Below are 144179 nucleotides of genomic sequence, written 5' to 3' on the forward strand. Positions count from 1 at the left end.
GAAGCTCTGCATTCAGATGCTTATATCTTTCCTTTTCTCTTTTGCTTTTCACCTCTCTTCTTTTCACAATTATTTGTAAGGCCTCCCCAGACAGCCATTTTGCTTTTTTTGCATTTCTTTTCCATGGGGATGGTCTTGATCCCTGTCTCCTGTACAGTGTCACAAACCTCAGTCCATAGTTCATCAGGCACTCTATGTATCAGATCTAGGCCCTTAAATCTATTTCTCTTTTCCACTATATAATCATAAGGGATTTTATTTAGGTCATACCTAAATGGTCTAGCAGTTTTCTCTACTGTCTTCAATTTGAGTCTGAATTTGATAATAAGGAGTTCATGATCTGAGCCACAGTCAGCTCCTGGTCTTATTTTTGTTGACTATATAGAGCTTCTCCATCTTCGGCTCAAAAGAATATAATCAATCTGTTTTCGGTGTTGACCATCTGGTGATGTCCATGTGTAGAGTCTTCTCTTGTGTTGTTGGAAGAGGGTGGTTGCTATGACCAGTGCATTTTCTTTGTAAAACTCTATTAGTCTTTGCCCTGCTTCATTCCACATTCCAAGGCCAAATTTGCCTGTTACTCCAGGTGTTTCTTGACTTCCTACTTTCGCATTCCAGTCCCCTATAATGAAAAGGACATTTTACGGGGGTGTTAGTTCTAAAAGATCTTGTAGTTCTTCATAAAACCATTCAACTTCAACTTCTTCAGCGTTACTGGTTGGGGCATAGACTTGGATAACTTTGATATTGAATGGTTTGCCTTGGAAACGAACAGAGATCATTCTGTCATTTTTGAGATTGCATTCAAGTACTGCATTTCAGACTCTTTTGTTGACCATGATGGCTACTCCATTTCTTCTGAGGGATTCCTGCCTGCAGTAGTAGATATAATGGTCATCTGAGTTAAATTCACCCATTCCAGTCCATTTTAGCTTGCTGATTCCTAGAATGTCAACGTTCACTCTTGCCATCTCTTGTTTGACCACTTCCAATTTACCTTGATTCATGGACCTGACATTCCAGGTTCCTATGCAATATTACTCTTTACAGCATCGGACCTTGCTTCTATCACCAGTCACATCCACAGCTGGGTATTATTTTTGCTTTGGCTCCATCCCTTCATTCTTTCTGGAGTAATTTATCCACTGAACTCCAGTAGCATATTGGTCACTTAATGACCTGGGTAGTTCCTCTTTCAGTATCCTATCATTTTGCTTTTTCATACTGTTCATGGGGTTCTCAAGGCAAGAATACTGAAGTGGTTTGCTATTCCCTTCTCCAGTGGACCACATTCTGTCAGACCTCTCCACCATGACCTGCCTGCCTTGGGTTGCCCCACAGGCATGGCTTGGTTTCATTTAGTTAGACATGGATGTGGTCCTAGTGTGATTAGATTGACTAGTTTTCTGTGAGTATGGTTTTAGTGTGTCTGCCCTCTGATGCCCTCTTGCAACACCTACCATCTTACTTGGGTTTCTCTTACCTTGGGTGTGGGGTATTTCTTCATGGCTGCTCCAGCAAAGCACAGCTGCTGCTCCTTACCTTGGACGAGGGGTAACTCCTTACCGCTGCCCTTCCTGATCTTCAATGTGGGATAGCTCCTGAAGGCCCTCCTACCCCTTGCAGCCACTGCTCCTCGGGTTGCTCATCCCGGCCGCTGCCCCTGGCCTCGGGTGCCACCTCTGGCTTCCAGGGTGGGTTGGCTCCTCCCAGTGTCCCTGAGCTCAGATGCGGGGTAGCTCCTCTTGGCTGCCGCCCCTGACCTCGGATGCAGGGTGTCTCCTCCTGGCTGCCACTGACCTCAGACACGGGGTAGCTCCTCCCAGCCACCGCCCCGACCTCAGACTTGGGTAGCTCTTCTCAGCCGTTCCTGCACTGTCACAGCCTGGCACTCTCAGCCATTGTCCCTGACCTCGGACATGGGGTAACTCCTCTCGGCCGTGCTTAGTGTGCCAGGTTGCAGCCCCTCGTGCTTAACTCACCACAGCAGAACAAGGAGAATGAGTTAGATAACTACAGACTTGTTTTGATTTAGCTGGGTGAGAATTATGGATGTGGCCATCCATGAGCTTAGAAATAATGAAAGGGATCTCATATACTGTAAACAAACCATTCCTTTGTACTCCAGCCATTAAAGAAGGAATGGAGAAGAAACAATTGCAATTACTGAGGTGATAGAGTGCTATTTCTTAGGATGATTATAAGTCCAAACATTTCTGTGTTTCCAACAGATAAGAAATTATGGAGAAAATATAAGTATTTGTTGACTCAGTATATGAGAACATAATAACTCATTGGCTGAGAAATTATGTGTTGCATCAAGAAAAGACAGAAACAGGGAAAATGGGTAATATTATAACTATAGCTGAGACTCATGCCTTAAGTGATTTGGTCTTAGTGACTTTGTGATTTCCAGTGTCCTGCATACTAGGCAAATATTTATTGCCAAATCTGCAAAAGTGATTCCACCTTTGCTTAAAATTGGCATTTTCTTTAGGTAAGATTCCTCAGTTCTCTTAAGGAATGTCTCAACCTGCCCTTGCATCTTTGTACTCAACACTGCTTTCTTATTCACTTGCCAGTTAATAAATGACTCATGAGCTCTTAGCCTCTTATCTACTTATCCCTAGGGTCCCTTCATGTGATTTGGCCTGCTCTCATACTGGCCTATTCTCTCTGTTCTCCTCTGTTTTGTCATTGCAAAATCTTTGAGGGTCTCTGTTTTACTTTTAGACCATACCTTGCTCTTTGAAGAGGATATTAGAGAATAATAATTCAATCCTTCAGAAATTATGTGGAAGACTATTTTAATCTCCCTAAATAAATAAAAGGCAAAGACCTTTACTTTGGTCCTTGATATTCTTGAAAGTTCTTGAAATTGGAAGCATTTTTCCCCTCCCCTTCTCTCTCTTTACTTGATTTGGATGTGCTTTTAAGTCACTTATCTAGCAACATGCCCACTCCCACAAAATACACAACTTAAATTTTTCAAAAAATGATAGGACCAACATTCTATCACTTCTGCATAAACAAAGTGTGATACTTTTTATTATTTTTTCTTACAATTAGAATCTTAGAAATGTTTTTCATAGTCTTCACTGTGAGATATCCAAATGCTTTTCTTCATAAACGATACTAAATATGAATGCTGATAGGGTACTCAATAAAATGTCTTTCCATATCTTAAAACAATTTGCTCTTTCACCTTCCTGAGGCCAAAGCCCACAACTCTTAACCTAACACAGGTTAATTTTTTTTTCTCAACAAAACTTTGAGTTACTACTGCCAAACAGTATTTTTCATCTTGGGCATATGTAATTTTAAAACAAAACTTATATGTATATTACACAGTAAAGGGAAGGGTATAGAAATTAGACATTTTAAAAAGTATTTTCAGATATTACTAAATATTGTGAAGGAAAAACAAAAGATAAGCAGATATATTAGGATAGAAAATGACTGAAAGGCTATCTGTACTAGCATTCAAAGTTATAAAATTATATGAGTAATAAAATTAAGCCTTTTATAGATTTTAGGGTAATAAAAACATAAATACAGAGGACAATAAGTACAAAGATCTCAAGGTAACACTATGAAGTGTTTGTGAAAAACACAGAAAAATTATACATGTTGATAAGCAAGTATGAAGTAAACTCAAAGTTTAGGCAGGGATTTTATCATGTAAGTCTTCAAATAGCATGTTAAAGTCAAATGGATATAATTTTAAGTAGGATGTAAAACTATTGGAATGTTTCATTCAGTGCCAATATAATTGCGTAGAAGACATATTTAATTGTGAAGACAGAGACATCTCTGACACCCTAGGTTTCTCCTTAAAGAAGGAGATGTAAAACTGTTTGATGGGTATCTATGATTGTCATTTAAGTTTTATCCTTGAGGATATTTACACTGATAGTTTTGTAGGATCTTTGTTCTCAAAGACATTGAAACAAGCGCAAAAGTACTATGAATGGAGTTCAGAATTAAGGAAAGTGAGTCTTATACACCTTTTAAAAAAGTTTTTCTGGGTACCATTGCAGCAGTTAAAAATAGTAGGATAAGAGGTGGTCCTAATATGGTGGAGGAATAGGACGGGGAGACCACTTTCTTCCTCATAAATTCATCAAAAGAACATTTCAACACTGAGTAAGTTCCACAAAACAACTTCTGAAAGCTGGAAGAGGACATCAGGCACCCAGAAAAGCAGATCGTCTTCAAAAACAGGTAGAAAACGATATAAAAGATGAAAAAAAAAAAAAAAAAAAAAAAAAGAGAGAGAGACAAAAGAGGTGGGGGGGGGAGCTCTGTCCCTGGAAGGGAGTCTTAAAAAGAGAGAAGTTTCCAAATAGCAGGAAACACTCTCTCTGTCGAGTCTGTGGTGAGCCTTGGAAGCACAGAGGGCAACATAACAGGGAGGAAAAATAAGTAAATAATTAAAACCAACAGAGTAGGAGCCCAAAGGAAACTCCCCCAGTGCAGACGCAGTGCAGACACCTGCATCTGCCACTAGCAAGCAGGGGCTGGGCAGGAAGGTGCGGGCTGCAGTGCTTTTTAAGAATCTGGCTGGAATGCCCCGAGTGTAACCAGAGTGAGCTAAACTGGGCTAGCAAACCAGACTGTGGGATAGCTACCACGTGAAAAGCTCTAACATAACACACCACCAGGACCACGCACAGAACAAAGGATGGAACAGAATTAGCCGGCTGCAGACCATCCCCCTCCGGTGACAGGCAGCCAGAGCTGGAAGGGCCAGAAGGGGGCAATCGCAGCCCCAGAGAGACATTAACTACCAAACTGCAAGCAAGCTTCTTCACTAAGACTTCTTGGGGTTCTGGATGATCACCATCCGCCTAAGAAAGGGCGCCAGTTGTACATCCAGAAAACTGAGCAGCAGGGACAGGAAAGGCGATAAGTTGCAGTGACCGTGCTTGCCAAACACTCGAGCTACTTGGACCTGGGAAGGGCACAAAATGCAGGCCCAACCGAGTCTGCGCCTCTGAGGAATACCTGAGTGCCTGAGCCTGAGTGGCTTAGACCGGGGAGGTGCGTGCAGCCCAGGGCCGGACTTAGACTGTTCCCGGCAGAGCAACATAGAGCCTGAGCGGTGTGCGCCTTGAGCGGAGGCAGGCCCAGCGTGGCTGAGACACTGCAAGCACATACCAGTGTTATTTGTTTGCATCATCCCTCATTCCCCCAGCATGACTGAACAAGTGAGCCTAAAAAAGAAGAGTGTCCACCACCACCCCCTCCCTGCCCCCTTGTGTCAGGGCAGAAAACAGACACTGAAGAGACCAGCAAACAGAAGAATCTAAAACAGAGGGAACTGCGTTGGAAATGACAGATGTAATAGATTAAAACCCTGTCGTTGGTACTGACTACATAGCAAGGGGCCTATAGATCTTGAGAAATACAAGCCAGACCAAGGAACTATCCGAAAATGAACTGACCCTACACTGCTCACAACAACACCAGAAAAAGTCCCAGATATATCTTTACTATTTTTACAATCATTCTTTTTGTTTGTTTGTTTTTTCTTCTTTTCTTTTTTTCTTTTTTTTTTAAACATTAAAAAAAAAATTTAAGCCCTCTATTTCTCCTTTACTTTTTATTTTTATAACCTACTATTACTTTTCAAAAAAAAAAAAAAAGACCCTATTTTTAAAGCAAATGCCATATATATAGTGGTTGTTATTGTTTGTTTGTTTTTTTTTTTTAATAATTCTTGTGGCTTTTTTTTTTTTTCCTTCTTCTGTTCTTTAATATTGTATTTTTGAAGGTCCAACCTTTACTCTAGATTTTTAATCTTTGCTTTTTGGTATTTCTTATCAATTTTGTACCTTTAAAAACCCAATCTTCAGTACCCATTTTTACTTGAGAGCAAGATTACTGGCTTGAACACTCTCTCCTCCTTTGAACTCTCCTTTTTCTCCAGCAGGTTGCCTCTGTCTCCTCCCTCCCCCTTCTCTTCTCTGCCCAACTCTGTGAATCTCTGTGTGTTCCAGATGGTGGAGACCACTTAGGGAACTGGTTATTGGCTGGATCTGTCTCTCTCCTTTTCACTTCCCTCTTTTATCCTCCTGGCCACCTCTGTCTCCTTCCTCCCTCTCCTCTTCTCCATATAACTCCGTGAACTTCTGAGCGATCCAGACAGTGGAGCACACATAAGGAAGTGATTACTGGCTAGCTTGGTGTTTCCTCTTTTGATCCCACCTCATCTCATTCCAGTCACTTCCAACTCCCCCCTCCCTCTTCTCTTCTCCATGTAACTCAGTGAACCTCTCTGGGTGTCCCTCAATGTGGAGAAACTTTTTCATCTTTAATCTAGATGTTTTATCATCTGTGCTGTATAGATGGAGAAGTCTTGAGGTTACTGTAAAAATAAAACTGAAAACCAGAAGCAGAGGTTTAAGTCCAAATCCTGAGAACTTCAGAGAACTCCTGACTCCAGGGAACATTAATCGATAGGAGCTCATCAAACGCCTCCATACCTACACTGAAACCAAGCCCCACCCAAGGGCCAACAAGTTCCAGAGCAAGACATACCATGCAAATTATCCAGCAACACAGGAACACATCCCTGAGCTTCAATATACAGGCAGCTCAAAGTTATCCAAAACCATAAACATCTCATAACTCATTACTGGACACTTCATTGCACTCTAGAGAGAAGAAATCCAGCTCCAGCCACCATAACTCTGGCACAAGCTTCCCTAACCAAGAAACCTTGACAAGCCACTGATACATCCCTACCCACAGTGGGGAAACTCCATAATAAAGAGAACTCCACAAACTGCCAGAATACAGAAAGGCCACCCCAAATGCAGCAATATAACCAAGATGAAGAGACAGAGGAATACCCAGCAGGTAAAGGAACAGGAGAAATGCCCACCAAACCAAACAAAAGAGGAAGAGATAGGGAATCTACCTGATAAAAAATTCTGAATAATGATAGTGAAAATGATCCAAAATCTTGAAATCAAAATGGAATCACAGATAAATAGCCTGGAGACAAGGATTGAGAAGATGCAAGAAAGGTTTAACAAGGACCTAGAAGAAATAAAGGAGAGCCAATATATAATAAATAATGCAATAAATGAGATCAAAAACTCTCTGGAGGCAACAAACAGTAGAATAACGGAGGCAGAAGATAGGATTAATGAAATAGAAGATAGAATGATAGAAATAAATGAATTAGAGAAGAAAAAAGAAAAACTAATTAAAAGAAATGAGGACAATCTCAGAGACCTCCAGGACAATATGAAATGCTTCAACATTCGAATTATAGGAGTCCCAGAAGAAGAAGACAAAAAGAAAGGCCATGAGAAAGTACTTGAGGAGATAATAGTTGAAAACTTCCCTAAAATGGGGAAGGAAATGATCACCCAAGTCCAAGAAACCCAGAGAGTCCCAAACAGGATAAACCCAAGGCAAAACATCCCAAGACATATATTAATCAAATTAACAAAGATCAAACACAAAGAACAAATATTAAAAGCAGCAGGGGAAAAACAATAAATAACACACAAGGGGATTCCCATAAGGATAACAGCTGATCTTTCAATGGAAACTCTTCAGGCCAGGAGGGAATGGCAAGGCATACTTAAAGTGATGAAAGAAGATAACCTATAGCCCAGATTACTGTACCCAGCAAGGATCTCATTCAAATATGAAGGAGAAATCAAAAGCTTTCCAGACAAGCAAAAGCTGAGAGAATTCAGCACCACCAAACCAGCTCTCCAACAAATGCTAAAGGATATTCTCTAGACAGGAAACACAAAAAGGGAGCATAAAGCCGAACCCAAAACAATAAAGTAAATGGTAACAGGATCATACTTATCAATAATTACCTTAAACGTAAATGGGTTGAATGCCCCAACCAAAAGACAAAGACTGGCTAAATGGATACAAAAACAAGACCCCTATATATGTTGTCTACAAGAGACATACCTGAAAACAAGGGACACATATAGACTGAAAGTGAAGGGCTGGAAAAAGATATTCCATGCAAATAGAGACCAAAAGAAAGCAAGAGTAACAATACTCATATCCGATAAAATAGACTTTAAAACAAAGGCTGTGAAAAGAGACAAAGAAGGCCACTACATAATGATCAAAACATCAATCCAAGACGAAGATATTGCAATTATAAATATATATGCACCCAACATAGGAGCACCACAATATGTAAGACAAATGCTAACAAGTATGAAAGGGGAAATTAACAATAACACAATAATAGTGGAAGACTTTAATACCCCACTCACACCTATGGACAGATCAACTAAACAGAAAATTCACAAAGAAACATAAACTTTAAATGATACAATAGACCAGTTAGACCTAACTGATATCTATAGGACATTTCACCCCAAAACAATGAATTTCACCTTTTCCTCAAGTGCTCAAGGAAACTTCTCCAGGATAGATCACAGCCTGGGCCATAAATCTAGCGTTGATAAATTCAAAAAAAAATTGAAATCATTCCAAGCATCTTTTCTGACCATAATGCATTAAGATTAGATGTCAATTACAGGAGAAAAACTATTAAAAATTCCAACATATGGAGGCTGAACAACACACTTCTGAATAACCAACAAATCACAGAAGAAATCAAAAAAGAAATCAAAATATGCATAGAAATGAATGAAAAAGAAAACATAACAACCCAAAACCTGTGGGGCACTATAAAAGCAGTGCTAAGGGGAAAGTTCATAGCAATACAGGCCTACCTCAAGAAACAAGGAAAAGGTTAATAAATAACTTAACTCTACACCAAAAGCAATTAGAAAATGATGAAATGGAGAACCCCAGGGTTAGTAGAAGGAGAGAAATCTTAAAATAATTAGGGCAGAAATAAATGCAAAAGAAACAAAAGAGACCATAGCAAAAATCAACAAAGCCAAAAGCTGGTTCTTTGAAAGGATAAATAAAATTGCCAAACCATTAGCCAGACTCATCAAGAAACAAAGGGAAAAAATCAAAATCAATAAAATTAGAAATGAAAATGGAGAAATCACAACAGACAACACAGAAATGCAAAGGATCATAAGAGACTACTATCAGCAATCATATACCCATAAAATGGACAATTTGTAAGAAATGGACAAATTCTTAGAAAAGCAAAACTTTCCAAAACTGAACCAGGATGGAAATTGAAACTGTAATCAGAAATCTCCCAGCAAACAAAAGCCCAGGTCCAGACGGCTTCACAACTGAATTCTACCAAAAATTTTGAGAAGAGCTAACACTTATTCTACTCAAACTCTTCCAGAAAATTGCAGAGGAAGGTAAACTTCCAAACTCATTCTATGAGGCCACCATCACCCTAATACCAAAATCTGACAAAGATGCAACAAAAAAAGAAAACTACATGCCAATATCACTGATGAACATAGAAGCAAAAATCCTTAACAAAATTCTAGTAATCAGAATCCAACAACACCTTAAAAGGATCATACACTAAGACCAAGTGGGCTTTATCCCAGGGATGCAAGGATTCTTCAATATCCACAAATCAATCAATGTAATTCACCATATTAACAAATTGAAAAATAAAAGCCATATGATTATCTTAATAGATGCACAGAAATCCTTTGACAAAATTAAACATCACTTTATGATAAAAACTCTCCAGAAAGCAGGAATAGAAGGAACATACCTCAACATAATAAAAGCTATCTATGACAAACCCACAGCAAATTTATCCTCAATGGTGAAAAATTGAAAGCATTTCCCCTAAAGTCAAGAACAAGACAAGGGTACCCACTTTCACGCTACTATTCAACATAGTTCTGGAAGTTTTGGCCCCAACAATCAGAGCATAAAAAGAAATAAAAGGAACTCAAATTGGAAAAGAAGAAGTAAAACTCTCACTGTTTGCAGATGACATGATCCTCTACATAGAAAACCCTAAAGACTACACCAGAAAATTAATAGAGCTAATCAATGAATATAGTAAAGTTGCAGGATATAAAATCAACACACAGAAATCCCTTGCATTCCTATACACTAATAATGAGAAAGCAGAAAGAGAAATTAAGGAAACAATTCCATTATCCATTGCAATGAAAAGAATAAAATACTTAGGAATATATCTACTTAAAGAAACTAAAGACCTATATATATAGAAAACTATAAAACACTGATGAAATAAATCAAAGAGGACACTAATAGATGGAGAAATATACCATGTTCATGGATCAGAAGGGTCAATATAGTGAAAGTGAGTATACTACCCAACGCAATCTATAGATTCAATGCAATCTTATGAAGCTACCAATGGTATTTTTCACAGAGCTAGAACAAATAATTTCACAATTTGTATGGAAATACTAAAAACCTCGAATAGCCAAAGCAATTTTGAGAAAGAAGAATGGAACTGGAGGAATCAAACTGCCTGACTTCAGGCTCTACTACAAAGCCACAGTCATCAAGACAGTATGGTACTGGCATAAAGACAGAAATATAGATTAATGGAACAAAATAGAAAGCCCAGAGATAAATCCACACACCTATGGACACCTTATCTTTGACAAAGGAGGCAAGAATATACAGTGGAATAGAGACAATCTCTTTAACAAGTGGTGCTGGGAAAACTGGTCAACCACTTGTAAAAGAATGAAACTAGAACATTTTCCAACACCATACACAAAAATAAACTCAAAATTGATTAGAGATCTAAACATAAGACCAGAAACTATAAAACACCTAGAAGAGAACATAGGCAAAACACTCTCTGACATAAATCACAGCAGGATCCTCTATGATCCACCTCCCAGAATACTGGAAATAAAAGCAAAAATAAACAAATGGGATCTACTTAAAATTAGAAGTTTCTGCACAACAAAGGAAACTATAAGCAAGGTGAAAAGACAGCCTTCTGAATGGGAGAAAATAATAGCAAATGAAGCAACTGACAAACAACTAATCTTAAAAGTGTACAAGGAACACCTGCAGCTCAATTCCAGAAAAATAAACGACCCAATCAAAAAAAGGGCCATAGAACTAAATAGACATTTCTCCAAAGAAGACATAGAGATGGCTAACAAACAGGAAAAGATGCTCAACATCACTCATTATCAGAGAAATGCAAATCAAGACCACAATGAAGTACCATTTCACACCAGTCAGAATGGCTGTGATCCAAAAGTCTACAAGCAATAAATGCTGGAGAGGGTGTGGAGAAAAGGGAACCCTCTTACACTGTTGGTGGGAATGCAAACTAGTACAGGCACTATGGAGAACAGTGTGGAGATTCCTTAAAAAACTGGAAATAGAACTGCCTTATGACCCAACAATCCCACTGCTGGACATACACACCCAGGAAACTAGAATTGAAATAGACACATGTACCCCAATGTTCATCGCAACACTGTTTATAATAGCCAGGACATGGAAGCAACCTAGATGTCCATCAGCAGACGAATGGATAAGAAAGCTGAGGTACATATACACAATGGAGTATTATTCTGCCAATAAAAAGAATACATTTGAATCAGTTCTAATGAGGTGGATGAAACTGGAGCCTATTATACAGAGTGAAGTAAGCCAGGAAGAAAAATACCAGTACAGTATACTAACATATATATATGGATTTAGTCAGTTGGTAATGATAACCCTGTATGCGAGACATCAAAATAGACACAGATGTATAGAACAGACTTTTGGACTCTGTGGGAGAGGGAGAGGATGTGAATATTTGCGAGAACGGCATTGAAACATGTATACTATCATGTAAGAAACCAATCGCCAGTCTAGGTTTGATACAGGATACAGGATGCTTGGGGCTGGTGCACTTGGATGACCCAGAGAGATGATATGGGGAGGGTGGTGGGAGGGGGGTTCAGGATTGGGAACTCATGTACACCTGTGGTGGATTCATGTCAATGTATGGCAAACAATACAGTATTGTAAAGTAAAAAATAAAATAATAATAATAAAGAAAATAGTAGGATAAGAAAAGATAGAGGTAAGTTTTCAGGCTATTTCAGTGATTAGTATGAGAGACTAAGGGTTATGGGAATGGGAAGGTAGCAGTAGGGAAGGGAGAACTGATAAATAAGATGCATTTTGATGGGAGACTTAATGTAACACGCTGATAAAATGGATGTTGGAGGAGGAGGAAATGAGTAGACAATGAGGGAAATACTGAAATCAAAGAAGAGCTCTAAGTTTTCAATTGGGCAAATGAGTGAAGCTGCTAAGTTGCTTCAGCCATATTCGACTTTGTGTGACCTCATAGATGGCAGCCCACCAGGCTCTACCATCCCTGAGATTCTCCAGCAAGAACAGTGGAGTGGGTTGCCATTTCCTTCTCCAATGCATGAAAGTGAAAAGTGAAAGTGAAGTCGCTCAATCGTGTCCGACTCTTAGTAACTCCATGGACTGCAGCCTACCAGGCTCCTCCGTCCATGGGATTTTCCAGGCAAGAGTACTGGAGTGGGGTGTCATTGCCTTCTCCGAAATGAGTGAAGAGTAGCATTATTTATTAAGAAGCAGAAACATGAGATAATATTATCTAGTACTGCTAACAATACACAGAAGAACTATACAAACAAGATCTTCATGACCCGGATAACCATATGGTGTGATCACTCACATAAAGCCAGACATCCTGGAATGTGAAGTCAAGTGGGCTTTAGGAAGCATCACTATGAACAAAGCTAGTGGAGGTGATGGAATTCCAGTTCAGCTATTTGAAATCCTAAAAGACGAGGCTTTTTAAAGTGCCAGCAAATTTGGAAAACTCAGCAGTGGCCACAGGACTGGAAAAGGTCAGCTTTCATTACAATCCAAAAGAAAGGAAATGTCAAAGAATGCTCAAACTATCACACAATTGTACTCTTCTCATAGTCTAGTAAAGAAATGCTCAAAATTCTCTAGGCCAGGCTTCAACAGTACTTGAGCTGTGAACTTCCAGATGTTCAAGCTGGATTTAGAAAAGGCAGAGGAACCAGAGGTCAAATTGCCAACATCCATTGGATCATTGAGAAAGCAATAGAGTTCCAGAAAAACATCTACTTCTGCTTTATTGAATATGCCAAAGCCTTTGACTGTGGATCACAAAAAACTAAGGAAAATTCTGAAAGAGATGGGAATACCAGACCACCTTACTCACCTCCTGAGAAATCTGAATGAAGGTCAAAAAGCAACAGTTAGAACTGGAAATGGAACAACAGACTGGTTCCAAATTGGGAAAGGAGTGCCTACAAGATTGTATATTGTCACCCTGCTTATTTAACTTCTATGTATAGTACATAATGCCTAATGCTGGACTGGATGAAGCAGAAACTGGAATCAAGATTGCCAAGAAAAGTATCAATAATCTCAGATATGCAGATGACACCACCCTTATGGGAGAAAGTGAAGAAGAACTAGAGTCTTTTGATGAAAGTGAAAGAGGAGAGTGAAAAAGTTGGCTTAAAACTCAACATTCAGGCAACTAAGATCATGGCATCCAGTCCCATCACTTCATGGCAAAGAGATGGGTAGACAATGGGAACAGTGAGAGACTTTATTTTTGGGAGGGCTCCAAAATCACAGCAGATGGTGACTGAAGCCATGGAATTAAAAGACACTTGCTCCTTGGAAGTAAAACTATGACCAAACTGTGTGTGTGTGTGTGTGTGTGTGTGTGTGTGAAGTCGCTCAGTCATGTTCGACTCTTTGTGACTGTAGCCCACCAGGCTCCTCCATCCATGGGATTTTCCAGGTGAGAATACTGGAGTGGGTTGCCATTTCCTTCTCCAGGAGATCTTCGCAACCCAGAAATTTAACCCGGGTCTCCTGCATTGCAGGCAGACACTTTAGCATCTGAGCCACCAGGGAAGCTCATGACCAAACTAGACAGCATATTAAAAAACAGAGACATTACTTTACCAGAAAAGGTCCATCTAGTCAAAGCTATAGTTTTCCCAGTAGTCATGTATGGATGTGAGTGCTGGACTATAAATAACGCTGAGCACTGAAGAATCGATGCTTTTGAACTGTGGTGTTGGAGAAGACTCTTGTGACTCCCTTGGACTGCAAGGAGATCTATGCAGTCAATTGTTAAGGAAGCCAGTCCTAGACAGTCATTGGAAAGACTGATACTGAAGCTGAAACTCCAATACTTGGCTATCTGGTGCAAAGAACTGATTCATTGGAAAAGACCCTGATGCTGGGAAAGACTGAAGAGAAGAAGGTAACAAGAAAGGTTGAGATGATTGGATGGCATCTTTGACTCAATGGACATGAGTTTGAGTAAGCTTTGGGAATTAGTGATAGATGGGGAAGCCTGATGTGCTTCCCCATGGGAAGTCCAAAGAGTCTCAAAGAGTCAGACATGACTGAGTGACTGAACTGAGTATTATTAAAGATATGCATTAAATTTAAGTTGCCTATTATGTACACAAGAGCAGATATTAAAAAAAATGGTTAAACTACATAAAACTGGACATCAAAACAATTGGAGACATATAATTGGGAACTATTATTTTAACATCATAAGAATGGATGAAATCACAATGAAATAAAAAGTCAAAGGGAGACTATGGCAAAAATTGAGGATTGTATCAGTAATCCCAAGAATTAAAGACAGTGCTGAATTCTAGACTAAAATAACTAATTTCAATCTGCAGGAGCAAAGTCAAGTCAAGAATATTTATTCCTTGTGATTTAATATAAACTACACAAAGGTCCATCTAGTCAAGGCTGTGGTTTTCCAGTGGTCATGTATGGATGTGAGAGTTGGACTGTGAAGAAAGCTGAGCGCCGAAGAATTGATGCTTTTGAACTGTGGTGTTGGAGAAGACTCTTGAGAGTCCCTTGGACTGCAAGGAGATACAACCAGTCCATCCTAAAGGACATCAATCCTGGGTGTTCGTTATAAGGACTGATGCTAAAGCTGAAACTCCAGTACTTTGGCCATCTCATGTGAAGAACTGACTCATTGGAAAAGCCCCTGATGCTGGGAAGGACTGGAGGGAGGAGGAGAAGGGGACGACAGAGGATGGGGTGGCTGGATGGCATCATCAACTCGATGAATATGAGTTTAACTGAACTCTGGGAGTTGGTGATGGACGGGGAGGCCTGGCGTGCTGAAATTCATGGGGTTGCAAAGAGTCGGTCATGACTGAGTGACTGAACTGAAACGAACTGAACTGAACATATGTGTATATGGGCTTTGAAATGGCAAAGGGGTGAAGAATCTGCCTGACAATGCAGGAGATAATGAGAGTTCGATTCCTGGATCAGTAAGATTCCCTAGAAGAGGGCATGGCAACCCACTCTGCTATTCTTGCCTGGTGAATCCCATGGACAGAGGAGCCCGGTGGGCTACAGTCCATAGGGTCTCAAACAGTCAGACATGACTGAAGTGACTTAGCTCTCACATTCATACACATGTATACATAAGATCTAATTATGATCTCATTGTTTTCTGAGTCCACATGATATTTGAGTAGCTAAATAATGATAATGCTTATGTTAAAACAATATATGCAGGCACTGCTCTAAACACTTCTAATGTATTAACTCACTGAATGTTCACAAAAATCAATGAGGAAGGTATTATTTTTGTACTCCCATCTCAACTAAGGAAACTGAAGAAAAGAGATGTTAAGAAATTAAGTTGACTTGACTAATAGATGGTAAATGGAATATTCAAGCCTCCTTCCAATGTTCATCTTTATGACTATAAACTTACAATCCGTCTTAAATAAGCAGAGCTATCTATTCAAAGTTATTAAATGTATAGCATAGATGTCTATCAGAATGCTGTTAATTCTGATTCAGTATCAGGTATGCCATTAATCTTATTATTTTCTTACTCTACTGGAGGGTTGTTGTTGTTGTTGTTGTTGTTGAGTCACTAAGTTGTGTCCGACTCTTTGCCACTTCATGGAGTGTAGCACACCAGGCTTCCATGTCCCTCATATCTCCTGGAGTTTTCCCAAGTTCATATCTATTGAATCAGTGATGCTATCCAATTATCTCATGCTCTGCCACCCTGTTCTCTTTTGCCTTCACTTTTTTCCAGCATCAAGGTCTCTTCCAATGAGTTGGCTCTTCACATCAGATGGCCAAAATAATGGAGTTTCAGCTTCAGCATCAGTCCTTCCAATGAAATTCAGGGTTGATTTACTTTAGGATTGACTGGTTTTATCTCCTTGCTGTCCAAGGGACTCTAAAGAGTCTCCTTCAGCATCGCAATTCGAAACCATTGATTTTTTGGGACTCATCATTCTTTATAATCCAACTCTCACATCTATACACGACTACAAAAAGACCACAGCTTTGACTACACAGACTTTGGCAGAAAACTTATGCATCTATTTATATGATACTATCCTGGTTTGTCATAGCTTTCCTTCCAGAGGAAAGCATCTTCTAACTTCATAACTGCACAAAGTTTTGAAGCCCAATAATAGAATATTTGTCACCACTTTCACTTTTTCCCCTTCTATTTGCCATGAAGTGATGGGGCCAGATGCCATGATCTTAGTTTTTTGAATGTTGAGTTTTAAGTCAGCTTTTCTGCTCTCCTATATCACCTTCATCTAGAGGTTCTTTAGTCCCTCTTTGCTTTCTCCCATTAAAGTGGTGCCATCTGCATATCTGAGGATGTTGATATTTCTTCCAGCAATCTTGATTCCAGTCTGTAACTCATCCAGGCTGACATTTCACACAATGTGCTCTGCATATAAGTTGAATAAACTGATTTAAAATATTCAGCCTTGTACCACTCCTTTCCTAATTTTGAACCAGTCAGTTTTTCCATGTAATATTCAAGCTGTTGCTTCTCGGCCCACATAAAGATTTTTCAGAAGGCAGGCAAGATGATCTGGTATTCCCACCTGTTTAAGAATCTTCCACAGTTTCTTGTGATCCACACAGTCAAAGGCTTTTGCTTAGTTAATGAAGCAGAAGTAGATGCTTTTCTGGAATTCCCTTGCTTTCTGTATGTTCAAGGAATGTTTGCAGTTTGATCTCTGGTTCCTGTCTTTTCTAAATCCAGCTTGTACATCTGGAAGTATTGCTGAAACCTAGCTTTAAAGATTTTGTGCATAACCTTATTAACATGGGAAATGAGAGAAATTGTCTGATAGCTTGAACATTTTTTAGCACTGCCCTTTATTGGAATTGGGATGAAAATTGACCTTTTCCAATCCTGTGGCCGCTGCTGAGTCTTCCGAATTTGCTGACATGTTGACTGTAGCACTTTAACAGCATCATCTTTTAGGATTTGAAATAGCTCAGCTGGAATTCCATCCTCTCCACTAGATTTGTTCATAGTAATGCTTCCTAAGGTCCAATCGGCTTCACACTCCAAATGTCTTTCTCTAGGTGAGTGACCACATAATCATGGTTATCTGTGTCATTAAGACATTTTTTTGTATATGTGTGCTCAGTCACTCAGTCATGTCTGACTCTTTGCGACCCCATAAACTATAGCCTGCCAATCTCCTCTATCCATAGAATTTCCCAGGCAAGAGTACTGGGTGGGTTTCCATTTCCTTCTCCAAGGGATCTTTCTGAACCAGGAATCAAACCTGTATTTCTTGTGTCTCCTGCATTGGCAGGCAGATTCTTTACCAGCAGCATCATCTGGGAAGCTACCTCTTCTTAATTTCTACTGCTTTTTTTAGGTCCTTACTGTTTCTGTCCTTTATCATGTTCATCCTTGCATGAAATGTTCCTTTGATATCTATAATTTTCTTGAAGATATAACTAGTCTAATTCATCTTATTGTTTTCCACTATATCTTTGCATTGTTCATTTAAAAAGGCCTTCTTACTGCTCCTCGCTATTCTCTGGAGCTCTGCATTCAGTTGAGTATATCTTTTCCTTTCTCTCTTGCTTTTCACTTCTCTTCTTCCCTTGGCTGTGAGTAAAGACTCCTCAGACAGCCACATTATCATCTTGCATTTCTTTTTCTTGAAATAGTTTTGGTCACTGTCTCCTGTACAATGTTATGAATCTCTGTCCATGGTTCTGCAGGCTGTCTGTCTATAAGATCTAATCCCTTGAATCTATTCATCACCTCCACTGTATAATCAAAAGGGATTTAAGTCATACCTGAATGGCTTAGTGGTCTTCCCACTTCCTTTAGTTTAAGCCTGAATTTTGCAATAAGGATCTTATGATCTGTGCCACAATCAGCTACAGGTCTTGTTTTTGTTTATTGTATAGTATTTCTCCATCTTCAACAGCAAATTAAGTTACCAATCTGATTTTTATATTGACCATTTGGCAATGTCCATGTATAAAGTTTTCTCTAATGCTGTTAGAAAAAGGTGTTTGCTATGACCAGTGCATTCTCTTGGCAGAATTCTGTTAGCCTTTGCTCTGCTTCATTTTGTAGTCTAAGGCCAAACTAACCTGTTACTCCAGGCATCTCTTAACTTCATGCTTTTGCATGCTAATCCCCTGTGATTAATAAGACATCTTTTGTTGTTGTTGTTAGTTCTAGGAGGTCTTGTAGGTCTTCATAGAACTAGTCAACTTTAGTTTCTTCAGGATCAGTGGTTGCAGCATAGATTTGGATTACTCTGAGGTAGAAGGGCTTACCTTGGAAATGAACCAAGGACGTTATGTTGTTTTTGAGAAAGTACTGTATTTTGGTCTCTTTTGTTGGTTTTCAGGGCTACTCCATTTCTTTTGTGGGATTATTGCCCACAGTAGAGACATAATTGACATCAGAATTAAATTTCCCCATTCCCATCCATTTTAGTTTACTGATTTCAAAGATGTAGATGTTTACTCGTCATCTCCTGCTTGACCATGTCCAATTTACCTTAATTCATGTACATAATATTCCAGGTTCCTATGCAGTGTTATTCTTTACCACATCAGATTTTACTCCCACCATCAGACATGTCCACAAATAAGTGATGTTTCTACTTTTGCCCAGACACTTCATTATTTCAGGAGCTATTAGTAATTGCCTTCTGCTTTCCCCACTAGCAAACTGAACACTTTCCAACCTGGGAGGCTCATCTTTTATACTTTTCATGGGGTTCTCATTGCACACGCTACATTGAAGTTAAATAAGATGGTGAAAATATACAGCTTCATCCTACTTCCTACCAATTTTGAACCTGTCAGTTGTTCCAAGTAAGGTTCTACCTGTTGCTTCTTTACCCACATACAAGTTTCCTAGGACACAGGTAAGGTGGTCTGGTTTTTCCATCTCTTTAAGAATTTTACACAGTTGTTTTGTTATTGTTGTTTTTGCATCTCACACAGTCAAAGGTTTCAGTGTAGTCAATGAAGCAGAAGTAGATATTTTTTGTAGCATTCCTTTGCTTTCCCTATGATCCAACAAATGTTGCCATTTGATCTCTGGAACCTATGCCTTTTTCAAATCCAGGTGTATAACTGGGAGTTCTTGGTTCACATCTGCTGAAGACTAGCTTGAAGAATTTTGAGCATAACCTTACTAGCATGTTAGATGAGCACGATTATATAGCAGTTTTACCATTCTTTGGCACAGTCCTTCTTTGGGATTGGAATGAAAATTCACTTTTCTAGTCCTGTGTCCACTGTGGAGCATTCCAAATTTGCTTACATATCTAACACAGCACTTTAGCAGCACTTTATTTGAAGATTTGATATAGCTCAGTTGGAATTCCATTACCTCCACTACCTTTGTTTGCTTATGTTTGCTTTGTTTGCAATAATGATTCCTAAGGCCCAATTAACTTCACACTCCAGGATGCCTGGCTCTAAGTTAGTGATCATACCATCATGGTTATCTGGGTGATTAAGACCTTTTTTGTACAGTTCTTCTGTGTCTTTTTGTCACCTCTTCTTAATATCTCTGCTTCTGTTAAGTCCATACAATTTCTGTCCTTTATTCTACCCATCATTGCATGAAATATTCCCTTGATCTTTCTAATATTCTTGAAGAGATCTTTAGTCATTTCTATTCTGTCATCTTTCTCTATATCTTTGCATTGTTCATTTAAGAAGGTTTTCTTTCTTTTCAAGGAGCTGCTATTCTTTAGAACTCTGGATTCAGTTGGTTGTATCTTTTCCTTTCTCTTTCGCCTTTAACTTCTCTTCTTACTCTGCTATGTGTAAGACCTCCTCAGATAACCACTTTTCTTTCTTGTATTTATTTTTCTTGGGAATCATTTTGGTCACTTCCTCCTCTACAATGTTAGAATCTCTGACCATAGATCTTCAGGCACTCTGTCTACGAAATCTAAACCCTTGAATCTATTCACCACCTCTACTATATAATCATAAGAAATATACTTTTGATAATATATGAATGGCCTAGTGGTTTTCCCTACTTTCTTCAGTTTAAGCCTGAACTTTGCAACAGGAGTTGATGATCTTAGCCACAGTCAGCTCCAGGTCTTGTTTTTGCTGACTATATAGAATTTCTCCATCTTCATCTGCAAAGAACATAATCAATCTGATTTTGGTATTGACCACTTGGTGATGTCCATGTGTAGAGTCATCTCTTGTGTGGTGAAAAAGGGTGTTTGCTATGACCAGTGTTTTCTGTGGAAATACTCTATCAGAGTTTGTCCTGCTTCATTGTTTACTCCAAGGCCAAACTTGCCTGTTACTCTCCACATATGCTAACTTCCTACTTTTGCATTCCTATCACTTATGATGAAAATGATATCTCTTTTTGGTGTTAGTTCAAGAAGATCTTACAGGTTTTCATAAAACCAGTCAACTACAGCTTCTTCAGCATCAGTCTTTGGGACATGGACTTGGGTTATTCTGATGTTGAATGGTTTGCCTTGGTAATGAACTGAGATCATTCTCTCATTTTTGAGATTGCAATTAAGTACTGCAATTCGGACTGTTGTGGACCGGCTATGAGGGTTTCTCCATTTCTCTAAGAGATTCTTGCCCAACGTAGTAGATAAAATGGTCATCTGAATTAAATTCACCCCTTCCTGTTCATTTTAGTTCACTGATTCCAAAGATGTGGATGTTCACGCTTGCCATCCGTTTGATCGTGTCCAATTTATCTTGATTCATGAACCTAACATTCCAGGTTCCTATGCAATATCTTTTTTTTTTTTTTTTCTTTTTTACAATACTGGACTTTATTTTCACCACCAGACATATCTAAAACTGAGCATCATTTCTCCTTTCATTCAGCTGCTTCTTTCTTTCTGTAGCTATTGTTAATGGCTTGTGCTCTTTCCTAGTAGAATATTGGACACCTTCAGAACTGGGAGCTCATCTTTTGGTGTCATATTTTTTTGCCTTTGTGTACTGATTCCTTAATAACTCACTCGGTAAATAATTCTTCCCTGCAATGCAGGATATCCCAGTTTGATTCCTGGGTTGGGAAGATCCCCTGGAGAAGGGACAGGCTACCCATTCCAGTATTCTTGGCTTTCCCTTGTGGCTCAGATGGTAAAGAATCTGCCTACAATATGGGAGGCCTGGGTTGGATCACTGGTTTTGGAAAATCCCCTGGAGAAGGGAAAGGCTACCCACTCCAGTATTCTGGCCTGGAGAATTCCATGGACTTTACAGTTCATGGGATTTCAAAGAGTTGGACACAACTGAGTGACTTTCACTTTCACTTTTCACTGTTCATGTGGTTCTAATGGCATTAATGCTAGAATGATTTGCCATTCTCACCTCCAGTGGGCAAGGTTTTCTCAGAACTCTCCACTATGACCCATCTGTCTTTTGGTGGCCCTGCATAGTATGATTCATAGCTTCATTGAGTTACTCAAGGCCCTTTACCATGACAAGCAGTAAACCATGAAGGGGACTCTAAGTTTATCTAAGTAAAGTCAAAATATGTATTCTGTCCAGTTCTTTTCCCTTCTTTGTGGAAACTCATTTGTGGCTTTTGGGTGACATCCATGTCCCCAGAAAGTAAGCTAATGGAGACATGGTTATCAATATTCTCCAGTTTGAGAATATTCTTGTGCTTCCCTGATGATCCCCAACACACTTGCTATAAGAAATTGACGCTTGTTCTGAGCTCTGGATCTTTGGCAATGACACTTCTTTTACTCAATCCAGTCAGCAACATCTCAGCAGGCCTCAGGCTGTTCTATTATTTACCTAGTCCTTCTCAGTGTAAGAAAACACTAGTTATATTAACAAAACAAAGAAAGCATTTCCTCCATTGTTCAACGGAGGCAAGAACTTTTTTTTTTTTTTTTTTCTTTTTATACTGGGGAGAAGAGAACAAGGTACCTATATGAATCAAAGCTCACTTACCCTGTTATTATCAGGGACTAGCCTGACAACCATTATGAATCAAAGGCTAGGTTTAAAGGAGTCTCTTAGTGGATTCTAAGAATTGAGGTAGATCAATTGATTATTATTATTACATCCATTTCCTTTTAGTCTTCCCCAAAGAGTCACATTCATCATGCATTTATGAACCTTAGGTGTAGTTTTTATAATCAGATAACTTCCCTGAAAAAGGAGCTGTCTCTTGCTTAATGATTTATCTCATTAACAAAATTTTGGACAAAATTACAACTCTTAAAAGGTAAGATGTCTTCTTGCAAAGTTTTCTTCTTTCTTTCAAGAAAATAAGTACCTTCTCTATGATGATTTCTGGGGCAATATAGGATATGGGAATCAACAAGAAAGCCAATACACTAGATATCACAACTCTATGTCCTGTCTTACAAAACTTTTGCAGAGATTCTTGCTAGAAAAATAAAGTCAGCCTCCAGAGAGCCCATAGTGAAAGTGAAGTCACTCAGTCATGTTCAACTCTTTGCGACCCCATGGACAATATCCTACCAGGCTCCTCTGTCCATGGAATTTTCCAGGCAAGAGTACTGGAGTGGGTTGCCATTTCCTTCTCCAGGGGATCTTCCCAACGCAGGGATTGAACCAGGGTCTCCCGCACTGCAGGCAGACGCTTTACCCTCTGAGCCACCAGGGAAGCCAGCCCAGAGAGCCCATAGGAAAATGTAAACTTTTGTTCTTACAAAAAATTCTTGGAATCACAGAAAAAAAGAGGCAGGAAGGATTAGATGGTCAAGAATGAAATGGAAGGTAAAATTAAGTGGAAGTTTCCCTAGATATGAAATATGAAGAGATTCTGAAAGTTTAATTTATTTTCTAATGTTGTCTTAAGGCACTATAGGAGTTAAAATATAATTATAGGTAGATATTTTCATTGTATTGAGTACTTATAATGGAATGATAATGATGTAATGCATTATATGTCACTGTTGTTTAGTCACTAAGTCATGCCCAACACTTTTGTGACCCCATGGACTGTAACCTGCCAGAATTCCCTATCCATGGGATTTCCCAAGCAAGAATACTGGAATGGGTTGCCATTTCTGTCTCTAGGGAATCTTCTTACCTGTGTCTCCTGAATTGGCAGACACATTCTTTACCACTGAGCTACCATGGAAGCCAAAATGCATTATATATGGTGCTTATATATACACACACACACACACACATATACATATACATATACATATACATATACATATACATATACATATATATATATATATATATATATATCCTTATACTGGGCCTGAATATTCAAAAATTTTGAGATGGATATTGAATATTAGATAAAGTTTGACTAAATCAAAGAATGGAGGGAAAGAAGTACATTTTTTAGCAAAATCATTGAATAAAAAACTCATATCTGTTCTCATTACCACACTGGCATTTTGCTCTTTTACTTATACTGTAGGTTAGATTTCTTTTCCCATTGCCACTGTTTCATTTCAGAAACTCCACTATCCATTAGTAAAGGAGAGTGAAGAAATAGTTCTGGCAAAAACTAGCAGACAAACAAGTAGCTGCTATATCCTTTAGAGTGTAACTCTGATTATGATACGAATATGCAAGAAAAATACAATGCACATTTATCCAGTAACAGAGGAGGACTAAGAAGAGATGGCAAGAATACACAGAAGAACTGTACAAGAAAGATCTTCATGACCCAGATAATCATGATGGTGTGATCACTCATCTAGAGCCAGACATCCTGGAATGTGAAGTCAAGTGGGCCTTGGAAAGCATCACTATGAGCAAAGCTAGTGGAGGTGATGGGATTCCAGTTTAACTACTTCAAATACTGAAAGATGATGCTGAATATGCCAGCAAATTTGGAAAACTCAGCAGTGGCCACAGGACTGGAAAAGGTCAGTTTTCATTCCAATTCCAAAGAAAGGCAATGCCAAAGAATGCTCAAACTACCGCACAATTGCACTCATCTCACACGCTAGTAAAGTAATGCTCAAAATTCTCCAAGCCAGGCTTCAGCAATACATGAACCGTGAACTCCCTGATGTTCAAGCTGGTTTTAGAAAAGGCAGAGGAACCAGAGATCAAATTGCCAACATCTGCTGGATCATGGAAAAAGCAAGAGAGTTCCAGAAAAACATCCATTTCTGCTTTATTGACTATGCCAAAGCCTTTGACTGTGTGGATCACAATCAACTGTGGAAAATTCTGAAAGAGATGGGAATATCAGACCACCTGGCCTGTCTCTTGAGAAATCTGTATGCATGTCAGGAAGCAACAGTTAGAACAGGACGTGGAACAACAGACTGGTTGCAAATGGGAAAAGAAGTATGTCAAGGCTATATATTGTCACCCTGCTTATTTAACTTCTATGCAGAGTACATCATGAGAAACGCTGGACTGGAAGAAACACAAGCTGGAATCAAGATTGTGGGAGAAATATCAATAACCTCAGATATGCAGATGACACCACCCTTATGGCAGAAAGTAAAGAGGAACTAAAAAGCCTCTTGTTGAAAGTGAAAAAGAAGAGAGTGAAAAAGCTGGCTTAATACTCAACATTCAGAAAACGAAGATCATGGCATCCAGCCCTACCACTTCATGGGAAACAGATGGGGAAACAGTGGAAACAGTATCAGACTTTATTTTTTTGGGCTCCAAAATCACTGCAGATGGTGATTGCAGCCATGAAATTAAAAGACGCTTACTCCTTGGAAGAAAAGTTATGACCAACCTAGATAGCATATTGAAAAGCAGAGACATTACTTTGCCGACTAAGGTCTGTCTAGTCAAGGCTATGGTTTTTCCAGTGGTCATGTATGGATGTGAGAGTTGGACTGTGAAGAAGGCAGAGTGCCGAAGAATTGATGCTTTTGAACTGTGGTGTTGGAGAACACTCTTGAGAGTCCCTTGGACTGCAAGGAGATCCAACCAGTCCATGCTGAAGGAGATCAGCCCTGGGATTTCTTTGGAAGGAATGATGCTAAAGCTGAAACTCCTGTACTTTGGCCACCTCATGTGAAGAGTTGACTCATTGGAAAAGACTCTGATGCTGGGAGGGATTGGGGGCAGGAAGAGAAGGGGACGACAGAAGATGAGATGGCTGGATGGCATCACTGACTCGATGGACGTGAATCTGCATGAACTCCTGAAGTTGGTGATGGACAGGGAGGCCTGGCGTGATGCGATTCCTGGCATCGCAAAGAATCGGACAGGACTCAGTGACTGAACTGAACTGAAGCCCTCATCACCTGTAACACAGAGTTTAACCACCTCTTTCGGTACCATGGGTCCAGTTGCAACATCATTTAGGTGGAAGGGCTACTTGAGGACAAAGGCTACAATGCACATGTGGAAAAGAATCACATAACAAAGCTAAGAGTCCTTGCCCTGTGCAGTGAATATAAACCTGCATGCCCATATAGCTCTAATGATTAACTAGTTTTGTAATTTGAGGTCACTCATTTTCACTTTTCTGAAGCTTGCCTTCTTAAACTTTATAATACAAAAGTTAAATCTATAATTGTCTACACCTCCCTGAGCAATTTATATGCATACATATACATATGTGTGTACACATATATAGACACTTATGATGGTACACATATATTTGTATTTTTCAGTCACAATATTGTAATTATTAATGCAGTTATTTTATTATAATTAAACCCCAAACTGCTCACTTCATTTAGGAAATATGCACACATACACACCCTCATGTTTTGTTCCAGATTAAGGTGATATGGTTACAGCTGAGGAAGGGTTTCATCCAGAAAGCACTGTAGTCATAGAGGACAAACCCCCCAAGAGAAATATGGTAACAGTGAGGCATGTGGATATGTGGGAGCATAGGTTATTTTCATTTATATCTTCTACTACTCTCCAATTTCCTTCACTGCCCAGCTGGTGCATCCTGTTCGCCAAACACAATTCAAAGTTTTTGACAAGACTATCCAATGGATATGTTCCATAAAGTCAAGAAACAGGGAAGGTAAGAGGAGAGAATAGATCTTGGTAAAAATAACCAGCCCAGGTGAGCTGGATTTAGAAAAGGCAGAGGAACCAGAGATAAAATTGCCAACATCTGCTGGATCATAGAAAAAGCAAGGGAATTCCAGAGAAACATCTACTTCTGTTTCATTGATTATGCTAAAGTCTTTGACTGTGTAGATCACAACAAACTCTGGGAAATTCTTAAAGAGATGGGAATACCAGACCACATTACCCAACTCCTGAAAAATCTGAATCCAGGTCAAGAAGCAACAGTTAGGACCAGACACGGAACAATGGACTGGTTCAAAATTGGGAAAGGAGTACGTCAAGGCTGTATATTGTCACACTGCTTTATTAACTTATATGCAAAGTACATCATGCAAAATGCTGGGTTGGATGAATTACAAGCTGGAATCAAAATTGCTGGGAGAAATATCAATAACCTCAGCTATGCAGATAACACCACTGTAATGGCAGAAAGCAAAGAGGAACTAAAGAGCCTCTTGATGAGGGTAAAAGAGGAGAGTGAAAAATCTAGCTTAAAACTCAATATTCAAAAAACGAAGATCATGACATCTGGTCTCATTCAGTTCAGTTCAGTTCAGTTCAGTCACTCAGTTGTGTCTGACTCTTTGCGACCTCATGAATTGCAGCACACCAGGCCTACCTGTCTATCACCAACTCCTGGAGTTCACTCAGACTCACGTCCATTGAGTCAATGATGCCATCCAGCCATCTCCATCCTCTGTCATCGCCTTCTCCTCCTGCCCCCAAATCCTTCCCAGCATCAGAGTCTTTTCAAATGAGTCAACTCTTTGCATGAGGTGGTCAAAGTACTGGAGTTTCAGCTTCAGCATCATTCCTTCCAAAGAATATTGCATCAAGGCAATTAGATGGAGGTAAAATAGAAATTGTCAGAAAGTTTATTTTCTTGGACTCCAAAATCACTGCAGATGATGACTGCAGCTTTGAAAGTAAAAGACACTTCCTCCTTGAAAGAAAAGCTATGACACACCTAGATAAAATTATAAAAAGCAGAGACATCACTTTTCTGACAAAGGTCCATAGAGTCAAAAACAACAGTTTTTCCAGAAGTCATGTGCAGATGTGAGAGTTGGACCATAGAGAAGGCATCACCAAATAATTGATGGTTACAAATTGTGGTGCTGAAGAATACTCTTGAGAGTCCCTTGGACAGCAAGGAGATCAAACCAGTCCATCCTAAGGAAATAAGCCCTGGATATTCATTGGAAGGACATATGATGAAGTTCCAATCATTTGGCCACTTGATGCAGAGTCGACTCATTAGAAAAGACCCTGATGCTGGGAAAGATTGAGGGCAGGAGGAGAAGGAGGTAACAGGATGAGATGGTTGGATGGCATCACTAACTCAATGGACATGAGTTTGAGCAAACTCTAAGAGATAGTAAGGGACAGGGAAGCCTGGACTGTTCCAGTCCTTGGGATCACAAAGAGTCAGACATGACTTAGTTACTGAAAACAAAATATATACATATATATTTTAATTATAATGTAATATTATTCAGCCTTAAAATGAAAAGGAATCTTGACACATGCTACAACATGGATAAACTTTGAAGTCATTATGCTGAGTGAAATAATTCAGTCATAAAACATCCAATACTGTATGATTCCACTTATGTGAGCTAGATAAAGCAATCAAATTTGTACAGCCAGAAAGGAGAATTATAGTCAACAGATGCTGGTGGTAGAAAAGAGAAATAAGTAGCTGTTGTAGAGTAGATAGTTTCAGTTTTATAAGATGAGATCTGTATGAATGTATGGTTTTGATAATTGCACAGCAGTATGAGTATATATAATTCATGTCACTGAAATGGACAAAAAGACTGATTCAGATGATCAGTTTTATGTTCAGTTCAGTTCAGTCACTCAGTCCTGTCCGACTCTTTGTGATCCCATGAACTACAGCACGACAGGCCTCCCTGTCCATCACCAACTCCCGAAGTCCACCCAAACCCATGTCCATTGAGGCGGTTATGCTGTCCAACCATCTCATCCTCTGTTGTCCCCATCTCCTCCCACCTCAATCTTTTCAGCATCAGGGTCTTTCCAATGAGTCAGCTCTTCACATAAGGTGGCCAAAGTATTGAAGTTTCAGCTTCAGAATGCTTTGCATATTGTTTTATATATTCCACCCTGTGTTATCTCGTTTCACTATCAGTGGAAAATAATTCTATACATTCCTACTACAGACAATTTTCCTGTCATTTAAGGATCTCTTCAGAGTAGTGAAATAATAAAGAGGAATATGTAGACATTCCTTAGACAAAAACAAGTTAAAACTCAGGAAACAGAAAACTTGCTGTGTGACTAAACAGACAAGACAAATACTTGAGGGATTACTTAGTGGCTAGCTTTGCTTAAAGTTAGTTAATGAATATCATGGAGAGCAGTGGAGAATAGGTCTGATAAGAAACATCAGGAACATAGTTTTGGGCTTTAAAATTTAAAGAGTTGATGCACAGGCTATTAAAAATAAATGAACCTTGTATTCTATTTAGATTAAATTTAGGGAGTTAAAATAATTTGGGTATATAATACAAATCCAACTTATAGGATATGTGATTATATGTGTAACTAACCTTAGTTACAGATTTTTGTCTGTAAGGAGAGATAATACTATCAATCTCAATGTAGTAAGAATTACATGAGATTAAACATGTAGAAAGTTAAGCATAGAGCTTTCCACACAGAAAGTGCTGAATTAATATGGTAAGAAAAACAGCAAGGATGATGACGATGATGACAAAGATATTTTTTTACTTTGGACGCACCTGGAAGCAGAGTGGGAAAAGGAGATGAAAGGTAAAAAAAAAAAAAAAAAAAAAAATCACCTGACATTTTTGCATTAGTGAATTAGTTACTATCTTGAACAACTGAATTTCATTCTTCCTGGGTAGTCATCTGGGATCTTGTAGTATCTGCCTTCTGAGAAGATGGAAAATTGGAGATATTTATCAACCAACTACTGTCCTCCATATGTTGAAATTTTGAGGGAGCAGGACTTTATATGCACCCAAATTCTTGCATGTACATACTCACAGCTGAGCAATCCTCAGTCCTTTGGTGAATATCTCCAGACAGCAAAGCAAGAAAAAAATAAAAATAAAAATAAAAAACTGATGCACAGTGGCTTGATGTGGGACACTAGCCACATGCAAGAAACTTTCCATTATAATAGCATTCAAGCCAGGTCAGTCGAAGGACTATGGCATGCGACGATAATTATTTCTTCAAACTCATAGTGCAAATTAGTACTGGATATTTTGCTTATGAAATTTATGTAATACTATTTATGTCTTAAATATATTTTTTCTTCTGTGTTAGTCAGTATAATCTCCATGTCTCTCCATACTGCCCTCCTTTACCCTTGAAACAGATGTAGTTTTTCACTCTTGAACTCTTTGCAGAAATATACTGCATTTCTGTTGCAGAAACCTTTCTCTTATGACACTTCTCAGTTTCCACTAGCATTATGGTTACTTGTAAAATTATGTTAAGGTAGTAATCACACTACTGGGTGTACACCATTCAACAGGTGATACTCATTTTCAACATTAAATTTAATCTAAAAACTTCTCCAAGTCAGAGATTACAAGTAGGGGAACTTAGATTTGAGTTGAATAATTATCACACCAATCGCTACATCAATGTGAAGTGTTGACATTATTAAGAATGGCTGAGTCCAAGCTCTGGTCGGTCTTTAATCACCACATTAGAGGCCACAAATGGAACAAGGCCATGGGATTGGCAAGAAGCACACATTAAAGTAATCAGGTTAGGTGGGAATAGGGAAAATGGGAGAACATATAAATGTAACAGTGTGGACTTTGTTCAAGGTAATTAGTGTTATGTGTAAATTCAGGTAAGGGAGGACTACATTCCACAATTTTATTTGAAATCTTTTAAGTTTTCAAATGTTCAAGTCTTTGTGACCCTATGGACTATACAGGCCATGGAATTCTCCAGGCCAGAACACTGGAGTGGGTAGCCTTTCCCTTCTCCAGGGGATCTTCTCAACCCAGGGATCGAACCCAGTCTTCCACACTGCAGGCAGATTCTTTTTCATCTAAGCCACAAGGGAAGCCCTTTTAAATTTTAACTTCTGATAAATAACCAATGTCAAAAGAAAGTATATCTGTGAAAGTCAGAAAAACTCAAAATCTGTGCTCATGATGGAGCCTGTGAGAGCCACCATTTTTGCAAAATGGAATCAACAATGCCCATGTTAATTTCATAGTTGCTCAAAAAAAGTATCATAAACAAGGAGGCTCAAAACTGAGATTTAGTCTCTTACACTTTTGGATCCTGTCTGAAGCCAAAGCGTCAGAAGAGCCATGCTCTCCCTGACAGCTTCTGGGTGTTTCTGACAGTCTTTGGTGTTCCTTGGTTTACAGGTGCATGATGCTAATCTTTGCTTTCAGTACGTTACTACTGCCTCCTTTCTGTGTATCTCTATTTTTACGTGTTCCATCTATCTCTGTTCCTGAGTCCCCTTTCTTTTTAAAAGTCACTAGCTACATTGAATTAAATGCCCACCTAAATCCAATATGATTTCATGTTAACTACATACGTTGGCAGAAACACTTTTTCAAAATGAGAGCACCCACTTTCTGTGGGTTAGAACTGCAATATATATTTCTTTGATATACCATTCAACCCATAAGCATTGTTTACAGGGTTGTCATAAGGTCATAAACACTTATTCTTTGGATTTATCCAGTCTGAGGCATGTCACAGTTCCTCATCCAGTGGATTCATTTGTCCTTCATTCTGAAAAAAAAAATTTTTTTTTAATTTTTTCTTTCTTCCAATTACTCAATTATGACTTCCTAGGATTTTAATCAGATATATATATATATACACACATATATATATATATATATTTGAATTTCTCATTCATACTTCTTATCTCTGAATCTTTATTTAAAATTTTCCAGCACCTCATATCTTTTTATTGTATTCTAAATAAACTGTGTGTCTCCAAATCATTTATATTCTCATGAATTTTGTATGTCTTCCCTTTAAACTATCTATTATTAATTATAACTGATACATTTCTCATATATATTTCATTTTAATGAAATTGTTCTGATTTATTGTTGTTCAGTCACCAAGTCGTGTCCAGCTCTTCATGACCCTGTGGGCTATAGCACACCAGGCCTCCCTGTCTCCCACCATCTCCCAGAGTTTGCCCAAGTTCATGTCCATGAACTCTGATGCTTTCAAACTGTGGTGCTGGAGAAGACCCTTGAGAGTCCCTTGGACAGCAAGGAGATCAAACCAGTAAATCTAAATGGAAATCAACCCTGAAGACTCATTGGAATGACTGATGCTGAAGCTGAAGCTCCAATACTTTGGCCACCTGATGCAAACAGCCAACTCATTGGAAAGACCCTCATGCTGGGAATGATTAAAGGCAGAAGGAGAAAAGGGCAACAGAGCATGAGAAGGTTGAATGGCATCACCAGTTGTTCTGATTATTTCCCCCCTTTATCTGATTGTCTCATACACTTCCATTCTGTACTTTATATATATATATTAGTCCAGCATCTTCATATCCTTATGAACATACATTTGCAGTTTCTTTTATCTGCTAATATGGTCTCACCATGACTTGCATTTTAGTGAGTTTATAAACTTCACCTGTCAGTATACTTCCTATTTTGAATAGACAATTTGATGGCCAAACATGGAAAAGAATGAATTCCTTCTACTTTTGCTGTCATGTGATAAAATCATTTATAAAGCCTCATACATTCCTCTTCAAGGATTTGGCCCCAGGGTGATTCTAGGGTCAACTTTCTCACCTTGTAGAGGTTCTATAAGTCAGTATTTTCATATACTGTTGAAATAGAAATCTGATACAAGAAGACCACACTCATGTTTGTTGCCAGTCCAGGCAAGCACTTTGGTGTTCCACTCCACTTCACATTTACAGCTTCTTTTCGCAGCCAAACCTAACTCCCAGGTTTTCCCATCCCATCTCATGGCATGAATGCCCTGGCTACTCAAGGCCTATCTTCTGATTCATATGTGAGCAGCAATATCTCAAAAAACAGGTACCACTATATTCTCAATGCTGTGAAGTGTAGGGGTCTCAGAGAGTTTCTCTTTATTTCTGATACTACATTAGGACATTGAGTAGTGCTAATCAATAGAGGATATATATCAAAATCATCTATGATTATTTTTATATATTCATAACTCTGAGCCTCACTCTTAGAGATTTTGATTCAATAATATGAGGTAAACTTGAATATCAGTATTTTCACGAGTTTTCACTAGTAGAACCAATGTAGATTAAATACCCATTCCAAATTTATTTCTCCTTAAATATTCAATACAGAATATCTACTTTAGAGGTGTGCTTATGTGACTCTCTTACTCAACACATTACATTGGCTCCCTATTTCCTATCACATGAGTTTAAATTCCCCATGGAGGCTGATTGTTATAAATCATCATATCTAGATTCAGCCTATTCCTCAAAACACACTTCTTGCTTATCAAACAAAACAAAACAAAACAAAACACCCTTTGATTCATACAAAATTAAAAAAAAAAAAAAACCCTCCTTTCTTGATTTTGGACTTGAAATTTTTTTTTATTTTATTCTCCTCATTGGGTTGGGCTTCCCTGGTGGTGCAAATGGTAAAGAATCTGCCTGCAAAGCAGGAGACCCAGGTTTGATCCCTGAGTGGGGAAGATGCCTTGGAGAAGGGAATGGCTATCAGCTTCAGTATTCCTGGAAAATTCCATGGACAGAGGGAACTGGTGCACTACAGTCCATGGGGTTGCAAAATCAGACATGACTGAATGACTAACATTCCTCTCCTCATCAGTTTGCCCTGTTCTCACATTTCTAGTGTTTATAGTTTTTCCAAAAAAAATAATGGACTTCAGAGTTAAAAAATCAAATTAACTTTTTACTCATGGACTCTGCTATTGATGAAGAGATGTATCTACTCAGAACCTCAGTTTCTGATCTTTAAAATTGGCAATAATTTTTCAGTATTGTTAAGCATTTGAAAGGACCTATCTTGGTATCCAAAACACAGAAATGTCTTAATAAATAAGCTATTTATTCTCTCTCCTCCATTATCAATCTGAAAACTCTCTCTCCTGCCAGCCTGTTCACTCTGCCCTGACTGTTTTAGGCAGTATTTAATTGACTCTTTTTTAATACAGCCAAGCGTTTTAACTTATGCCCTCATTTATTATCACTTATCAGTGATAATTTAATCTCCCCAAATTATCTTCAGTCCCATAAAAATAAGTTCATAGTCCATATTTCCCAAAGAGTCCAGATTGGAGCAAAATGCATCACATAGAGCAAATATTGAATGGGAAGGAAAGCTGGCTCCTCACTCAAGTTCTGCAATTTATTGTCAAGTCTCTGAATCAACTGTTTACATGATTTTCTTGTTTATAGAATAGAATCAATGCTTATTTAACCTAACTTATACAGTTGCTATGAGAGGCTACAAAATAAGGCATGTGAATAATTTAGTGTATTTTGATATTACTTTGCTTTTGATATATAGCTCATAAGTACTGTAGATGGGAGGCATTGTAGTACAGTTTTTACACATACTATGCCATCATACAAAATACTAATAATTATGAACTTTTCCATACATATGAGAAAACAGAAGATAAAAAAACATTACATAAATATCTAAGATTGACAGCTAATAAATAGAAGTTGATCCCAAGGCTAATGAATCTCAATAAGCTGTGTAGAAGGGAAACTTTTAGGCAAAGAATAAATAAAATAACATGTTATGTAGATTACTGGTCTAAAATGTATTAATCACAAGGTCCTAAAAATATAAAGAATAAGAGAAAGATAAACTGAGAGGGAAAATGGATTTCTAAGGGATAAAAATGGCACAACCAGAACACAAGCACAGGGATCTTCTGTCTTCTGTGTAGAAGCTTCTTGTGTTAGCTAGTTTTATTAAAATGATACTCTTACACAAATATGCTATCACAGGAGAATTTTAAAATCAATATGCTTCCTTTAAAATACTACTTACAACTGGATTGCTATATGAATTGATTTTAAGATGATTTTATATATTTAAAATTCTATGCATTACTATTATCTAAGTACATATCCTAGTTTCTAAATTGATCACCTTCTATCATTACAACAACTGATTTTAGTTTTTAAAATTCAATTTTTTGTGGTATAATTTATATAAAAATTATATCTCTTTTAAGGATACAGTGTGATTATTAATGACAAATTTATATTATAGTATATAACACCATCCCAATCACAATGCAAAACATTTCCATCCATTGCCCTATAAAGTAGACTTATGCCCTTTGCACTCAATTTCTTTCCACCTCCTCCTCAGGCAATTAGTGATTTGATTTCTATTACAACAAATTAGTTCTCTCTATTCTAGACCTTCATATGATTGAAATCATAGGTGTATACTATATTATATATGGGTTATTTTGGTTATAAAAATTTTCATTCATGGTTCTGCATGTATCAGTAATTTATTATTTTTTTATTGTTGAGAAATATACCAGTATTTGTATAAAATGTAATTTGTTTGCTCAGACATGTTCCTATAATGGGCATTTGAGGTGTTTCCAGTTTTTTGAATCTTCCCTTTTGAGACAACAGTGTATCCAAGTTATGTGAGTCTCTATTTAGCTTTATGGATTAATCGAATCATCAAATTGATTATGTTTTTAGAGTTCTACATTCTCAAGAATATCTGAGAATATCTATATTCTCAAGCATATCTGTGGCTTGGAGACCACATCAGAATGCTTCAGCTCAGTGATGTGTGTCCCTGGCCGGTGGAGAAACCCTCATGTTAAACACTTAAGTTAATTAAGAAATAACTAAACAAATAAATTCAAATGTGGACTAGAATAAATGTGCATTCAATTTCTGCTTGTTACTCTAGAACACGTCTCCCTGTGTCAAGGAGTGCAAGATTGTGCTGCAATTAGATTGAGTAAGAAAGCAAAGAAGAAAAAAATAAAAGTTACACTGAGGAAAGCCTGGATTAAAATATACATAGTGAATTTTATTATAATAAAATGTTTGATACAGTCTAGACTACAGGGAGCAAAACTGGTGCCCACGTGTTAAAAAGCAAGTTTGTTTTTAATTGTACAGAGCTTTAAAACAATAGTGATAAAGTTATCAATATTCACTTTAGATATTACATGCAGGTGCACCTACACACACAAACATACTGAACGTTTTGGTAACTCTGGGTCTTTATTAAGATAATAATTCCAAAAGTATTTCATTTAATTTTTAATCTAATTTTATTTTATATTGGAGTATCAGTTCAGTTTAGTTCAGTTGCTCACTTGTGTCCGAATTTTTGTGACCCCATAAATTGCAGCACACCATGCCTCCATGTCCATCACCAACTCCTGGAGTTCACTCAAACTCATGTTCATCGAGTCAGTGATGTCATCCAGCCATCTCATCCCCTGTCATCCCCTTCTCCTCCTTCCCCCAATCCCTCCCAGCATCAGAGTCTTTCCAATGAGTCAACACTTCGCATGAGGTGGCCAAAGTACTGGAGTTTCAGATTTTGCATCAGTCCTTCCAAAGAACATCCAGGACTGATCTCCTTTAGAATGGACTGGATGGATCTCCTCGCAATCCAAGTGACTCTCAAGAGTCTTCTCCAACACCACAGTTCTTCTGCACTCAGCTTTCTTCACAGTCCAACTCTCACATCCATACATGACCACTGGAAAAACCATAGCCTTGACTAGACAGACCTTTGTTGGCAAAGTAATGTCTCTGCTTTTGAATATGCTATCTAGGTTGGTCATAACTTTCCTTCCAAGGAGTAAGTGTCTTAATTTCATGGCTGCAATAACCATCTGCAGTGATTTTGGAGCCCCTCAAAACAAAGTCTGACACTGTTTCCCCATCTATTTCCCATGAAGTGATGGGACCAGATGCCACGATCTTAGTTTTCTGAATGTTGAGCTTTAAGCCAACTTTATTCATCCTTTTTTTTTTTTTTTTTAGGTTGTTTACATATCTTAGCTATTGTGAATAGCACTGCAATGAACACTGGAGTGCATGTAACTTTTTAAATTATGGTTTTCTCTGGATATATGCCCAGGACTGTATGCCAAATCATATGGTAGTTCTAGTTTAAGTTTTATAAAGAATCCCCATACTGTTCTCCATAGTGGTTCTACCGATTTATATTCCCTGAAAGTATTTTCAGTAAGTAAAGTGATAAGCATGAAGGCCTAATATCTGCGCATTGTTACTAGCCCTTTTTTCATCAAATATATGTAAAATAAATTGGCCACATTGAGTTTATTTCTGGGATAATTATTTGTACATGTGTTTACAAAAGCAATGACTTCTTCTGCCTTTCCAGACTCCCCTGTTTTCAGTATTAATGAGTTTTCCAAAATTCATTACCTAGTTCCCTAAGTAATTTATCCTCTTTAGTACTTACTGCATTTAACATTCTGAACATCCTAGTTACCCATGTTGAGTTTCATGTTTGTCTTTTCCTATTCAATGTGAGGACACAGGGGCAAGAGACCATTGTCTGTTTTGTCTCAACTCTAGCAGCTAGAACAGTTATGATATGAAGGTCATCCATATATATTTTCTAAATGAATGAATAAGTGAGATGTACAAAAGACAAAATTAAAAGGAAAACTTGCAGATAATTAAGCTTGGCTGTTTTTCTAGTGTGAAATACTTACATTAAAAAGAATAACACCACTTATTGTCTGCTTATCATGTGTCAGGAAATGTCCTATGAAGTTTCCACACTTTAATTCAGTTAATGCTCAAATCCGTGTAGGCATTCACTATTAATTAAAGTATTTTACAAATAAAGGAAATAAGGCATGAAAAAGTTCAATACCTTGGCCAAGAACAGAGAGTTAAAATGCTAAGTCTCAGATTCTGGGTGCAGAGCTTGTGCTTTTATCTCTACAGTGTTCCTCATGACAGAGGCTCTTAAAAAGGAAGAGTGTTACATTTGATTCCAGTGAAAAATATTTCCTTCCTAAAAGCAGAACATGTAGGAAATTCTTTCATTAAAATGTTTAGGAAGCTTCCTTCCTAAAAGCTTCCAGGGACACATAGCTCCCAATCCAGAGCCATGGAGTGGGGGGAATGGGTCATAGTAGTTCAACATAGTAGTTCAACTTCTGCAAAGACTATATAACGAATGTGCAAAATTCCCATATTCAAAACCTAATGCCCAAGCTGATGGCTTTAGGAGGCGGGACCTTTAGATGCTGAATTGATCATAAGGGCAGAACCTTCATGGAAAGACCAGTGCCCTCATGTCAGAGATCAGAGAGAGACACTTGTCCTTTCTGCCATGTGAGGACATGGTGAGACGTTGGCAGTCTGCAACCCAAATAAGGATCTTCACCGTAATCCAACCATGCTGGCACCCTGATCTTTTACTTCTAGCCTTTGGAAGTGGGAGAAATACATTTCTCTTGTTTATATGATATCCAGTCTGTGACTTTTTGTTACAGCAGCCTGAATGAATGACGATACCAAAGGATGAGTTAGCTTTGCAGATTACACTTAATTATTCTGTGAGTTTAATTGTATATATACTTCTTCATTATATTCTTATTCTGTAAGCCTCAATTCCTGCCTGCTGCTGCTAAGTTGCTTCAGTCGTGCCCGACTCTGTGCGACCCCATGGACGGCAGCCCACCAGGCTCCGCCGTCTCTGGGATTCTCCATGCAAGAACACTGGAGTGGGTTGCCATTTCCTTCTCCAGTGCATGAAAGTGCAAAGTGAAAGTGAAGTCGCTCAGTAGCGTCCTGCCTACCCTGACCTAATTCAAATTGTGGTGAAGGAAATTTCCCAGGGATACAATCCCTGTTGTGATCTAAGTTGGAGTTATCTGATAATCTCTTTAGAATAAAAATAAATTCATATATGTATATACATGCGCCATGGATATTTCACAATATGTACACACCCTGTTGAAAAGGAAGGTGGAACAAGCTTTCAGTTTCATAACACACACCAAGGCTAAGAAGGGGAAGTCATGGCCGGTGAGTTTTTTTTTTGTTTTTTACTGAAAATAGTTTCTTGAAAGAATAATTTTGGAAGGGGCTGGCTTTTACAGAAGCCATAATTAAGTTCTGTGAATGTGCAAAGAGGGATTGTTTGTGCAGAGAGGGACGGGTAGGGGCAAAGAGAAGGAAAGAGGTGTGGAACAATAAGAGACAGAAAGGAACCAAACTTCACTGGCTGCGCTCTGGCTGTCATTTTGCAATCTTAACTGAATTCTGACAGAGGGTGCAGAATTAGTACAGAATGGATTCCAGCAGCTCTCCCCAAAGGAAATGGAAAATCACTGTTTCATTATTTTATTATGCACATTTGAATCAACATGAAGCATGTTAACATAGGGTTTTCAGGTACTATCTTGAGGGTAGTAAATCTCAGTCTTTGGGCCACTCTGTCAGCACATGGATGATACTGAGGGAAGAATGAGGTGTGACTGTCCTCAGGATTGCCACACTGTGTGGGAAGGCGCATTTTATTGATTAAATCTGAAAAAGGCTATTCTGAGTTGCCGAAATGAAAGGAAAGTGAGGTTGTTTTTATGACTTCAGGCATTCTTTTGTTTCCAACAGACAAGGTTCTGAAAGAGAAGAGGAAGCTGTTTGTTCATTCAGTGAGCAAGGATACAATAAATGGCTTGCTGGATGAGCTATTACAAAAAAGAGTCCTGAACCAGGGAGAGATGGAAAAAATAAGAGATGAAAATATTACAACTATGGATAAAGCCCGAGTTTTGATAGACATTGTTATTTGTAAAGGACCTCGGGCATGCCAAATCTGCATCAGCCATATTTGTGAAGAAGACTCCCACCTGGCAGGAATACTGGGGCTCACTTCAGGTAAGGGTCTGTGACTCAGACTGAAGTTCATGTAAGCCCTGTGTCGTTAGGCATAATATCTGACTTCTTCATTGGTCATATTAGCTTGCAGACCACTTCTTATCTCTGACTTCAGGTATTTCAGTGATCATATTGCATGCCCCTTGTCTCTTTTCTTCTTTGGTCCTGTTTTTTGGCCTTAGTGTCTCTCTTTTGATTAAAGCTCATTTCCTATCCTGAGTATGTTGTAGCTCATTTGTTGAAGTTCATGATAACAATCTTGGAAAGTTTCATACTGTATTCTTCAATCATCCTTGCAAGGTACTTTCTTGATTTATCTAGTAAGTTAGTTATAGTCTAAAGGTCCCTAGAAACCTATGCATTTTCATTTGACAGTTTTAAACTCTGTAACCAAATGCTTTGCATAATGTCTCTCCAAAATTTTGCTCTCCAGGAGAAATAAAATATATTTCAGGGAGAATGGAACACTCAGAGAATAAATTAATTGCTTACAGAAAAGTAGATATTTTAAGTGGATTCTTGCTTTCCATTGACCCCTTGCATTTTCTTTCGAGTAGAATTGTGCACTCTACTGTGTACCATTCTGGGAGGCCCATCACTTCTCTTTCTGTCTCCTGAAGACTCAGTGCAGGCTCAGCCATCTGAGCTTCCCCTTCTATGGTTCCCTAGCTTCTCCACACAAAAAAGACTGTAGCTCTGATGGGCTTCTAGTTACTGGCTTCTTTTGTGCTCCTCAGAGTCCCTGGAGAAGGGAAAACCTACCCATGATATATAGTCCATGGTGTTGCAAGGAGTTGGACATGACTGAGCAACTTTCACTTTTGTAGTTCTAAAATCATTCAAGGAAAGTAGATATTATTTGAAAACAAGACATTATTTGTCCCTCAGGAACTGAGAGGAGTCCTGTGCACCTCTCAGTGACAGCAAATGATTTGTTGTTGTTGTTGAATTTTTTGATAAATTTTTTTAGATTAACTCCCACTTCCAAGAATTAAAGACAAGCAATAAAAATAAGGGTTTAGAATATCTATATAATAGTCAAAACTTCTTCTTCCTTATCATATTTCTTTTAACTCACAATCCTTGAACCCTAGAAGCACTTGTGCAACTCATTGTGATAACGCTAATTCCTGGAATCTGTTTCTCCAAATGTTGGATGATACCTGCTCAGTCAAGGTTGCAATGGCTTTGCTTCCTCCTCATCTATTTGCCAGTTGCTTCAGGACCCAAGTGTATGATAATTGGATATAATATTTAAATTTGCTCTAAGAGGACATACCTAAAAACATTTCTTGACATATAAAATACTCCAATAACAAGCCTTCATCCAGAAAATGTTCTTGAATTTATCGATGGTTAATTTAGTCTAGCAGTCTAAATGGGAAGGATGGGACAAATTGTAGCCTATGTCTTGGACTTGAAGCATTGTGGGATGTCCCAAGGCTCTCCTCCATTCACAGCAGAAATATTGCACATAATTTGTCTATGGAAATCTTTTCTTTAGTAGGTACTATGACTTGGAGTAGTATTGGTTCATGCTGATACTTAAGTTTCTAGAATGTTTCTCAGGTGGGTTGTGCTACATTGAGATATTTATAAAACCATAAATAAAGTTAATTTAAATTCTTGTGCTTGAAATTGACAATCAGAATGTCTAGCAACCTCAGAGAACATATTAATAGATTTGATTGTGTAAGACAAGTGCAGATTACAGGTTGTGGTCAGAGCTCCGGTCATTTGCATAATTGTATAAAACCCTTTGTGGGCTAGAGAGTAGCTTAGTGGTTAAGAGGCCAGTATTGGTAATCAAGACATTTTTGTATTCAAATCCTGGCTCTACCATTTTCTTGTTATATGACTTAGGAAATTCACTTAACACTGATTGGGTATAGGCCTCAATTTCATTCTCATTTTGTTGTGATAAATCTTGGCATGACTAAATATCCAAACACAGATGCCTTTTAGCATTAGTATTCTCCAAAGTCCAGGTCAACTCTGAATTAGACAACTTCACTTTGAACACACATTTGTTAGGCAGTACTGATTACCTCAGGAGCCACCTTAAGATATATGTGATTCTATAGCTGATGCTGTTTTAATTTTATTTTCATCATAGAAAGTATAATCAAAGAAGTCACTTCCAGACACTTTTATTCTACCACTACTTGTTAATAAGTCCAGTCATTCATGTGTAGAAGTTTTTGTTTCCCAGTGATGAGTATGGCTCCAGGTGAGTCGCATCTTGCACAGGATTCAAACCTGTGGAAGGTATCTTTAGCAATGAGTGTCCAATACACTGGGGTAAGAATCTTTAGAGATTGTAACTATTTTAATGTCCTTTGTCTTTCCTCAGGCTCACAGTCTGAAAATTATCTTAGACAAGAATCCCAAGCAGTGGTCCGTCCTTTTCCAGGTAATGGTATTCTCAAGGCAATAGCATTCTTTGAATGCCACCTTCCTTGACATTAACTACAGATTAATGGGATGAATCAGGGTGAGAGGACCATGGGTTTATTTGCAGATTTATTCTATACATGTTTATCTTCTTAATCTATTCTGCTTTAGCTGGAGCTGTTTCTACAGCTTCACTATCATGTTAACAGTTCCGAATCTGTATCTCAAATCCTGAGTAACCACTTGAGTGCCACATTTTGCTATTCAAGCATCCACTGAACACGTGCATTCATCTCCTGCAGACAGTTTCAATCATGTGAACTGAGATAGCTTGCCATGCCTCCCCGACCTTGGCTCTCCTCCACTTTCCTCTGTCTTGATTAATGGTACCACTGCTGCTAAGTCACTTCAGTCGTGTCCGACTCTGTGTGACCCCATAGACGGCAGCCCACCAGGCTCCCCCATCCCTGGGATTCTCCAGGCAAGAACACTGGAGTGGGTTGCCATTTCCTTCTCCAATGCATGAAAGTGAAAAGTGAAAGTGAAGCCGCTCAGTCGTATCCAACTCTTAGCGACCCCATGGACTGCAGCCTACAGGGCTCCTCCATCAATAGGATTTTCCACTAGCACCCAGTTATTCAAACCAGAAACCTGAAATTATCTTAGACCATTTCTTCTCCCTGACTTCCAACATTTAAGTGGCACCCAGATTTATTTTCCTCTCACAAATTCTGATTGGTTTCTGCATTTTTACTTCTACTATTAGACTTCAGAGCCCCTATTCCAAGAGTGTTCCATAATTCTCCAGTCATAAATTTACTATATTTTTCTTGTAATTTTAAAAATGAATGCATTCTTTTCCCTCATAGCACTTTAAGCTTTATGAGGAAATTGAACATACATGTTTGCTTATGCTGCTGCTGCTAAGTTGCTTCAGTCGTGTCCGACTCTGTCCGACCCCATAGACAGCAGCCCACCAGGCTCCCCTGTCCCTGGGATTCTCCAGACAAGAACACTGGAGTGGGTTGCCATTTCCTTCTCCAATGCATGAAAGTGAAAAGTGAAAGGGAAGTCGCTCAGTCGTGCCTGACTTTTCGCGACCCCATGGACTGGAGCCCACCAGGCTCCTCCGTCCATGGGACTCTCCAGGCAAGAGTACTGGAGTGGGCTGCCACTGCCTTCTCCGATGTTTGCTAATAGATCACCTCTAGTAGAATTTCACCTGTAAACCTGTAATATATATGCAACTAATATTTGTTAAGACTATTTCACTGAATAATTTGGGCAGAATCACTACTATTTACTATGTCATTAGAAAGTATTTGCATGTGCTAATCGTGCTACAGACCCTGTTTTATGGACTATTTAGAAAGTAATGAATAAAACAAGCAAGATTTCTTCTTTTCTTAAAACTACTTGAATATATGAAGAGTGAGTGGATAGGCATTTAAGAAACTCCACCATCAAAATAAAGCCAGCCAAAAATTTGGGGATGGAAATGACACTACACATATCTCTGTCAGTTGACATGATATAGAATATTAGAGATAAATATTTATAATAGCTAGATATGATAGAAACTTTTATTCTAATTCAAGGAATTTCTAAAATGGGCATTTTTTCTTCAGATTCAGCTTTCCTTCAGGTGGTAACTGAAATATCTAGGTCTCTTTCATGCTATGGCTCTGATATCTGCAGCATACAATGCCAAAATGATTGTGGTAATAACAATCAAATTAATGGAATTGGAAGGAATATGTAGGATCATTTGTAAGAGATTTTGTTAGGCTTGGCCTGGATGAAAAACACAGTATATCTATCAGCTTTCATCCTATTATCTAGAACTTAGTTGTATGGCCATACCTAATCATTTGGACTTGTTAGCTATATAGATTAGCTGTGTTTTCAGAAAAAAGAATGAATTGTTTTATTGAAGATTTAGCCAGTCCCAGCCACAAAATTTAAACACAAAACTTTTCATTCAACATAGCACTGAAGGTAGCACAAGGAATACCTTGGTTCCAGAACAAGAACTTCTTGTCATCTGGGACACTCATTATATAAACAAATGCTATAAGAAAAATTAGCTTTAATATAGTCCAAATATTTATCTATTTTTTCTATTGTTCTTCAGAATCCTTTTTTAAGAAATGCAATAGTTTTTCCACATGATAATGATTTCCATAGTTTTTTCCCAACTATATCCATTCTAATTACCTCTTACTTTCTCCAGAGTCAACACACTTCATGCTACACTGGTTTACCTAACTGAATATACTACAGTTTCTATAAGTTCTTTGTCAAAATTGAATATAATTTTCTTGTTTGAACAGTTTAGATTCTAAAATATCCCCCCAACATCAATAATTTTTTTTTTATTTTTAATTTATTTTTTTAATTAAATTTTAAAATCTTTAATTCTTACATGTGTTCCCAAACATGAAACCCCCTCCCACCTCCCTCCCTATAACATCTCTGTGGGTGATCCCCATGCACCAGCCCTAAGCATGCTGTATCCTGCGTCAGACATAGAGTGGCGATTCAATTCTTACATGATAGTATACATTATAGAATGCCATTCTCCCAAATCATCCCGCCCTCTCCCTCTCTCTCTGAGTCCAAAAGTCCGTTATACACAGCTGTGTCTTTTTTCCTGTCTTGCATACAGGGTCGTCATTGCCATCTTTCTAAATTCCATATATATGTGTTAGTATACTGTATTGGTGTTTTTCTTTCTGGCTTACTTCACTCTGTATAATCGGCTCCAGTTTCATCCATCTCATCAGAACTGATTCAAATGAATTCTTTTTAACGGCTGAGTAATACTCCATTGTGTACATGTACCAAAGCTTTCTTATCCATTCATCTGCTGATGGACATCTAGGTTGTTTCCATGTCCTGGCTATTATAAACAGTGCTGCGATGAACATTGGGGTACATGTGTCTCTTTCAATTCTGGTTTCCTCGGTGTGTATACCCAGCAGTGGGATTGCTGGGTCATAAGGTAGTTCTATTTGCAATTTTTTAAGGAATCTCCACACTGTTCTCCATAGTGGCTGTACTAGTTTGCATTCCCACCAACAGTGTAGGAGGGTTCCCTTTTCTCCACACCCTCTCCAGCATTTATTGCTTGCAGATTTTTGGATCGCAGCCATTCTGACTGGTGTGAAGTGGTACCTCATTGTGGTTTTGATTTGCATTTCTCTGATAATGAGTGATGTTGAGCATCTTTTCATGTGTTTGTTAGCCATCCGTATGTCTTCTTTGGAGAAATGTCTATTTAGTTCTTTGGCCCATTTTTTGATTGGGTTGTTTATTTTTCTGGAATTGAGCTGCATAAGTTGCTTGTATATTTTTGAGATTAGTTGTTTGTCAGTTGCTTCATTTGCTATTATTTTCTCCCATTCAGAAGGCTGTCTTTTCACCTTGCATATATTTTCCTTTGTTGTGCAGAAGCTTTTAATTTTAATTAGATCCCATTTGTTTATTTTTGCTTTTATTTCCAGAATTCTGGGAGGTGGATCATAGAGGATCCTGCTGTGATTTATGTCTGAGAGTGTTTTGCCTATATTCTCCTCTAGGAGTTTTATAGTTTCTGGTCTTACATTTAGATCTTTAATCCATTTTGAGTTTATTTTTGTGTGCGGTGTTAGAAAGTGATCTAGTTTCATTCTTTTACAAGTGGTTGACCAGTTTTCCCAGCACCACTTGTTAAAGAGATTGTCTTTACTCCATTGTATATTCTTGCCTCCTTTGTCAAAGATAAGGTGTCCATATGTGTGTGGATTTATCTCTGGGCTTTCTATTTTGTTCCATTGATCTATATGTCTGTCTTTGTGCCAGTACCATACTGTTTTGATGACTGTGGCTTTGTAGTAGAGCCTGAAGTCAGGCAAGTTGATTCCTCCAGTTCCATTCTTCTTTCTCAAGATTGCTTTGGCTATTCGAGGTTTTTTGTATTTCCATACAAATCTTGAAATTATTTGCTCTAGTTCTGTGAAAAATATGGCTGGTAGCTTGATAGGGATTGCGTTGAATTTGTAAATTGCTTTGGGTAGTATACTCATTTTCACTATATTGATTCTTCCAACCCATGAACATGGTATATTTCTCCATCTATTAGTGTCCTCTTTGATTTCTTTCATCAGTGTTTTATAGTTTTCTATATATAGGTCTTTAGTTTCTTTGGGTAGATATATTCCTAAGTATTTTATTCTTTTTGTTGCAATGGTGAATGGAATTGTTTCCTTAATTTCTTTTTCTACTTTCTCATTATTAGTGTATAGGAATGCAAGGGATTTCTGTGTGTTGATTTTATATCCTGCAACTTTACTATATTCATTGATGAGCTCTAGTAATTTTCTGGTGGAGTCTTTAGGGTTTTCCATGTAGAGGATCATGTCGTCTGCAAACAGTGAGAGTTTTACTTCTTCTTTTCCAATTTGGATTCCTTTTATTTCTTTTTCTGCTCTGATTGCTGTGGCCAAAACTTCCAGAACTATGTTGAATAGTAGCGGTGAAAGTGGACACCCTTGTCTTGTTCCTGACTTTAGGGGAAATGCTTTCAATTTTTCACCATTAAGGATAATGTTTGCTGTGGGTTTGTCATATATAGCTTTTATTATGTTGAGGTATGTTCCTTCTATTCCTGCTTTCTGGAGAGTTTTTATCATAAATGGATGTTGAATTTTGTCAAAGGCCTTCTCTGCATCTATTGAGATAATCATATGGTTTTTATTTTTCAATTTGTTAATGCGGTGAATTACATTGATTGATTTGCGGATATTGAAGAATCCTTGCATCCCTGGGATAAAGCCCACTTGGTCATGGTGTATGATCTTTTTAATATGTTGTTGGATTCTGATTGCTAGAATTTTGTTGAGGATTTTTGCATCTATGTTCATCAGTGATATTGGCCTGTAGTTTTCTTTTTTTGTGACATCTTTGTCAGGTTTTGGTATTAGGGTGATGGTGGCCTCATAGAATGAGTTTGGAAGTTTACCTTCCTCTGCAATTTTCTGGAAGAGTTTGAGTAGGATAGGTGTTAGCTCTTCTAGAAATTTTTGGTAGAATTCAGCTGTGAAGCCATCTGGACCTGGGCTTTTGTTTGCTGGAAGATTTCTGATTACAGTTTCAATTTCCGTGCTGGTGATGGGTCTGTTAAGATTTTCTATTTCTTCCTGGTTCAGTTTTGGAAAATTGTACTTTTCTAAGAATTTGTCCATTTCTTCCACATTGTCCATTTTATTGGCATACAACTGCTGATAGTAGTCTCTTATGATCTTTTGTATTTCTGTGTTGTCTGTTGTGATCTCTCCATTTTCATTTCTAATTTTATTGATTTGATTTTTCTCTCTTTGCTTCTTGATGAGTCTGGCTAGTGGTTTGTCAATTTTATTTATCCTTTCAAAGAACCAGCTTTTGGCCTTGTTGATTTTTGCTATGGTCTCTTTTGTTTCTTTAGCATTTATTTCTGCCCTAATTTTTAAGATTTCTTTCCTTCTACTAACTCTGGGGTTCTCCAATTCTTCCTTTTCTAGTTGCTTTAGTTGTAGAGTTAGGTTATTTATTTGACTTTTTTCTTGTTTCTTGAGGTATGCCTGTATTGCTATGAACTTTCCTCTTAGCACTGCTTTTATAGTGTCCCACAGGTTTTGGGTTGTTGTGTTTTCATTTTCATTAGTTTCTATGCATATTTTGATTTCTTTTTTGATTTCTTCTGTGATTTGTTGGTTATTCAGAAGTGTGTTGTTCAACCTCCATATGTTGGAATTTTTAGTAGTTTTTCTCCTGTAATTGAGATCTAATCTTAGTGCATTATGGTCAGAAAAGATGCTTGGAATGATTTCGATTTTTTTGAATTTATCAAGTTTAGATTTATGGCCCAGGATGTGATCTATCCTGGAGAAGGTTCCATGAGCACTTGAAAAAAAGGTGAAATTCATTGTTTTGGGGTGAAATGTCCTATAGATATCAATTAGGTCTAATTGATCTAATGTTTCATTTAAAGTTTGCGTTTCTTTGTTAATTTTCTGTTTAGTTGATCTGTCCATAGGTGTGAGTGGGGTATTAAAGTCTCCCACTATTATTGTGTTATTGTTGATTTCCCCTTTCATACTTGTTAGCGTTTGTCTTACATATTGCGGTGCTCCTATATTGGGTGCATATATATTTATAATTGTTATATCTTCTTCTTGGATTGATCCTTTGATCATTATGTAGTGGCCTTCTTTGTCTCTTTTCACAGCCTTTGTTTTAAAGTCTATTTTATCAGATATGAGTATTGCGACTCCTGCTTTCTTTTGGTCTCTATTTGCGTGGTATATCTTATTCCAGCCCTTCACTTTCAGTCTATATGTGTCCCTTGTTTTGAGGTGGGTCTCTTGTAAGCAGCATATAGAGGGGTCTTGTTTTTGTATCCATTCGGCCAGTCTTTGCCTTTTGGTAGGGGCGTTCAACCCATTTACGTTTAAGGTAATTATTGATAAGTATGATCCTGTTACCATTTACTTTATTGTTTTGGGTTCGGGTTTATACACCCTTTTCGGTTTCCTGTCTAGAGAATATCCTTTAGAATTTGTTGGAGAGCTGGTTTGGTGGTGCTGAATTCTCTCAGCTTTTGCTTGTCTGTAAAGCTTTTGATTTCTCCTTCGTATTTGAATGAGATCCTTGCTGGGTACAGTAATCTAGGCTGTAGGTTATTGTCTTTCATCACTTTAAGTATGTCTTGCCATTCCCTCCTGGCCTGAAGAGTTTCTATTGAAAGATCAGCTGTTATCCTTATGGGAATCCCCTTGTGTGTTATTTGTTGTTTTTCCCTTGCTGCTTTTAATATTTGTTCTTTGTGTTTGACCTTTGTTAATTTAATTAATATGTGTCTTGGGGTGTTTCGCCTTGGGTTTATCCTATTTGGAACTCTCTGTGTTTCTTGGACTTGGGTGATTATTTCCTTCCCCATTTTAGGGAAGTTTTCAACTATTATCTCCTCAAGGATTTTCTCATGATCTTTCTTTCTGTCTTCTTCTTCTGGGACTCCTATAATTCGAATGTTGGAGCGTTTCATATTGTCCTGGAGGTCTCTGAGATTGTCCTCGTTTCTTTTAATTCGTATTTCTTGTTTCCTCTCTGATTCATTTATTTCTACCATTCTATCTTCTATTTCACTAATCCTATCTTCTGCCTCCGTTATTCTACTATTTGTTGCCTCCAGAGTGTTTCTGATCTCATTTATTGCATTATTCATTATATTTTGACTCTTTTTTATTTCTTCTAGGTCCTTGTTAAACCTTTCTTGCATCTTCTCAATCCTTGTCTCTAGGCTATTTATCTGTGATTCCATTTTGATTTCAAGATTTTGGATCATTTTCACTATCAATATTCGGAATTCCTTCTCAGGTAGATTCCCTACTTCTTCCTCTTTTGTTTGGTTTGGTGGGCAACTCTCCTGTTCCTTTACCTGCTGAGTATTCCTCTGTCTCTTCATCTTGGTTATATTGCTGCGTTTGGGGTGGTCTTTTTATATTCTGGTGATTTGTGGAGTTCTCTTTATTATGGAGCTTCCTCACTGTGGGTGGGGTTCTATCAGTGGCTTGTCAAGGTTTCCTGGTTAGGGAGGCTTGTGTTGGAGTTCTGGTGGGTGGAGCTGGGTTTCTTCTCTCTGGAGTGCAGTGGAGTGACCAGTGATGGGTTATGAGACATCAAAGGTTTTGGAATAATTTTGAGCTGCCTGTATATTCAAGCTCAGGGGAGTGTTCCTGTGTTGCTGGAGAATTTGAGTGATATGTCTTGTTTTGGAACTTGTTGGCCCTTGGGTGGAGCTTGGTTTCAGTGTAAGTATGAAGGCATTTGATGAGCTCCTATTGCTTAATGTTCCCTGAATTCAAGAGTTCTCTAATGTTTTCAGGCTTTGTATTTAAGCCTCCTGCTTCTGGTCTTCAGTTTTTACAGTAGCCTCTAGACTTCTCCATCTATACAGCACCGATGATAAAACATCTAGGTTAAAGATGAAAAGTTTCTCCACATTGAGGGACACTCAGAGAGGTTCACTGAGTTACAAGGAGAAGAGAAGATGGAGGGGGTAGTTAGAGGTAACTGGAATGAGATGCGGTGAGATCAAAAGAGGAGAGAGCAAGCTAGGCAGTAGTCACTTCCTTATGTGCGCTCTATAGTCTGGCCCGCTCAGGTATTTATGGAGTTATACAGGGAAGAGGAGAGGGAGGAAGTAGACAGAGGTGACCAGGAGGATAAGAGAGAGGAATGAGAAGGAGAGAGACAAATCCTGCCAGTAACCAGTTCCTTAGGTGTTCTCCACTGTCTGGAACACACAGAGATTCACAGAGTTGGATAGAGAAGAGATGGGGGAGAAAAGAGACAGAGGCCACCTGGTGGAGAAAAAGGAGAGTCCATAGGAGAAGAGAGTGGTCAAGCCAGTAATCCCGCTCTCAGGTAAACTTGGGTAGTGAAGTTTGGGTTTTTAAATGAACATAATTGACAACAAAAACCTAAGAGCAAAGGTTAAAAATCTAGAGTAGAGGTTGGATTTTCAAAAATACAATATTAAAGAAAAGAAGCAGAAGGAAAAAGCAGGAAAGAAAGAAAGAAAAAAAAACCAAGAATTATTAAAAAAAAACAAGCAAACAAAAAAAACAAAACAAACAAACAAAAAAAACCCCACCAACAACCATCCAAAGGCTATATATGGTGTTTGCCTTAAAAAAAAAAAAAAAAAAAGTCTTTTTTTTTTTAAAAATAGTAATAATAGGTTATAGTAATGAAAATTAGAGGAGAAATAGAAGACTTAACAATTAAAAAAAAAAGGTTAGAAAAAAAAAAAGAAAAAAAAAAAAGGAATGATTTTTAAAATAGTAAAAATATATCTGGCTCTTCTCTGATGTTTTGGGCCGTGTGGGATCACTTCCAAGGTGGTTCCCTCTGTTTAACTTCTTCCGTTTGCTGGTTTTTCAGGCTCACTAGTTTAGTCGCGCTGTGGGGAGGGGGGATGCCGCAAACAAATAGCGCTGTCGTGTGCTCTCAGTGTCACAGCCCTGCTTGACCTGTCCCTTCTCGCGGCACACAAACCGCTCCGGCTCTACGATGCACAGCCGGGAACCGTCTGGGGCCGGCCCTAGGCTGCGTGCACTTCCCGGTCCAAGCCGCTCATGTTTGGCGCTCAGGCAGCCCTCAGAGGCACAGATTCGGCTGGGACTGCGCTTTGTGCCCTTCCCGGGACCGAGTAGCTCAGGAGTCTGGCGAGCGTGATCGCCGCGGCTCGTCACCTTTTCTGCCGCTGCTGCTCAACTTTCTGGGTGGACCGCTGGCGTCCCCCGTGAGGCAGATTGTGACTGTCCAGCACCCCCAGAAGTCTTAGCAAAGAAGCCTGCTTGCAGTTAGTTAGGTAAAGTCTCTCCGGGTCTGCAATTGCCCCTTTCCAGTCCTTACGGCTCTGGCTGCCTGTCCCCGGCGGGGAATGGTCTGCAGCCGGCTTTTTCCGTTCCGTCCTTTGTTCTGTGCTCGGTCCTGGTGGTGTCTTATGTCCGAGCTTTTCGTGCTGTAGCTATCACACAGTCTGGTTTGCTAGCGCAAGTTAGATCGTTCTGGTTGCGCGTGGGGCGTTCCTGCCCGATTCTTACAAAGCACTGCAGCCCGCGCCTCCCGCGCGTCCCTGCCCTGCCCCCGCTTCCCAATGGCGGATGCAGGCGTCTGTGCTGCTTTTCCGCTGGGGGAGTTACTGTTGGGCTTGTAATCTCTTGGTTTTAATTATTTCTTTATTTTTCCTTCCTGTTATGTTGCCCTCTGGGTTTCCAAGACTCGCCACAGACTCGGCAGGGAGAATGTTTCCTGGTGTTTGGAAACCTCTCTTCTTAAAATTCCCTTCCCGGGGCGGGCTTCCCTTCCCGGGACGGAGTTCCCTCCCCACCTCCTTTGTCTCCTTTTTCATCGTTTATATTTTTTCCTACCTGTTTTTGAAGACAATGGTCTGCTTTTCTGGTTGCCTGCTGTCCTCTGCCAGCCTACAGAGGTTGTTTTGTGGAGTTTGCTCAGCGTTGAAATGTTCTTTTGAGGAATTTGTGAGGGAGAAAGTGGTCTTCCCGTCCTATTCCTCCGCCATCTTTTCGACTATATCCATCAATAAAAATTGATCAAAAAATTGATCAATAAATTGATCAATCAAAAAATTGATCAATAAAAATTCATTTTCATTTAAAAATAAAATTATTTCTATTTTGAAGCAAAGATTACATCAATTATTTAGAAAATGTGTAACATTATTGGATGATGTTGAATTGGTGATCAAATAAACTCCTAAGTTTTTTTCTCACATAAGCCACTGTGAAAACTCTTCCTCATATATTTGTACAATCAATATTTAATGCTATGGATTCCTCTAGGTGTACACCTTGATTTATTACTCTATTTTATATTCATTTTGTCCATGTATTCAATATATTCTTTTTCTCCCTATATGCACACACAGTAAAGAGATCCTAAAAATAGGACAAAGGCTTTTCCTTCCTACCTTCCTTCCTTCCTTGCAGTCTCTAATGCCTACTCTCTCAACTGTTAAGCAAATAAATAGATACATAAACATGAATTTTCAAATCACTGAAATATATTCATTAAGGCCAACTTCAATTATCTAAGATTTCAATTATTTGAAATATATTTATAGCTTAATTCTTTTATCTAACACACTGTTTTCTGGGAGTTTTATAATACATGACCTTGAAAAACTCCCTTTTGCTTTTTAATTAAAAGCATTTGTAAAATGCTAATTCTAAGTGATGAAGGGATGTGATGCCTGTATCACACCATGGAAATCTTCGACTTGGAATACATTCCTGTAGCAGAGTTGCTTTCAATGGTGTAAGGAGTAACCCAGGATATCTTCTTAAAGATTAATTATTTCCTCCATGGCTTCATGCACAGGTAATTCTGGGAGGTGCACCAAATGGGATACTCAGGAATGCCATTATTCATAATGTTTCTTGTCTCTTGCAGCTCCTCAGGCAATGCAGGATAACCCAGTTAAGCTTGCATCTTCAGGACCAGGATGGAACCTCAAGCTTTGTCCCCCAGAAACAGCCCAAAGAATATGGAAAGAAAAATCAGGAGAGGTGCTATGCTTAGAACATGAGGATCTGGGTGAAAGACACACTGGAGAAAATTCTAAACTGCAGTGGTTCTTTCTTAGAGCTAATTTCTTTGAGAGGTTCTTGAAAACCATCCTGCTTCTTCCCTTACATAAAGAATTCCTATTTCCCCAGTTTATTTAGAGATTTTCAAGTTTAATCTGATCCCCTGAGAAAATAGTTGTAATAGTAAAATCAAAACAGCTACTTAATATGAGACCTGGACTGTTCTGAGGATATTGCGTATAATAACACCTTGAACCCTCAAAATAGCCCATTTTAAAGATCATAACATTGAGGCAATAGTTGTGAAACAATGTGTCTTAAGCAGTAAGTCAAGGAATCAGTTTTAAAATTGAGTCATTATAGCTCTAATTCTGCTCATTGCCCTCAGTCCTACCTCTCAAAAGTAATTAAAATCAAGTGCTTAGCTGCCATCTGGGCATTTGCAAATTTCATTCTACTCCTATGGTAGGACTCATTCTCCTCTCTTTATTTTTACCTATAGTTCAAGAGATTGGGTTTCTGTAGAGAACTAAGGGAAGAGAAGCTGTCTTACATCCTCAAAATGAATATTTAATTAGAGAGAACAAGGCTATTTGTTCAACCTGTGCTTTTTACAGATTTACCCAATAATGGAAAGGTCGAACCGCACACGTCTTGCCCTTATTATCTGCAACATAGAGTTTGAAAATCTTCCCAGAAGAGATGGAGCTGATGTTGATACCAGAAATATGAAGGTGCTACTAGAAGGTCTGGGATATAAGGTGGATGTGAAAGAAAATCTCACTGCTTCGGTAAATTTTGTTATAATGTAGAAACAATGGTCATGGCCTTTACTCCTAAAGAATGTTAGAAAGTTTGGTTGTAGCACCAGAAGCTTAATCTCTTCATAGTCTAAAAGCCAAAATTTTTCCTGTAGGGTATTTCATGCTTCTATCCTAGAATCTTTTAGCAAGAGTCTGGTGAAACCTTTACTTGGAAAATGTTCCATTAATTCAATTATATGTCTGTGGCCACAAAAATAAATAAGTGATGTCTCTTACTCTGCACTAGAAATCCCTTAATTACACCCCATAAGTCTTTTTTCACCTTTCCATGAATTGAAAATTAAATGTTCCTTTTGTATTCCATCGATTTTCATATCATTCAGGAGTGTCTCTTTATTGGATTCCAAGCTGCCACAATAACCAATCACATAGTTCAACAGCAGTAGTATTAATATGTCTCTTCCAGGAAATGATTTTAGAACTGAAAGCATTTGCTGCTCGCTCGGAGCACCGGACCTCTGATAGTACTTTCCTGGTACTCATGTCTCATGGAATTCGGGCTGGCATTTGTGGGAAGAAGTACTCTGAAGAAGTCCAAGACATATTAAAAGTTGATGACATCTTTCAAATTTTGAACACCTTGAACTGCCCAGCTTTAGGGAATAAACCCAAGGTGATCATTATCCAGGCCTGCCGTGGTGGTGAGTGCTGATGTCTGTCAGAACACAGGGCCCTGAATTATTGATCTCATTATCTGTGTGTGTCCAGTATTTTTCCATTCCTTTGAGTCTACTCTTCAGTGTCAAAGAAAAGCTACAATCCTGTTTGGTGAAAGTAGATATTCTTTAACATTACAAAAGCTTCTGTGAATTATATGACTGGTTGGTAGATTTTTGTTCATTTTTCAACTGAAATATCACTTTTAATCTTAAGACTTTGATGTTGCTAAAATTAATTTGAGGGTTAGGAGAGACAAGAGTTGTTGAGATAGTTTTTGAGATATATAAGTGCATCTGTATTTGAATTAAAGTTATTGACAAATTAGTAAATGATTGAACAGATGTTTAGTGGAGAAAGTTTTCTTGGCTATTGGCAGTAACAAGAAACCAAATCTTGTCTTTTCAGAGAAGCAAGGGGTGGTATGGGTAAACGATTCAGTAGCAGCTTCTGGAAACTGTTCCTTAGTGGTCCCAGAAGATTTTGACTCTGATGCCATTAAGAAAGCCCACATAGAGAAGGATTTTATTGCTTTCTGCTCTTCGACACCAGGTAATGAGTATCTGTGTAAGACACCTCTATGAGCATTACCAATGCAGAAACTCACACCAATACATTAGGGAATGGATGTCTGTGTTAAAATTTTCATGAGACTTTTGAAGACTAATTCAAATCTTCCTATCAGTTACACCTTCAATTCTCCTTATCCATGGAGACTAAATAAATATACATTTATTTTAGGAAACTACCATGGTGCAAAATGATTTTTGTACTGTGAGGAATAAATAGATATGTCCACATGTTGACATCACTTAACATTTCAATTTGCCTACACATGTATTTATAGAAGAATATTTATAAAAGGGAAGAGGCAGAAAAGCAAACAAAGTATACTGAGTCCCTATGGTAAAGGTATTTTAACCAGAAGTGTGGAGTTTATGAAACAGAAAAAAAAAACTGAATGATTCTAAACTTAGATTTTGGATTATCAGTTCAGTTCAGTTCAGTCACTCAGTCGTGTCCAACTCTCTGCAACCCCATGAATCACAGCACACCAGGCCTCCCTGTCCATCAACAACTCCTGGAGTTCACTCAAACTCACGTCCATCAAGTCATTGATGCCATCCAGCCATCTCATCCTCTGTCATCCCCTTCTCCTCCTGCCCTCAATCCCTCCCAGCATCACTGAGTCATGAGGTGGCCAAAGTATTGGAGTTTCAGCTTTAGCATCATTCCTTGCGATGAACACCCAAGATTGATTTCCTTTAGAATGGGCTGGTTGGATCTCCTTGCAGTCCAAGGGACTCTCAAGAGTCTTCTCCAACACCACAGTTCAAAAGCATCAGTTCTTCAGTGCTCAGCTTTCTTCACAGTCCAACTCTCATATCCATACATGACTACTGGAAAAACCATAGCCTTGACAAGATGGACCTTAGTCGGCAAAGTAATGTCTCTGCTTTTCAATATGCTATCCAGGTTGGTCATAACTTTCCTTCCAAGGAGTAAGCATCTTTTAATTTCATGGCTGCAATCAGCATCTCCAGTGATTTTGGAGCCTCCCAAAACAAAATCTGACACTGTTTCCACTGTTTCCCCATCTATTTCCCATGAAGTGATGGGACCAGATATCATGATCTTCGTTTTCTGAATGTTGAGCTTTAAGCCAACATTTTCGCTCTCCTCTTTCACTTTCATCAGGAGGCTTTTTAGTTCCTCTTCACTTTCTGCCATAAGGGTGGTGTCATCTGCATATCTGAGGTTATTGATATTTCTCCCACAATCTTGATTCCAGCTTGGGCTTCTTCCAGTCCAGTGTTTCTCATGATGTACTCTGCATAGAAGTTAAATCACCAGGGTGACAATATACAGCCTTGACGTACTTCTTTTCCTATATGGAACCAGTCTGTTGTTCCATGTCCAGTTCTAACTGTTGCTTCCTGACCTGCATACAGGTGTTTCAAGAGGCAGGTTAGGTGGTCTGGTATGCCCATCTATTTCAAAATTTTCCACAGTTTATTGTGATCCACACAGTCAAAGGCTTTGGCATAGTCAATAAAGCAAAAATAGATATTTTTCTGAAACTCTCTTGCTTTTTCCATGATCCAGCGGATGTTGACAATTTGATCTCTGGTTCCTCTGCCTTTTCTAAAACCAGCTTGAACATCTGGAAGTTCACAGTTCACATATTGCTGAAGCCTGGCTTTGAGACGTTTTTGGATTATGAGTACTGCCAATTATATTCTGACTGTCACTTAGTACTTTGTAAATTAGTTCCAGTTATTTAGCTTATCTGGACTTTCTTTGAATTCCTCACTAATATATGTGAATGCAAATATCATTGTCATAAATCTGAAAACATTTTAGTAATACATATGGGATGTTAAGTAAGCATGACATAGAGTAAAGCACACTTTAAATTATTGCCATTATTAATGATGTTTTATGTTGTAGCTTAAATTAAAGCTTTTACCTTGAGTTACTTTCCATATCCAGGTTTAAATAAAAGTCATCCACTATCGTTTGGAATTTCTTGGGCATTAACATTCTCTGATTACTTCCAGCCTAAAGATTTGCTCTTGATCAGAGGGATGGTATGGGAGTGAGGAGGGAGGGGGGTTCAGGATGGGAAATATGTGTGTACCTGTGGTAGATTCATGTTGATGTATGGCAAAACCAATACAGTATTGTAAAGTAATTAACCTCAATTAAAATAAATAAATTTTAAAAAAGAAAATTTAAAAAACAAATAGTTTAACTTACAGATTTTTTCTTATAATGAGGTACCATCTCTCAGGAGACAGCATGCTTTTGCATTGTGTTGACCATATTTTGATATAGAAATCAATTTTTTTCAAAAATGAAAACAATGACACTAGGGGAAGCCTCCATACATTTATGATTTGAGTGTATTTAACAGACTTTAATACTAGATGCAGCTAGTAAAAAAAAAAAAAAAAAAGATCCCAGTCTTCCACAGAGATTTACCTCTACGTGTTATAACCTTTATGGGCCCCCTGGTTTCTTGATATCTATCTTGTTGATTTTTGTCTCGTTTCTTTCAGTTTCCTCACGCTCTTTTCCAGATGATTTGTGGAAACTCCAGTTCAGTTTCCTTGAGTTTCTATGAGTAAATCTAGCTTTATAGCCTCTGGTATTATTTTCAATTACATTGTAGTACTCTTATAAAGAAAAGTGACCATTCTCTAACTAATTTCACTAAGAACTTGAAGAGATATTGGCCTGCAATTCTCTCCCACCTAATTCCTTTAATTGAAACCATCTTCATTAAGACTGCTGTAGTTTTAGATAGGATTTTAATCTATTGCTCTTATGCATTTTATTACCATTTCTATTGGCTAAAATGTTTTGATAATTTTCCTATATGTTCCTTTGCATAATTTAAAAGTGGCTTTATAACTTATAAGTCCTACTATTTTGTATAACTATTCTTTTTTAATATACCTTTTCTATGAGAGTGTTTTGTCTTATGATTTTTCCCACTTAAATCTTTTTTAGGCATGGACTTCTTTTCTGTTGGTATCATTTTCATATTTAATTAGTAATTTATTTGTCTAAATGCTTTATCACCAATATTATTTGATTTTAATTAAATCACAAGGTAGATAAATTTAAAGAAATTTTATTAATATGAATTCCTTGTATAAACTGGGTACTACATTTGTATACTCTTCCAGATCCTTGTAATGCATATTACATCTAATATGCAAATGTATGTTGGGGGCAGAAATTATTACCCTACTTATTGCAGTCAAGGCCTGTGTTTCAGAGTGTATAATTAACTTAAATCAAGTCTGTCAGTGGCACTCTTGGGATCCACACTCTGGTATTTGTTCCTCAAGGCCCAGTCACTCCCTTCCATTCTATCCTGCCTTTCTCTCTTTCTCTACTATATTTGTGGTTCAAAGATTGTGCTGCATAACATCTGTACCATATACAGAATTCTTCATATGGCTTTAAAAACTGTCAAGTATCAGTGAAAATATACACAGTGAATGTTGAATGGAGTCACTTAAAGATGGCATACAGTCTGTAAGAAATAGCATAAACTCAACAGTCTGCTTTAGCTGGAACAGAAATCCTAGGATTCCATTTCAGTAGCCAAGTGAGAGAGCTTGCACAAAGTTTGAAATGTGTTTTCTTCGTAGATAATGTTTCCTGGAGACATCCCATATTGGGCTCTCTTTTTATTATTAAACTCATCAAAAATTTTCAAGAATATGCCTGGTCTTGTGACCTGGAGGAAATTTTCCGAAAGGTAGGTGCTAGATACTTCTGAAATGCTACCTCCCTATCTATTCTAACTGGCAACCTCTAAGAAGCAGCTCTGGATATGTTTTCTTGTAAAAATGTCCTTCTTTTCAAGTGAGTTTTGAGGTTTTCTTTGGTGAGTCAGCCAACCTGGAAGCCAGTTTCAAGCTATTATGATCTAGAAAACAACCCCTAGAAAAATAATCACTTATTTTAACATCCCTCTTTCCTGAATAGACAAATGAGTGGACTCTAATTTACTTGTGTCCAAAACTATTAGATTCAGTAGATTTTAAAAGCATGGTCAGTCCATCCTTTGACATGCATATTGCTGATTTGAATAGAGGCAAATTTTTTTGTTTTAATCATTTATTTTGCTACTATTTTTCCAATATAAGTGAAAATCCTTCCACTCGGGGCGGGGGATGGTGGTGGGAAATCTATAGAACTTATTTTCCTTTTAGGTTCGATTTTCATTTGAGCTGCCAGATGGTAAGGTACAGATGCCCACCGCTGAAAGAGTGACTTTGACAAGATGTTTCTACCTCTTTCCAGGATATTAAGGTAAGTAAGTTGAAAGGACAGATGTATGTGTGTTAGGGGTGGGGCAAAATTGGGGGACGAGTGCTGAACTACCCTCCTAGTGAAGATCTCAAGGTCTAGTATAATAAACAGGGGATAATGGAAGGATAACAAAAGCCTTTCTGCTGGTTAGTACAGGGCACACTGCACTTCCCTCAAGGTTCTGCAGAGGTAGATGGCCATTTTAATGGCTAGTTTATATAGATTGAGATTTGGCCAGAAGATGATGAAAGCTCAGTTTTAGACATTCCTCCCCTTTGCCTCAGCAGGGCAATATTGAGACATAACATGGGCTCTTCATTCTTAGGAGTGTGTGTAACCACTTGATGGAGTCATTTTATTATTTGTATTTATTTTAGCAGAATTCTTTTCTAACACTTGTTTTATTTTCTCTTCCTTTTCCATAGGAAGCCAGGAGTTGTGTCATTCTCTAACTGTTTTAGAATCCTGTTGGCAGAAAACAGACATTTCTTTAAACATTTCAATAAATTTGAAATAGAAATGAAAGGTCATCAGTTTCCTTTTTACCACTCTGAGAAGATAGGGAGGTGGAATTTGAAGAAAGTAATGGATTTGAAGTCTTCAGATTTCATAAGAATTGAACTTGCTACTCACACCATTCTTTCTAGAAAACATTTGCTAGATTTTCTGCTTTAGGGATACAGATATAAATTACAGTAGGTACCTGATCTCAACGAGTTTTGAGCTCAACAAGAGATAAACAGAGAAGGTAATGTGATAAGTAACTTATCCAAAATCTCAGAGTTTATCACTGACAAAGTCATGACTACTGTTTACACAATTCTAGCCCTTCCTTAAGGCATTTCATAACACAAAATAATTGTGTATCTAGGTACCTAGTAGTTTACAGTCTCATTGAGAAGACAAGACAGTCAATAAACATGAAACAAGATAGTGCATGACACCTTGAGATGTATGCAAAAGTATTCCTATGATTTTGGTGTAAGATTTTCAGTTAGCAAGGTTATACCCAGAAATGACTGGAAAAACTACTCTTTCACTTGCAAATATGAGCCTTTTCTAATCCTAACCCATTAAAAGTGAAGATGAATTTCTGACCATTTGTTGTTTTATTTGGACTTGTCAAATATATACTTACTGGGATTTTTTTTCTAATGTTTTATTAGTATATATTATATATATATATATATATATATATACATATATATATATATATATATATATATATATATATATATATATATATATATACACACACACACACATACATACATACACACACATATATATAAAGTATAGTTGACTTACAATGTCCTGTCAGTTTCAGGTGTACAGCAAAATTAATCGGTTATACACATAATATATCTACTCTTTTTAGATTATTTTCCCACATAGGTTATTACAGAATATTGAATAGAGTTCCCTGTGCTATAAAAAGGTTTTTATTAATTATCTATTTTGTGTATAGTTGTATATATGTTAATCTCAATCTCCTAATTTTCCCTCCCCACTGCCTGCTTTTGGTAACCATAAGTTTAATTTCTGCATCTGTTTCTGTTTCATAAAAAAATTTGTACCACTTTCTTTCAATTCCAAATATAAGTGATATCACATGATATTTGTCTTTCTTATCTGACTTATTTCTGTAGTATGATTTGCAGCAACATGGATGGACCTAGAACTTCTGAGCTTTTAAAAATCTTCAAAGTTGAGCATGTCACTTTTTTTTTTTTCTTTTTTTTCACTAACTGAATCTATCTCTTTTGTATTATCACAGGATCATTGTACTACATCATGACAGTGCTTCTATGGTCAGTCTTTGTTCAGAATATAACAAAAAGGGGAACTGTTACTTTCAATAAAAATTAAATGTTAAGGAAACTAGGCAGTAAAAGAAAAGCATGAAATGAAAACAAGCATTCAGAACTTATTTCCAATAAATGTTTAAAATGACAGGGAGACAGAGAGATGATATTGCCATTAATAGCACAGTTAAAAAGGAAGCAAAAGTTATTCTGATAATCCTTATCCTGAAATGAAATGGGATTTGTTAGTTTTAAGTCCTTTAAACACTGAGATATCTGAGAGAGAAGAACAAAGAAAACAAGGTATAGGGGACTGAGGAAAGGGAAAACAAAAACAAAAACAAAAACAAGAGGTGCCAACATAGGTCAGAAAATGTATTCATTTTGATTTTTTTCTTCCAAAGTGAATAAACATTTCTTCCCAAAGGATTGGGAAATTCATTTGCTGACTAAAGGGGATTTCCCGACAGTGAACCCGGAAGTTCTGAACAAGAATTTCTCAATCTGTGGTTAGAAGTCCCAGCCCCCGGTACTAAGGAAATGCCCAGTAACTTTCATTTTCGAGATTGTGCTCCTACAAGGCAGTAGGAAGATACTAAGCCTATTATCTATGGCTGGTGAGTAGGGGTCTTTTTCCTAGCTAGGGGTCAGACACTGGAGTCTTAGAAAACACTTTATTAATTGCTCCGTGACAGACAGAAATATACAAAAGGGAAGTGAGCCTTTTCTGTGAACGTTACATTCTTCCTGTTAGTTCTGTGTAGCTTAAACTGGGAACTCTGCCTCAGAGACTGAAGGAGGGTATGATCTCCAGATAGCCCAGAGCCAGGAAGCAGTTAATTCTGTTTTTACAGCTTCTGATAATCAAAATGAGGGGTGGGCAAAGACAAATACAGTCCATTTTTATATGTGAGAAAACTGAAAATTCTTTAACACTTTATTATATCTTCTAGGCTTCTTCTTGATTCCATAAAACTCTCTCCATGATCAGATAAGTGATCAGATAAGATTATTTCCCCTTCCCTAAGTGAGTCTTTGAATTTCCACCTTCCCTTGTCATCTTCTATATTGAATTACGATCTTGGTCTTTATTAAGTGAATCCATGTTTTTCCTCATTTCTAGCTCTGGTGCTAACTACTCTAGCACACTATTTCTTGGACTGTTATCACAGTTTTTAACTAGTCTCCTTCTCTCCAGAATTTAATCTTCCAATCCATTTGCATATTGCTTTCAGGTCACATATCTTACACACAGAAGCTGGAGAGCGTAAGAAATGAGGTCTATTTATGCAGCTATTATTTATGTTATTTATGCAGCTAATATTCAAGTATTTTAAATCATTTCTTTGCTTCATTTTCTTCATTTGAAAAGGAAGAGGTTCAATTAAATCAATGATTTCTAAACTTTACAATAAATCTAAATAATCTATAGACATTAACACATTTAGATTATTTCCCCCTCCCTAACCTTGAATTACTCAATCATGAATAGGCTGTAATTTATAATCTTTTAACGATCTACAAATGATTCTTATGTATCTGCATTAGGTTTGTCTGCAGATTAGCATTGTTAGGAAAGAATAGATCATTATCTTTCAGTTCTTATGCTCTAGATATCTAAACTTAGATTTTCTTACTCAGTTAATTGCAATGATCCTTACTACCATTAAAACAAACAAACAAAATAAATGTCTGAACTTGTCAGGGAGGTTTTCATACCTTTCAGACTATATTACTATTTATTCACCCTTCCATTAATCTCTCTAAAGCAAGATTTCAGTTTCCTTAAAAAATGTTTATTGCATTCACCCCACTCATACTTTCTTGCTACTGTGTTTATTTCTTTCATTTTCCCTTTTGTGTAATTATTTCCAGGTTTCTGTCTCATTTCACATGTTTAATTTAAGCTCCTAAAATGTGATAATTGACTGTTTTCTAGTATGTTCTTAGTGTCTTCTTCAGGATACTGATACAGCATTTGTCTGGGAAGTAGTATTTTAAATTCACACTCATGGCTGCATCTTTAGCTAGGCAGGATGACTTCACTGGTTATTGAACTGGAATCAGGACATCATTAAATAACAGACATGAGAAACTGAAAAGCAGTCGACAAAAACTAGTAGAGTGATTCAATATACTAATGAGTTTTGTTGCCATTGTTAACTAGTTAACAACTATAAGGGGAAAAAAATGCTACCTTAGGTTGAAACAAGTTTCTCTGGGAGCATATAGCTCTGACACTCGGTCTAGTTTTAAGCATTAGGGAGAATTTCCAAAAGGAAATGGCATGTCATTTGAGACTTGAAGATAAAAAGAAAGGAATGAGGAATGTTGGGTGTGAGAAACTGTGCATAACTTTCTAGAACCTGAATGAAGAGCAAAGTGTTCAAAATGTAATGAGCAAGATGGGTATGGTAGCAGAGGATGAGGCTGAACAAGAAGACCTAGATTACAATAAACTGAGACATTTCACGGGGAAGTCAATGGCGACTCATTCCAGTATTCTTGCCTGGAAAATCCCATGAGTGGAAGAGCCTGATAGGCTACAGTCCATGGGGTCGCTAAGAGTTGGACAGGACTGAGCGACTTCACTTTCACTCTTCACTTTCATGCACTGGAGAAGGACATGGCAACCCACTCCAGTGTTCTTGCCTGGAGAATCCCAGGGACGGAAGAACCTGGTGGGCTGCCATCTATGGGGTTGAAACAGAGTCAAACACGACTGAAGTGACTTAGCAGTAGCAGCAGCAGAGACATTTCACAGTGAAATCTATTCAAATGTTCTTTAGAACTGTGACTCTGCTTCATTGTGAAGAACTGATTAGAAAGGTCCAAGAGTAGACTTATCTGATTCTTAGAGTAATTAAAAAAGAAAAGATATTGGTCTGAACTGGAGTACTGAACTATTAGAAAAGGAAAAGCAGTCAGATTCTGCAAATATTTAGTATATAAAATCAATACAGTTTGATGTGAGATGGAAAATAAGATATAGATAGTAGAAGAGGTTCAATATCACCAGTTTTTACTGATTTGGTATAATTGACTATAAGATATCATTTACTAGTATGTATAGGGAATGAAGCAGGTGATGAAAAACTAACAGTTCAGCTTTTAAAAGTTGAGTTTAAGAGTTTGTGGTATGCAGAGAAAAAATGACTATATGAGCCTTAATATTGAGATCCATCTTTGGGCTGGTCTATAAATTCATAAATTATTTATTTGAATAATTAATTTATTATTTAAAGCTAATAATTGAAGCCATGAGTACATGTAGATAATAAGCGGATATAATGCCAAAGTTATAAAAAAAACTTTAATTGTTTACCGTATTTCTCCTAGTACCACTCATTCAGTCATCATTCAACTTTGTTGAGGGCAGAAATAAATTAAAAAGAATCCCAGAATCCCATCAGAGTAAACATCTCATACATTAATTGTATGTTGTTTGTAATTCTTCAAATTCTCTGTTGTGACATGTGTCTGCTGTACTCTAAAACCAATGTTTCTGTGACTTTTTCTGAGAAGCAGCCTTTTGTGCCCTCACCTGAAGAAATTTGTCCAGTCTTTTCCGAGTCCCTGATTACTTTCTGTTCCCTTAAATACCTCTTTACCAAGTTCGATCCTGGATTGGGAAGATCCCCTGGAGAAGGGAAAGGCTACCCAGTCCAGTATTCTGGCCTGGAGAATTCCATGTACTATACAGTCCATGAGGTCGCAAAGAGTCGGACACTGGACAGGACTGAGTGACTTTCACTTTCACTTTCCCAAGTATCATGTAAAGTAGTTTGATGATTTAAGAGTGATAATTCTGGATTCTGAACCTCTGAGTTTGAATCTCCCTCTGCCCTCTTACTAACGTGGCATACTCTTCACACAATTTTGGTCAAATATTTAACTAACTGCTCTGTGCTTGTTTCTTTTACTATATAATAGAAATTTTAATATATCTATTACATGAAATTTTTATTAACTTTGAGAAGATTCATATGAAGCACTTGAGACCAATGGGACTTAATGAACATCAGTTGTACTTACTGAAGCTGCGCTATGATTATGGCATAAGAAGAGAAATGTGATCCAGCATTTTATTTAAATGATCTGTAAAATAGGGAAAGTATTAACTATCTCTTTGGATGATTGTGAGTCTCTATCATATTAATATTTATAAATTACTTAGTATACTTGTAAATAATATTTTATATTGTTTTATACTTATCTTTTAAGAGATGTTAGCTATTATTAAATGAACAGATATTAGGAAACATTTTATTCATGTTTGTTAATTTCCATGTTTTTTTCTCATAAAAGTTGTCCAATATACATTTATTGAAAGACTTCTTGAAGCTAACATAAATAATGAGGCTGATGCTTCTGGGCCAAAGTTCTGGTTCAATGTCTTGGTGAATTTTTTTAGACTATGTCATTTTGTGTCAAGGCTATCTTTATTTCTAGATGGACTGTATAACTCTCTTGTAGGTTTAATTAAGGATTGGTGAGATATCCTGTCTTCCCATACACTACATGTTCAAATAATATCTATGGTGTTACAACAAAATTTTTAGTAATTTGAATTCTTTATTTCCCCACAAAAATTCAAATTATCCCGGACAGTAATAAATTAACCTGGTGTCAGGCTGATCTATAATATTGAAAGATCAACCACCAGATTGTTTTCAATTCTGAGTTTTTTGAGACAAGATCAAGTTGAAGCTTTGTATTTCTAACAGAAGACAAACACAACAAAAACCCACTTAAGACGTTGGAATCTTTGGGCAAAGAACTCATTTCTGGCCTTTTGGATGACTTTGTGGAAAAAAATGTCCTGAAATTGGAGGAAGAGGAGAAGAAAAAAATTTATGATGCCAAACTTCAAGACAAAGCCCGGGTCTTGGTTGATTCTATACGACAGAAAAACCAAGAGGCAGGTCAAGTCTTTGTTCAAACTTTCCTAAACATAGACAAAAATTCCACCAATATAAAAGGTAAGACTGGAATTCTTTACAAGGGATATCTTAATTTTTTTTAGAATCTACTTCACTCTAAGGCTGTTCCACTGTCTTCTATAGTTCCCTCATCTTTCTATTACTAGTGTATAATTTTCATTAAATCTATCATTGCCCTTTTAGAGGCCACTTTGTCACTTGTGGGAGGGCATCCAATTTCCAATTAGCTGAGAAGCTGAGTCTTCTAAACAGGAGGTTGTTCATTGAGATAGCTACAAAGACTTTATAATAAGGAATATCTGAACCTGAACTTAGGTTTCTGTCACATTGGACACTATGTGTCTTCATTCAAGTTTTTTATCCTTCATAAACATCAATATGAGCATCCGTGAAATGGGAACAATTTCACTAACTTTGTCACAGATTTTGTAAGGCCAGGAACATAGTGGCAGGTATGGGCTGACAATTCCTAATATTTTAGCTCCCATCTGGAATTTTCCTCTGAGCTCCAGATGTGATTGTTCCATTGACTTCACAAAGCTAAGATATGAAAAATGAAATACTTAATTCTCCCTATCAAATCTGTTCCACTTCTATCCCCTATCTCATTAAATAAGACTACAATCCACTGAGTTTCTTAATCCAGCTCACTTCTTTTTTTCACCAATGAATAATAGCTCCTAGCAGAGTACCAAGGATATACCATATATATAAAGCATATTATAAGACATATAATAAAAGTTGGATGCATCCATGTAATAAATAGTAATTATCATAATTATTCTCTAGCTTATAATGTTTATACCTTTAGAAGGCTTATGTATTCCTGTGAGTTTACAAAATATGATTAGGTGAATGCCTATAAAGTGTCCAATATCTTAACCTCTTTCAAAACTTCACTTTAATTAAATTCTAAATATCACTAGAGTCTAAATATCCTCAGGACCAAGTTCACCAGTGATGGACTCAATTTGGTATAATTTAATCTGAAATTCCAGCCCAGAATACTGGAACTTATTAATAATAGTAAGCTGTAACAAATGAAATGCCACACTATTGTAGAGACCTCACTACAGCAACTAAGTATTTTTAATAAGCCCTTCCCTGGTGGCTCAGAGGTTAAAGCATTTGCCTGCAATGCGGGAGACCTGGGTTTGATCGCTGGGTCAGGAAGATCCCCTGGAGATGGAAATGGCAACCCACTCCAGTATTCTTGCCTGGAGAATCCCATGGACGGAGGAGCCTGGTGGGCTACAGTCCACGGGGTCACAAAGAGTTGGACGCGACTGAGCGACTTAACTTTTCTCTATGTAGAAGGGACGCTACCACCAGCAAGAAGTACATACTAGTCTAATAGATATCCAAGATGTTATCATTCATATTTAAGTTGGTCCTTGTGCAAGTTTATTACTTTCTCTTAAACTGGGGTGGGATAAAAATGATTTGGATTTAGAAAAAAAAATCAGAGAGCAGACTTGTAATTTCCAAAGGGGAGAGGTGTGGGAGAGGGATTGACTGGGATTTTGGAGTTAGTAGATGCAAACAATTACATATAGAATGGATAAACAAGGACCTACTGTACAGCACAGGGAACTATACTCAATATCCTGTAATAAGCCAGGATGGAAAAGAATAGAAAATATAAGATAAAATAAGACAACACAAAATTAGAGATAATTCAAAAAATAGGAATCAGCGTTGAAGTAATGGGAACTTCAAAATGATTTTAGCGTCCCAGAAACGAGAATGAATCTTAAATTGAAATAACCTGTCAGCAGAATCCATGGCAGGCAGGAGGCAGGTGCAGATCCTTTCATGAAGTATCCAGTAGTCCCCTGAGTTCTATCTGTACATGGAACCTCCAGAAGAGTCCTAGGACACCTAGAGTACCCTGGTCTAGGAGGTCAGGAAGCTGGGTAAGTTGGGCAATTAGAATGTGCAATATTAGAATATTAGGCCTTTGGGGCATGGAGGATTCTTAGCATAGTATTGAGGAAATGGGGTGAGAGATAGGAAGAATCCAAGCTATTTGTTTTAACAAATAGGTCTACACTTGCCTCCCGCCTGCCAGCAACTCTTCTGATAGGATACGTTATTTCAGTTGAAGATTTGTTCTGGATCCTGCAATTGCTAAAATCATCTTGAAGTTCCCATTACTTCAATTCTGATTTCCATTTGTTGAATTATCTCCTATTTTGTTTTATTTTATTTTATCTTAATCTGCCTGCAATGCAGTAGACCTGGGCTTGATCCCTGGATCAGGAAAATCCCCTGGAGAAGAGAATGGCTACCTACTCCAATTTTCTTTCCTGGAGAATTCCATGGACAGAAGAGCCTTGTGGGCTACAGTCCATGGGGTAGTAAAGAGTTGGACACAACTGAGTGACTAACACTTTCACTTTCACACAGACTGAGTGAGTGAGTGAAGTTGCTCAGTCGTGTCCGACTCTGCGACCCCGTGGACTGTAACCTACCAGGCTCCTCCGTCCATGAGATTCTCCAGGCAAGAATACTGGAGTGGGTTGCCATTTCCTTCTCCAGGGGATCTTGCTGATCCCAGGTCTCCCACTTTGCAGGCAGATGCTTTAACCTCTGAGCCACCAGGGAAGCCCTCACACAGACTATTTACCAATAACTGCTATTTAGTCAGGAAGATAATTATTCAAATTCTTACCATTCCAAGGGAAGTGGCCTTGTCTTATCTAGTATCAGTATCTTTATTTTTGTTTCAGTTTAAGAGACTTCCTGAGCACACCATTAGATAACAGATAAAACCGAGATATTAAAATGTTTTATATAAACTCCTAATTTTCTTTTTTTTTTTTTTTTTTTTGCTATTCTGTCAGGCCCATGGGCACTCCCTTTGGACAGCAGGCTACACTATAGTTATTATGCTGTATTGAAATGATTCATGCTAATTTTACTATTAGATATAAGAAAGTCTAATTTTCAGTTTTATTTGTAAATGCTGCATCTATATGTAGACATGGCCATTAGGAGATGGCATTTGTTAAATTTAAGAGTACACCAGACCTGTAAATTACTTGAAAACAGGAGACTTTCAATGACAAAACATGCGTTCTGACCAGAGACTATCCCAGGACCCCAAATATCTTCACATTGGCAGAATCTTATGAAATATGTAGATATGTTCATATAATCTATGAAAATAAATGTTCAGAGAGTTTGGTACCCTTTAAGACTTACCATTTGCTGCCTCTCCAGAGCTTAGATTTTTAGCATACTTTTTAGAAAGACATTTATAAAAATATTATTTAAAAAGTAATGGAAAAAAAATGAAAATAATTATAAAAGATGATATTGGCTTTCTAATGTAAATTAAATTAATAAGAAAAATTTGATTAGTCCATGTATATGAACATAGAGGTTTATTCCTTTCATAGACAAAAACCTTGTTATATTAGTTCTTGATAAACTTCTCTTTAGGTTTTTGCTTATGAAGACTCTCTTCCTTCCCTCTAAAAGGAAGGGTTTTGGACTTTCCCAGTCTCTTACACAATCTTAGTCAAATGAGGCCAACCAGTTTCAGAAAATATTACGTTTCTCAAGGGATAAGGCAGAATGAGTCAGAAACAAATGTTTCCAAAAGGAAGAAGTTATTTCCTCCATATGGGCTGAAAACCCAGTTGTAGTTATTCAGCATTTGGAGGCAGACATTCAGAGTATGTAGAATGTAGAATCTCTGGCAAATTTGCCCTTTTGACACTGAGTACAGTACTATGGTTAATAGACAGCATTTCTTTTTTAAATAGTTGAATTCACAGCTTGATGAGGAAACCTTGAGGCTCACTTTCTCTGGAAAGCTAAAGAATTCATGCTGAGGTTGAAAAAAAAAAAAATACCTGGGTGATACAAGATTCAGGATTCCTTTAAGTATTTGGGGGTGTACATGTCTATATTTGTTGTGTAAATTAGGAATGGACTTGAGATATTGGACTTAGCTTTTATGTGCATAAATTGTGTCTAGTAACACCTAAAAATGATAATATTTTTGATATGTTAATTTTTAAATTAATTGATACTATTTTTATTTAAAATGGGCATTAGAAAATTTTAAAATGCACATGTGATTCAATTATACTTATAATAGATAACACTGATGAATATTTAGTCAATGTGCTCTTGCTCAGTGACAACAGAAAGTCCACGTAGATAATTAATAACTGAGAATAAAACTATTTGAAAAATAGAATTGTTTTGTTCAGTAAGGAACAAAGTTATTTGATCCCAAATCATCAAGGTTATTTTTTTCACAATATCAGAATATGTTATTGCATTTGTTAGTAGCTCTGCTCTTACTACCAAGTATTTCTCCCTTCTTTCCCAGTGATAATACATCTATCTCCTATGACCAAATGTGTTAAAACCTTTTTCCCAGACTGTCCCCTCTCTGTCAGTCTTCTTGGGTGATAACTGGGTCACAGGGACACATATCACCAATTATATCATGTGATGTATCTGCAGCTCCTGAGGAAACTGTGGCTGGACCAGATGAGTCAGCAGGATCTGCAGCTACCCTCAAGCTTTGCCCTCATGAAGAATTCCTGAAACTGTGTAAAGAAAGGGCTGGAGAGGTGCTGTGTTCTGTACATGAAAGGGAGGAAAAGCAGCAACTTCTTTCACTAATTACATAATTTCTTAAAGTGATAGTTACAGAACAGCAGGGTGGGGACAGTGGTAATCTTGTTTATAAATACTTGGAGCAGGAGGAAATCACATGGCCTCACACAAATTCTAGTTCTATTTCCCTATGATAAAATATGTCTGTCATTTTTTTCATTTATTTGTTGTCAAATATATTTTGGATTTATTAGAATTTTAGCTGTAGTCATAGAATCAAAATATTTATGAAATAACATGGCTGAGTAATAATTAGTTACATTCTAGTTAAAAAAATGTTAACATCTGCAAAACATAATGTTAGTGTTAAAAATAGAGTCAAAATAATGTTTCCTAAGGCAAATAAACTTTGGTGTATTTATTTTTAGCTGGAGTCAATGGCAAATATCTCCTAGTTTTTACAAAATTTGACTTGAATCTTGAATGTTAAGAAAGATTTGACTAGGTGTAAAGGAAAGACAAGAAGGAGAGGGTAGGAGTTGTTCTAGTCTCTTCAAGATTCTTGAGTAACCATCACAAATATGTTTGGATCCTGTTCTGGGCTTTTCAAAGAGAATTCACTTCCAATTTGTACTTTTTTCTATTGTCAATTTAATCCATTAGTAAGAGAGAGGAAGGCCAGTATCTTCTGGTACAGGATAGGAGAGGGGGCAACTATGCAAGCCCTTAGTAGCAACAGTGATTGGTAAATGAAGGTTTAAGAGAGACTAAGGTAAATCAAACTCATTGCATATCAATTTGTTGCAGATATATCCAATAAAAGAGAGAAAGGACCGCACTCGTCTGGCTCTCATCATATGCAATACAGAGTTTGATCATCTGCCTCCCAGGAATGGGGCTGACCTTGACATTCTTGGAATGAAGCAGCTGCTTGAGGGTCTTGGCTACACTGTGGAAGTGGAAGAGAAACTCACAGCCAGAGTGAGGATCCCTCACCCACCCTGATACACACATATTCAACACATATCCTCCTACTAACAAGGGAACTTTATAATACTAAGCAAATGCTTTAACAATCATGGGTCTCATTTATGTGCATGTGTGTATCTAAATGTGTGAATGTGTGTTGTAAAGTAAATATTAAGATAGGTGAAATCTGTGTCTCTTTAGAGTTTCAAATATCCTTAATTCCATAAAACCTGACAAAAAAACTGATGAGCATGTATGCCCACACAATTCTGAAGTGTGAAGATTGAGATTCAGCCCTAGTATTTCCCAGAAAATTCTGGAGTAAAGAATGCTAGCAGGAGTGAACTGCTATTTACAGCATTCATATAAATGCTGAATCCTGACTCTGGCAGGGGCTATGCTGGCATGGGGGATGGGTCAGTAAATGAGACAGAAGGGTCCCAGCTCACACTGATATAGGTTAACTTTCTGGGTGACACTGATATAGGTTAACTTTCTGGGTGGCAGGGAATGATCAAGCCTTAAGCAAAACAGAACATTTCAGAGATTTGATATATCTGTATGTCTTTAAGATTGAAAAGAAAGTGAAAAGGAAAAAGGAAACGAAATAATACATTGGTGAATGGGGAATAATAATGTTTGATTGTTTTACTGATAACATAATAAGTAATAATGTTTCAATCATGACCAAGAAAAACATCTTTGAGGAGATAATATGGGATCAGACACATGACTATCAGGGACAAGATAGCTCTAGAAAGATATGAATGAAATATATTCCAAGAAGGCATGACTACAAGTGAAAAGTCTGAACTGAATATGAAACTGTTACATGAAAAGTAGGAAAAGATCGGTGTAACCAGAGAAGGAGGAAGAAAGTCAGAAGGAGAAGTATGCTTATGTCAGAAGTTTTATTTTATTCTAAGTATGATGGGGAGTGTTTTAGAAGGAAAATGGTATGATACATTTATTATTCAAGTTTCTTATTAAGTAATGAGAGAAAGGAAAGAGTTGAAAGGGAAAGTATATAGTGACAATAAACAAATGTAAAATGTATTAAGAGGACAGGTTATATCAGGAGCAAAATTTGAATCCACTGATCCATTATAGAAACAAAAATAAAATTATCATTGAGCATCCACTATATAAAGGCACTGAGACTGGAATGTTACAGACCGACCTTATACTGATCATAATAAATTGGTCAGTTTAATTTTAATGCTTGTCTATTGAAGTAAGACTTTATGGTCTTTTCAGGACATGGAATCAGTGCTGTGGAAATTTGCTGCACGCGAAGAGCACAAATCCTCAGACAGTACATTCTTGGTATTCATGTCTCATGGCATCCTGGATGGGATCTGTGGGACTATGCACAGTGATGAGGAACCAGATGTATTACCTTATGACACCATCTTCCGGACATTCAACAACCGTAATTGCCTCAGTCTAAAGGACAAACCTAAAGTCATCATTGTCCAGGCCTGCAGAGGTGGTGAGTTGTGAGATGAAGAATCCAAAGTTCATAAAGATCATAAAGGTGTTGAAGTGCATGTTTTATTTCTAGGGGGAAGCAATCTTAAACTAAATTGAATTATTAGGAAATTCCATTTAGGGGGCTGGTCTCATGAGACTTGTTAGATGATAAATTTCTGATAAATTAGCTGATAAATCCAATCTAAAGTAAGTGATGAAGGAGATCACTAGAATCCTCAAAAAAATTAGACATAAATATTCTAACCTTGGAATGAAATCATTTAAATGATTTCTTTGCTTGTAAATGTTTTACAGACATTTTGATGTTCTCTGGCTTGAGAGGAACTTCATTTGAAAGTTGGAGTATTATATAATAGCAATGTATTTTTCTTTTTTTTCCTCAAAGATTATTGAAATGGAAATGAATTGGGAGATGAGAGAACTTGGGATTTCGGGGAAAATTTTTTTGTTTTCTTCTTTTTCTTTTTTCTGACTCCCAATTGTCATTTTAACTTTTAGAGCAGTTTTCAAAGATGAAAAATAGAAATAATTTAGCTATAAAATGATAAATATGCTCTGAGATTATGCAGATAAGGCTTTAACTCCTTTGTTATTCTCAGCAAAAGTATTCCTCCAATTTTACCCTGTTTTTACTATTAATTGGCACATTGCTCAATGACATAAGAAAGAGGCAGTGTTGGGTAGAGATGCACTCACATTTGTGTACTTGTGTGTGTACTTTTGTGTATAAAACTAGTTAGAATAAACATTGTAAAATAATGAAGTAATTGCAATAGTCACACTGAGGGAGACACACTGTGTGAAGAAAGTTGATGTCTCTACAGCAAATCGTGGGGAATTGTGGGTCAGTGACTCTCCAGAAGCCTTGGCAGACAGCTTTTCACAGTCACCCGAGAACCTGGAAGAGGATGCTGTTTACAAGACCCACGTGGAGAAGGACTTCATTGCTTTCTGTTCCTCAACTCCACGTATGTGTCTTTCAGTTGCAGACAGGGATTTGTGGGTCTAAGGCTATCTCTGAATGATTCCTAAAAAAAAAAAAAAAAAAAAGATGAGTAGCAATGATTTGATACAAATTTTAAATACTGTCAATATATTTTACTTTTTCTTCACTTTTAAAAATTTATTTTTATGATCTGTTTACTTTATAGCCTAACGTACAGTAACCATTAAAACAACCTAATACAAGATAATCCCTCTACTATCACACTGGCTACAAACAGATTATTGATTCAGTTTTCTTTTAAATCCATTTAACATTTTGAGTATAGTTTTTTTGGATCTAAGGACTGACTGCCCTTTCTTAAAAATTATCAATTCCAACTCATGTTCTCTATTATTTCTCATCGGGTGCTTTTTAGAGCAGCACCGTAAACATGCGCTAGCAAGTAGGTACATATCCTTTTAAAAGAAGAAGAAAATGATAAAATGGGGCTTATAACTAGTAAGGGAAGAGCATTTATTTCTTGAACTCTACATAATCATCTTGAGAGGCCTTATATCTGAGCATTTCTAACTTGACAATTTTAATCATTCATCACTTTATGTAGGCATAGTTAACATACAAAAAGCTGTACATGTTTAATGTATATAGTTTAATGAGTTAGGAGATAAGTATATATCACTATCTATACCACTATCTGTCACCACTATCTATACCAAAAGCATATTCCTCCCTTCCAAAAGTTTCATTAGATCTATTTTGTTCACTATATTATGTAAGACATCATGATTTATAATCTGTAAACAACCACCTGTATGAACATGGAAAAATTCTTCCTTCTGAACCTGTATTCTTTCCTTTGTAAAATAGGATAATTACAATCATCTCTCAAGCCTCTTTTAAAAGCCAGGTGGGTAAACATAAGTCACATAGTAGAGAGTCAGTCTCCAAAAGACAAAAGTCTATGAAATGAACTTCAGTTGTGATGATCTTGCTTCTTTAGTTGAACTTCTTTTGGAAAATGAGTTAATGGAAAGTTGTAAGTTCTTCCCCTAAATATGTCAAAATAATTCCCAAGATACATTTTTGTTTTAATAGTAAAAAAAAAAAAAAGGTAAAAAAAAAAAAATTATGAATACCACAGCCCAAGGCTTACCACTTCTTATCATCATAGATAATGTGTCCTGGAGAGACATCAAAAAAGGTTCTCTCTTCATTACACAACTCATCACATGCTTCCAAAAATATGCTTGGTGCTGTCATCTTGAGGAAGTATTTAGGAAGGTAAGTTCATCTTTTCTTTTCTAATCATATATTTGCTAAGGAAAACTTAAATATTATTTGCCTTTCAAGTGACAATAAAAGATTTTTTCAGGCACACAAAAGTAGAGTAGCACTTGGTTTCTGTAATCCAGCTATTTAATATATAATTTACAAAAAGACTACATTAATGCACCACAGAAGAACAAAATGCTACAACATATAAGCTTGTATCTTATGGGTTATAAATTCTTATAATTCAAAGAATGGAAAGTATATTGGATTAATTTTCACTGCTTAATTTAATATGTGTATATATATATATATATATAGTGGTCTACTTAGTAATGGGTTATATCTTTGTGACACAGGTGTAAGTGAGACACATGTGATATAAGGCTACCTAGAACTTACATTCTTATGAGAGAGATGGGTATTGAAAAACATTCCAAAAAACACATTGTGTGATGCAGGTGTGATAGGATCCATGAAGAGAAGGTCCTAGGAAATGTGAACAGCTTGCAAAGAATATCAATGACTTAGCAACTGAACAGCAAGGACGTTTGAAAGAGAACAGAATTGAAAAAATTCTTTGAATAGAGTGGCCCAGAAAGGAAGGCATGATACTCATTCCCCAACTCAGGACATCCCCTATTTCCTCCCTCCTTCCTAATTTATTTTTCTAAATAATTCTTACCACAACCCAAATAATATACGTTTGTTTGCTATCTTCATTTACTTACTTGAATGCATGCTCATGAAACCTGGGATTTATTCAATACTCAACATGCTAGTAGGTAGGAATTAATAGTCATTGAAGAAATAAATGCATGAATGTGTGAATAAATGTCCCTCCTGTTTTCAGTAAGAAAGTTTCTGGTATTATGAACATGGGAAACTGTGGTTATTTTTAAACCTAAACCATACAGAATAATAATACTCTGTGGGAAAATAAAAGGATATACCTTTCATGAATTGGAGAAAATTGTAATATAAAGTGAGTCAGAGTCTCAGTGAATAGGAACGTAGGAAGTTAAGTCCTATTGAAATAATAAGATTTAAAAATTACATTTTCAAGAGAATTCCTCAGAAATGATTAGAAATAGTGGATTAAAGTAAGTAGTATTTCACTGATAAATCTATGGGGAACAACAACAACAACAACAACAAAGGCCCAAAGATCAACTTAGTGGTGGGACTGTGAATCTTGCTCATCATTCAGACCTTAAGGACAAAACCCTGCAATATTAAATTGAAGAGTTAGACTTAATGGAGGTAGAAGATAGAGGATCTCTGAAGTTCAATTCTCATGAAAAAATACCAAGGAATAATTAATCATCAAATCTATAGATCAGAAATGGAAAGTAGAGAAAATGAAATTTGAAAATACTTAGTTTAGGCATAGGGCTTCCTTGATGGCTCAGAGGGTAAAGAATCTGATTGCAATGTAGGAGATCCAGGTTCCATCCCTGGGTCAGGAAGATCCCTCAGAGAAGGGAATAACACTTCCTGCATGCTCCCTTAGCAAATTCCATGGACAAAAATTTTGTGGGGCCACCAAGAGTCAGACATGACTGAGAGACTGAGGTATGTATTTTGAGATAAAGAGACTATTCTGACATTGGGTGTCATATCTAAGAGGTAGAATAGCAGCAACAAGGAGTTAAAATATCCAAGGGCTTGGTTCCATCAATCCTAGGAGCACCCTTCATTCAAAAAAAATTTTTTTTGGCTTATTTTTGCAAAATATTTTCTGAGATGCATAAGAGATATGTATCATCTAGAATCTCTTTTTGCTTTTAGGTACAACAATCATTTGAAAAACCAAATGTTAAAGCCCAGATGCCCACTGTTGAAAGGCTCTCTATGACAAGATATTTCTACCTCTTTCCTGGCAACTGAAAATAGTAAGTATCAAGAGATGTTGCTGGCAGGAAAAAGAAATAAGAGAGTGATATTAACAGTGAGGACTAAAGACAGCTCATTGCTTTAGTTGTGAATTAGTGAACTGGTGTTCCTTGTTTATGTAATTTGGTAATATGTTGTTATTTGTTTACTCTCTATATATGCATCTGGATCCCCCTCTCAAAGACAACAAAAAGAGTCCAAAATCGAGTACTGGATGCAATCACAAAAATGATAGAAAGATCTCTATATGCTTCCTAGGCAAACAATTCAATATCACAGTAATCCAAGTCTATCCTCCAATCACTAATACAAAAGAAGCTGAAGTTCAAGGGTACTATGATGATGTAAAAGGCCTTCTAGAACTAACACCAGAAAAAGATGTCATTTTCATCATAAGGGACTGTAATGCAAAAGTAGGAAGTCAAGAGATCCTTGGAGTAACAGGAAAATTTCACCTTTTAGCATAAAATGAAGCATGGCAAAGGCTAACAGAGTTTTGCCAAGGGAACACACTGGTCATAGAAAACACCCTCTTCCAGCAACACAAGAGACAACTCTACACATGAACATCATCAGAAGGTCAATACCAAAATCAGACTGATTATATTCTTTGCAGCCAAAGGTAGAGAAGCTCTATACATCCGCAAAAACAAGACTAGGATTTGACTGTAGCTCAGATCATGAGCCTCTTATTTCAAAATTCAGAGTTAAACTGAAGAAAGTAGAGAAAACCACTATACCATTCAGGTATGACCTAAATATACCATGTTCATGGATTGAAAGAATAAATATAGTGAAAATGAGCATACTACCTGAAGTAATCTACAGATTCAATGCAATCCCTATCAAGCTACCAATGGTATTTTTCACAGAAATAGAACAAATAATGTCACAGTTTGTATGGAAACAACAAGAAACTTCAAGTAGCCAAAGCAATCTTGAGAAAAAAGAATGGAACTGGAGGAATCAAAGTGCTTGACTTCATACTATACTACAAAGCTACAGGCATCAAGACAGTATGGTACTGGCACAAAGTCAGAAATATAGATCACTAGAACAAAATAGAAATCCCAGAGATTAATCCACCTATTGTGAACACCTTATCTTTGATAAAGGAGGCAAAAATATGCAATTGAGAAAAGACAATCTCTTTAACAAGTGGTTCTGGGAAAACTGACCAACCACATGTAAAAGAATGAAACTAGGACACTTGCTAACACCATACATAAAAATAAACTCAAAATGGATTAAAGATCTAAATGTAAGACCAGAAACTATAAAACTCTTAGAGTAAAACATAGGCAGAACACTCTCTGACAAAATCACATCAAGATCCTCTATGATTCACCTCCAAGCATAATGGAGATAAAAATAAAAATAAACAAATGGGACCTAAATAAACTTAAAAGCTTTTGCATAATAAAGGAAGCTATAAGCAAGTGAAAAGGTAGCCATCAGAGTGGGAGAAAATAATAGCAAATGAAGCAACTGACAAAGAATTAACCCCCAAAATATATAAGCAGCACATGAAGCTCAATACCAAAAAAATAAACGACCCAATCAAAAAATGGGCCAAAGAACTAAACAGACATTTCTCCAAAGAAGCCATGCAGATGGCTAAAAAGCACATGAAAAGATGCTCAACATAACTTATTATCAGAGAAATGCAAATCAAAACCACAATGAAGTATCATCTTGCATCAGTCAGAATGGCCATCATCAAAAGCCTACAATCAATAAACGCTGGAGAGGATGTGGAGAAAAGGGAACCCTCTTACACTGTTAGTGGGAATGCAAACTAGTGCAGCCACTATGGAGAACATTGTCGAGATTCCTTAAAAAAAACTGGAATAGAAGTTCCATATGACTCAGCAATCTCACTTTTGGACTTACGCACCGAGGAAATCATAATTGAAACAGACATGTCCCAATGTTCCTTTCAGCACTCTTTACAAAAACTAAGACATGGAAGTAACCTAGATGTCCATTGGGAGACAAATGGATAAGTAAGTTGTGGTACATGTGCACAGTGGAATATTAATCAACTATAATATATATATATATATATATATATATATATAAAGGACGCATTTGAATCAGTTCTAATGAGGTGGATGAGGCTGGATCCTATTATACAGAGTGAAGTAAGTCAGAAAGAGAAACACCAATACAGTATGTTAATGCAGATAAATGGAATTTATAAATATGGTAGTGATGACCCTAGAGGCAAGACCGCAAAAGAGACACAGTTGTAAAGAACTGATATTTGGCCTCTGTAGGAGTAGGCAAGGGTGGGACGATATGAGAGAATAGAATTGAAACATGTACATTACCATAAGTAAAAAGGATGACCAGTGTAAGTTCAATACATGAAGAAGAGCACTTAAAGCTCAAGCCCCAGGGTGGGGTGGGGAGGGAAGGGATGGGGTGGGGAGGGAAGTGAGAGGGTGGTTCAAGATCGGGGGACATTTGTACACCCGTGGCTGATTCATCTTAATGTATGGCAAAAACCACCACAATATTGCAAAGTAATTAGCCTCCAATTAAAATAAATAAATAAATAAAGTTTAAAAAATATTATATTTTATTGTAAACTTGATCTCAATGCTATAAATATTTACCTACCATCTTCTACTCCTGGTTTCTGACACTCTGGTTACATAAGCCCATGGATACTTTAGCAGAATAACTTTTAGTTTCTAATTAGCCCTATGGAACCACATTTGGGGATTGAATTATTTGTTTGACTAGTATTTAATCAAGCACTTACCATGTTCCTAGTTCTATTATAGATGCTTAGAATATACCAGTGAACAAGATAAATGGGATCCTTGCTCTCAGAAAGCTCTTACTCTAGTGAGTGCAGATAGAATCTAAATACACAAGCAAGTAGATATATGTCAGAGAGTAGCATGAGCTAAGGGAAAATAAGTAAATAAAAAAGGCTAAAGAGACACAAAAAGATAGATGCTGTACTGTTATAGATAGATCACTTTGAAAAGTCTGGTTTGAAGTGATGAAATTATTTGAAATCAGAATGAATAGAGTAGGGGGTGAACCTCATGTTTCTATGTGGAAAATGCATCCCAACAGCAGAAACAGGAAGCAAGCTCCTGAGGCAAATGTGTGCTTAAACTGGTTAGATGCTGATAAAAGACAGCTGACTAGAGAACATGAGTGGGAGAAATGGCAGAGTGAAAATCAGGAAAATGGTATAATCTCACTCAGACTTTACAAAGATCACTCTAATTGCTTATTGGTAAATAGCTACAAAAGTCACCAATAGAAAGTAGAGGAAATGGCAAAAGTATATGGAAGAAAATAAGGAAAAAAAAATCACAGTAAGGATTAAATTGAAGACTTCCAGGGATTACTATATTGATTTTCTCTTCTTTTTCTCTTCTCCAGAAAATCACAGGAAATCCAACCGTTTATCAGCTTCAGGAAGCATTTTTATCAGCACAGCATCCATGTTTAACCTTTTATCTTTCAATTAAAGTGAAAACAAATGAACTGTTCTTTGGGGTCCTCTAAGAAAGAATAGAATTTCAATTAAAATGATGGATGGATGGAAATAAAGTGGAAGAAGCAAACTGGATTTTCTAGTTTTATTGCATATAATAACTGCACTTTACTGAGTAAAGAGAACTAGTCATGACCTGCTCTCAGCAGCAGGGTTAAAGGGGATGGTGCCCATGTGGAGACAAGGACCACAAACTGGGTCACCTCATCCTTTGATCACTCATCAAACCTTTCAACTAGAATGATTTGGAAGATTTTTTCTAATTTATTATTTGACCAACGTCATAGGTCAAGTTCATTTTTTTTTTTTTTCAGAAAGTTATTATGGTACTTCTGTATATTTCTTCTCATCCATAAATTAATTTGCTTTCTTGTTGATGATTTTTCTCTCCAGATTTCCAAGCTTCAGGAAAATTTTGTTATTTAGGAAACACTTGGTAATTGTATAAAATAAATTGGGCTTTTGATTTAAGATGGTATAACTGGGTGTGCTTATATAGAAAAACAGACATTATTAGATAAAAAACATATAAGAGTGTGGGAAATGTCAGCAATGGGAAATAAAATGTTAAAATTTCTGGAAAGTGAATGTCAGTAGAGGAATTTTGGCAACATGGCCATCTGAGCTACAGACTAAGGAGATGTACTATTTCAATTATATACATGCAGAATGCTGAATAGATATATCAGTACATGCTGAACTGCATTATAAATAAAATGATTATCTAGATATCAAATACTATGATGATAAGTAATATTTGTTATAATTTGTCAGAATTATTTGAAAGATTTTGATTATTATAAGGGATATTGTATATTTAAGTCACTACTTTAATCCTCACAACCACCTTTATGAAGTAATAAGTATTAATATTTCTATTTTATAAATAATGAAACAAAAGAAAATAGAGCTTAAGTGATGTGCCTAAAGTGACACGTAAAGTATGTGGCCACACCAGGATTTGAGTGCAATCAGATTTGTTTTGAAATCTGAGTTGTTAACCGCTGCACCACACTACCTCTCTTAAAAAGGAGAGACTAAATTGTACAGGTTTTCAATTATAAGGGTTAACTGAAATTTAAATTGTAATGGTTAACTAACAGTACAAAGACTTGTGATGTATATATTTCTGTAATTCACTTCTCCACATAGAACCAAAGATCCAAAACATACAAAAACGCATCACAATGGTCAAAAAATATACAGAGACAAACTTTCTTCTCTGACTACTGCATGATGATGTTAAAAACCCAATAACATAAGGACTGCAACAAATATCTACATAATTAGAAATAAAAGCATGTGCACATAGTATATGCATATATAAACATAAATATACATACAGATATAAAATAAGAAAGGAAAAAGTGTGAACCACGTACTCAAATTGAGAAATTAGAAAAATTCTGAACCATTAAGAAAATAGAAGAGAGTAAATGATAAAGATTAAAAATAATATATATATATATAAAATGAGACAGTAACAGAACACACAAAAAAAAATTTGAGCAGATTCTTAAAAAATAAAAGGAAAAGAAAAGAAGGAAAAAGCTTTTCCTTTAAAATTGAAGTAAAAGTGTTAATCACTCAGTCCTGTTCAACTCTTTGTAACCCCATGGACAGTAGCTTGCCAGTCTCCTCTGTCCATGGATATTTCCAGGCATGAATATTGGAATGGACTGCCATTTCCTTCTCTAGGGAATCTTCTCGATCCAGGGATTGAGCACGTGTCTCCTGCATTGCAGGAAGATTGTTACAGTCTGAGTCACTAAGCACACCTCTTCCTTTAAAAAGGACTCATTAAATAGCAGACATTCACCAGGACTGAGTATGAAGAAATATAATATGCACAAAGACAATATTAGCAGTAAAGAGAGATAATAAATAGAGATAAACATAAACATAGAAAAATCACAAGCAAATATAGTACATAACATTGATGGAATTCTAGAAATAGTAAATTAGCAAATGAGGACATAAAGAAATGAAAAGACAAATGAATCAATAATAAATTCAGTAAATTTTACTTGCTATATCTACTAAAAAAAAAGATTATAGAGAAGTGTCTTACAAAGCTTTTAAGAATTGATAAGCTGAATTTTATATAAATACTTCCATATAATAAAAAGAGAAATAAACTTCCTAAGTTCTTTTCAGGGCTAGTACAAAACTGACTGGAGAAGAAATGACAACCACTGCAATATTCTTGCCGGGAGAATCCCATGGACAGAGGAGTCTTGCAGGCTACAGTATATAGGGTCCAAAGAGTCGAACACGACTTATCAACTAAACTAACTAACTAGCAAAACTGATACAAAACCAGAGAAGTAGAGGAAAGGTAGAAAAATACAACCTAATTTTTCAGGTGCATTGATGTAAATATTCTAAACAACATGCTAGCAAAGCAATTCCAATCAAATAGGAAATGTTGCTGATATTTTTTAATGAGCTAGTAATTACTCTGGGAATGAAGTTATAGTTTAATAAAAAATATATATGGAAGCATTCCTCAAAATAAGAGATTAAAAAATTCTATTCAATTTTGCACTAGATTTCAAGATAATAAAATGCAAGCTAAAAATATAAACTAAAATGTTTTGAAGCCTGAAGCCTGAAACAAAGCCATCACTGTTTCTGAAAATATGATTTTATTCATTAAAAATTTTTTGATGGAATAATATAAAGTTCTAATTTTCAGGAACTGAGATCAATATACAACATTTAATATCATTCTTGTATTCAAAACACAAACAAATACTTTTAAAACTTAATTTGTTTATTTTAATTGGAGGATAACTACTTTACAATATTGTGATGGTTTTTTCTATACATAAACATGAATCAGCTATAGGTATACATGTGTCCCCCTCATCTTGAACCACTTTCCCACCGCTCTCCCCTCTCCCACCTCTCTCCCCACCTTTTCCCTTTAAGCTGCCCCAGTACACCAGCTTTGGATGCTCTACTTCATGCATCAAATTCACACTGGTCATCTATTTTACATAAGGTAATGTTTATGTTTCGATACTATTCTCTCAAATTTGGAAAACTCAGCAGTGGCCACAGGACTGGAAAAGGTCAGTTTTCATTCCAATCCCAAAGAAAGGCAATGCAAAGAATGCTCAAACTACCACACAATTACACTCATCTCACATGTTAGTAAAGTAATGCTCAAAATTCTCCAAGCCAAGCTTCAGCAATACGTGAACCGTGAACTTCCAGATGTTCAAGCTGGTTTTAGAAAAGGCAGAGGAACCAGAGATCAAATTGCGAACATCCGCTGGATCATGGAAAAAGCAAGAGAGTTCCAGAAAAACATCTATTTCTGCTTTATTGACTATGCCAAAGCCTTTGACTATGCAGATCACAATAAACTGGAAAATTCTGAAAGAGATGGGAATAACAGAACACTTGACCTGCCTGTTGAGACACCTGTATGCAGGTGAGGAAGCAACAGTTAGAACTGGACATGGAACAACAGACTGGTTCCAAAAAGGAAAAGGAGTATGTCAAGGCTGTTTATTGTCACCCTGCTTATTTAACTTGTATGAAGAGAACATCATGAGAAATGCTGGGCTGGAAGAAGCACAAGCTGGAATCAAGATTGTCAGGAGAAATATCAATAACCTCAGATATGCAGATGACACACCACCCTTATGGCAGAAAGTGAAGAAGAACTAAAGAGCCTCTTGATGAAAGTGAAAGAGGAGATGAAAAAGTGGGCTTCAAGCTCAACAGTCAGAAAAACTAAGATCATGGCATTAGATCCCATCACTTCATGGGAAATAGATGGGGAAACAGTGGAAACAGTGGCTGAGTTTATTTTGGGGGGCTCTAAAATCACTGCAGATGGTGATTGCAGCCATGAAATTAAAAGATGCTGACTCCTTGGCAGGAAAGTTATGGCCAACCTAGACAGCAAATTAAAAAGCAGAGACATTACTTTGCTAACAAAGTTATATCTAGTCAAAGCTTTGATTTTTCCATTAGTCATGTGTGCATGTGAGAGTTGGAGTATAAAGAAAGCTGAGTGCAGAAGAATTGATGCTTTTGAACTGTGGTGTTGGAGAAGAATTTTAAGAGTCCCTTGGACTTCAAGGAAATCCTATCAGTCCATCCTAAAGGAGATCAATCTTGGGTGTTCATTGGAAGGACTGATGTTGAAGCTGAAACTCCAATATTTTGGCCACCTCATGTGAAGAGTTCACTCACTGGAAAAGACCTGGTGCTAGGAAAGATTGAGGGCAGGAGGAAAAGGGGACAATAGAGGATGAGATGCTTGGATGTCATCACCGACTCGATGGACATGCGTTTGGGTAGACTCCAGGAGTTGGTGATGGGCAGGGAGGCCTAACGTGCTGTGGTTCATGGGGTCTCAAAAGTGTCGGACACGACTGAGCAACTGAACTGAACTGAACTGAACTGAACTGAAAGAAGATCAAACACAAAGAACAAATATTAAAGGCAGCAAGGGAAAAGCAACAATTAACCCACAAGGGGATCCCCCAAAATATAACAGCTGATCTTTCAATAGAAACTATTTAAGCTAGAAGGGAAAAGTAGGACATACTTAAAGTGATGAAAGAGAAAACTCTACAACCCAGATTACGGTACCCAGCAAGGAGCACATTCAAATATGAAGGAGAAATCAAAAGCTTTACAGACAAGCAAAAGCTGAGAGAATTCAGCACCACCAAACCAGCTCTCCAAGAAATTCTAAAGGATCTTCTCTAGACAGGAAACACAGAAAAGGTTTATAAACTTTAAACCCAAACAACAAAATGAATGGCAAGGGGATCATACTTATCAAAAATTACCTTAAATGTAAATGGGTTGAATGCCTCAACCAAAAGAAAAAGACTGGCTGAATGGATACAAAAATAAAAACCCCTATATATGCTGTCTACAAGAGACCCACCTGAAACCTAGGGACATATACAGACTGAAACTGAAGAGCTGGAAAAAGATATTTTACGCAAATGGAGACCAAATGAAAGCAGAAGTGGCAATACTCATATCAGTTAACCAGACTTTGAAATAAAGGCCATGGAAAGAGTCAAAGAAGGACACTACACAATGATCAAAGGATCAATCCAAGAAGAAGATATAACAATTATAAATATATATGCATTCAACATAGGGGCACCACAATATGTAAGGCAAATGCTAAGAAATAGGAAAGGGGAAATTAACAGTAACACAATAATAGTGGGAGACTTTAATACCCTATTCACACCTATGGATAGATAAACTAAACAGAAGATTAACAAGGAAACACAAACTTTAAATGATACAATGGACCAGTTACACTCAAATGATATCTATAGAACACTTCACATTAAAACAACGAATTTCACCTTTTTCTCAAGTGTACATGGAACTTTCTCCAGATAGATCACATCCTGGGCCATAAATCTAACCTTTGCAAATTAAAAAAAAAAAAAAAAAAAAAGAAATCATCTCATGCATCTTTTCTGATCACAGTGCAGTAAGATTAGATGTGAACTACAGGAAAAAAAAACTATGAAAAATACAAACATCTAGAATGTAAATAACACACTTCTGAATAACCAACAAATCACAGAAGAAATCAAAATATTCATAGAAATGAATGAAAATGAAAACACAACAACCCAAAACTATGGGACACTGTAAAAGCAATGCTAAGGGGAAGGTTCATAGCAGTACAAGCATACTTCAAGAAACAGGACAGAAATCAAATAAATAACCCTGCTCTATGCCTAAAGCAACTAGGAAAGGAAGAAGTGAAGAATCCCAGAGTTAGTAGAAGGAAAGAAATCACAGAAATTGGGGCAGAAATAAATGGAAAAGAAACAAAAGAGACCGTAGCAAAAATCAACAAAACTAAAAGCTGGTTCATCGAGAAGATAAATAAAATAGACAAACCATTAGCCAGACTCATCAAGAAACAAATGGAGAAGAATCAAATCAACAAAATTATAATTGAAAATGGAGAAATCATGACAGGAAACACAAAAATACAAAGGATCATAAGAGACTACTATCAGCAACTATATGTCAATAAGATGCACAACTTGGAAGAAATGGACAAATTCTTAGAAAAGTATAACTTTACAAAACTGGACAAGGAAGAAATACAAAATCTTAACAGACCCATCACAAGCACAGAAATCAAAACTGTAGTCAGGAATCTTCCAGCACACAAAAGCCCAGGACCGGATGGCTTCACAGATGAATTTTACCAAAAACTTAGAGAAGAGCTGACACCTATCCAACTCAAACTCTTCCAGAAAATTGCAGAGGAAGGTAAACTTCCAAACTCATCCTATGAGGCCATCATCATCCTAATACCAAAACCAAAGATGCCACAAAAAAGAAAACTACAGGCCAATATCACTGATGAACATAGATGCAAAAATTCTCAACAAAATTCTAGCAAACAGAATTCAACAACATATTTAAAAAATCGCACATCATGACCAAGTGGGCTTTATCCCAGGGATGCAAGGATTCTTCAATATTCACAAATCAATCAATGTGATATACCACATTAACAAATTAAAAGATAAAAAAAAAAAAAACCCTAAGATTATCTCAATAGTTGTAGAGAAAGCCTTTGACAACATTCAGCATCTATTTATAAAAAAAAAAAAAAGAAAAAAACAAACAAAAAAAACCCTCCAGACAGCAGGCATAGAAGGAACATACCTCAACATAATAAAAGCTGTATATGACAAATCCACAGCAAACATTATCCTCAATGGTGAACAATTGAAATCATTTCCCCTAAAGTCAGGAACAAGACAATGATGCCCACTCTCACCACTACTATACAACATCATTTTGATTTTGGCCACAGCAAACAGAGCAGAAAAAGACATAAAAGGAATCCAGATTGGCAAAGAAAAAGCAAAACTCTCTCTGTTTGCAGATGACATGATCCTCTACACAGAAAACCCTAAAGACTCCACTAGAAAGTTACTAAAGCTAATTAACAAATGCAGTAAAGTTGTAGGATATAAAATTAAAACACAAAATTCCCTTGCATTCCTATATACTAACAATGAGAAAACAGAAAGAGAAATTAAGGAAACAATTTCATTTACCATTGCAATAAAAGGCTAAAATACTTAGGAATAAATCTACCTTCAGGAATCCCTTAGAAGAAATCCGAAAGGCAGTACTTGGATGCAATCTCTGCTCATTTCCAAGGCAACCCATTCAATATCACAGTATTCCAAGTCTATGACCCAACCATAAACACTGAAGAAGCTGAAGTTGAACAGTTCTATGAAGACCTACAAGACCTTTTAGAACTAACACCCAAAAAATATGTCCTTTTAATTATAGGGGAATGGAATGCAAAAGTAGGAAGTCAAGAAACACCTGGAGTAACAGGCAAATTTGGCCTTGGAATGCGGAATGAAGCAGGGAAAAGGCTAACAAAGTTTTGCCAAGAGAACGAACTGGTCATAGCAAACACCCTCTTGCAACAACACAAGAGAAGACTCTACACATGGACATCACCAGTTGGTCAACACAGAAATCAGATTGATTATATTCTTTGCAGCCAAAGTTGGAGAAGCTCTATACATTCAGCAAAAACAAGACCGGGAGCTGACTGTGGCTCAGATCATGAACTCTTTATTGCCAAATTCAGACTTCAGTTGAAGAAAGTAGGGAAGACCACTAGGCATTCAGGTATGACCTAAATAAACTTCCTTATGATTATACAGTGGAGTGAGAAATAGATTAAAGGGGCTAGATCTGACAGATAGAGTGGCTGGACTATGGACAGAGGTTCGTTACATTGTACAGGAGACAGGGCTCAAGACCATCCCCATGGAAAATAAATGCAAAAGAGCAAAATGGCTGTCTGCGGAGGCCTTACAAACAGCTGTGAAAAGAAGAGAATCTAAGCAAAGGAGAAAATGAAAGAAATAAGCATCTGAATGCAGAGTTCCAAAGAATAGCAAGGAGAGATAAGAAAGTCTTCCTCAGGGATCAATGCAAAGAAATAGACAAAACAACAGAATGGGAAAGACTAGAGATCTCTTCAAGAAAATTAGAGATACCAAGGGAATATTTCATGCAAAGAGGGCTTGATAAAGGACAGAAATGATATGGACCTAACAGAAGCAGAAAATATTAAGAAGAGGTGGCAAGAATACACAGAACAACTATACAAAAAAGATCTTCATGATCACGATAATCACAATGGTATGATCACTAATCTAGAGCCAGACATCCTGGAATGTGAAGTAAAGTGGGTCTTAGAAAGCATCACTACGAACAAAGCTAGTGGAGATGATGGAATTTCAGTTGAGCTATTTCAAATCCTCAAAGATGATGCTGTGAAAGTGTTGCGCTCAATATGCCAGAAAATTTGGAAAACTTAGCAGTGGCTACAGGACTGGAAAAGGTCAGTTTTCATTCCAATCCCAAAGAAAGGCAATGCCAAAGAATGCTCAAACTACCACACAATTGCACTCATCTCACACCCTAGTAAAATAATGCTCAAAATTTTTCAGGCCAGGCTTAAGCGATATGTGAACAGTGAACTACCAGATGTTCAAGCTGGTTTTAGAAAAGGCAGATGAACCAGAGATCAAATTGCCAACATACGCTGGATCATGGAAAAAGAATAAGACTTCCAGAAAAACATCTATTTCTGCTTTCTTGACTATGCCAAACCTTTGACTGTGTGGATCACAATAAACTGTGGAAAATTCTGAAAGAGATGGAATACAAGACCACCTGACTTGCCTCTTGAAAAACCTATATGCAGATCAGGAAGCAACAGTTAGAACTGTACATGGAACAGCAGACTGGTTCCAAATAGGAAAAAGAGTATGTCAAGGCTGTAAATTGTCACCCTGCTTATTTAACTTATATGCAGAGTACATCATGAGAAACTTTGGGCTGGAAGAAGCACAAGCTGGAATCAAGATTGTCAGGAGAAATATCAATAACCTCAGATAAGCAGATGACACCACTCTTATGGCAGCCAGTGAAGAGGAAATAAAAAAGCCTCTTGATAAAAGTGAAAGAGGAGAGTGAAAAATTGGGCTTAAAACTCAACAGTCAGAAAACTAAGATCATGGCATCTGGCCCTATCACTTCATGCGAAATAGGTGGGGAAACAGCGGAATCACTGTCAGACTTTATTTTTCTGGGCTCCAAAATCACTGCAGATGGTGACTACAGCCATGAAATTAAAAGATGCTTACTCCTTGGAAGGGAAGTTATGACCAACCTATATAGCATATTGAAAAGCAGAGACATTACTTTGCCAACAAAGGTTCGTCTAGTCAAGGCTATGGTTTTTCCAGTGGTCATGTATGGATGTGAAAATTGAACTGTGAAGAAAGCTGAGTGCTGAAGAATTAATGCTTTTGAACTGTGGTGTTAGAGAAGACTCTTGAGAGTCCCTTGTACTGCAAGGAAATCCAACCAGTCCATTCTGAAGGAAATCAGCCCTGGGATTTCTTTGGAAGAAATGATGCTAAAGCTGAAACTCCAGTACTTTGGCCACCTCATGCGAAGAGTTGATTCATTGGAAAAGACTCTGATGCTGGGAGAGATTGGGGGCAGGAGGAGAAGGGGACGACAGAAGATGAGATGGCTGGATGCATCACTTACTCAATGGACGTGAGTCTGAGTGAACTCCGGGAGCTGGTGATGGACAGGGAGGCCTGGTGTGCTGCGATTCATGGGGTCACAAAGAGTCAGACAGGACTGAGCGACTGAACTGAACTGAACTGAACTATCCAAGGTTTTCAAGTAAATCTTGCATTTCCAAAAGGTCAACTTCGTAACCATATCGATTAACATGTGTGCGTACTAAGTCCCTTCAGTCATGTCTGACTCTTTGTAACCTTATGAACTGTAGCTTGCCAGTCTCTTCTGTCCATGGGATTCTCCAGTCAAGAATACTGAAGTGGGTTGACATGCCCTCCTCCAGGGGATCTTCCCTACCCAGGAATCAACCTGGAGCATCCTATGTCTCTTCATTGCAGGTGGATTGTTAACCCACTGAGCCACTGGGGAAGCCTCATATCATTTAGAAAGATAAACAAATTATTTGCTGCAGATGAGGATCAGGAGTGCCTGGCCCTCCTTCTCCATCACTGAATATGTCTGCAAAATAGATGAGTTAATACATTAATAACATATATAACAAAATGAGTTATCTCAGACATCTTAATTTTGCTTCCACAATCCATACAAAGCTGCCTTTGAAATTATACAGTGGATGACTGATAGCTTGGGAGGGAAAATGTGTCCTATGGAGGAAAAAGACAATACATGAGACTGAAAACATATGCTAGGTCTGAGTATACACTCTAGAAACTGGACTTCGGTTTATTGGTGAACAGGAGTTCAGGATGTGATGGAACAGAGGGGAAATGAAATGTAAGTACCACTTAATTAGATAACATGACTAAGTGGCATCCTATGCCTTTGTTCTGATCTTATGGCATTAGTAACAAGAACTTAAATTGAGTGAGATTTGAATGGAAAGTCTTTCAAAACATATCGCCTCACTTACCTTTGCTGTCTTCAGTTTATGTAAATGAACATGAGAACCAACTTTTCATTTCCAAGGCTAAGAAGCTTGTTTTTTTTTACAGAGTTAAAAGAGAGAAAAATAGCTCTTTAAACAGTAACATCCATTACCATGCAAATCTTTTGGCTGCATGGGCATTTATTCTAGACAAATTCTTACTGCCAGACCACCACAAAGCTTAATATAATAAGAAAATAATTTCATATTTAAATGACTAAAAGAAATTGAGTACTATTCCTTTTACTTGCTGCTTTTTACTGACACCACTGTGCATTTCTGTTTTTATTAGTGGTCACACATTGATTTCTTTCTCAGACCTAAAATAACTAGTCTCATGTAAACACTGGGAAGGAAACTTAATGTTCAGTTAGTACATTAAAGTCATTATTCAGATATATGAGCTTCATTTACAATAGAAGTATCTCCACTAACAAGGAACTTAAAACATTCTAAATCTTGTTGAAAGTTCTGAGTATGATAAACTGTGAACTTTCCAAGCATTGGTATATATTTTCTGCTGGGAGCCAGCATGAGGAACTCTGCCCATGGTAAAGGTCATGAGGAAGGAGGCTTCGGCATATGCAAAGGTGGGATCGAGCCTCAGGAAACCCCCTGTTCCCGAGCATCTACCCCCAAACCAGGGTCTGCCTACTGTACTGTTTTATGCTCTCACCTATACCTCTGACTTTACAGGGGGCTGACCCCCATTACCTTTCTCGGAGAAGGAGTTAACTTACAGCTCCAAGTCAATAAAAATTACTGGGCGTGACAAGAATGTTTCAACTTATGAACTCCTCTGAAGGTTATCTAGCTTGCCTGTACAGGTTCGTCCAGCCACATGTGATTGTTTAAACCCTCCCAACTGTGAGAGGCATGAGATGTTTTCGACCTACTAAAGGCAGATTCTTTTTGGGAAGTTAGAAATTATTAGTATAGTGGGTTGGTTAGGAATTATATTGGTGAAGGGTTTTTCATTTGTGGTGTCAATAATTGCCACTAAGTCTCCATATTCCCTATCCTGGGAGTGACAAGGGTGTCTAAGGTCAAACCTCTCTGCTGGCAGACTAGTTTGTGTGAAAGGATTATCCATACTCTTGCCACTACACACATGGTTGTTTACTACCTCTCAATGATAAACAGCACAGAGAGTTTGGAGTATTTTGAAAATCTTAAATAGAACAGTAGGAAAAGGCAAAATGATAGGATACCAAAAGAGGAACTCCCCCGGTCATTAGGTGCCCAATATGCTACTGGAGATCAGTGGAGAAATAACTTCAGAAAGAATGAAGGGATGGAGCCAAAGCAAAAACAATACCCAGTTGTGGATGTGACTGGTGATAGAAGCAAGATCTGATGCTGTAAAGAGCAATATAGCATAGGAACCTGGAATGTCAGGTCCATGATCAAGGCAAATTGGAAGTGGTCAAACAAGAGATGGCAAGAGTGAACGTTGACATTCTAGGAATCAGCAAACTAAAATGGACTGGAATGGGTGAATTTAACTCAGATGACCATTATATCTACTACTGCGGGCAGGGATCCCTCAGAAGAAATGGAGTAGCCATCATGGTCAACAAAAGAGTCCAAAATACAGTACTTGGATGCAATCTCAAAAACGACAGAATAATCTCGGTTTGTCTCCAAGGCAAATCATTCAATATCACAGTTATCCAAGTCTATGTCCCAACCAGTAACACTGAAGAAACTGAAGTTGAACAGTTTCATGAAGACCTACAAGATCTTTTAGAACTAACACCCAAAAAAGATGTCCTTTTCACTATAGGGGACTGGAATGCAAAAGTAGGAAGTCAAGAAACACCTGGAGTAACAGGCAAATTTGGCCTTGGAATGCAGAATGAAGCATGGCAAAGACTAATAGAGTTTTGCCAAGAAAATGCACTGGTCATAGCAAACACCCTCTTGCAACAACACAAGAGAAGACTCTACACATGGACATCACCAGATGGTCAACACCGATATCAGATTGATTATATTCTTTGCAGCCAAAGATGGAGAAGCTCTATACAGTCAACAAAAACAAGGCCAGGAGCTGACTGTGGCTCAGATCATGAACTCCTTATTGCCAAATTCAGATTTAAATTGAAGAAAGTAGGGAAAACCGCTAGACCATTCAGGTATGACCTAAATCAAATCCCTTATGATTATACAGTGGAAGTGAGAAATAGATTTAAGGGCCTAGATTTGATAGATAGAGGGCCTGATGAACTATGGAATGAGGTTTGTGACATTGTACAGGAGACAAGGATCAAGAACATAGCCATGGAAAACAATGCAAAAAAAGCAAAATGGCTGTCTGGGGAGGCCTTACAAACAGCTGTGAAAAGAAGAGAGACGAAAAGCAAAAGAGAAAAGGAAAGATATTAGCATCTGAATGCAGAGTTCCAAAGAATAGCAAGAAGAGATAAGAAAACCTTCTTCAGCGATCAATGCAAAGAAATAGAGGAAAACAACAGAATGGAAAAGACTAGAGAGCTCCTCAAGAAAATTAGAGATACCAAGGGAATATTTCATGCAAAGATGGGCTCGATAAAGGACATAAATGGTCTGGACCTAACAGAAGCAGAAGACATTAAGAAGAGATGGCAAGAATACACAGAAGAACTATACAAAAAAGATCTTCACTACCCAGATAATCATGATGATGTCATTACTAATCTAGAGCCAGACATCTTGGAATGTGAAGTCAAGTGGGCCTTAGAAAGCATCACTACGAACAAAGCTAGTGGAGGTGATGGAATTCCAGTTGAGCTCTTTCAAATCCTGAAAGATGATGCTGTGAAACTGCTACACTCAATATGTCAGCAAATTTGGAAAACTCAGCAGTGGCCACAGGATTGGAAAAGATTAGTTTTCATTCCAATTCCAAAGAAAGGCAATGCCAAAGGATGCTCAAACTACCACACAATTGCACTCATCTCACATGCTAGGAAAGTAATGCTCAAAATTCTCCAAGCCAGACTTCAGTAATATGTGAACCGTGAACTCCCTGATATTCAAGCTGGTTTTAGAAAAGGCAGAGGAACCAGAGATCAAATTGCCAACATCTGCTGGATCATGGAAAAAGCAAGAGAGTTCCAGAAAAAAACATCTATTTCTGCTTTATTGACTATGCCAAAGCCTTTGACTGTGTGGATCACAATAAACTGTGGAAAGTTCTGAAAGAGTTAGGAATACCAGACCACCTAACCTGCCTTTTGAGAAATCTGTATGCAGGTCAGGAAGTAACAGTTAGAACTGGACGTGGAACAACAGACTGGTTCCAAATAGGAAAAGGAGTATGTCAAGGCTGTATATTGTCACCCTGCTTATTTAACTTCTATGCAGAGTACATCATGAGAAACGCTGGACTGGAAGAAACACAAGCTGGAATCAAGTTTGCCGGGAGAAATATCAATAACCTCAGATATGCAGATGACACCACCCTTATGGCAGAAAGTGAAGAGGAGCTAAAAAGCCTCTTGATGAAAGTGAAAGATGAGAGTGAAAAAATTGGCTTAAAGCTCAAAATTCAGAGAACGAAGATCATGGCATCTGGTCCCATCACTTCATGAGAAATAGATGGGGAAACAGTGTCAGACGTAATTTTTTTGGGCTCCAAAATCACTGCAGATGGTGACTGCAGCCAATAAATTAAGATGCTTACTCCCTGGAAGAGAAGTTATGGCCAACCTAGATAGTATATTCAAAAACAGAGACATTACTTTGCTGACTAAGGTCCGTCTAGTCAAGGCTATGGTTTTTCCTGCAGTCATGTATGGATGTGAGAGTTGGACTGTGAAGAAGGCTGAGTGCAGAAGGATTGATGCGTTTGAACTGTGGTATTGGAGAAGACTCTTGAGGGTCCCTTGGACTGCAAGGAGATCCAACCAGTCCATTCTGAAGGAAATTAGCCCTGGGATTTCTTTGGAAGGAATGATACCAAAGCTGAAACTCCAATACTTTGGCCACCTCATGCAAAGAGTTGACTCATTGGAAAAGACTGTGATGCTGGGAGGGATTGGGGCAGGAGGAGAAGGGGATAACCCAGGATGAGATGGCTGGATGGCATCACGGACTCGATGGAGGTGAGTCTGAATGATCTCTGGGAGATGGTGATGGACATGGAGGCTTGGTGTGCTGTGATTCATGCGGTCACAAATAGTCGGACAGGACTGAGTGACTGAACTGAACTGAAGTGAATTAACATAGGACTTTCTCATTTTTGAGTCAGTGATTGCCGCCAGGCCTCCATATCCTTAGGCACCTGGGAATATATTAATGTATTTGAAATATAGAAAAGGAAATATAGTAGTTTTTGATGTTAGCAATACTAGACTTTTTGAATTAATGAATTTTCTCCTTTGCTATAGAATACTGTACTTTGTTATAAATCACTGTGTCCTTGCTATGTAAAAATGTAACTCTATCACTATTTTAAGACTAAATAGATCTTAAGGGGAACATTGGTGAAAGGTTTTCATTTGATTGGCTGATGTTTGCTGCTAAATTTCCATATTCCCTGCCCTTATAATGAATATGACTAGCATTTAGGAGAAATAAGTATTAACCTTTAAGATTAACCATGTTATCCTTAGGTTAAATAAATTCCTTTTTTAGTTGTAACCTACTACAACCCTCACCCTATAGGAATGCAACTTTATCTGGTGCCTTCAGAGTGCAGCGCCTGGTTTAAGAAAAAACACCCTTGGAAAAAATAAGTTTTTTGGTTATCAGAAAGAAAGGATCATAAAATGTCAGCAGGCCTCATGGCCAGGAGATGATGTAAAACCCCTAAGACCTTTTTTATACATTTCTGTGAAGCACCTGATTTTGATAAAGGTCAGGACTGCTGACCCCTGCATGACTTTAAAATTTCCATTTGTCTCTATGTGTAACTAAAGGTATATAAGCAAACCTAAAAAATAAAGAGATCGGATCAGTTTCTGGAAAGACTGATTCCCCCGTGTTGTTTCTTTCTTGCTCCCCATTTTTCTGGCTGAATTCCCATCTGGAGCGTGGGTGCTCGCCACATCTACTTACTTGCCCTGGCTTTTAAGTTCCATGTGAGAAGGAGCCCAAGGAGGGCCACCTTCCGATATTCAAGTGGTGCCGGTGGCCCAGCGTAGATGGTGCAATTTCCCTGTCTTGGAATTTTATTGGTATCCCACGTAAACCAAGTTATTCAGCCTCTTTTTCTCCACTAATCTACCTACTACACTATTCCTTTCTAATCTCTTTTTATACTTCTAATTAAATAAGTTATTTCCTAGGACGCCTACTCCGTCTCCCCTTCGAATTACCCTGGATCCACCAGGGCTGGACCCCAGCAATTTTCCACATTGGGAACACTGGTCAGTTCAATCACTCAGTCATGTCCGATTCTTTGTGACCTCATGGAATGCAGCACACCAGGCTTCCCTGTCCATTATCAACTTCTGGAGCTTGCTCAAACTCATGTCCATCAAGTCAGTGATGCCATCCAGCCATATCATCCTCTGTCATCCCATTCTCCTCCTGCCTTCAAACTTTCCCAGCATCAGAGTTTTTTCAAATGATTCAGGTCTTCACATCAGATCCAAAGTATTGAAGTTTCAGCTTCAGCATCAGTTCTTCAAATGAATATTCAAGACTGATTTCCTTTAAGAATGACTGGCTTGATCTTCTTGTACTCTAAGGGACTCTCGAGAGTCTTCAACACCACAGTTCAAAAGCATCATCTCTTTGCCTCTCAGATTTCTTTGTAGTCCAACTATTACATCCATACATACCTTCTGGAAAAAAACAAAGCTGTGAATAAAAGGCTTTTGTTGGCAAAGTAATGTCTCTGCTTTTTAATATGCTGCCTATTTTGATCATAGCTTTCCTTCTGAGGAGAAAGAGTCTTTTATTTATTTTTTTCCTTTTTTTTAAATATAAATTTATTTATTTTAATTGGAAGTTATGGAGAAAGCATCTTTTAATTTCATGTCTGCAGTCACCATCTGCAGTGATTTTGGAGCACCCCAAAATAAAATCTCTCACTGTTTCCATTGTTTCCCAATCTATTTGCATTGAAGTGATGAAACTAGATGTCATAATCTTAGTTTTATTAATTTCACTTTGAAGCCAACTTTTTCACTCTCCTCTTTCACTTTCATCAAGAAGCTTTTTAGTTCTTCTTCAGTTTCTGTCATAAGGGTGGTGTTATCTGCATATCTGAGGTTATTGATTTTTCTCCTGGCAATCTTGATTCCAGCTTGTGTTCATTCAACCCAGAACTTCTCATGATATACTCACCATATAAGTTAAATATTCAGGGTGACAATATACACTCTTGAAGAATTCCTTTCCCGATTTTGAATCAGTTTGTTGTTCCATGTCCGGTTCTAACTGTTGCTTCTTGACCTGCATACAGACTTTTCAGGAGGCTGTTCAAGTGGTGTGGTATTCCATTTTTTAAATAATTTCCCACAGTTTGTTGTGATCCACATAGTTAAAGGATTTGGCATAGTCAATAAAGCAGAAGTAAATGTTTTCCTGGAACTCTCTTACTTTATTGATGATCCATTGGACGTTGACAATGTGATCTCTGGTTATTCTGCCTTTTCTAAATCCACTTTGAACATCTGGAAGTTCAAGTTTCATGTGCTGTTGAAGCCTGGCTTGGAGAATTTTGAGCATTACTTTGCTAGCATGTGACATGAGTGCAATTGTACGGTAGTTTGAGCATTCTTTGGCATTACCTTTCTTTTGGATTGGAATGAAAACTGAACTTTTCCAGTACTGTGTCCACCGCTGAGTTTTCCAAGTTAGCTGGCATATTGAGTGCAGCACATTAACAGCATCATCTTCCAAGATTTGAAATAGCTCAACTGGTATTCCATCACCTCCACTAGCTTTGTTCTTATTGATGCTTCCTAAGGTCCACTTGACTTTCCATTCCAGGATGTTTGTTTCTAGGTGATGATCACACCAACGTGGTTGTCTGTGTCATGAAGCTCTTTTTTGTATAGTTCTTCCATGTATTGTTGCCACCCCTTCTTAATATCTTCTACTTCTGTTAGGTCCAGACCATTTCTGTCCTTTATTGTGCCCATCTTTGCATGAAATATTCTCTTGGTATCTCTAATTTTCTTGAAGAGATCGCTAGTCTTTTCCATTTCAACTGTTTTCCTTTATTTCTTTGCACTTATCACTGAGGAAGTCTTTTTTATCTCTCCTTGCTCTTCTTTGGAACTCTGCATTCAAATGCATATATCTTTTCTTTTCTCCTTTGCCTTTTGCATCTTTTCTTTCCTCAGCTATTTGTAAGGCCTCCTCAGACAATCATTTTGCCTTTTGGCATTTCTTTTCCTTGGAGATGGTCTTCATCCATGCCTTCTGTACAATGTCACGAACCTCTGACTATAGATCTGCAGGCACTCTGCCTATCAGATCTAATCCCTTGAATCTATTTGTCACTTCCACTGTATAATCATAAGGGATTCGATTTAAGCCATACCTAAATGGTTTAGTCATTTTCCCTACTTTCTTCAATTTAAGCATGAATTTGGCAACAAGGAGTTCATGATCTGAGCCACAGTTAGCTCCTGGTCTTTTTGCTGGTTCTATATAGCAACTCCATCTTTGGCTGCAAAGAATAAAATCAATCTGATTTCAGTGTTGACCATCTGGTGATGTCCATGTGTAGAGTCTTCTCTTGTGTGGTTGGAAGAAGGTGTTTGCTATGACCAGTGTGTTCTCCTGGCAAAACTATTAGCCTTTGCCCTGCTTTGTTTAGTAATCCAAGGACAAATTTGCCTGTTACTTCAGGTATCTCTTGACCTCCTACTTTTTCATTCCAGTCCCTTGTAATGAAAACGGAATATTTTGGGGGTGTTAGTTCTAGAAGGTCTTGTAGGTCTTCATAGAACTATTCAACATCAGCTTCTTCAGCACTACTGGTCAGGGTATATAATTGAATTACTGTGATATTGAATGGTTTGCCTTGGAAACAGAGAGATCATTCCGACTTTTTTGAGACTGCATCCAAATAATGTATTTTGGACTCTCTTGTTAACTATGATGGCTACTCCATTTCTTCTAATGGGTTCTTTCCCACACTAGTAGATAAAATGTTCACCTGAGTTAAATTCACCCATTATAGTCCATTTTAGTGCACTGATTCCTAAAATGTTGATGTTCACTCTTGTCGTCTCCTGTTTAACCTCTTCCAACTTATGCTGATTCATGGACCTAAAATTCCAGGTTCCTATGCAATATTGCTCTTCATAACATTGAACTTTACTTCCATCACCAGTCACATCCACAACTGGATGTTTTATTTATTTATTTATTTATTTATTTTTTTTTTTGCTTTGGCTCTGTCTCATCATTTTTTCTGGAGTTATTTCTCCACTGATCTCCAGTAGCATATTGGGCACCACTGACCTGGGGAGTTCATCTTTCAGCGTCCTATCTTTTTGCCTTTTTATACTGTTCACTGCATTCTCAAGGCAAGAATGCTGAAGCGGTTTGCCATTAGCTTCTCCAACGGACCACATTTTGTCAGAACTATCCACCATGACCTGTCCATCTCGGATGGCCCTATATGGCATGGCTCATAGTTTCATTGAGTTAAACAAGGCTGTGATCTGCGTGATCAGATTGGTTAGTTTCCTGTGATTATGGTTTTCAGTCTGTCTGCCCTCTGATGGAGAAGGATAAGAGGTTTACAGAAGCTTCCTAATGGGAAAGAATAACTGAGGGGGAAACAGTCTTATTCTGATGTGTGGGGCCATGCTCAGTAAAACTTTAATCTAATTTTTGTAGTTGCTTTGCTTGCAAATATTTTCTCCCATATTGAGAATTATATTTCTGTTTTGTTTATTATTTGCTTTGCTGTGCAAAAGCTTTTGAATTTAATTAGATCCCATTTGTTTATTTTTGTTCTAATTTTCATTACTCAAGAAGGTGGGTCAAAAAGGTTCTTGTGATTTATGTCAGAATGTTCTACCTATGTTTTCCTCCAAGAGTTTTATAGTGTCTGGTCTTACATTCAGATTTTTAATCCATTTTGAATCTGTTTCTATATATTGTGTTAATATAATAATAATTATATTGTTTTTCATGTGGCTGTCCAGTTTTCCCAGCACCACTTGAAGAGACTATTTTTTCTCCATTCCCTGAATCACACTCAACCAAGAAATTTCTAATCTTAGTGACTCCACACACTCACATATAGTTTTCTCTGCTTGAAATAATATTTTTTTTATCCCTATCCATGGGAGCTAATTCATATTCCTCCTTCAGCCATCAACTTAAGGCTACTTCTTCACAGAGGATTTCTTTAACTCGTACTATAAATTAGATGCAGTGCTACTTGGTTGCATAAAATTAACATTCTTTCTTCCTTCAGTGCATTTATCATGATTTGTAATGATACATTTTCCACTGTGTTAGTTGTTTATATATATATTTAGTTGTTATATATTATATTTAGTTGTTTTATGTATATATATATAAAATATATATCTAATTTGTCTTCCACTAGTACTGAAAGCCCCATTAGGATCTGGGCTATGCCTATTTTATTCCCATATGCACAGTACCTATCAGAACATAGGAAACAAAACTGTTGCCTAAAGAAATTAGCCTCCAATTAAAATAAATAAATTTAAATTAAAAAATTAAAAGTGTGAAAATACAAAAAAAAAATAATAAAGTGGCATACAACTTATAAAAAAAAAAAAAAAAAAGAAATACTTAGGGTATAGGAAAAATTCCCAACAAGATATTTGTTCTCCAAACATATGTCAATTCACCAATGTTATATATACTGAAGGCTAAGTTAGGTAGAAATTAATTAAAATCATTTACAGATAAGAATTTAAATAACCTTTATGACTCAAATTTAAAGTGTTTTGTTTTCATGCCAAACTGCTGGAAGCCCATTATTAGATCCATGTCCTTCGTGGTTCTTTTAAGAGTATTAGATCTTGATAATGACTCATAGAACAATAAAATGAGTTATAATTTGAGACATTTATTCCACTTTACTTTAATTCTATTTGAACAGAAGAAAATCTTCTTAAAAATTATATTTTCACCTTCCAGAATGGATTTCAAAGAACAAAACTTGAATTTAGGTCATTAGATTAACCTTTAAATCAACTCTTCACTGACAGGGAGAGAGGCTTGGTAACATATAGAAACTTTTTGGACTCAGCATATACAATGATGGAATTTAAACTATGCCTGCCTCTGAAGGTGTTTAAAACCTGTCACTTTGGAGACAGCAGCTGCATTGTCTTATGAAAGAAATTTTGTCAAATTCTAATTTCTTCTTGCTGCTGCTGCTGCTAAGTCACTTCAGTCATGTCTGACTCTGTGTGACCCCATCTACGGAAGCCCACCAGGCTCCCCCGTCCCTGGGATTCTCCAGGCAAGAACACTGGAGTGGGTTGTCGTTTCCTTCTCCAATGTAAGAAAGTGAAAAGTGAAAGGGAAGTCGCTCAGTCGTGTCTTGTTAGGGTTCGGTTATAATAATCTCAGCTTCATTGTAGAGCATCTGACTTCAGAAACAGAATAACTCCACCTATGACCTGAGATCATGATCTATTGCCCTCAAGACACAACAAAGTGTCATGCTTAAACTGGGTGTTGTGCCCTTCAACCATAATTTGTTATTGTTATTGTTAAAGTGAATTCTCTCTGTCTTGTATGACTATTTGACACCCCATGGACTGTAGCCTACCAGGCTCCCCAAGGACTGTAGCCTACCAAGCTCCTCCTTCCACGGGGTTTTCCAGGCAAGTGTACATTTTCAGTTCCCTTCTCCAGGGGATCTTTGCAACACAGGGATCGAACCCTGGTCTCCCACGTTGCAGGCAGATCCTTTAGCTTCTGAGCCACTAGGGAAGCCTTATTATCATGCATATTTAAAACTTCAAGCTTTTATTGGCTAAGAGAGTACACTCTCATTCAGCAGCTTCTTTCCTGAAACTTGCATCGGACCCTGCTGTGGTCAAGTTATTTCAATGAAGAAAGGATAAAGAGTACTTTGTATGGGCATGTCACTCCAAAAAATGAGGCAAGAAGAGTTCAAACTGAGTATATGCAATATGTCCTTCTAATCTTGAAAATTAGATAAGTTAATTTGTTTCTCATTGTAAAAGGTGAATAAAAAGAAAAACAGAAGTTTGTTTCCCAGTGTAATTTCCTCCTGGTTAGTGGAACACACATTTGGTAAGCTATAGTAGAATTCAGGAAGAAGGTAACCATGTTTCTAGTTAACAACTTTCTTCTCTTTCCCTAGCTATCTCTAACTCTTACTCTTTTACCGTTTTAGCACCTCTTTCTGTTCCAAGCTTCCCTGACAATACAGATAAATCTAAGTTTTGTCACATCATCTAAATTTTTGCATTTAACACTATAGCCACTTAAAAAAGAAAGTAAATGGGGAAAGGTAACATAAAATTTTGTTGTTATTCAGTTGCTGTCATTTCCAACTCTTTGTGACACCATGGACTTCAACACACCAGGCTTCCCTGTCCTTCACCATCTCCCAGAGTATGCTCAAATTCATGTCCATTGAGTCAGGGATACCATCCAAGCATCTCATACTCTGTTGTTCCCTACTCCTCCCACCTTCAACCAGCTGATTGTTCTATTTCTGGTCTTCCTGTTGCTTCTTGACCAGCATACAAGCTTCACAGAAGGTAGTTAGGTAGTCTGGTATCACATCTCTTTAAGAATTTTCTACAGTTCACTGTGATTCACATATCAGAAGTTTAGATACTCAATGAAGCAGAGGTAGATCCCCCCCACCCCCCCCACCCCCGGGAATATCTTGCTTTTTTATGATCCAACAGATGTTGACTATTTGATCTCTGGTTCATCTGCCTTTTATAAATCCATCTTGTACATCTGGAAGTTCTCAGTTCATGTACTGTTGAAGCCTAAAACGGAGAATTTTGAGCCTTATTTTGCTAGCATTTTCAGTTCAGTTCAGTCACTCAGTCGTGTCCGACTCTTTGCGACCCCATGAATCGCAGGACGCCAGGCCTCCCTGTCCATCACCAACTCCCGGAGTTCACTCAGACTCATGTCCATCGAGTCAGTGATGCCATCCAGCCATCTCATCCTTTGTTGTCCCCTCCTTCTCTTGCCCTCAATCCCTCCCAGCATCAGAGTCTTTTCCAATGAGTCAACTCTTCGCATGAGGTGGCCAAAGTACTGGAGTTTCAGCTTTCCAATGACTATTCAGGACTGATTTCCCTTAGGAAGGACTGGTTGGATCTCCTTGACGTCCAAGGGACTCTTAAGGTCTTCAACACTACAGTTCAAAAGCATCAATTCTTCAGTGCTCAGCTTTCTTTATGGTCCAATTCTCATATCCATATATGACTACTGGAAAAACCATAGCTTTGACCAGATGGACCTTTATCAGAAAAGTAATGTCTCTGCTTTTTAATATGCTGTCTAGGTTTGTCATAGCTTGTGTGTTTTAGTTTCATGGCTGCAATCACCATCTGCAGCAATTTTGAAGCTCAAGAAAATAAAGTTTGTCACTGTTTCCATTGTTTCCCCAACTATTTTCCATGAAGTGATGGGACCAGATGCCATGATCTCAGTTTTTTTGAATGTTGAGTTTTAAACCAGCTTTTTTCACTCTCCTCTTTCACTTTCATCAAGAGGCTCTTCAGTTCCTCTTCACTGTCTGCCATAAGGGTGGTGTCATCTTCATTTCTAAGGTTATTGACATTTCTCCCAGCAATCTTAATTCCAGTTTGTGCTTTATCCAGCCTGGCATTCCATGTGATGTACTCTGCATGTAAATTAAATAACCAGGGTGATTATATACAGTCTTGACATACTCCTTTCCCAATTTGGATCCAGTCTGTTGTTATATTTAGATAAATAATGAGAAAGTAGTGTATAGCACAAGGAACTCTGCTTAATGCAACATGGAAAACTGAATGGGAAAGAAGTTCAAAAGGAATGGGGTTTATGTATTTGCATTGCTGATTCTTTTTGCTCTACAATAGAAACTAAAACAACATTGTAAAACAACCAAACTCAAATAGAAATTAAATTTAAAAGGAAAACAATTGTCTTTGAGCCTGGACCACTGCCAACCTTTTTTCTTTGTACTTGTACCTGCATCTTCATTTTAGGCAGATAGGTAATTAGTTGAAATATTAAGTTGTTATGAAAAACAGAAAAATGTAATATATTTTTTATTCCATATATAAGTGATACTATATGGTTCTTGCCTCTCTCTATCTGACTTCACTTGTTATGATAACCTCTGGGTCCATCCCTGCTGCTGAAAATGGCATTATTTTATTCCTTGTGATTGCTGATTCAACTGTATCATTCCCAGGCAAGAACTAGAGTGGGTTGCCATTTCTTTCTCCAATATATGTACCACATCTTCTTTATCCATTCATTTGTTCATGGATACATTCAGGTTGCTTTCATGCTTTAATTATTATAAACAGTGCTGCAATGAGCATGAACTTATTTACAAGCAGAAATACTCACGGACTTAGAGAATGAGCTTATGGTTACCAGGGACAAAAGGGTTGGGAGGAGGGGTAGATTGGGAGTTTGGAGTTGACAAGTACACACTGCTGTATTTAAAATAGATAATCAATAAGGACCTACCTTAAAGAACATGGGCAAGAAGACTGGAGTGGATTGCCATTTCTTCCTCCAAAGGATCTTCCTAACCCAGAGATCAAATTGGAGCCTCCTGTGCGTCCTTCATTGAAGGTGAATTCTTTACTTTGTTTGAGCCATTGGAGAAGCCCACTTTGCTGTATACCTACAACGAATGAAAGGTTGCTGCTGTGAGCCATGTATTACTCTGGGATTCATGACCTCCAGAGGAGAAGATTTTCATCTGGGGTCAGACATGAGATTTGACTACCTGGAGCTTTTTGTGTAGCAACGTTTTATTAAAAAATCATAGAGATAGGGAAAGCTTCTGACTGGACACTATAAGAGGACAAATAGAATGCCCCCTTGCTAGTTTTTAGTAAGGCAATTTATGTCTGTTAGAAGCTATTAATCAGATAAAAGACTCACCTCAAGGCTGAGGGAGTTTCACCAGTTCCCTCTCCCACAATATGTATTTGTGAGATAGGACGGCATGAGGTGTGTCATCCCCCAGCCATAAAACAATTGACAGGAATACTGGTTTGTTGAGTCATTATCAACCCAATGTTTGATAAAAGATAAAAAAAAAAATTAGTCTTAAGTGGAAATATCTTGAAGAAAGGCAAGTTCCAAAGCAAACACATAATTTCATTAACATATCTTAAGAAAAACATTTCCATAAGAAAAATGCATTGGTTAGCTCGGGCAGAACCAGGTGTCCTCAGTACAGAATTAAAAGAAGCCTCTTTTAATTTTGTGTAGAGAAGGAAAAATAAGTCTACCACTTGCAGTTTATTTCCTCCTGCCACTTGGGTGTCTCTGGCCTTACTGCGTGTCACCCTATCACTATCACAATGTTGTTAATCAATTATTCTTTGCTGTTTTCAGTCACTAAGTTGTGTCCAACTCTTTGTGACCCCATAGACTACAGAAAGCCAGAATTCTCAGTTCTTCACTAACGCCTGGAGTTTGCTCAAATTCATGTCCATTGAGTCAGTGGTCAACTATGCTCCAATATAAAATAAAAATTAAAGCAAAGAAAAACCCATTGATTAACAAATTAAAATTAAAACTAACAGATTCAGGTATATAGTTGTGGCAAAAGCTTATATAGCCACATTTTGGGTGAGAAACAGGGTGGAAGTAAGTGAGAGGCCAGAATCTAGAAGGTACATGAACCCAAACTGCTCAGCTTCTGAGGTGCTAATTTTCCATTCCTTTCCCAAAAAAAAGTTAATTGATTGTCTTTTATTAGTCAAAACTATTCTAATACAACCAAAGGCGGGGGGAATAATTCTCACTTGTTGATAAAGATAATATTAAAACTAAGCTGAAGTTTTTGTTCTAATTCTTGTCCATTTTGCCATGCTCAGTTTAACATTTACCAGCAGAAACTAGGTGTCAAGAACTGTGCAGCCGTTGGAGATACAAAGAGAGATAAAATTATGGTCCTTGACCTTAAGGCACAGACAGTCTGGTAGAAGAGTCTTCTCACAGACAGCTCTTTAATATTCAAGGTAAGAATATGAAACAGACAGTTGCACAGAGAAAACAGAGTAGGAACAACTAACTCAGAGACACACAATAAAGAAAGGGTCTAGGATTTGAATCTTAAACAATGGGTAAAGGATAGATAAGAAAGGGCAGAGAAGATAATTTCAGACAAAAAAAGCTCAACATAAGTATAAGCGTAAATGAAAGGTGATAGGTTTCACTAAAGGGATTATATCTCTTTTGAGGAACTGGTTCTTAAAATGAAAGCTGTAATAATTTCTGCTTGCCTGGGACTGAGTCAGTAACTTCCCTGGGAAGGAAGGATAGCTTTTGTGGCTAGAGTCCTATGCCATATACAGACTCTTGCTAAGTTTTGCTCTTTGTTTAAAACATATGTTTGGACCTCTTTCTCTTTGGCTAAAACTCCAATACTTTGGCCACCTGAAGTAAAGAGCTGACTAATTTGAAAAGCCCCTGATGCTGGGAAAGATTGAAGGTGAGAGGATAATGGGACAACAGAGGATGAGATGGTTGGATGGCATCACCAACTCAATGGGCATTAGTTTGAGCAAGCTCCAGGGGTTGGTGATGGACAAGGAGGCCTGGTGTGCTGCAGTCCACGGGGTCACAATGAGTCAGCACAACTGAGCGACTGAACTGAACTGAACCACCCCCATACCCATTCTCAATCTATTATTTGGTGTTTGTACTGTGAAATTCCTTACTCTGTTGCTCTCTTTTCTGCAGTGTAGTGCCCACTCTTCCCCTATCTTGCTTACCTAGTCTCAAGGTACCCAAGTCCCTTCCTAAGTTGTCATATTATTTCTATCTGACAATTCTACCTTTATTAATCTCCATGAACTTAAACTCCAACAGGTTTGAATGCCAGTTTTCCAGTCTAGACTCTTCCTTCATTCAACATTTAACTGTTCAAATAGTCAATAATCTATGTTAATAAACATGAAAGTACTAAGCAACTTTAGGAAACAATAGATTGTAACTTAAATATATCTTATATTCAGAATATTGCTTGAGGAACTGCAAAATACAAATTTCACCAGACCAGTAAAATAGGCAAAAAAATAATTAACTGCAATATGGGAGAAAGATTGAAATCAACTCCATTGATAGAAATTGAGGGAGAATTTTTAAGCACTGGAGTAAACTAGTGGAAAAGTGCTGAGAGATGTTAATGGAGAGATGGGTGAATGTATTAGGTTATCTGTGTTTGCTGATTGGTGCTCATGAAATTTTGGCTCCCTCCTTCTCCTCAAGACTGACTGATGGAGCACTATCTCTCTTTCTTTTTAAATTAATTTCATTTATTTACTTGTTTTTGGCTGTGCTGATTCTTTTTTACTGCACAGACTTGTCTCTAGTTGTGGAGAAAAGTGGGCTACTCTTCACTACAGTAGTGGGTTTCTCATTGCAGTAGCTTCTCTTATTGTGGAACACTGGCTTCAGTAGTTTTGGCATGTATGCTCAGTAGTTGCAGCTCTGAGGCTCTAGATCATAGGCTCAATAGTTGTGACACACAGGCTTAGCTGCTCTGCAGCATGGAGGATCATCCCAGACCAGGGATAGAACCCATGTCTCCTACATCAGCAGGTGGGTTCTTTACCACTGAGCCACCAGGGAAGCCCACACACTACCTTTCTCAAAGAAATAACTCCCAGGTCTTTGAGACAGACATTGCTGGTTAGTAAAACTGGTTAGAGACTGGAAAAAAATATTTAAATTTCAAGGAACAGATGAGAATCTACAATTTAAGTTTTCTAAAGTAAATGCTCTAAGGGAGGTCAGGGTGCTATAGTGAGGGAGAAATATGTTTAAAATTTAGTCATGCTAAGGAAAATGTTCAGGTGTCTTGATAAGAAACTTAAGTTCAGCCCCCAACCCACTATAAGCCTATTTCTATAAGGACATTTTTACATCCAAAAGTTCAAAATTGTAGGATGAGAATCATATTTACTATTGCCTCCACAGTTTGGAAAATAAGACAAGTTTCTAAAACAGAGCCCCACATTAGACTAATGAATGACTTGAATCTTAAAGTCTTAGCATGAAATCTGCCTTCAAAGAGATTTGCTGATATAATTCCATCTTTTTATATCATGATTACATTTATACAGGAGAGTAAGTAGGCTCTTCTAAAAGTTACCATCTTCCCCAACTTGGTGTGTTTTTTTTTTCTTGCCAATATGTTCCTACTTTATGTATGTTCTATGTAGATTGGGCTTCCCTGGTGGCTCAGATGGTAAATAATCTGCTTCCAATGAGGGAGTCCCAGGTTCTGTCCCTGGGTCAGGAAGATACCCTGGGGAAGGAAATGGCAATCCAATCTAGGATTCTTGCCTAGAGAATGCTATGGAGAGAGAAGCCTAACAGGTTACTGTTCATGGAGTCTCAAAGAGTGAGAACAACTGAAAAACTAAGATTTTCACTAGGTAGACTTTAGGCTTTGAAGTATGCTGCTGCTGCTGCGTCACTTCAGTCGTGTCCAAATCTGTGCAACCCCATAGATGGCAGCCCACCAGGCTCCGCCATCCCTGGGATTCTCCAGGCAAGAACACTGGAGTGGGTTGCTAATGCCTTCTCCGTTTGAAGTATAACTTATCTCAAATAAGAACCTTGGTAATAGCTCCTATTGATGGCAGTTTATTGATAATATAGTTTCTGTATCATGAAAGTATTTCAAGTTACAGCATTATCTGACTAAATAAACATTTAAAGAGTTGCTTCTATCAAAAGATATGTTATATGTCCCAGTAGTTGTTAGCGTCCCCTTAGATTACCCTTTGACTGCTCTATCTAGAATCCTACCCAGTATCTCTCCATTGCATCCCAGATGTTTTCTTTCACAGAATGTAATATGATCTGCAATTACCTTTACAAAAATATTTATTTGTTTATTGCTTGTCTTCCTCCTAAAAATGTTTTTTTTATCCCACTATAATACTTTTCATTTTTTCTTTCAGCTGATTTTTTTTTTTTTTTCCTTCAGTGAAAGTGAAGTCGCTCAGTCATGTCCGAGTCTTTGCGATCCCATGGACTGCAGCCTATCAGTATCCTCTGTCCTTGGGATTTTCTAGGCAAGAGTGCTGGAGTGGATTGTTATTTCCTTCTCCAGGGGATCTTCCCAACCCAGGAATCGAACACGGGTCTCCCGTATTTCAGGCAGATGCTTTACCGTCTGAGCCACCAGGGAAGCAGTCACTATAATACTTATCATTTGTTCTTTCAGCTGATTTTTTTTCCCTAGTATTCTATTTGTTTTCAAATGCATGGAACAATGTCTATGACAAACTGGAACTTCTTGGACACTTTTTGCAAGATAAATGAAGCTTATGATCTCACAAAAGCCTGTTTATGAGTCTTATACCAGCTTATTCATAACAGTAGCAAGTTGGAGATAATGAAAGTATTCTTTGATCTGCAAATGAGTAAATAAAAACAGCACATCTGCACCATGCAGTGATATAAAAGAATGGACCATTAATACAGCAACTTGGGTGGATCACAAGAAATTTATGCTGAATAAAAAAGTCAATCTCAAAGATTATATACTATTTTATTCCACTTTTATAATATCCTTGGAATAAGAACAAAATACAGAGATGAAGAGCAGACCAGTTTTGTCAAAAAACAGAGATGGGGAAATGGGAGTTGGATGTAGTTTTACAAGAGTACACCAATTCATTAACATAATAGTGATGGTGGTTACTGAAATCACATATATTGAAATTGTGTAGAGCCATACACACATAATGACTGCATGTAAGATTAGTGAACCAAAATAAGACCTATGGATTCTGTCAATGTCAATTTTCTCATTTTAATATTTTACTACAGTTACACAAAATGTTACCACTGGCAAAAAACAAATAAAAGGATAAAGGATACACAGGATCTCTCAAAATCATTAGATGGAGAAATAGTGGAAAAAGTGACAGGCCTTACTTTCTTGGGCTCGAAAATCACTGCAGATGGTGATTGCAATCATGCAGTTAAAAGACACTTGCTCCTTGGAATAAAAGCTATGACAAATCTAGAGAGAAGGTTAAAAAGCGGAGACATTACTTTACCAACAAAGGTTCATCTAGTCAATGCTATGTTTTTTCCAGTAGTCATTTACAAATGTGAGAGTCAGAGTATAAAGAAAGCTGAGCACTCAATAATTAATGATTTTGAACTATGGTGTTGGACAAGACTCTTCAGATAACCTTGGGCTGCACAGAGATAAAACTAATGAATCCTATAGGAAATCAGTCTGGAATATTCATTGGAAGGACTGATGCTGAGGCTGAAGCTCCAATACTTTGGCCACCTGATGGGAAGAACTGACTCATTGGAAAAGCCCCTGATGCTGGGAAACATTGAAGGCAGAGGAAGGGGACAATAGAGGATGAGATGGTCACCATCTCAATGGACAGGAGTCTGAGCAAGCTCCAGGAGTTGCTGATGGACAGGGAAGACTGGCATGCTGCAGCCCATGGGATCATAGAGTCGGACATAACTGAGCGACTGAACTGAACTGAACTGTATGTGGACTATTATGCCCAGATTCTTTCATCAGTATAAGGTTTTCAAGGCTCATCCATACTATGGTGTCCATTATTCTTTTTTTTTTTTTTTAATGACCAACTAGTATTGCATTGTACAGATTTATCACTTTTTAAAATCAAGACCATCCCCAAGAAAAGAAAAACGGCTGTCTGAGGAGGCCTTACAAATATATGTGAAAAGAAGGGAAGCAAAAAGCAAAGGGAAGGAGGAAGAAAGATATGCCCATTTGAATGCAGAGTTCCAAAGAATAGCAAGGAGAGATAAGAAAGCCTTCCTCAGTGATCAGTGGAAAGAAATAGAGGAAAACAATAGAATGGGAAAGACTAGAGATCTCTTCAAGAAAATTAGAGATATCAAGGGAACATTTCATGCAAACATGGGCTCAATAAATGACAGAAATGGTAGAGACCTAACAGATGGAGAAGATATTAAGAAGAGGTGGCAAAAATACACAGAAGAACGTACAAAAAAGATCTTCACAACCAAGATAATCACCATGGTATGATCACTCACCTAGAGCCAGACATCCTGGAATGTGAAGTCAAGTGGGCTTTAGGAAGCATCACTATGAACAAAGGTAGTGGGAGTGATGGAATTCCAGTTGAGCTGTTTCAAATCCTGAAAGATGATGCTCTGAAAGTGTTGCACTCAATATGTCAGCAAATTTGGAAAACTCAGCAGTGGCCGCAGGACTGGAAAAAGTCAGTTTTCATTCCAATCCCAAAGAAAGGCAATGCCAAAGAATGCTCAAACTGCCACACATTTGCACTCAGGTCACACACTAGTAAAGTAATGCTTAAAATTCTCCAAGCCAGGCTTCAGCAATACATGAACTGTGAACTTCCAGATGTTCAGTGTGGTTTTAGGAAAGGCCAGAGGAACCAGAGATCAAATTACCAATATATGCTGGATCAGGGAAAAAGGAAGAGAGTTCCAGAAAACATCTATTTCAGCTTTATTGACTATGCCAAAGCCTTTGACTGTGCGGATCACAATAAACTGTGGAAAATTCTGAAAGACATGAGAATACAAGACCAGCTGACCTGCCTCTTGAGAAATCTGTATGCAGGTCAAGAAGCAACAGTTAGAATTGAACTTGAAACAACAGACTGGTTCCAAATAGTAAAAGGAGTACGTCAAGCCTGTATATTGTCACCCTGCTTATTTAACTTGTATGCAGAATATATCAAGAAATGTTGGGCTGGAGGAAGCACAAACTGGAATCAAGATTGTGTTTGTGGTTCCAGGAAAAATATCAATAGCCTCAGATATGCAGATGACACCACCCTTATGGCAGAAAGTGAAGAACAGCTAAAGAGTCTCTTGAGAAAAGTGAAAGAGGAGAGTGAAAAAAGTTGGCTTAAAGTTCAACATTCAGAAAACTAAGATCATGGGATCCGGTCCTATCACTTCATGGCATAGATGAGGAAACTGGAAACAGTGGCTGACTTTATTTTTCTGGGCTCCAAAATCACTGCAGATGGTGACTGCAGCCATGAAATTAAAAGACACTCTTTGGAAGGAAAGTTACGACCAACCTAGACAGCATATTGAAAAGCAGAGACATTACTTTGCCAAGAAAGGTCCATCTAGTCAAGGCTGTGGTTTTTCCAGTAGTCATGTATGGATGTAGGAATTGGACTATAAAGAAAGCTGACTGCAGAAGAATTAATGCTTTTGAACTGTGGTGTTGGAGAAGACTCTTGAGAGTCCCTTGGACTGCAAGGAGATCCAACTAGTCCATCCTAAAGGAGATCGGTCCTGGGTGTTCATTGGAAAGACTGATGCTGAAGCTGAAACTGCAATACTTTGGCCACCTCATGTGAAGAACTGACTCATTTGAAAAGACCTTGATGCTGGGAAAGATTGAGTGCAGGAGATGGGGACGACAGTGCAAGAGACACAGGAGATGTGGGCCTGATCCATGGGTCTGGAAGATTCCCTGGAGAAGGGAATGTCAACCAATTCCAGTATTCTTTCTGAAAAAGTCCTCTGGACTAAGCCTTGTAAGCCTACAGTCCAGTGGTCACAAAGAGTCAGAGACAACTGAGCAACCAAGCATGAAGCATCTACTCTGATCAACATCTCCTCTTTTTCCCTACCTCTCCATCCTTGGTAAACATTGTTCTAATCTCTGCTTCTACACATTCAACATTGTCAAGATTCCATGTATAAATGAAATCATGCAATATTTTTGTGTGTGTGTGTGTGACATTTCACTTAGCATAATGTCCTCCAGTTTCATTTACAGTTGTGGCAAATGTAAAGATCTTTTTTTTAAAGGTAAAGTGAAAGTGAAAAGTGAAGTCCCTCAGTCGTGTCCGACTCTTTGCGACCCTATGGACTGTAGCCCACCAGGCTCCTCAGTCCATGGGATTCTCCAGGCAAGAATACTGCAGTGAGTTGCCATTTCCTTCTCATTCAACCATAATTGATAATTTCTTTGTTCATCCATTGATGCTGAGGTTGTTGTTTCTATGCCCTGGCTATCATGAATAAGGCTGAAATGAATATAAGAGTGCAGGTATCTGATCAGGTACTGATTTCATTTCCATTAGGTATATACCCAAAAGAGGAAATGTTAGATCATATAACAGTTCTATTTAATTTTTTGAGGAACCTCTACACCATGTTGCATAATGGTTCTAGTAATTTTCATACTCACCAGCACCGTACAAGAATTATCTTTTCTCCACACTCTTAACTTGGAATTTAATGGAATTTATCTGTACAGAAAGTATACATTAAACTACATTAACTTAAAACAAAGTGAATTAAAGTAAGAGCTCTACAATGCAAAATGAATTAAAGTAAGAGTTCAACATCAGCAATATGAGACAGGGTTTTGTTTTTGTCATATTATTAATATTCATGTTATTTTTAAATTTCAGATTTGTTGAGGTATAATTAACATAAAATTATAAGATGTGTAAAATGTACATCATGATAATTTGACATAAGTATGATTAGTTCCAGTTTTAGTTGTTTGAGGAAACTGCACACCATTTTCCATTGTCAGTGCGCATTTCAAACAAGTCACAATAATTCCCTTTTCTTCACACCCTTACCAGTACTTTTTACCTCTTGTCATTTGATAACAGCCATTATAACAGATGTGAGGTTTGTGCTTTTGATTTGAGCTTTTGATTTGCATTTCCCTGTTGTTTATTGATATTGAGCACCTTTTCATTTACCTGTTGGCTATTTAGATTTTTTTTTCTTTTCCAGAAAGACATCTATTCAATTTCTCTGCTCACTTTTAATCGTTATTTTTTTTTTTCCTTTTGCTATAGAAATGAGGGACTTATTTTTGTATTTTGGATATTAATCCCTTCATTTATATGGAACTACAAAGAATCTTGAATAGTCAAAAGAAATCTTGAGAAAGGAGAACAAAGTTGAAGAATGTGTATTTTGCTGCTGTTGGATGAAATATTCTATCAAAGTCTATAAACTTATTTGATCAAAGGTATAGTTTAATATTTGCTAATTGATTTTCTGTTTGGGTGATCTATCCATTGTTGGAAGGAGTATTAATTAAGTCACCTACTATTATTGTATTTCATTTATTTCTCCAGTCAGGTCTGTTAATTTGTTTTATATACTTAGGTTCTCCTATGTTGGGTACATGCATCTTTACAAATGTAGCCTCTTTTATCTTTAGATTTACCCTTTTATCATTATATAATTACCTTTTCTGAATCTCAGTATAGCCTTGCTTAAGTTCTTTTTCATTTGTTTTTTAAGTATAGCTCCTCCTGCTTTCTTTTGGCTTTCATTTACATGGAATTATCTTTTACAATGTTTCATTTTAATATGTGCCTCCTTAACATGAAGCAAGCATCTTGTAGGAAGTCTTGTTTTTTATCCATTCAACCATTCGATCTTTTGATTGAAGAATTTAATCCATTTACATTTAAAGTAAGTATTGATAGATATAACCTTACTACTGCTATTTTTTAAACTGTTTACCTGCTCTTTTGTAACCTCAGTGTTCTTTTCTTCTTCACATGCTTTTTTCTTTTATTATTTGATGATTTCCTGTAGTAGTATGCTTGCATTCTTTTCTCTTTCTGCTTCTGTATCTACTGTATAATTTTGCTTTGTGGGTAACATAAGACTTCCAAAAAACCTTATATTTATACTTCTCTATTTTAAGTTGTTATAAACTCAACTAAGAATAAATACTAAAGATATGCATTTTACTCCCCTTCTTATTTTGTTTTTGATGTCACAATTTTTATATTTTTACCTTCTGAGTTAATTAACAAATTATTATAGTTACAATTATTCTTAGTACTTTTATCTTTTGTATTCTTTAACAGGTAAATCATTTATGGCCATTTCTTTGAAATCTATTTCTATAGTTTTATCATGTTCCTTTGTTTGAAACATACTTCTCTGTTCATTTTCCTTTATCTATATTTGTTTCTACATTAGATATAAAACCACTTCTTTCAGTCTTGAAAGAATGGTCTCATATAGAAGATGAATACTATTTCTCAGACCAGCACAAGCTCTTGATTTTTTCTCAATCTTTTCTGATAGTTCAAGTTACCATCTTTGTTTAATAGTTCTCAGTATTTGAGGTTGTGCCCACTCAAGTCAGTATCCCAAAAGAGATGATCCCAATCAGTAGCTAGACTGGAAGACAGGAAGACAACACCTAGATTGGAAGACACTTCCTAAGCAGGCAGTGATTTTAAAATATGCAGATATAATTCTTTCAGGGAAAGACTATCTACACTAAGCCTTGAAGGATAATTGGTTAAGAACTATTTCTTTCTTTGCTACAGGTCTTCAGAGTCAGGGAGTGGAAGTTCCTCTGGCTACTTGAGCCAGTCAATTAAGAAGTTCATCCTCTGGGTGGCTAGTGTATAAGCTAGAGGGCCAAGCTTATGCAAAAGCCCCTTCTAGGGAGAATCTAGATGCCTGGAATGGGGAAGAGGAAGAACACAAGACTATATCCAAAGGGCTCCTTATCTCAGGAGAGGATTACAGTCATATTCTAGGTGCTCTTGTTTAGTCACCCAGTCGTGTCTGACTGTGATCCAATGGACTACAGACTCCAGGCTTTTCTGTCCTTCACCATCTCCCAGAGCTTGCTCAAACTCTTGTCTATTGAGTTGGTGATGCCATCCAACCATCTAGTCCTCTGTCATCTGTTTCTCCTGTCTTCAGTCTTTCCCAGCATCAGGGCCTTTTCTAATGAATTGGCTCTTCACATCAGGTGGCCAAAATATTGGAGATTCAGCTTCAGCATCAATTGTTCCAATAATATTCAGAATTGATTTCCTTTAGGATTGACTGGTTTAATCTCCTTGCAGTCCAAGGGACTCTCCAACACCACAGTTCAAAAGCAGCAATTCTTCAGTGTGCAACCTTCTTTATGGTCCAGCTCTCACATCCATACATGATTACTGGGAAAGCAATAGCTTTCATTATATGGACCTTTGTCGGTGATGCTTGCTTAGTTAAAAGCTTGACTCTCAGTCAACAGTTTTTAAAATATGCAGAGAGGCCTCTTTCAGAGAAGACTGGGAGATTTCTGTTAACTTTCTCTATGTTAAGCCATTGGAAAATAACCTGTTAAGAATTACTTCCTTATTCTCAACAGTAAAGAAAAAATAAAAATAAGAACAACCTGAAAGCATTTCGTCTAAGATCAGGAACAACACAACGATGTCCACCCTTACCAGTCTTATTCATTGTAGTTTAAGAGTTCCTACCATAGCAATGAGAAAAAAAAAATGATAATAAAAATCTAAATTGGAAAAGCAGAAGTAAAACTGCCACTCTTTGCAGATTCCTTGACACTATACATAGAAAATCCTAAAGATGCTACCAGAAAAATACTAGAGTTCATCAGTGATTTGATAATGGTACAGGATGCAAAATTAATGCATATATGGTATTGCATTCCTATACACTAATAATGAAAGATCAGAAACAACTCCATCAAGGAAAAAAACTCCACTTACCACTGTATCACAAAGAACAAAATAAAAATAAACTTACCTTAGGAGGCAAAAGATCTGTACACAGAAAACTGTAAAATACTGATAAAAGGAGAAAGAATCAAAGATAATACAAACATATGATATTCTTCTTGGATTGGGAGAATAAGTATTGTCAAAATGACTATATTACTCAAAATATTCTGGATTAAGTGCAATCCCTATCAAATTCTTCCAGAACTAGAACAAAAATGTCTTAAAATTTGTAAAAAGACACAAAAGACACTGAATAGGCAAAACAATCTTGAGAAAGAAAAAAGGAGCTAGAGGAATCAGTCTTCCCGACTTCAGACTATACTAAAAAGCTACGCAGTCATCAAAGCAGTATGGTTCTGGCATAAAAACAGAAATATAGATCAATAGAGCTAGACAGAAAGCCCAGAGATAAACTTATGAACCTATGATCACCTAATCTATGATAAAGAATGAAAGAATACGCAATGGAAAAAAGACAGTATCTTCAATAAATGGTGCAGGGAGAGCTGGACAGCTTAATGTAAAAGAATGAAATTAGAACATTCTCTAATGCCATATACAAAAATTCACTGAAAATGAATTAAAGACATGAATATAAGGCTGGATACTATAAAACTCTTAGAGGAAAATATAGTCGGAATGATCCCTAACATAAAACTCTGAAAGATCTTTTTTGTTCCACCTCCTAGAGTAATGAAAATAAAAAATAAACAAATGGCATGCAACTGAACTTTAAAGTTTAAAGTTTTGCACATAAACAAAACAAAAAGACAACCCCATAATGGTAGAAAATATCTGCAAATGAAGTGAATAACAAAGGATTAATCTCTGAAATATACAAACAGCTCATGCAGTTCAGTATCAAAAAAAGCAAGCAACCCATACAACAATAGACAGAAGATCTAAATAGCATTTCTCTAATGAAGACACTCAGAAGGCCAAGAAGCATGAGAAAAGTTGTTTAACATCATTAATTATTGGATAAATCCAAATCAAAACTACAATGAGTATCACCTCATAATGGTCAGATTGGCCATCATCAAAAAATTATAGAATATATGCTGGAGAGGGTGTGGAGAAAAGGAAATCTTCTACACTGTTAAACAGAATGTAAATCGGTACAGCCATATGGAGAACAGTGTGGAAATACCTTAAAACGGTAGAAATAGAACTGCCATAGGCTTAGCAGGTGACTCTAGAGGTAAAGAACATGCCTGCTAAAGCAGGAGATGTAAGGGACATGGATTAAATCCTTGGGTCAGGAAGATGCAGTGAAAGAGGCCGTGGCAATTCAAACTCACTCCAGTATTCTTTCCTGGAGAATCCCATGGACAGAGTATTCTGGCAGGCCCATGGAGTCACAAAGAGTTGTACAAAATCTAGATGACTTAACATGCACACACAGGGATACTATATGAGAAAACAATACCACTCCTAGGCATATACCTGGAGAAAACCCTTATTTGTAGATACTTGTACTCCAATGTACACTGCAACACTATATACTGTAACCAGGACTTAGAACCAATCTAAATGTTTGTCAATGGAAGAATGGATGGGCAGATATTGTACAATGAAATATTGTACATTGAATGAATATTTAAAGAATATATTGAGCTTCCCAGGTAGTGCTATTGGTAAAGAAATGGGAATATCAGACCGTACCTGTCTCCTGAGAAATCTGTATGCACGTCAAGAAGCAACAGTTAGAACCAGACATAGAACAAAGGACTAATTCAAAATTGGGAAAGGAGTAGGCCAAGGTTGCCTATTGTCACTCTACTTATTTAACTTATATGCAGAGTACATCATGTGAAATGCCAGACTGGATGAAGCACAAGCTGGAATCAAGATTGCAGAGATAAATATAAATAACCACAGATATGCATATGACATCACCCTCATTGCAGGAAGTGAAGAGGAACTAAAGAACCTCTTGATGAAAGTGAAAGAATAGAGTGAAAAGCTGGCTTAAAACTCAACATTCAAAACATTAAGACCATGGTTTCCTATCCCATCACTTCAAGGCAAATAGATGGGGAAACAATAGAAAACGTGACAGATTGTATTTTCTTGGGGTCCACAATCACTGCTGATGGTGACTGCAGACATGAAATTAAAGTACATGCTCCTTGGAAGAAAAACTATGACAAATTTACACAGCATATTAAAAACCAGAGACATTACTTTGCCAACAAAGGTTCATATAGTCAAAACTTTGCTTTTTTCAGTAGTCATGTATGGATGTGACAGTTGGACCAGAAAGAAGAACTGATGCTTTTGAACTGTGGTGTTGGAGAAGACTCTTGAGAGAATCCCTTGGACAACAAGGAATTCAAACCAGTCCAACCTAAAGGAAATCAACCCTGAATATTCATTAGAAGGACTGAGCTGAAGCTGAAGCTCCAATACTTTGGCCACCTGATGCAGAGAGCTGACTTATCTGAAAAGACCCTGATGCTGGGAAAGACTGGGGGCAGGAGGAGAAGGGGACGACAGAGGGTGAGATGGTTGGATGGTGTCACCAGCTCAGTGGACATGGGTTTGAGTAAACTCTGGGAGATGGTGGAGGACGGGGAGGCCTCGCATGCTGCAGTTCACAGGGTTGCAAAGAGTTGGATACCACTGAGCTACTGAAATACAAAATCTTAACCTAATGTCATAAAAAGTCCATATTTGCATCTATTTTAACTTTGGTTGAACTACTTTCAGGTCTGAAAAAATCAAGTGAATTGACCAACCTGATTTTGTGTGTGTGGTGGCGTGGGGGAGGTGATTTCTAATGCAGATTAATTAAAATTAGTAACTTTGTCGATGTGAAATAGTCACAAAATAAAATTCTTCTTTGAGAGCATGGTAAGGTAAATTTTGAGCTAATTTTTTTCTCACTTTTTCTCCCATTCCACCTTTCTGGCAGACATATTGTTTTATACATCCTTAAGAAGTTTGTGACTTTTTTTTTTTTTTTTGAGGGGGTGGTACTTTTATTTCCAAAAGCTGTATAACATAAAAATATTATTCTCTAAAGTGGTAGAAAAGAATAGGTCTGGAGAAGAGTGAGCATCAGAATTAGAGACTTACTAGATTAAAAAAAATTATGTTTTCAATAAGTACAAAAAAGTAACTGAACAATTATTGATGCATTTCCATTTCTAATTCAAATATATTAAAAATAACTCATTTATAAATTTCAGATTTAATATTTCAAACTAAATTTTATGGCATTTTAATGATCCACACAATAGAAATCCTTCTCAAAGTAAAAAACATTCCTCTAATTATATCAGTTACAAGTGTATTTTGTGACACATTTTTGTAGTATATTATGACATTTGTTTTTTTCAATTAAGCCCTGTATTAATTTGTGAAGTCCCAATATACATTCATGAAATCTATTCTCTCACATATAAATTATTTTCCTGAATGATAATGTCATTCACAATACAGCTATGAAAGTGAAAGTGAAGTCACTCAGTCGTGTCCAACTCTTAGCGACCCCATGGAATGCAGCCTACCAGGGTCCTCCATCCATGAAATTTCCCAGGCAAGAGTACTGGAGTGGGATGCCATTGCCTTCTCCGAAAATAAAACTATGAGTTCCTGCTTAAATCATGAGTAGACTGAATGCATTAAAGGCCTAATAAGTGTAAGAGCAGAAGCCAGGAAACTCCTAGAATAAAACAGGCAGAATATTCTTTGACATAATTAGTAGCAAGAGTTTTTTTGTTTGTGTGTTTGTTTATTTTTTTCTTTTTTGATCAGTATAAGAAATTAAAGCAAAAACAAACAAATGAAATCTAACTAAACTTAAAAGCATTTGCACAACCAAATACACCATTGAGAAAATAAGACAACTTATGAAATAGCAAAAATATTTGTAAATGATATATCAAATAATAAATTAATATTCAAAGTATATAAACAGCTCTTACAATTCAATATAAAGCAAACAAACCAAAAAAAGTATTAAAATGGGCAAAAGTCCTGAATAGACATTTTTCCAATGAAGATACATAGATGGTTATCAGGCAGGTGAAACTATACTAAATATTGCTAATCACTGGAGAAGTTCAAATAAAAATCACCATGTGATTTTGCCTCACTCTTGCCTGAATGGCTATCATCAAAATATCTACAAATAACAAGTGTTGATAAGGATATAGAGAAAAGAGACCCTTATATACTACTGAGTGGAATGTTAAGTGGTACAGCCACTACAGAAAATAGTACTGAAGAGCCTCAAAAAACTAAATATAGAATGAGGGTATGGCCCAGAAATTTCATTCCTGGGTATATAACTGAAAAGAAAAAAAAGAAACACTAATTCAAAAAGATGCATGCACCACACCATTCATAGCAGCATTATTTTACCAACCAGGATATGAAACAACCCAAATGCCCTTGAACAGATGAATGGATAAGGATTGCAATATCTGTATATCTATATCTATACCTCTATCTATCTATCTATATAATGGAATATTCAGTTCAGTTCAATTCAGTCACTCAGTCATGTCCAGCTCTTTGGAACCCCATGAATTGCAACATGCCAGGCCTCCCTGTCAATCACCAACACCTGGAGTTCACCCAGACTCACATCCATCAAGTCAGTGATGCCATCCAGCTATATCGTCCTCTCTCGTCCCCTTCTCCTCCTGCCCCCAATCCCTCCCAGCATCAGAGTCTTTTCCAATGAGTCAACATTTTGCATGAGGTGGCCAAAGTACAGGAGTTTCAGCTTTAGCATCATCCTTCCAAAGAAATCCCAGGACTGATCTCCTTTAGAATGGACTGGTTGGATCTCCTTGCAATCCAAGGGACTCTCAAGAGTCTTCTCCAACACCACAGTTCAAAAGCATCAATTCTTCAGCACTCAGCTTTCTTCACAGTCTAATTCTCACATCCATACATAGCCACAGGAAAAACCAAAGCCTTGACTAGATGGACCTTTGTTGGCAAAGTAATGTCTCTGCTTTTTAGTATGCTGTCTAGGTTGATCAGAACTTTGCTTACAAAGAGTAAGTGTTGTTTAATTTCATGCCTGCAGTCACCAACTGCAGTGATATTATAACCCAGAAAAATAAAGTCAGCCACTGTTTTCACTGTTTCTCCATCTATTTGCCATGAAGTGATGGAACTGGATGCTGTGATCTTAGTTTTCTAAATGTTCAGCTTTTAAGCACTTTTTTCCTCACCTTTTTCACTTTTGTCAAGAGGCTCTTTAGTTCTTCTTCACTTTCTGCCATAAAGGTGGTATCATCTGCATATCTGAAGTTTTTGATATTCTCCTGGCAATCTTGATTCCAGCTTGTGCTTCATCCAGCCCAGCATTTCTCATGATGTACTTTGACTATAAGTTAAATATTCAGGGTGACAATATACAGCCTTGACGTACTCCTTTTCCTATATGGAACCAGTCTGTTGTTCCATGTCCAGTTCTAACTGTATGCTTCTTAACCTGCTTACAGATTTCTCAAGAGGCAGGTCAGGTTGTCTGGTATTCATCTCTTTCAGAATTTTCCATAGTTTACACAATCAAAGAATTTGGCATAGTCAATAAAGTAGAAAGAGATATTTTTCTGGAACTCTCTTGCTTTTTTGATGATCCAGCAGATGTTGGCAACTTTATCTCTAGTTCTCTGCTTTTTCTAATACAGCTTGAACATCTAATGCCGAAGAATATGAATTTGAAAGGTTCTATAAAGACCTACAAGACTTTTAGTATTAACACACAAAATAAGATATCCTTTTCATTATAGGGGACTGGAATGCAAAAGACGGAAGTCAAGAAACACCTGGAGTAACAGGCAAATTTGGGCTTGGATTACAGAATGAAGCAGGGCAAAGGCTAATAGAGTTTTACCAAAAGAACACACTGAGCATAGCAAACACCCTCTTCCAACAATACAAGAGAAGACTCTACACATGGACATCACCAGATGGTCAACACCAAAATCAGATTGATTATATTATTTGCAGCCAAAGATGGAGAAGCTCTATACAGTCAGCAAAAAGAAGACCAGGAGCTGACTGTGGCTCAGATCATGAACTCCTTACTGCCAAATTCAGATTTAAATTGAAGAAAGTAGGGAAAACCACCAGACCATTCAGGTATGACCTAAATCAATTCCCTAATGATTATACAGTGGAAGTGAGAAATATATTTAAGAGACTAGATCTAATAGACAGTGTGCCTAATGAACTATGAATGGAGGTTCATGACATTATACAGGAGACAGGGATCAAGATCACCTGCAAGAAAAAGAAATGCATAAAAGCAAAATGTCTGTCTGAGGAGGGCTTACAAATAGCTGTGAAAAGAAGAGAAGCTAAAAGCAAAGGAGAAAAGGAAAGATAGACCCATCTGAATGCAGAATTCCAAAGAATAACAAGGAGAGATAAGAAAGCCTTCCTCAGTGATCAGTGCAAAGAAATAGAGGAAAACAATAGAATGGGAAACACTAGAGATCTCTTCAAGAAAATTAGCTATACCAAGGGAACATTTCATGAAAACCCAGACTCGATAAATGACAAAAATGGTGTGGACCTAAAAGAAGAAGGTATTAAGAAGAGGTGGCAAGAATACACAGAAGAAGTGTATAAAAAAGGTCTTCATGACAAAGATAATCATGATGGTGTGATCACTCACCTAGAGCCAGACATCCTGGAATGTGAAGTCAAGTGGGCCTTAGGAAGCATCACTATGATCAAAGCTAGTGGCAGTGATGGAATTCCAGTTGATCTGCTTCAAATCCTAAAAGATGATGCTGTGAAAGTGCTGCACTCAATAAGCCAACAAATTTAGAAAACTCATCAGTGGCCACAGGTCTGGAAAAGGTCAGTTTTCATTCCAGTCCCAAAGAACGATAATGCCAAAGAATGCTCAACCTACCACACAGTTGTACTCATCTCACATGCTAGTGAAGTAATGCTCAAAATTCTCCAAGCCAGGCTTTAACAATACATGAAACATGAACTTCAATGCCTTACTTGAAAGAAAAAAAAAAAAAAGTTTTTCTGACAAAGGAAACATTAAATGCAAGAGAGAAGTCAAGTCTATATGAATGATAATTTAATTCTTATGTCATTTGTATCTGTATCTTATTATACAACTTTAAAACTGTCTTGGCTTATTTTAAATTACTTAAATCTCAAAATTCTTTGGGATACACTGACAAGGCATTATTCCCTTCATGTTAACAAGGAAACTGTGGTTTAACCTGATTAAAAGCCTACACAAGTCACAAAACTAAGTGGCAAATTTTATATTTGCATATACAAATAAATGTGTTATTAAAGTCATTCATTTCAAAAAAAAAATAGTCATTCGTTTCGCTTCAGTATGACAAAGACCATGAATGTAAAAATGAGTAGAGAATGTTTAGTGAGAAATGTGTGTAAATAAGTAGAAAGAAAACCTTCTCTCTGAGAAATCCTGTAGAAAAAGTCTGAAGAAAGTAGGATATAAATTCACCTCTTGTTTGATGATAGAATTTGGGGTGCAGATCAAGCAATCAAAAGGACAATTTCATTCAATATAGTTCTGGTTTGAGAAATGGAGTAACACCTTTTTTTAGGAAGCTCTTCTTGAAATAAGAGTATGTATGTAAAGAAAAAAACTTAATTCCAAGTTTTAACTGAATTTTAGTGAACAAGCTGAACAAAATGAAAGTATGTGTCTGCAAACTTCTTTTCAAAGTAAGTATGTCACATAGACACAATGAAGATGAGTTAAGAGATTCTTACCAAAATACTACTAAAGTATGCACATCATGTTCTTCAATTTCAAAGATTCATGCTTTCTGTCCTTATCCATTAAAAAAAAAAAAAAGGCTATTGTTAAAGAAAAACCTCTTTGGAGCTGAAATAGTAAGTTCAAACAATTTCAGATGTATTTTTAAAATGGTAGAGAAAGCAGGATACATCAATACCTGAGCTGGCTCAAAGATTGGAAAAATTAATATGTAAGCAGAGAATATTTGGGCTCCAAAATCACTGAAGATGGTGATTGCAGCCATGAAATTAAAAGACACTTACTTCTTGGAAGAAAAGTTATGGCCAACCTAGATAGCTTATTCAAAAGCAGAGACATTACCTTGCCAAATAAAGTCCATCTAGTCAAGCCTATGGTTTTTCCTGTGATCATGTATGGATGTGAGAGTTGGACTGTGAAGAAGGCTGAGTGCTGAATAATTGATGCTTTTGAACTGTAGTGTTGGAGAAGACTCTTGAGAGTCCCTTGGACTGCGAGGAGATCCAGCCAGTCCATTCCGAAGGAGATCAGCCCTGGGATTTCTTTGGAAGGAATGATGCTAAAGCTGAAACTCCAGTATTTTGGCCACCTCATGCGAAGAGTTGACTCATTGGAAAAGACTTTGATGCTGGGAGGGATTGGGAGCAGGAGGAGAAGGGGACAACAGAGGATGAGATGGCTGGATGGCATCACGGACTCGATGGACACGAGTCTGAGTGAACTCCGGGAGTTGGTGATGGACAGGGAGGCCTGGCGTGCTGCGATTCATGGGGTCGCAAGGAGTCGGACACGACTGAGCGACTAAACTGAACTGAACTGAGCACCGAAGTCAGCTGTCTCTGATCAAAAAATGAATAGTCAAAGGCAGGTAACCAAACCATACAAATCATAGGACTTCTTTTATAAAAGTAATGGAAATGGAAGAGAACTCCAGAGAAATAGAAGGGTCTGCTTTGAGCTGAGAATAGCAAAGTAGCCTACTTTAGAATTAAATTTTGAATTGATTTGAAACAAATCCCACTGCCCTACTTAGGTAAAAGATGTTTTGTGTTTTTTTTTTCCCATCAAAAAATAATATGAAGATAATTCTTTCCAAGGACCATAGAAAGTATGTAGGGATTTCTGTCTAAGCTAGATATACTAGATTGTGTCCTAGCTAATTGACAATATTATAAACAAATTATAAATGGTACAATACATTGATAGTATTTTGTTGAAGATTAGTATTTCATTATCTTAAGGATTTTTTTTTTATATATATATAGTGTCATTTAAGGCTCAAGGCTTCATTGAGAATATAGAAGAATCTACATTATTTTAAAAGAACTAACAATCTTTATTTGTTTTTGGAATTCTTTAGTTCATCTCTAAAGAAAATGTTGGTGCATTGTAAACTCAACTTCCTGGAAATTAAAAAGTAAAAAGAAAATATTAAATATATAAGGGGGAAAATGTGACTTTTTTTCATTTGCAAGGGCTATAGTTTCTTCTACATTTTTTCTTTCAGTTGATATTTATTTATTTATAATTAAAGTACACTTGACTTACAGTATGTATCTTTTGTGCACATACACATAGATATTTTGTTGTTTTTAAGCAATGTACAAATACACTAATATTTAAAACAATAATAACATTCCCCTTTCCCATTTCCTAGGTATGTAATGTTACAATCTCTCTCTTTTTTAAGATGGTAAAGTCAGATGACAATATCTTCCTTTTGAGTAGTTGTGGAAGCCTAAAAGTTCATGAGAATAGTTTAGAAAAATCTAAATTCTCCAGAGCCCTAGATAGCCTCTTGTTCTGTCATCTAAAATGTGACAGTGTGCTGCCTGTTTACCTCAGGTCAAAATTGCCATTTGCACTATCTGGGCCACCACATTCCCCCTGGCTAGTTGTCTACCTTATGTGTACTAGAGGCTTCTGTGAATGCTGGTATGTGCAATTACTCTATGCTAAATTTGATTTTTGTCATCTATTAGCAAATTAAATGCATTATGTCCAGTTACTTTTATATTTGTCATCATGTCATTCTAAATCTGAACTGCAAAACCTCAGCATTGTCATGTGTGATGTACAATTATTCAGAACCCAGTGCAAATAGATAAAGATATTGACATGGATATTGTAAAGTTGAAGAAACTTTAATTTCAGGTCACAAATTAATAAATACAAGATAATTAAAAGTCAGTAAGAGATTTACATCTACATTAATTGTATTGTTCTTTAGAACCCAAGAAGCTTCACATCTGTGTTGGTTAAATTCTACCTATGGCTGGAGTGAGTTGGATGAAGCACTACATATTTGGCAAAGCATTGGACATCATGACATTGTCCTGAATTACCTTCAGTTGTCTCCTGCTCAGAACAAGTTCACGGGAACCTTTGTAGCAGGCAGCAGTGTCTGAGGACCAAGATTCCCATTTCAGGCTTTCAAAATGGTAAGAAAGGGTTTATTTAAAGAATTCAAAGGAAGACACATTTCTTCCAAGTGTTAAATGTGAATTTTGAACTCTGTGACAATAAAGTCCTGTTCACCTTTGTGAGTCTGTGTTTTTATGTTTTTCTCAAAGAATTATTAGGGCTTCCCTGTGGCTCAGCTGGTAAAGCATCTACCTGCAGTGCAGGAGACCTGGTTTCAATCCATGGGTTGGGAAGATACCCTGGAAAAGGGAAAGGCTATCCACTCCAGTATTCTGACCTGGAGAATTCCAGGGACTATAGTCTATGGGGTTGCAAAAATTTGGACACGACTGAGCGATTTTCACTTCCACTTTCAAGGATTATTAAAAGTAAACTGTGGTAACTTAAAATTAATCTACTGTTATGCTTATAGTTGTCATCTGCAAAACTGAATCCTCCTCTTCAGCAGGGCTGGGTGAGTTGCATGAAGGCATTGCTTTAGAACATGTAGATGTGGAAGAAACTGAAAATTCATCAGTCTCCCACTTCAGGAATAGTTTCTCAAGCTTAACCTGAAAATTGAGATAAAAGACCAGATTTATTTTTGGGGGCTTCAAAATCACTGCAAATGGTGACTGCAGCCATGAAATTAAAAGACGCTTACTCATTGAAAGGAAAGTTATGACCAACCTAGATAGCATATTCAAAAGCAGAGACATTACTTTGTCAACAAAGGTCCATCTAGTCAAGGCTATGGTTTTTCCAGTGGTCATGTACGGATGTAAGAGTTGGACTGTGAAGAAAGCTGAGCGCCGAAGAATTGATGCTTTTGAACTGTGGTGTTGGAGAAGACTCTTGAGAGTCCCTTGGACTGCAAGGAGATCCAACTAGTCCATTCTAAAGAAGATCAGCCCTGGGATTTCTTTGGAAGGAATGATGCTAAAGATGAAACTCCAATACTTTGGCCACCTCATGTGAGAGTTGACTCATTGGAAAAGACTCTGATGCTGGGAGAGATTGGGGGCAGGAGGAGAAGGGGATGACAGAGGATGAGATGGCTGGATGGCATCACCGACTCGATGGACTTGAGTTTGAGTGAACTCCGGAGTTGGTGATGGACAGGGAGGCCTGGTGTGCTGTGATTCATGGGGTTGCAAAGAATCGGACATGACTGAGTGACTGAACTGAACTGAAATAAGACCTTGAGTGCAACATCATTTAGCTAGTATTCCTGAAGTGTGAATAAGTAAGAGACATAGCTAATTATCTGATTTGTTGATATTTAATAACCTATGCCTATGAGGTGGTTTTTCCTTGGGAGAGTAAAAGCTCTTTACTATTACTTGGGTACTAACACAGACCTTGTCACTGTTGTAAAGGTTCTACAAGGATTAAATCATCTTCAAAAATCCTAGTGAGATATATATTTTATTTTTCTCCGTTTTACATATGAGAAAACTTTCCCCCTCAAGGAAAACTTTCCTGAGATACACAGGTAGAAGTGGAGGAGTCAGTTATTACTTATAGTTTCACTCTTGGGTATTAACTATTCGTTGATAGCTTTTGACAGATAATCTGATGCCCTTTCTATGTCTCAGCATCTGGTGGAAAGTGTACATTATTTCAGTGTATGCACATTTTTTTTTATTTGCCTAGTTATTGTCTGTAGCATTAAGCAGAAGATAAACTGGCCTAGATGCTTCTTTGTAGAAACAGTAATAATTTTCCATTCACAAAGAACAGACACTTGTTTACTCATGGTCATTGAGATAATAAAATGTGCATCTTATCCTTTGCCAAAAATGAGATAAAACAGCCTTGAACATCTTCAGTAATGGATATTTTATTGCCTTTAATTTAGAACTCTGTAGGTTGCTTTTGTGTTGTCTTCACCCTTCCAATTCTACTTACCTCACCTTCCATGGGAGCTCAACTCCCTATGCTCTGAGAGAAAAAAAACAAACAAACAAAAGAAATCAACCCTTAACACAGATGAAATAGCAGACCCTGGGCTTCCCATCGACTTCCCAAAGAGCCATAATTATTAGTTCATTCCCAGACACACGTCTTGGGGACAGATTCATTTGTTTCAGTCTTGAAACAATCATTCTATCTTCCTAATTGATTTAAATATTCACAATCTGCATTATATTTTAGCTTCAGCAGTAAAGTTCTGAAAGAATACTTACTGAGAATGCACTGAATGTGTGAATCAGCATCCACCTACTAGGGATACATAAATGAATAACTAAATACAAGGCATTTGGAAAATTTATGATGTAGGATTTTATCTTCAGTCCTCCACTGTTAATATGTGCTCATTGGGGACAATAACAACAGCAAATTGAACAACACAACAGTAACTCTTAAATGTTTATTGAGTGTTTACTATAGACTAGATGTTATTATAAACATTTTGTAAAGTTTATCTTAATGAATCTTCATAATGGTCTCGTAAAGAAATTGTATTACACTTATTTTATAAATGAAGAAACTTGGAATGACAAAGATTGGGTAATTTGGCTAATATTACCCAGCCCAAGCTTCTAGTCACTAAGGAAAACACTGGAAAGTGCATGTGAGGGGGAGAGTTTCTCTAACCTTATAATCACTTAGTAGCCAAGATTATGTTTTTAAATAAGCTAGTTCTTACTCTAGCAATTACAAGGGACTAGTGTGTAGAGATAAAGATACAGCATAGCTATGGTTTATTAGCTAAGTAAAGGGTTTCTTGAGCCTTGAGAATCATGATAGGAGTACACTCCAGAGTGCATTGAAAAGTGGTCTGCAAAAGCAATGGCAAAGAACATCCTTATATGTTATCTGGACAATGTGAGGTATCCTATGGGCAACTAACAGGGATTTTTTTTTTTTTTTTTCTTACATACACCTAAAAAGTTCCCCTTCATGGACCACTGCCTTGTCATTTTGAAGGGACTTGTGTAATTCAATGATGCTATTAGCCATGCTGTGCAGGGCCACCCAAGGTTGACAGGTCATAATGGAGAGTTATGACAAAATGGCCCATGGAAAGAAGGAATGGCAAACCATCCCAGTATTCTTCCCATGAGAACCCCATGAAAGTGAAAGTGAAAGTGAATTCACTCAGTCCTGTCCGACTCTCTGCGACCCCATGGACTATAACTTATCAGGCTCATCTGTCCATGGGATTTTCCAGGCAATAGTACTGGCCTGGATTGCCATTTCCTTCTCCAGTGGATCTTCCTGACCCAGGGATCGAACCCAGGTCTCCCACATTGTAGACAGACGCTTTACCATCTGAGCCACCAGGGAAGTCCCGAGAACCCCATGAACTGTATAAAAAGGCAAAAATATATGATGCAAAAACATGAGTCCCCCAGGTTGGAAGGTGTCCAATATGCTACTAGGAAGAGCAAAGGACAGTTTCTAATAACCCCAGGGAGAATGAAGGAGATGGCTCAAAGCTCAGTTGTGAATATGTCTGGTGATGAAAGCAAATCCAGTGCTCTAAGGACCAGTATTGCATAGGAACTTGGAATGTTAGTTCCATGAATCAAGGTAAATTGGATAGAGTCAGGCAGGAGATGGCTAGAGTAAACATCAGCATCTTAGGAATCAGTGAACTAAAATGTGTGCAATGGGCAAATTCGATTCAGATGATGATTATATCTACTGCTGTGGGCAAGGATCCCATAAAAGAAATGGAATAACCCTCATAATCAACAAGAGTCTGAAATGCAGTACTTAGGTACAACCTCAAAAATAGTAGAACAATCTCAGTTCATTTCCAAGGCAAACAATTCAATATCACAGTAATCTAAGTCTATGTCCAACCACCAATGCAAAAGAAGCTGAGGCTGATCACTTCTATGAAGACCTACAAATCCTCCTAGAACTAACACCAAAAAAAAAAAAAAGATGTCCTACTCATCATAGGGAATAGGAATACAAAAGTAGGTAGCCAAGAGATACCTGAAATAATCGGCAAGTTTGGCCTTGGTGTACAAAATGAAGCAGGGCAAAGACTAACAGAATTCTGCCAAGAAAACACACTGTTCATAGCAAACATCTTTTTTTCCAACAACGCAAGAGATAACTAAATGGACATCACCAGATGACCAATACTAAAATCAGATTGATCTCATTATTTGCATCTGAAGATGGAGAAGCTGTATACAGTCAGCAAAATCAAGACATGGAGCTGACTGTGGCTCAAAGCATCAGCTCCTTATAGCAAAATTTTGACTTAAGCTAAAGAAATCAGGGAAACCACTAGGCTAATCAGGTACAAGCTAAATCAAATCACCTGTGATTATACAGTGGAAGTGGCAAATAGATTCAAGGGGTTAGATCTGGTAAACACAGTGCATAAAAAACTATGGACAGAGGTTTGTGATATTGTACAGGTGGCACTGACCAAAACCATCCCCAAGAAAAAGAAATGCAATAAGGAAAAGTGGTTGTCTGAGGAAGCTTTACAAATAGCTGAGGAAAGAAGAGAGATGAAAAGCAAAGGAGAAAGGGAAAGGTACACCCAACTAAATTCAGAGTTTGAAAGAATAGCAAAGAGAGACAAGAAGGCCTTCCTCAATGAACAATGCAATGAAATAGAGAAAAAGCAAAAGAGGAAAGATGAGAGATCTCTTCAAGAAAATTGGATGCATCAAAGAAACATTTCAAACAAAGATGTCACAATAAAGGGCAGAAATGTTAAAGACCTAAAAGAAGCAGAAGAGATCAAGAAAAGATGGCAAGAATATACAGAAGAACTCTACAAAAGAAGATCTTAATGACCTGGATAACCACAATAATGTGCTTATTCACCTAGAGGTGAAGATGCTGGAATGTGAGTTCAAGTGGGCCTTAGGAAGTGCTACTAACAATAAAGCTAGTGGAGGTGGAGAAATTCCAGCAGAGCTATTTAACGTCCTAAAAGATGATGTTGTTAAAGTACTGTACTAAATATGTCAGCAATTTGGAAAACTCAGCAGTGGTCACAGGACTGGAAAATGTCAATTTTCATCCCAATTTCCAAGAAAAGCAGTACTAAAGAATAATCAAGTGCCAAACAGTTCTGCTCACTTCTCATGCTAGTAAGGTTATGCTCAAAATCCTTCAAGCTAGACTTTAGTAGTAGTACCTGAATTGAGAAATTTCAAATGTATAACTGGGTTTAGAAAAGGCAGAGGAATCAGAGATCATATTGCTAACATTTGATGAATCATAGAGGAAGCAAGAGAATTCCAGAAAAGCATGTACTTCTGTTTCCTTCACTAAGCTAAAGTCTTTGACTTTGTGGATAATAACAAACTGTGAAAAACTCTTAAACAGATGGGAATATTAGACCATCTTGTCTCCTGAGAAACCTGTATGCAGGTCAAGAAGCAACAGGTAGAACCTTATACGGAACAACTGACTGGTTCAAAATTGAGAATGGAGTATGGCAAGTCTATATATTGTCACCCTCTTTATTTAACTCATATGCAGAACACATTATGCAAAATGCCTGACCTGATGAATTACAAACTGGAATCAAGATTGCCAGGAGAAAGATCAAAAACCTCAGTAATGCAGATGATATCACTCGAATGGAAGAAAGTGAAGAGGAACTAAAGAGCCTCTTGGTGAAGGTGAAAAAGAATAGTGAAAAAGTCAGCTTAAAACTAAAAAAAAAAAACCAAACACCTAAGACCATGATATCCACTCCTGTCACTTCATGGCAAATAGAAGGGGAAAAAGTGGAAGCAGTGACAGATTTCCTCTTCTTGGGCTCTAGAATCACTTTGGATGGTGACTGCAGCCAGAAATTAGAAGACGACTGATTTTCTGAAGGAAAACTCTCAAAACCATCACTTCACCAGCAAAAGTCTGTATAGTCTAGACTATGGTCAATCTAGTATTCAGGTACTGATATGAGAGTTGGACCATAAAGGCAGAGTGCTGAAGAACTGAGGCTTTCAAAGTGTGGTTCTGGAGAAGACCCTTTTTTTTTTTTAATATAAATTTATATATTTTAATTGGAGGCTAATTGAGAGTCCCATCGACAGTAAGGAGACCAAACCAGTCAATCCTAAAGGAAATCAACTCTAAATAATCATTTAAAGGACTAATACTGAAGCTGAAACTTCAATACTTTGGCCACCTGATGAGAACAGCTGACTCATTGGAAAAGACTCTGATGCTGGGAAAGATTGAAGGCAGAGTGAGAAGAGGGTGACAGAGGATTGAATGGTTGGATGGCATCACTAATTGAATAGATATGAACTTTAGCAAACTCTGAGAAATGTTGTAGGACAGGGAGGCCTGGCATGCTGTAGTCCACAGGGTCACAAAGAGTTGGATATGACTTAGGGACTGAACAACACTAAAAAAAATTTAGTTTGCTTTTGATACCTTATGCCATGACTATTTTGCATGAAAAGACTTCTTGGTATTACTTTTAAACTTTAGGAAGTAAAATAAATCACTTTTTTAGTAAACTGCCCTATGATATTCACTTTTTTATTTCCCATTTTCCTCTGACCTTCCTTTCTTCATGACTACCCATCTGGGTAGTTTTGATGGTTGTGTACATAACTGTGTCATCCATCTGTTCTTATACACTACAAATATCTTCAAAAAAAAAAAAAGTTCAGTGCTTCTAAGCAGTATTTTTATTTTGGATATGTTAATTTTTTTATACAGGGAAATGGTGTTTTTACATTTACCATTTATATCAGGAATCATTCGTGGTGATTTGAGATAAATGGCACTGTAGCCTTGACTTCTCACATTAAGGCAATCTGAACAGCTGCTTAACCCATGTCTATGGCCAGTTCCTTGCTCTGTGATTTCCTACAGAACAATAAAGCTTCAATTTATTGAAGTTTCATGAGCTCTTTTTTGTACAACATACATGTAAATGATTGTTTCTTCACTCTTCAAGCAAGTAATTAGTTTTGAGTAGATGAAATTAAGAAAGTAACATGTGAATCATATAAAGTAGTCATTTGATTTAATAGCAAGTCAAACAGCCATGTTGACTTACTGAATCATATTTCAGGATATTTTATTGACTTTTAAAAAATGGTTCCTATTTTTTAATTGTAATATTGTTAAAAACCTGAAATCAATTAAGGATAAAAAAAAAAGTTTAACTATCACTTAGTGTCACCTGTGACTCAGTTTCTCAAATTTCTATGGAAAGGCAACCATAGAATCAGAGCAAACTTAATAGAGGAAGCATTTCATTAGTTAAAAGTGTTTTCTAAAATCCAGGGCAGATGCAATTTTAGATTTGAAATCAGAATGATGCTGCAGACAGAATTTTTCCTTCCTGACCTTCTTCTGAAAGCAGATTGCTTCAGGGGAAGCAAACCAAAATGGAAAACAAAAATGTGAAAGAAAAAGTGATGTGTCAGTTTCCATAAGACAAGCAAAAGTATTAAATGTAGCTTTATTTGAGTGATAAATCATTTTTATACTATTATGAAAATGTATTTTGCTTATTATAATTCTTAGAAGTTTTTCTTTTAGTATAAACTACTGCATAATCTTTCTTAATTTATTTATTTTAATTGGAGGCTAATTACTTTACAATATCATGGTGGTTTTTGCCATATAGCCATTTCTTAAAACTATTTTATATAAGGTATGAATGAAAATACTGACAGTTCAAAATAGACAATTGAGAAACTTATATTTAAAATAAACTTTAAAATATGTTTATCCCATGGTAAATTAAACTATTCCTTACATCTTCAAATTATTTTAATTAAATGAAGATGGCATAGAATTTGAGTATGTTGATACTCAGGCATTGGAACAATACACAAAAAGAAGTGAGATAAAAAAAAAAATCAACCCAATCCATATTTGCATGTTTGTACAAATACACTTTATTTCACCAAATCACAGGTATTAGCTCAAATTGAATCAAAAAAAATTTCATCTAAGAATGATACCATGATGCACAGAAAAATACCTTTAGAAATTCTGTAAAGAATAGTTTTTAAGTTTTCTTATTTACAGTGGTTCCTGTGAACTCAGATTCAAAGTGATAGTGATTGTAAATCTTACAATCTTCTCCTTCAGATAGATATCTTCAGAATTTGGGAGAAAGAAATAAAAATATTAGGAATTTTTGGAAATTTCTGAAAAAATATTACTCAAAATAATTCTAACATTCCTCATGCCCTTTACCAATTATTATAGATAGATCAAACCAGTTAATCCTAAAGGAAATCAACCCTGAATATTCCTTGGAAGGAATGATCCTGAAGCTAAAGCTCCAGTACTTTGGCCACCTAATGCAAAGAGCCGACTCACTGGAAAAGACAATGATGTGGGAAAGATTGAATGCAAAAGGAGAAGGGGGAAACAGAGGATGAAATGGCTAGAGAGTATCATTGACTCAATAATTTGAGCAAACTGTGGAGATAGTGGAGGACAGAAAAGGCTGGGGTGCTGCAGTTCATTGGATCACAAAGGTTGGGTCATGACTTAGAAACTGAACAACAAATAGACCTAAAATAATTGTTTGATAAAGATGAAATTTTATGGTTATTCTCTTTACCGGCAACTATAGTTTGTACTGAATATTGAAATTTTCAAAATTACTCTGAATATCCTTACTGGATTGGATTTGAATAACAACACAATGATCAGTAGCAAAGTTAACAGTACTACAGGCAATCATGCTGAGGTTGACATTTTCAGGATTTTGCTTTATAAAATTGATATTTTTTGGACACCTTATTTACAAGAATGACTCACCATTAGCCAAAGATAAGACTGTTTTATTGTTGTTCAGTCACTAAATTGTGTTCGACTGTCTGAGATCCCATGGACCACATTATGCCAGGCTTCCCTGTCCTTCACTATCTTCTTTAGTTTGCACAAACTCATGTCCAGTGAGTTGATGATGCCATCCAACCATTTCATCCTCTGTCATTCCTTTCTCTTGCCCTCAATCTTTCCCAGCATCAGGGTCTTTTCTAATGAATCAGCACTTTGCATCACATGGCCAAAATACTGGAGCTTCAGCATCAAACCTTCCAGTGAATATTCAGGATTGATTTCCTTTAGGATTGACTGGTTTGATCTCCTTAAAGGCCAAGGGACTCTCAAGAGTCTTTTCCAGCAATGCAGTTTGAAAATCAGTTTTTTGGCACTCAGTCTTCTTTATGGTTCAACTTTCACATCTGTATATAACTACTGGAAAAAAGATAGCTTTGACTACACAGACCTTTGTTGGCAAAGTGATGTCTCCTCTTTTTAATATGTTGTCTAGATTTGTCATAGCTTTCCTTCCAAGGAGCAAGTGTCTTTTAGTTTCTAGACTGTAGTCACTATCTACAGTGACTTTAAATCCTAAGAAAAAAAATTTGTCACTGTTTCCATTTTTCCCCATCTATTTGTCACAAAGTGATAGGGTTGTATGCCATGATCTTAATTTTTTGAATGTTGAATTTTAAGCCAGCTTTTTCACTCTCATCTTTCACCCTCATCAAGAGGCTCTTTAGTTCGTCTTCACTTTCTACCATTATGGTGATAGCATATATATAATCTGAGGTTGTTGATATTTCTCCCAGCAATCTTGATTCAAGCTTATAATTTATCTAGCCCAGCAATTCACATGGCATACTCTGCACATAAGTAAAGTAAGCAGGGTGACACGATCCAGCCTTGATGTACTCCTTTCCCAATTTTGAACCAGTCTGTCGTTCCATGTCTATGGCCACAGGTAAAGATAAAGTTTAGTGCTGAGGTCGTGATTGTCCCTCTCCTTGTTGTAAAATGGTAACACCTATCTTGGACTCTACAAATTAGCTTCTCTTCTTTCAAACCAATAATACCTTTATGTTAATCTTTAGCCTTTTATTCTTACAAAATAAACACTTTCCTGATTTTGCAACTAAATTTTCCTTCCAAGATTCAGAAAAAAAAAAAAAAAGAATTTCCTAAAAAATACTAGCAAGGAAATCTACAAGGAAACAGCATAAGTTAATATGAATATATATTCTCTGTATTAATATGCCAATTATTCATACTGGCTTAATCTAAAGCAAAGGACAGGATTCCCAGGTTAGGCTAGTGGTAAAACCTGCCAGCCAGTGTTGGAGATGTAAAAGATATGTAGTCTGTCCTTATGCCAAGGAGATCCCTTAGAGGAGGGCATGGAAACCCACTCCAGTATGTTTGCCTGGAGAATCCCATGGATGGAAGAGCTTGGTGGGTTACAGTCCATAGGCTCTCAAAGAGTTGGACATGGCTGAAGGAACTTACCACAAAGAAAAGTATATTTTCCTTTTTAACAATAAACATCTTTAGTTACCTTTCTTCAGACTACTTTGTTAAAACACACAATGTGTGTATCTCTTAAGGTGAGTGTGAAAAGGAAACCTAGCACTGGATTCTGCCATAATTAAAGGAAAATTTAAAAAGTCAGAAGATAGATAAATAGATAGATAGATAACTATCATATACTAAGATAATAAACTTTGTTATTATTTAATTTTAATTTTGTATTCTATCATTCAACAGTAAAGATATCTTTTTATTGAGATACTTTTATTAAAGATTACTTAAAAAAAAAAAAAAAACGACCTACCTGTGATGCTATGTATTTTAAAAAGCAAATGAAAAATGTCAGTATATACTACATGAAATAAGGTTCTAAGCAAAACTTAAATGAATGATTACAGTGCTTCAATCATAACTTGAGCTTTCTCACATTAATTATCTAGCTAATCAATCTCTCCAGTTCCTGTTGTCCCCTAAAAAACATCACATTTTCTTTAAGAAATAGGATAAAGTCCACATTTGGGAAGACTGTCCCAACCTGTGGTGATTTATCTATCCTGAATCTTGTATCCCTTTGGGGCTTGTAGCCTTAAACATTTTATAAACCTTGCATTATAACCAAAATGTAACAAAACTTCAGGGACCTAAATTAATTTCTGATATGTTTATATCATTTGCCATAGTATTAAATATAGATTTAGAATAAGAACTCCAAAAGGATCAGTTAATAGAGTTTGTAACAGGCTGTAGTTTATGTGTAATTTGTGTAAAGTCCTTTTGATGCTTTTATACAATGTTGACTAAAATTTAACAGTAAAACATAGGCTTTAGCTATCAAAATTAGAAAGATTTCAATTTAATTGGCTGCCATCTTCCTACTCTTCTTTTTCTTCTTTTAATATAGAAACCATGCCAACATTTTATTGAATGTGCTTTTATTTCATAAAATTTGTATGCTTCCACCTTTACATTGGATACTTAAAATGTCCTTCACTCTCCATTCTTATAATTTTGTAAAATTGCAGAATACCTGAGTTGCCTTTGTAGTAAAGTAAAATATAAATTTCATGATATAAGGTTATTCAAAAATGACAGCCATTTTGTTGTTTGTAAGCTCTGTCAGCTTACAAGAAATTGGCTCTCACTGTATCTCAATGAGTTATGTAGGCTTCACTTTTATTGCATATGATTGACTGTGGGGTTTTATATGGAATAAAATAGCTGTCACAGCTGCTCAAAATCGGTATAAATCAAGAGTTTTCCCTCTCAGTAGCTCTGTGAGAACCTAATTTACTCTGGAAGGCAGTAAGTCTTTGTAGAGAAAGATTCGCCTAAGGTAAAAAGTGGGAAGCAACACAAATGGATTTGTAACACCTATCTATCCATAAGCATTTCTCTTCCTTTTTCAGCATCAGAGCATGAAACAAGTGAGTTGTCAATTTATGTTCTCTAAATAAATGTCCTCTTACTCCTTCCAAAACACATATTCAATTTAAAAAATATACAAAAGACACAATGACTAGTTTTGTTAGTAGCTTTATTGAAATATAATTTGCATATATAAAAAAGTGTAAAAGAAAATTGTATAATGAATGTTGGAAAACCATTTTGGTGGAAGAATAATCTTGGAGCAAATTTTCAAGATAAATCATTTCAAATAGCACCACCAAACAGCTATCTACCTGACACACACAGAAGAAACTTTTTACTTCATACTTTGCCCAACTATATAAGTTCTCATAGATTTTCAAAAACTTTCTTTAACTGAACAAACACTACTTTATTTATTTCACATTATTGTTAGAATCAGAATTATTTACTAAATGTGGAAATGCGTTGAGTAGTATTATGCAAATGTATTATCATAGCAAATAATGCTTTTTCCATGCTTTATTTAAGACTACTGCTGCTGCTACTGCTACTGCTAAGTCACTTCAGTCATGTCCGACTCTGTGCAAGCCCATAGACGGCAGTCCATCAGGCTCTCCTGTCCCTGGGATTCTCCAGGCAAGATTACTGGAGTGGGTTGCCATTTCCTTCTCCAATGCATGAAAGTGAAAAGTGAAATGTGAAAGTGAAGTCGCTTAGTCGTGTCTGACTCGTAGCGACCCCATGAACTGCAGCCCACCAGGCTCCTCCGTCCATGGGACTTTCCAGGCAAGAGTACTAGAGTGGGGTGCCATTGCCTTCTCCATATTCAAGACTAATAAATTATAAACCTTTGCAAACACAGAAAATACAGCATCTCATATAAAACTCCCAGGAGTAAATAAAAAAGAATATATACAGAGAATATGTTTCTGAGGATGAAACAGAGCTAAACAAAACCAATTTCAAAATATAGGCTCAAATACACAAAATATCTATAAAAAAACTTCACAATATTATGAACCATAGCATAACCATAACCATAAAATTATTTTTCCATTCTAATCCAACTAAATTAAGGAACCAGCACCAAATCTGTAATTACTTTGGAGTCATAAAAGTATTCACTCTTTGCACATAATATTATTATATTGCTTCCCTGATTCATTGAAATTTAAGCCAAAGTTAAGAGAAACAGAATACATGATTCAATAATTGAATTTTCTCCATTAACACTATCTCTTCATCAACACTATGGTAATAATTCAAAAGGTGTTGTTTTCAAGCATTCTCAAGTATTTTCAAACTTATTAGTACATTAAGATATACCCATATGATTTAAAATATTTACTATAAGTCCTCAAAGCAAATTATGTTCTAAAAAAAATCACTGTATTATTTACAGTGACATGATAGCTTGTTTTTATGAATCATTGTATATACTCCAAGAATACTTAAAGAAAGAGTGAAGTCATGAAGATATGGAGGTAAGGATCAAACAAGATCTGGAGTTTGAGAAAATTGACTTACTTGGCACAAATGATTCTCATTTGCTGATAATATGGTAAACAAAGCTTAGAAATGTTGGTGTCTTCATCATCTGGGAATTTACTCCCACATACTAAGTGGAAGACCAATACACATGCATAAGGAGATTTCACTTTCTTTGAGTGACCTATCATATATTATATATTTATTTATTTTTTTACTTTACAATACTGTATTGGTTTTTCCATACATCAACATGAATCCGCCATAGGTGTACATAAGTTCCCACTCCTGAACCCCCTCCCACCTCCCTGCCCATACCATCCCTCTGGGTTATCCCAGTGCACCAGCCCGAAGCATCCTGTATCCTGCATCAAACCTAGACTGGCGATTCGTTTCTTATATGATATTATACATGTTTCAATGCCATTCTCCCAAATCATTCTGCCCTCTCCCTCTCCCACAAAATCAAAAAGTCTGTTCTGTACATCTGCATCTCTTTTGCTGTCTTGCACACAGGGTTATCGTTATCATCTTTCTAAATTCCATATATATGTGTTAGTATACTGTATTGGTGTTTTTCTTTCCGGTTTACTTCACTCTGTATAATTGGCTCCAGTTTCATCCACCTCATTAGAACTCATTCAAATGTATTCTTTTTGATGGCTGAGTAATACTCCATTGTGTATATGTACCACAGCTTTCTTATCCATTCTTCTGCTGATGGACATCTAGGTTGCTTCCATGTCCTGGCTATTATAAACAGTGCTGCGATGAACATTGGGGTACACGTGTCACTTTCAATTCTAGTTTCCTTGGTGTGTATGCCAAGCAGTGGGATTGCTGGGTCATAAGGCAGTTCTATTTCCAGTTTTTTAAGGAATCTCCACACTGTTCTCCATAGTGGCTGTACTAGTTTGCATTCCCACCCACAGTGTAAGAGGGTTCCCTTTTCTCCACACCCTCTCCAGCACTTATTGCTTATAGACTTTTGGATCGCAGCCATTCTGATTGGTGTGAAATGGTACCTCATTGTGGTCTTGATTTTCATTTTTCTGATAATGAGTGATGTTGAGCATCTTAATGTCTATTTAGTTCTTTGGCCCATTTTTTGATTGGGTCATTTATTTTTCTGGAATTGAGCTGCAGGAGTTGCTTGTATATTTTTGAGATTAGTTGTTTGTCAGTTGCTTCATTTGCTATTATTTTCTCCCATTCTGAAGGCTGTCTTTTCACCTTGCTTATAGTTTCCTTTGTTATGCAGAAGCTTTTTAACTTTAATTAGGTTCCATTTGTTTATATTTGCTTTTGTTTCCAGTATTCTAGGAGATGGGTCATAGAGGATCTTGCTGTGATTTATGTCAGAGAGTGGTTTGCCTAAGTTCTCCTCTAGGAGTTTTAGAGTTTCTAGTCTTACGTTTGGACCTTTAATCCATTTTGAGTTTATTTTTGTGAATGGTGTTAGAAAGTGTTCTAGTTTCATTCTTTTACAAGTGGTTGATCAGTTTTCCCAGCACCACTTGTTAAAGAGATTATTTTTAATCCATTGTATATTCTTGCCTCCTTTGTCAAAGATAAGGTGTCCATAGGTGTGTGGATTTATATCTGGGCTTTCTATTTTGTTCCATTGATCTATATTTCTGTCTTTGTGCCAGTACCATGCTGTCTTGATGACTGTGGCTTTGTAGTAGAGCCTGAAGTCAGGCAGGTTGATTCCTCCAGTTCCAGTCTTCTTTCTCAAGATTGCTTTGGCTGTTCGAGGTTTTTTGTATTTCCATACAAATTGTGAAATTATTTGTTCTAGCTCTGTGAAAAGTACCGCTGGTAGCTTGATAAGGATTGCATTGAATCTGTAGATTGTATATTTTAAAGCATGATTCATTAATACTGATGTCATTTTAACTTTGCAATATTTTGAGAAAGCTGATATTTAATAAAAAATATTAACTAAGTTGGGTTTTTCAGGTAATGCTACTGGTAAAGAACCAGCTTGACAATGCAGGAGATATAAGGAACCCGGGTTTGATCCCTGAGTGGGGAAGAACCCCAGGAGAAGGGCATGGCAACTGACTCCAATATTCTTGCCTGGAGAAACCCTTGGACAGAGGAGCCTGATGGGCTACAACCCATAAGGTTTCAAACAGTCAGACACAACTGAAGTGACTTAGCAGCAGCAGCAGCATTAAATTATGAAGACAAGTAGTATGCTTGTTCCTTTATCCTACATAATAAAACAATTGATATAGAGATTGGCCAGCAAGATGTCAGAGTAGAAAGATATGAGTTCATTTCTTTAAAGAAAAAAAAAAAAAATCACAACAAACTGCTGAGCGACCATTGACCCCCTCTCAAAAAAAAAAAAAAAAAAAAATGCTGGAACCTGTCAAAACAGATACCTGACATCCAAAGACAAAAAGAAGCCACAGTGAGATAGTAGGAGGGGCACAACTGTGATAAAACCTAACTCCATAACCATCAGATGAGGGATCCACAAGCTGGAAAATAATTATACCACAGATGTTCTATAGGAATGAAAGTTCAGAGCCCCCCATTAGGATCCCCAGTCTAGCGGTTTGGGAATGGAGGAGGAAACCACATAGAATCTGGCTTTGAAGCCAATGTTTATTTTTTAATGATTTTATATATATATATATATATATATATATATATATAGTTGATGTATAGTTGATTTACAATGCTTCAGAAGCACAACAAGGTGACTCAGTTATACATATACACATATATTATTATTTTTAAATATACATTTATTTATTGTAATTGGAGGTTAATTACTTTGCAATATTGTATTGGTTTTGCCATACATCAACATGAATCCACCACAGGTATACACATGTTCCCCATTCTGAACCCCCCTCCCACCTCCCTCTCCATACCATCCCTCTGGGTCGTCCCAGTTATTTTCCATTGTAGGTTATTATGATATGTTAACTACAGTTCCCTATGCTATACAGTAAACTTTTGTTGCTTGTTGCATATCTCTTTTTTATTAGAAATCCAGCATTCTATTCATGCTAATTCAAACAGGTGGAATCAAAATGTCATAAGCTTTTTAGTTAGGCAGAAATACATAAGTTTTCTAAAATATATGTATTATACATATTATTTCAGAGAAGGCAATGGCATGCCACTCCACTACTCTTGCCTGGAGAAGCCCATGGATGGAGGAGCCTGGTAGGCTTCAGTCCGTGAGGTCGCTAAGAGTTGGACACGACTGAGTGACTTCACTTTCACTTTTCACTTTCACGCATTGGAGAAAGAAATGGCAACCCACTCTAGTGTTCTTGCCTGGAGAATCCCAGGGACAGGGGAGCCTGGTGTGCTGCCGCCTATGAGGTCGCTAAGAGTCAGACACGACTAAAGCAACTTAGCAGCAGCATTAGCTGCAGTATACATATTATTTATATTTATGTATATAAAAGCTTTTCTACTCCAGTTGATAATGCTTTGAGAAAGAAGATTAAAAAAAAGAAGAGATGAAGAAACGGGAAAACATAAACTAAATGAAATGGGAGCATTGAATATGAAATAGAAAAAGGGAAACAGACTAGATGGAAGTAAAAATTAATATAGTCCAGTTGTTTTTGAAACATGGCTGCTCATTAGAAACATATCTGGAGCTCTAGAGGAAAAAAATGCAATACCTGGGCATTTTTATGTTTTCAAAAAATGTCAAGACAATTCTGATATGCATCTAGATTTTAAAAAATAATTGCAGACTTTTCTCTGTTTTTCTTATTTAATTTAAATTTATTTATTTTAATTGGAGGCTAATTACTTTACAATATTATATTATTAAATGATTTTTTCATGATAGAGAGTTCTATTGTTTTTCTATTGACCAGTCATGATACAATGTTATTAAGTAATAGCTACATAATCACAATAGTAAAGGATGTTTATCAGTTTTCACAATAAAAAAAGAGTATTTCACAATCAACAGCCAGACAAAAGTAAAAGATCATTACAATTGTAAGCCATAATGGGAACATGATTAATCTAGCAATATAAAATAATTATATACAATTTGGAGGGTCTAACAGAGTGATGAAGCAAGTGAAATTGCATTTGTGCACGTTTTCATTCCCCCAGCCAGTCTATCTTTTGGATGGTGCATTTAATCCATTCACATTTAAGGCAGTTATAAATATGTATGGTCCTATTACCATTTTTCTTAATTCTTTGGGGTTTATTTTCTGTAGGTCATTTCCTTCTCTTGTATTTCTTTC

At 37.1% G+C, this 144179-nt stretch overlaps 2 protein-coding genes across 3 annotated transcripts; both read left to right on the top strand.

The window, feature by feature from the left end:
- The first annotated feature begins 38295 nt into the window (after positions 1 to 38295).
- Positions 38296 to 59553, top strand: CASP1 (caspase 1). Its single transcript, XM_068988805.1, has 10 exons — positions 38296 to 38302; positions 38891 to 39157; positions 41511 to 41570; positions 52550 to 52665; positions 53304 to 53477; positions 53917 to 54151; positions 54576 to 54719; positions 58334 to 58443; positions 58901 to 59000; positions 59426 to 59553. The coding sequence occupies exons 1-9, from the start codon at positions 38296 to 38298 to the stop codon at positions 58997 to 58999; spliced, it is 1212 nt and encodes a 403-aa protein (XP_068844906.1). The 3' UTR covers position 59000; positions 59426 to 59553.
- Positions 59554 to 61357: 1804 nt separating this feature from the next.
- On the top strand, positions 61358 to 80916 carry LOC138093078 (caspase-13). Of its 2 annotated transcripts, none has more exons than XM_068989171.1 (9): positions 61358 to 61422; positions 65533 to 65787; positions 70234 to 70343; positions 71137 to 71310; positions 72556 to 72790; positions 73617 to 73760; positions 74910 to 75019; positions 76799 to 76902; positions 80312 to 80916. In XM_068989171.1, exons 1-8 carry the CDS (start codon positions 61416 to 61418, stop codon positions 76895 to 76897), a joined length of 1134 nt encoding a protein of 377 aa, XP_068845272.1. In that variant the 5' UTR covers positions 61358 to 61415; the 3' UTR covers positions 76898 to 76902; positions 80312 to 80916. The 2 variants fall into 2 exon arrangements, with proteins under 2 accessions (XP_068845272.1, XP_068845273.1); XM_068989172.1 differs by having other exon boundaries at positions 61372 to 61422; positions 65536 to 65787.
- The last annotated feature ends 63263 nt before the right edge of the window (positions 80917 to 144179 follow it).

The sequence above is a fragment of the Capricornis sumatraensis genome, chromosome 16 (genome assembly GCF_032405125.1).
Source record: "Capricornis sumatraensis isolate serow.1 chromosome 16, serow.2, whole genome shotgun sequence".
NCBI lineage: Eukaryota > Metazoa > Chordata > Mammalia > Artiodactyla > Bovidae > Capricornis > Capricornis sumatraensis.

Bases quoted from the DNA above. Each gene is read 5' to 3' on its own strand.
- LOC138093078 (XM_068989171.1), top strand. The intron at 65,788-70,233 runs GTAAGACTGGAA...ATGTATCTGCAG, and splicing joins AAATTCCACCAATATAAAAG to CTCCTGAGGAAACTGTGGCT. The intron at 71,311-72,555 runs GTGAGGATCCCT...TGGTCTTTTCAG, and splicing joins AAGAGAAACTCACAGCCAGA to GACATGGAATCAGTGCTGTG.
- CASP1 (XM_068988805.1), top strand. The intron at 52,666-53,303 runs GTGCTATGCTTA...TGCTTTTTACAG, and splicing joins GGAAAGAAAAATCAGGAGAG to ATTTACCCAATAATGGAAAG. The intron at 58,444-58,900 runs GTAGGTGCTAGA...TTTTCCTTTTAG, and splicing joins TGGAGGAAATTTTCCGAAAG to GTTCGATTTTCATTTGAGCT.